This window comes from Mytilus trossulus, chromosome 13, assembly GCF_036588685.1.
Source record: "Mytilus trossulus isolate FHL-02 chromosome 13, PNRI_Mtr1.1.1.hap1, whole genome shotgun sequence".
NCBI lineage: Eukaryota > Metazoa > Mollusca > Bivalvia > Mytilida > Mytilidae > Mytilus > Mytilus trossulus.
Window position 1 is genome coordinate 30,056,884 of NC_086385.1, and position 135,499 is coordinate 30,192,382.

Consider the following 135,499-nt stretch of genomic DNA (forward strand, 5'->3'; position numbering starts at 1 on the left):
GATGCAATTCTTACGGGCAGGAATCTGTTGATAGTTTTGATTGTACAAAATTGTGCTGTTTTGTTATTGTGGTATCTTTTTTTTTTATCAGAATCATTAAGTATGACCTTGAACATACACGATCATTGATTAATTGTTGTTTGTAACGTCCTGTGACAAATATCACATGCATTTTCGACGAGAACACCATTAAAATCAAATTAAGTATGAACTACACGGTGGTATCAATGTGTGTCTAGTAATAGACCACCTTCTGTGGCCCATGTACTTATAAATGATTTATTGCACGTGTAGAGAGAGAACGTGTTTAAGTCCCCAAAATGAGCATCGGACTTAACGGTCGATTCTGGCCAGCCGTATCTGCATTTTTGTACATTCCACACAACCAAACGAAGGCCCCATGCTGTATGAAGTACGTTCGCAGTGGCGATGTTCCATATTCTATCTTACATTCAAGCTTACATCAATCACTGTAAATATACTTAAAATACCCGACAATAGAACGTCCGTGACTTTATCTATCATCAGGTCCGAGTACACAGTTATTTCGTAGTGCATTTCTTTAAGACCATAAATGAAAATAAAAAAATCAAAATTGCGCTTTCTCAATAATATTTTTACAGTGTGCTGTACTCCTTTTGGGACAAATTAAATCAAAATTATAGAAAAGTTATCGTCTCTAACACAAAATATTGACAATTTTATGTTGAGGGGGTCTTGCAAATTGTTGACAGCTTCTGAAGTACTAATTTTAAACCTTTTTTTTAAATTCATGACCCAGGTTTTTTTACAGTGTAATTTCATCCCCCTTCTTACTTTTTGAGGCATAAAATATGAAGAAATACATTTGGAAGGGGTATAAAAAAAATTGTTAGTAACAGACTGTCCACACCAGGAACTATATTCGTATATCGGGACAACGAAGGACAGCGATAATCAAGGGACGATAACTGTGTTCCAGTATCATCATTCATATTTTAAAGCGGTATAAAATATGAGAAGATATGATCAGATATAATATTTCATTTCCAATAGTGGACCCATTACGGGCATAATCAGTACATTTATTTTTTTTTATCACACAATTGCAATAGACAATAAAAAAAAAAAAAAAAATAGAAATACGTTTGACAAAAAAAATGAAATATAAATTAAGTTAATAATACATGTAGTCGCATATCCAAATCTGTATGTTTAGTGATTATTGACTATGCACCAGAAGCAGCATCACATCCATTATAGAAAAAAAACAACAGTTAAATTAAAAACGACTTGATTTAGCAGTTGCTTTTATCATTGATACACTCTAAATCATACAAAACTATAAATATGTATACCTTTAAATTCAACAAAAATGGACATAAAAATATAAAAAAAAATGTTGAAACTGTGGTGTAGTTGATGTATGTGTATTTATTTTACAAGCGTTGACCACAAGCATTTCGACCAGTCTGCATACATCGGGTGCACGTAACCCTTTTTGGAAATCTCTGAAGCAAGACTGGAAACAACTATATAAAGCAGGAAATTAAAAATGTCCTCTGTCTTGGCCCACTGTTTTATTGAATAACTTACTGCATTGAATCATGAAGTTACTAAATGTATTAAATTTACATTGGTCAAACTAAATAAAGATAATTAAATTTATCCTAATATACAACGAATATAAATCAAAAGCCACTAATATGTACAAATTGATAATGCTATCTTATGATTGTCTTTATTAAATATTTACTGCCAAATTCTATAGCCCTTGCATGACTACTTCTATGTAACCAATACGTCTGATAACTTAAGAAATGGGTCGGTAAATTACTTTTTGTTAATGAATTTGTTTTATGCACCGAATGCATATTTTTCCGTTATCTTCGACAAGCATGGTCAACTGCATTATCTTGTCTCATCGGAACTCGTGTTGTATGTTATATTACTATCCTAATAGATAATCGGGGTCTTATGAAATCTTGAAATGAGTTTAAATAATCAATTACAATTTATTACTGTCAGTCCTTTGTAAACATTTTAAAGATTTATGTTAATTTGACGGGAGTATGCTTGATAACTATGTAAGTGACGTTTGTCATTTAAAAATTAGTAGAAAAAGATCATTTAATATTGAAAAACAAATATTTCAAAAGGATGCTCAGTTTAGTTGTCTATTATTATAAAATTATAAAAATTGGCATTTTAAAAAATTATTTTCTTTGAGTAAGGTCAATTTAAACCAAGAGTTATTTCTTTGATTTCAAATATTTACTTATCTCGGAATGTCAATGGTATTTGATAACACTCAGGACACAAACTGAACCTCACTTCAAGGTGTTGATAGGTCAAAAGATAAAAAGAACAACTTAGACACGTCACAAACACGTACGAATAGTCATAACAGTTCCTTATGAATGGAAGATGCGTTCAAAAGCTTTGATTTGGTTAAAATGAGTGATCAAAGGGTTTATTTACCCTGAAATTAGTCAATGTAATTTAAATTTCAAACAAATTTCAAAGTTAAAAAATATCAGAACACATAACACGATGTAAAAAGAATTAAAACTTTGAAAAAAAGTCGAGACTAAGACAAAAATAGATATTTTATTTAATATTCCCTTTAGAAAAGATCAAGAGATGAAATAATTCATACCCGGATTGATTAAAAGATCAAAGACACAATTGACCAAAGTTTGGTTTATGATACGAGCCGTATAAAGTCCTAATGGTTTTTATTAGAAAAAAATGCTCAGACTGTGAAAGTTTTAATTGAAGTGAAATGTTAGAGATGTAAAAAAATGTTGGGACATATTTCTTGTGAAAATTTGTTCAATTGAATGTATAGTTTATATAAGTAAAATGTAAAAGAAAGTGCGATACTATGATTTGGGCGAGCGTGTAATATTTTACTTATAAAATCGTTACAAATCAGGATTAAAAAATATTTGAATATATTTGTCACAAACAAAAAAACGACTGAAACGAATTTCAAATCGTTATGCGGTACCCATTTGGATTTTACCACTTTGTGTGCATAACCAGAGACAAAGTTCGTGGTACATTTTAATATACTGTTTCATGGAATAAATGACTCGAGATATAAAAACGTGTAAAATGCTACATGTATGAACAAGCAATTTAATGTGAGATGCAAAGAATTGCACCAATCCTAACAATTTTGAATCAAAGAGGTGCATGTAATTAATTGTACATTAACAAGCTAGAAAGTCATGTAATTAAGTGCAATCTATGACAAAAAAAGTGAGAAATTCTGTGTGACTGTGGCAAATCCGAAAGGAATTCACTTATCCATGTACTAATATTGTTTTTATTACTCTTGAAGGTGGGTGTTTAATACTCGAATTATCACCACAAATGGGCCTATAGCGATGACTTTCAAAATTAAAAGATACAAATTTTACACCTTTTACCTTAATTGGTTACTCTAGCCGTAGTTTATTCGCTTGTAATGAAATTGACTTTTGTGAGGGTCATTTAATAACGAAATTGCCAATAAACTTGACTACAATAATAAAAATTGCCAACAAATATCTGACAAATTTTGTAAATAGCGTTGATACAAATCAATTTATTCAGACCAGTGGTCATAAATACTAAGTGACCGTTAATAGTCCAGTAATAGAACGTCTTAACTGGTCTTAGATTGAAAGGTGAAAATCGGTCACTGCGCAACTGCAACAAACTAGAAGAAAATAGAGGAGTTCCAAACGAACTATATTGTAAATCATTCAGTTTCAAATCAAACTTTTCCATATGTGTATGATCTACAATTATGAGAAATGGGAGTTTCGAATGTTTCATCGGATCGAAACTAATTGATTTGGGAAGAAAATTTATTGGCCATTGCTCTTAAGTTGAAAGTTATCTTTATAACTGTGATTTGTTCACTCATTCATGAAAAAATAAGTCACACTTCGTTTAAATTATACTAAAGAGATACTAAAAGAAAAAAAATCAAATGGCTTTTGAAAATGTCTTGTTATTTATTTGTGATCTTGATTTTTCATGGTTGAATGAATTTGAAAATTTCAACAGTCAATCAGATTGACGGAGGTAGTGCTAAAAACGGTAATGTGTACCGAAAACCACATTGACCATTCGGGAAAAAAAATTCAGCAAAACCATGCTTAGTGAGGCTAAAAGTTAATGGTAAATTGATGGTTTTCTTCTCAATCTGTAGTTAATAACTGATAATTTATTTTTATTACACATTGATAGTATTCGTTAGTCATTCCAAATGAAAGCATGTAGGGAATTTACTCAGTTCACCAAAGTACACGTTTGGATTATCCTGAAACACCTCGTCATTCAGAACCAATTGTAACACCTGTTTGTGCTATTTTTAATTTCTTTTGACTGAAATGGAGTAATCAACAAGTTGCGTCAGCGACAAAACAGTGTCTACAGATATTTCCGGAAAAAAGACCGTTATGGGTTTTTTGCTTTAGTTTGTAACATGCGTATATTTTTTTCCGTTTTAACTTAAATTACTGGAATATTTCATAGTTGACAAGAAACAGAGAAGAATGGAAACGATAACCATGAAAAATCAAATCATGGAAACAATATTATAATAAAATAATTATGGACAGAGAAAAATTCAAACTCTATAAAATTATTTAGCGATTGTTTTACGCATAAAATGCAATTGACGTTACTGGTACTAGTTTTATTAATAATTCCGCTTAAAGGACAAGGAAAGAAGTCCAAGTTAAAGGGAACCAGATGGTGGTAAGTATAAAGACAAAAGATATATGATATAATAGTTTTAGAACCAAAAGTTTGACTTACAAGAAAACATGACTTCGTCATGTACATAGTTGTGTTTGTTTTTAAGAAATGAATAAAACAAATTTACTAGTGTTTAGAACCAAGGATGAAATTGTTAAAAAAAAGAATAACGAATATTTTATATCAACAAATATTGAGAAAATACTTTGAAATGAGTTTTGTCGTATATGATGAAAGTTAAAATTAAAAGTTCAAGTTCAAGAAATGTTTAAGAAAATGTGTAATTTACTGTTAAGTAAGACTATTTGTGTTAGAAAAATTACTTACAACTTGTAGGGGAACAGATAAAAGACTGGTGACAAAATAATCTCAAAGAAGATATTTAAAATAGTCTAAACTTTCCCCGGAGATTTAATAACTAAATTTCAATATATTGAGAAAAATAGTCCTGGAAGTTATATAACTTATCGGAAGCCACTATCAAACGCACAAATATTATCTATTATAACTCAAAATTCCGCTAGCCTCATTCTAGATCAAAGCTTCGTCTCGGTGACTTATGAATTCAAACAAGTCAGTAGGATATAAGACTTAAAATTAAGAGAATTGGACACTTGTTTAAAATATCCGAATAGAGATTTTTTTCATCTAAAATTTAATATCATGAGGGATGGAGTCTTCAATAAATCATAATTTAAACGTATTGAAATTGTGTTTTTTCTTCAATAAAAGAAAGGATACAGTCGGAAATTAACATTTTTAAGCCGAAAGTGTTCACATGTAAACAAAATTTGCCATCATTCAGTGTTACTAGTAGGTATTTCCAGAACAGATATATTATCTTTTTTTCAGCTGTAACAATATAAGAAGCCAAATCGAATTTCGAAAATTACAGTTTAGAGAAAATTTAAATAGTTTATCAAATATTAAGAAATCGATGTATGTCTTAATGTCTTCCAACCACTTATATTTTAAATGGTGTTAAGTATGCTAATGATTCGATCAGAATTATATTCTATGTCGATTTAAAGTAATGATAACGTAGCATTCGATTCTCATTTATGAAATATAAGAAAACAAGATTAAAAAGGATACAACAAACACAATACATCAAATTATGAAGTGAATTTTTAGTTTGAGGACAAATCTTGCTTGTATGGTTTACTAGAATTTGAGAAACTATCCTATTCAATTTTCTGCTTTTTGGTCGGGTTGATGTCTCTTTGGCGCATTCTCCTTATCAATTCTCAATTTTATGACGCAAAAATAGTTTCCAGCAAATAAAATAAAAAGGACAAACAATTTTGCTACATTAGAATCCTTCTTGAGCCAAACTTTACTTGTTTTTCTTACAAGAACACCTCTGTTTGAAAATTCGACCTTTGTAGTACGTACGACGTTTGAAAAACAGATTACACGAAAGAAGTTTTGTTTTTTGGTGTTGTTTAACGCCACTTTCAGCAACCAGAGGGTTAGCATGGCAGCTATTTTTTTTGGTTGTAAAAATCATTTAAGCTCTAAAACCAGATTGTATCTACCATTTTCCTCATAAGGAAATGCATGTACCTAGTCAAGTATCTATATGACAGTTGTTATCCATTCGTTTGATGTGTTTAAGCTTTTGATTTTACAATTTTATTAAGGACTTTCCGATACGAATTTTCCTCGGAATGCGGTATTTTTGTTATTTTACGTTTTATCACAGTCTGACATTTTCCTCTAATTTAAGTTTCTTATACCAAAATTACTAGCAGAAGCATCAAGAATATCCTGAACACAGTCATGCTCTATATCAAAGTGTGTTTTTATCAAGAAACTAGCAGAATGTTCACACCAAAATTGAATATCGCAATACTAGTATATAATTTTAAAAGATTTTACACGCAAGCTGGGTTTCAAAATTTTAAGTATGCAAGATGAATTCTGACTTTTGTGATGCAAAACGGATGCCACTTAATTTACACAGCAGAAACTGCTATCCATTGCCGAGTTCATGAAATCCCCCTCTAATTTTAGCAGTGTCTTCATTGTTTAAACTTCGTCTTTTGGTTTCTTAATTAAAGCCATAATCTGGACATTATTAACGCAAATGTCTTCATATTTAAAAAAAATAAACACATTCTATATGAAATATTTGGCTAATCATGTCAACAATTTGTATAACTTTATTCATAGTTAAAGTTACAAAAAACCGAACAACATTTGATATATTTGTTATATCTAAGTATTTCATTACTATTTTGTCTAATGTACATTTAGCCCCATATCAATGTATTCTTTGTAATCTACAAAATCATGGTAAATAAAATATTTTCAATTTTACGAGAAAGGCTTTTAACGACTCATTTCCGTATAAAGATTTTATATATTTATTTACAAATACAGTACAAGAAAGAAAGAGAGAGATGTCAAATACAGATATTTATGATTAAATGAAATACATTTAAAATGTTTTTAAATTACTAATCATACAACTCCGCTCTTAACCGCAGAATAAACTAGCGAAACCTCAAATTATTTTGATATTTTTATTTCAAATTGAACAATTTTTCTAAAGAAATAAATATGAATGGAAGCTATTTGTTGTAAAAATTGGCATAAAAATGAAGTAAATTGCAAAAATTGCAGATAAAAAAGAAATAAATTTGATTATCAACATATTTGTCTGATTTAAGCGAATTTACAATCGGAAGTTGAATGCATATAGGACGACCACGTACTTATTAAGTTATTCAAACATTATGAATACAGTCTGTATCAAAATAAGAAGATATGATTTCCAATGAGACCACTATCAACAAATAACTAAATGACTTGGAAGTTAGCAACCATATAGGTCACACACGGTCTGCAACAATTAGCACTACCAATACCGCATAGCAAGCTCTAAAGGTACCTGAAATAACAATCCCAAAGAGAAAATTAACGGACTGGTGTACGATGTTCAAAACAATAATCGAAAAAGGAATTTGCAATACAGCAGCAAACAACAAACACTGAAATCTAGTTATAGAATTGTGCTTGCTTTTCAGTAAAAGCTCTGCATAATTCTATCAATGTTTCAAATTAAAAAGAAATTTCATCAGGATTCAAATCAATGTAAATGTTATCTAACATATATATATATATATCTTTATTTGTTATATAAGTAACATTATACTTGTGACATAAACAAAAGTAACAACAACAATAAAAAAACTGAGTTGAACAAACACACATGACTATATTATATATATACAATTAAAACTAACAAAGAGTCCCCTGTCCTCAGCTCTAAAGACTGTTTTATAAAGGAACCTGTTTTTTTTCACTTGATTTATAGTTTTTAAGTACCAGACATAAGTCATCATACAGCCTTCAACTCTGATAAAAACCAAAACAATATAGTCAGGATATAGACGGACTCGATATGACATATTATTGGGCAGTTAAAACAATGCACGTGGTTTTTTTTTAATTACCGTGGATATATATCATGTATATCCTAAATATAACTTCATCTTGTTTTGTTGGAATATGTTTTCTTCAGATGCATTTTAGATTTGTCTTACAAGAAAAAAACATTCTAAGATGAAGAAAAAATATCTGGTTTAAAAGAATGTTTTTCAAAACAATTTGCATTTGCTTAAAAACAAACGTGAATGTTCCTTAAGAACTATTCAGGCACGTGGTTTCAATTACCGCCTTCCCTATGAAATCCCGAATATTTGCGACTTGAAATCTTTTAAAATGGTATGGGAAAAGTAAAATAATGATATCTTATTTGTAATGAGAATAAAAATTCAAAGCATCCAATATTGTTATTCGTATACTAGTATATTAAACTTTTACCGCTAAATGTTTGAAACCAAACAAAAGAAAACTTTTGTTTTATTTTGTTTAATTGTTGCTTACACAAATACTTAGAATGTTTTGAATTTTGGCACTTTTGCCAGCCAGACGTTACATGTGGATACCATTGCAAAAACCTTCTATGTAGGCGGGAATTTTTTTTTATATGCAGAGGTCCAATAGAGGGCTGCAAATTTGTAAAACAAATCTATGAATCAACTCAATTTAAGTACCCACACACAGAACTAAAAATACAGTAAACATTATCATTTCTATTCAGGAACAGATTTTTCTTGATGGTCTTAATGGGGATCTTTCTTTTCTTTATTAATCTTTATATTTTTTGCCTATTTTTCTGTTTTCTTTAATTTTTTTGACTTTTTATCCCTCCATTCTTAATAGTTTAGTACCCCATTATTCTCCATCTTTAATTTGTTTTTCTCTATTTCTTTTTCGTGTCATTCTTTCTGCACAGTTTGTCAATTAAATAGTCTCTATTCTATTACCCCATCCTCACCCTCTTACAATACTAAATGAACTTACATAAGACCTATCTTTCAGAGGAACTGTATCTTATAAATATTTATTGAAAATTGTACTTCTCAATTCGTTAACCAATGAAATCGTCGGAATCTGAATATTGATACAGCAGTGACTGATAGCGATGCACGAGATGCACGTGCAAAGTCGCCCACTTCCGACAAGGCATCATCATTTGTCAGAAAAAAAACACTGCGTACATTTGAATAAATCTTAGTATTTTACAAGCTATCAACCACTTTTAAGAACGTTCTTAAATAATAGTCCGATTATCTTTAAATCTTTAACGACTTTATGAATAAAGGTTAATTTGTGTTACTTATTAATTAGCGTGTTTAAGAGATAAAAAAGATTTTTGACATAAAGAAACGGGTATCTGCCATCTTAATCGCTGTCTGATTAAAGGGGCGTAATTCTTTATCTGTCGTTTGAAACCTAATTAAATAATAACCAGAGAGCAAATAGTGAAATTTCATTGAAAAAACTGAGTTGAACTTTAACTTTTAAATGAAAGAAAAGTAATACGGGATCAGAAAGCCTAATCAAGCATGTAACGCGAAAAGTCGAAATCAAGTATATCAGTTTTCTGATGGCACATCTAGTGTTTCTTTTCCCGCGACTAAATAGAGATGTTCCGAAAGATACAGTTAGAAGTCTTTTGTTTTTAAATTTTGTTTTCCTGTTGAAATGTGGTTAGGTGTAGTAAATTAAAGTTTAAAGATAATTCCTTACCTTGTGTGGAAGTAATATATATATATTCCTTTTGTTCCTTCTTTTTAAATGGTTAGATATCCTCTCTTTTCCGTCCCTTTGATATGGTTTGTTGTGAACTTTTTAACACTTCATTCATTATTTCACAAAACTAAAACCTTCTTTTATTCATTCTGACTGAATATTTGTATATTTCATCCATACATGATTAAGAAATCAACGAATTTCTAATTTCACGAATCCTTCGAATCAGAACCACATGTATAGCTAAATACTATTCAATTATGTTAAAATTCGCCTTTATAAATTAAAATTTATATACAGCGTCCGAAAATGGATATTAACAATTTCGTTTGAAATTAGCTTTATACTATTTACCTCAGTTGAAAATCGCCATTATAACTTTAAATTCGTAACGAAACAAGAGAACAGCGTCCGAAAATGACAATATCATTCAGTTTGAAATATAATCAAAAAGTTAAGACTAATAAACATCAATGTATTCGGTTAGAAGGATACAGTTGTTTCTGAATCAAATATACATAAAAAGTAATAGCAAAAGAAGAAATAAGCTGCTAAAAGGAACAGATATATATTTCGTATTCTAAATAGATATCTTAGTCCGTTTGAAGATGAGATAGGGTCAATATTGCCTTTGAAATATTTGCTACTATACGGTAATTTATTATAACATCAATAGAAGAAATTTCTTTATAGTTTGCGATGCAATTATCAGATCAAAGAAGAAAACCTGCTTTACAATACAAGATCATACAATATCAATCGTACTTGAAAAGGAGGCTTGTTTTTTAATGTTTCTTCTTGCGCGATTTGAACTGGTATTTTTTATATATTGATTCAAGTTGCACATCATAGCGTATATCAAGATGCTCTGGTTTTGTTTGATGTTTCAATAGTTAATATTTTTCTAAATAGTTGTAGCATACATAAAGCATTGAGCTTCAAAGTATTCATTTATTTAGCGTTAATCTGTGAACATACACAAAGGGGTATAAATGGGTACGTTTATGATATAATCTAATTCTGACGTAAATTGATTTACACAAACAATCTAAACTTAGTTAAGAAAGTGTTTTCTGGTCGAAAATTGTTTTAAAACATTCTACATTTCACTTACACTGAATGCCCTTGTTGGCATTAGTGGTTATAGTTTAGATGCTTTCTAGTTTCTGTCTGTTAGTCCTGTTTGACACCTCTGACATTCAGTTCATTTGATACATGATAAAAGGTACAGATACTCATCTTTTGACCAGCATTTAGTTATTAAGAACAATGCCTGCCGGCCCCCCTAAACCCCGAACCCCCAATAAAAAAATAGTAGATCCGATTATCATATTAGCTTTACCCAGAAAAGTATAAGGAATTGCAATTCTGACACGATTCTGGTGGAGTAAGATGCTCAGAAAGCACAGTGTACATGGTGTAAGCAATTCAACCGAAACCCCTCTTTACGATATCTTTTGACTATTATAATAATAATCTTTATTGTCATATAAGTAACATTATACTTGTGAAATAAACAAAAGTAACAACAACAATAAAATAACTGAGTTAAACACCCACATATCTATTTATATACAAGTAAAATTAACTATTATAAGTCGGACACTATGAAATCAAAGAGCAACTGGCCTACATTGTAAATCATTCTATAGTACAAGCTTAAGTATGGTTGAATACATGCTAAATCAAGTTTATTTAAGATCAAGCAGTGGCGGATACAGAATTGTTTATAAGAGGGGACCCACTTACTGCCTAAGAGGGACCGCTTCATTCATGCTTCAGTGATTCTTTATATAATCATCCAAATTTTCAGAACAAAAGTGGTGTGGGCCCGGGACCCCTGCCCCCAAAGTCCTCATGTGTCCATTAAAAAAGACAATGTCTGTTGGATGAAAACAAACTATCTTTGCAATGTTATTTGCGCAGGTCAATTTTGCGTTTTAATCATTCGGATCACGGAAAGTGTAGTCAAAACATGTAAGTAACCTTGTTTTGAAGATCAACAAATCATAATTATTCAACCCGAGAAACGTTAAAAAATTAATATACAATCATAATAAACTCATATATGATGAGAAATCACTTTGCTTTTATGTCCTATGGGCAAACAGGCACCTAAGAATTAGTCAATCATGAAAAAAATATCTTAATTTCATCATCTGTTTCAATTGTACAACATTAAAAATATATGAGAAATGATATCAAATTTAATTTATTTTAACATATCGTAATATATCATTTACATATATACTTATAAATATGAAAATACCACACATAAATGTAAGCTAGTAAAACCATTAAAGTTTTGCTTCAAATCTGATAAAAATGACGTCGATGTTGATATCATATACATGTGTCACTAGATATATACTACTATAAATAATCGATTGATTGTTGGTTGGTTGGTAAACGTCCATTGGCAAATAGTTCATGTATGTTTAGGACAATACTACAGTGAATATTTGATCAGAAGTTATATCTCAACAATAATGGTTGTTAGACCAAAACATATATAGTTCTGCTTCCTGTCTCCATAATTGCTGATGTCTACCCGAATACATATTTGTACATCTTTGGTTAAACAACATAAATGTCCAGCCACGGTATTTTTGGCTAAGAACTATGAAATTTCAGAACTTATCCATTAAGTGTATTTTTTTATCTACCTACTTACCCGTTTTCTGCTTTCAGAAAACAAGTGTATTTTATATTACAAATTAATCGTAAATTCATTTGACAGAAAACGATGAAGAATAATTCTAGAGAAAATAATATATTTACGAAACTTATTGAACCTCGTAAAAATCAAATCAATAAACCAATAAACGTTACAATTACGGTAATTGGCGATAACAATACACAGATGGTTAAATCCAATTATAATTGTTATTCTATTACACTTTAACAGGCGTAGTTATTTTTGAACACGTGATATTGCATGTGGATGCTAATAATATAACCGGTAATAATATAAGGGTTTCACTTGGTATATCAGACCATAGATGTATAAACCCATATATACATCTATGATCAGACTCAATCATTGTTTGTGAAAATGTATGTTATGGACTTCATTTACTGTATAAATTTGTATTAGTTTCAACATCTACCACGGGGTTTTAACAATCTTGACTACCCTGTTTTCTTGGGCGACAACTTTCAACCAAAAACTGTGTTTGCCATAACTAACTTCCTATAAACTAGTGTGTTCATTTGATTCGTCTCTAAATTATGTGAAATCTTTTATGTATGTGTTTAATTTGGTGTTATATTGTGTGTTCAACATTTACGACATATGGTCTTGATACCCTCACAAAAAAAGGGGGGTATCTGCATACATACAACTTGTTTAGGCCCAACACATTGTGTACATGCATAAGGTTTAAATATAGGCTATCTGGAATATGTGTTGAGTTCTATATATGTAATTTTCGGAGGAGACGAGCGTGGACTGTTTTACTGTCGCAAACTCCGAAACAGCGTGAAAGTTGCGCAAAGCTACGTCATTGTTGTTTCGGAGATTAATACTGTCCAGTAGTTTCTATAAATTCTGTACACTTCATATACCTATATAAAAATAAAGAGATGTGTAAATATGATTGTCAATGAGACAACTTTCCACCAAAGTTCAAATGAAGTGAGGCGTATTAAACGTTTTTTCTTAATATAAGATATGAACGCTGACAGCAGACGTGTCAATTTCAATTAAAAGAACATGATCTACGTCATTGATCGAGCAAATATGTGATAGCTCACAGACAAATATATCTTGATATTATCTGATCTACACTGTATAGTAGTATCTTCATTTAGTGGTTTCGCCTGTGTCCTGACACAATAGACTGTCACCGTAGTTTTTATGTTAAATCAAAAAGTGTCCCTGAAATTGATTTATTAATGATAAACATAAATGAAGATTGTTAAAAAATAAATATTTACAAATTGAAAATTAAAGAATAATAAAAACTGTAAGATCTAAAGTGAACGTTATACATAAAAATACAGCTTGGTATCAACAACAACAGCCAAGTGTTTATATAAAAGCTCTTAGTGACCCGATTCCAGAAAAGTTTTGAATAAATTTCACCTAGACTATCAGAGTTCTTCATGTGCACGTCCTAAAGAAGAACTCTACAATTTAGTGCATGTCGTTGTTGCTATGGTGGAATCGTATAATATTTGGCATGTCTTAGCCTTTAACAGATGACTATTTGATACGAGGTTTGTGGAAGAATTTTTAATGTATTGTTGCTTACATCTACGGCATCTTGACTCTGGTGGATATATGTCTCATTGGCTATCATACCTCTATTTTGTATCTTTTAGTTCACTGAAAAAAATATCAATTGGACTACCAGTCCATTATCATAGTTGTGGCAAAAATTGAATGTTGAATACCCTTCTCCTTTCAGTTAAAAAAGACCCGAATTCAACTTCTGATGTTGCAGCTGGGGTTATAGGCAGAATTTCGAAATAGGCAGATGTTTTTATTCAACTTTTGTTTAGAGTGACAACAAATTATCAAAATTAAACTTGATAATATTTTTAATTAAATAATCATAAAATTTATTCGTTTTAGAATTATACAAACTGATTAAAAAAGTAATGTTTAAATTTTGACAAGGAAATGAGCAAGCTTGTACCTATTGTCATTTTAAAGACTAGAACACTTAAGAAATTAACAAGCCAACTGTGATCCATTTATACCATCTACAACTCTGACCAAAGAACTGCCAATCTCGGATTCAGAAATTTGAATATAAAAAAAAAATCCGTGCGATATTTTAACTACGGTTGAATAACAAAATTGAAACCAAGTAAAATAGAAACGTGATTATATTTTAATCCTGACCTTTATAAAGGTCCGAGGAAAATTTAAAACATAAAGTCCCTACTCAAATGGCAAAATCAAAAACTCAAACACATCAAACGAATGAAATCAGACTGTCATATTCCTGACTTGGTACAGGCATTTTCTTATGTAGAAAATTGTGGATTAAATCTGGTTTTATAGCTAGCTAAACCTCTCACTTGTATGACAGTTGTATAAAATTCCATTACACTGTACATATATGAAGTGGAAAATGGCAAAAAAAACAAACAACAAAAAAACAAACCCAGCTGCGTTTTCACTAATATTCAATTGACCAGATATTGGACCAATGATTCATGAATACTGACCACACAGTAAAATATTTGTACGTCTATTTGACCTTAAAGATATGTAGATAGTACTATCACTAAGTTGTGACCAGTGACACTCTCAGTGCTTTCGGCGAAAAAGATCATCAACTTGTTCAATACGAATAACGAGCATTGCTCCTATATTATTAATTTACTTTAAAAAATTCGCTGTTGAAAGACGGAAAAAGGTGGAAAATGTCGAATTTAATGCTTTAATAATGCTTTCCTGATTAAACATATCAAAAAAGCTTTAGTTTTTAACAGAAGTATGTGAGAAAAAAGTGGAAAAAAGTAAAAAAAAACTGAAATCCCCTAAATCGTATATAATTTCATAAAGTTGAACTCATATTATGATAAGTACAGTCTTACATGTAACTATCTTCCTTTTCATATTAAGCTTGAAGCTGCATCTTATTTGAATTAAACAAACTACATGTACAAAAAACAATGTCTGCATGTAGCCCACGTATTTGTTAACTACAATCAACTACTTCTACAGAAAGCTCCGTGCTGTTTTTCACATTCTTTCGATCATGTTTCCCATAACAACAATCAGTACCATACCAATTGAATAAAGACTTTTCTCTGTATAGGTCACTTGCAAACTATTTCTTCTATTTACAGGTCACTTGCAAATACTGGCCAACCATGAAACGATTTGCATTCTAACACTCAACTTTAAAAATAAAGGTCTGCATGTTGCCCACATATTGTCTACAAAATCAACGTAGATACATCTAATTCTACACAACGCTACGGGCTTTTCACACATTTTCATCAACATTGTACCCCATGACAACATTCAATGCTATACCCTGTGCAATTTTTTTCTTTGTAAAGTTCACTTGTAAACGTTTTTTGTCTTTTTACAGGTCACTTGCAAACATTGGCCAACCATCAAACGATTTGCATTCTAACACTCAACTTTACAACAGCCCTAGTCTTCTACCTCTTACTAAACGACAGAGGCGACTTGTTTCTAAAAACCCAGGAACTATTTTGGCGCTAATGAGTGGCGCCCGGATGGCCATAGAAGAATGTAAATACCAGTTCCGGAACCGCCGCTGGAACTGTCCGACACACGACGACAGCCACGGTGGACCTATCTTTGGAAAGATTTTGCAGAAAGGTAAGAATATAACTTTGTGTGTTGCATTAATTCTAATTACATTTAAGAATAAGATGCTTCCTTTTAGAATTTTATTGGTGTATAAAAGCGATGACTAAAACACATTCTGTACGATCAACGCTTTTACAACCATATGAAATTATAAAACAATCATTCTATTCTTCAAACTAAAATTTTATATAACAACCATGTATGTAATTAAGAGCGTCTTGTATGTTTATCTTTACATTGTAGCCAGGGATAGCACGTGCGGCCATAGCTTTTGTATTTTATACGGAAATAAAATTTTAATGGTAGTCTCTCAAATTTACGAATTCTAATGAAACATACATGAAATGAAACAATCAAAACGTACTATTTTAACATATTAGAACTCCTTTTGGAAACTATATCAAACCATCATTTCGTTTTGAAGGTAAACTGTCTTATTCCATCAGACGTTTAAGAGTACAATTATGTCAAGTGGACAAGAGCAAAGGTGTTAAACTTTCTTTTCAGTAAAAGAGACGTTATAAAATATTGCCAGACACAATTTGTCATAAAGTTTAAATGATAATAAATAACATTCACTTGTTAAATAAGATTTAATCACTTATTTATTGTGAAGACTGCTATAATATTAATACACTATCACCCAGAGCTGTTTAAACTGTTGTCACTTTGGAATGTATATTGCTTCGAATATTGTAATACCTTTCGGGCGAAATTGATCACAATCAATTTGTTATCGCGGACCTCGTTGAAAACATCGTAAATGAAATTCAAATCACCTTTGGCAAATTTTTCTTATTTTAGTGTTTTATTTGTTGAATACACCGTTAAAATGTCGTAAAAAGTTCAAGACTTTACACTCTTGTTTAACTTTTTAAGGATAAGTAGATTTTGATTTTTAAATGAGAAAAAGCTTTTTATATTCATTTAAAGTTTTAAAATATGTTAAAAGTTTTTGAAATATAACACCCCACGTGAAGGAAATATGCCGAGTTAATTAAATAACATTTTAACGTATACATGTTTAAAACTGTAGATATTTGCAATTAAAATTTATATAATGTGTAATCAGTACTTAATCTTAAAGCAACGATATAGTGGTTGTAAAACAATTTAAGATTTTGCACCGATTGAACAATTTAAAGCATTACAGCAAAAAAAAAAATGTGTGTGAATAGATTCCGGATGACGTTACCAGAAATTGCTGTAAAAATATTAAAGTAATTTTTTTGTATATCAAATTTCATATTTTGAAATTTAAGATCTTGCACCGATTAGAACAATTTTAAGCATTACAGCAACACAAAAATTGAGTAAGTATCGTAGAAGATGACAAGAAAATTCCGGATGACGTTACAAGACATTGCCGTCAAATATAAAAATACTAATTTATTTTTTATTGAATTTTATGTTTCAAAATTACATCAATAAACTGTTAAAAACACCAAAAAACCTAATTACTCTCACTCGAGGGATCTGTTTCCATTCTAAATGGGCTTGACTATAATTTAGATGGAGTGTTGTCTCATTGTCACTTATACAATATCCTCTAATATCTAGTGAATATACATCTAGAATAAAATACAGAAAGGACTTTGAGAAAACATGTCAACTTTGCAATATTTAACGCAATCGCATTTAACAACAATGTTGTATTTTTACGAATATTGTTAACATTGTTGAACTGTTATAAACCGAATCGGTAATTAGTTTAATCACACACACCGTAATGACAAAATACTGCAAGATAAATCTATTTCTTGCATTTAAACTTACTATATCTTAAATCAAAATATGTAATTGTGTCATTCAATTGTTTTATCCCGCAGTTATCGGTATTTTGTTATCATTGTCACATTGTCGCTCTTTTATCATGGAGGTACATCTACTATCATTGTCACGTGACATTGTCACATTGGCAGGTATGGATGTCGATCACGACCTTTTTAATTTAATTACTAATTAATTAGGCTATTTGATTAGAATCAGGTTAAAAGAATGTGACATTAAGAATTCATCATGTCAATTATGATAAAAACACCATGTACACTGCAGAAAATTGAAATACACACGCACACCCAAAGATACAAAGTTGCTTGATAGGAACGAAACATATATTATAGTTTCCTTGTCAATTTACGTTTTTGGTACACCATTTTTTTTTATTTCAACATGGAAAAGAATGGATATGGGGTATTAATTCTCAATGCAAAAACCCTGCACAAATTAGACCTATTTTTTTCTTTACAAGTTAAAACATATATAATTAGACATACATAGATATTTTCGAAAAATCTCAATGTCTTATTGCACAGTTCTTTTCATGTGTTTTCTTTTTCGTATTTAACATTTTTGATATATTCTCAATGTAATTTTCTAACTATAATTTTCTTAAATATACCATAGAACGTTCAGGTATGCTTTTATCAATTTATTAAGTACCCAAGTAGAACGCGGTGATTTTACAAGATTTAATAGTTATCAAATTTAGGAAAGAAAATTGAAATGTTTCTTCATGTAGAAAAACTCATGATCTGACAACAATAAAATATACAATCTACTGTTCAAGGTATGTAAAAATCATGTAAATTTCTAATTTGCACCTCGTTTCCATTATGTCGAAAGTTGAACCGGGAGACGAGTAGACCCATTTACGGCAAATATGAATGAAGCTAATTTCTTTTTCATAGCCGTATTTACGGATATTTTGGGATTGATTGAAATTTGATGACCCGGGTGTAAATAAGTATTAGGTGTTTCTAGCTCAATTTTAAAATGCTGATTTCATTATTTAGAATGATTTTCCATATTTTATACGTTTCATATTCCAAATATAAATGAATTAATCACAACTGTATAGAAATATAATTTGACTACTCTCAACATGGACATTTTTCACGCATCCCATGGATACTAGAATATCAATATGCCGTTTAATTAAGTTATATACCACCTTCAACGAGGAATGCTATTGTTTACAAAATGCGACGGACAGTTAATAGTGTAAATTAAATATTCTGTTTCCACGCCCATTTACAAAATAAAGGCTTCATATGTCTGTCATATAATTCCCAAATTCATGATATAAGGAGACCATTCTATTATGTATGTTTTGAGTGGCATTTATATTTGCAAATAATAAAGTCTTTAACATTAGAAAAAAATATAAATTCGATATCAACGAAAACAGTATTAAAAATTTATAAATATTTATTGATATTTATTCATCTTAATAATCTTTCGCATTTTAATAAGACCGTGACAAAACAAAAAAGGATTTTGCATACAAAAAAAACCTTAAAAGTAAAGAACAGGTTCTGATAATTCAAAAATTCCAAACATGAAAACAATTCTAAAATCTTGTCGAGATCAAAGCATATACAGCTTTGTATTCAATAAATGAGAGTAATTAGATTTTGAAAGAAACGTAATCAAGGAATGGCAACTTCAACGTTTGTTCGGGTTAATGTTCATTTGTTAGGAATAATCATATAATGAGACAGAGATACCTATCGCCCCACCCAGGGTATAACATCATTCTAATCGGATAAGTCTTCGATTAAGTGATAATTACAAGACCATTAATCATAGTCTTCAATGACTTCTGAAAGTTGTTCGGTGCTTGACGACGGTATGTTGGTATTTGGATGCATTGTTAATTTGCGTGTGGTCTTTAGTAGGTTTTGTTCAATTTCTTGTGAAGATTTTGACCTTATGAGATAGTAAATGGTGTCAACATTAGGCTGGTGGATCAGTTGTTTTTGAGATTCATTTTGTTTGTTTAGAGCCAGTTGGTGTTAAATTGAAATATTTACGCATTAGTTTGAAAAAGGAATACACATACATATACACTGCAGAATGACTGGCACAGCCCTAAACTGAACGAAAATATACCACACTTATAAGTAAGATAGCACTATTTTCCTCTTATAGTTGATGTGTTTCCCTCGGTCTGAGTTTTTAACCTGGATTTGTTTTCTTGCAATCGATTTATGACTTTCGAACAGTGGTATACTACAGTTGCCTTTAGTTATCTCTCCTGTTTTGTGACCAAAATATCCTGTAACTCTGGATAAAACCTCAGTATTTTCTTGCATTACAATAATAAATGTCATTATCATATGTGCTTGCTGATTTATTCAAAAAGTAAAATCACAAAAATACTGAACTTCGCGGAAAATTCAAAATCGGAAGTCCCTAATCAAATTGCAAAACCAAAAGCTCAAACACACCAAACGAATAGATAACAACTGTCATATTCCTAACTTGGTACAGATATTTTCTATGTAGATATTTTAAGTGCTGAAGTTGTCTCCCTTTCACTCGTTTTTTTAAATGAAACCAAACACTGTATGAGAAAAACTGTCAGATATTGATGTTTCAATAAAATAGGACAGTCCGCAATCATTTATCTGATAAAGAGAGAACAAACAGTTTTAAATCTAACTTGAAGAAAAGTGTCAACGAATAGTGTTAAAAGCGATTATTCAGGCGTGAGTAATTTGTGTCCAACTTTGGAACAGGGGTGGCCCAACAAAGTGGTATTAAAAGTCCAATCTTGATCTTTATTGTCATAATAAAAGGTTCCTCCTTCTAATTATCGTAGTATTTAGACTATAATTAAGATAAGTTGACTTTAAGATATGTTGATTCTTATCTTATTAACACCTCTCCGCGGTTTGTACCGATTTGAACATCATCTTAACTGCCGATTTTTATCATTAAATGATCTGAAAGGACTGATTTTTTTATAATTTGGATTAATGTGTTTATTCCATTTTTTGGGTCTAATTTTGTGGTATAAAAGCTTACACACATTTAATTTTAGGAATTTGTATTTACAATAAAACACTTTCTTTCACATATAGTTTCTTTTATTCAATTAAAACTTAGTTTTTTTTACCGATTTGAAAATCATCTTAATTGGCGATTTTTATCATTAAATGACCTGAAAGGACTAGTTTATATTTTTTGAATTTGGATTTATGTGTTTATTCCATTTATTTTGCCTAAATTTGAGATATAAAAGGTTACACACATTTTGATTTCAGAAATGATTTTTACATTGAAACACTGTACATGTATAGTTTATTTTATTTAATTAAAACTAAGGTTTTCACCAATTTGATCATCATCTAAACTGCCGATATTTGAAAGGACAGGTTTTTTTTTGGAATTTGGATTAATATTTTTATTCCATCTGTTGCTTAAATTTATGATATGTAAGCTTACATACATTTAGTTTGGAATTGGTATTTACACGTACAATGAAACAATGCAAATATAGTTTATTTAATTAAAACTAAGATATTTACCGATTTGAACATCATTTTAACTGCCGATATTTAATATTTTATATTTCATTTAAAGACCTAAAAAGACTATATTTTGTAATTGGATTAATATGTTTATTCCTTTTTTCTAGGCTGTAACTGTGATACAAAACATGCACATATTTACTTTAAGGAAATGATATGTTCACGACACACTTACATATATAGGTTATTTTATACAATTAAAACAACGCATGTATTTCTTTGAATCTAAATTGACATTTGACAATAAAGATTTACATTGTTCTGATTAAAATGATTAAGACAATAAAACAATGTTGATTGCTGTACCCCATTTTTGACATTTTTACCTAGTATGTCTGCTTGTTTTATTCACAAATCGATGTCAAAGAAATGGAATTTTATGCGACTGAACATGTCATACAAGTCAGAGTTTGTCTAGCTAAAACACAGGTTTTACCGACCATTGTTTACATACAAAAATACATAAACCAAGTCAGGAATATGACAGTTGTTGTCCATTCGTTTGATGTGTTCGAGCTTTGATTTTGCAATTTGATTAGGGACTTTTTGAATCTTCCTCGGAGTTCAGTATTTTTGTGATTTTATATTTTCTGATAACACCCTGGATCGTTGATGCTTTGCAAAAGTTTATGTATTGGGCTTCAATAAATACGTGACATGCGCACTAACTTTAATATTACATGCGTACCATAGGAAATATATGACAAGTGAGTGTATCAAATTTCTTGAATATATTCCATTTTTTTTATCAGAAAATTATGAGTTTATGACATCACCTTGAAATATCGTTCTTACAGTTATTGTTAAACATGCACTGGTCATTGAATGGTCAAATATGCCAAAACACTCAGAATGTTTAACCTCTAAGAAAAGGTAGATTTGGACATATCTTTTGCGCATCTTTACAGGGTTGTTTGTGTTTTTTAGACTTTTTAGAATTGATTCGACTTTGAAACAGTTTTGATTAGAGCAACCAAGATAAATCCTACAGTCATAATTCATACTACTCGAATCTGTTGTATTTGTATCCGTATTAGAGTAAACAATTTTTTTTTCTGAACAGACCCCCCGCATACATCGAATATATTTGGATTGGTATAAAATAAAACCAAATAAAACTTAGCTTTTTTTTTTTTATCTTGAATGTGTTTCGTGTCTCTAGCAGAACAGTCGTTGATAAATCAACAAAAGCTATTTTAAGATGATTTCTAAGAAAATAAAAAATCCAAAAAGTTAAATCACAAAAAAAACTGAACTCAGAGTAAAAATTCAGATCAGAAAGTCCATAATCATTTGGCAAAATCAAACGACAAAACAAGTAAAAAACCAAAATATTGTACAAAAAAGGTAGTAAAATTTACCATTTTGGGAAAAAAAAAGACTTTTTGTACAAAAATAATAAATAATGAAAATAACCTTTCATGAAAACATGAAAGAAACAAGCAAACACATGATACCATATCGCTCATAAGTAATGAATTATTGACACTTTTGATTGATAAAAATAGAAAAAAGGCAGCGTTTACAAGGATACAATAAAAAAAAAAGTAAGTCGAAGAAAAGAGAAAACATCATGTAGAATAACAAGTCTACAGAACAAATAAAGACTGAGTAAAAAGACCCCACATAATAATTGGAGCGATTGTTGGTGCCTTAAAATCGTCAATTCCCCAATCAAAAGCTCAAACACATCAAACGAATAAAAACGCAACTGTAATATTCCTAACTTGGTACAGGCATTTTCTTATGTAGAAAATAGTGGATTAAACAAGCTTTATAGGTAGCTTAACCTCTCACTTGTATAACAGCGTTTACCTTGTATCTAGATCATGAATCAGTCGATTACCAGTAATTTAGTATTAGGTGCGATAAATCGAGTTATAAATATGCTTTCATGTGGTTAGTGCAATCAAAATAAGTTTGTAAATATTTCAATTTCACTCTTTAATTGAAATTCATATTTATTTTATAAGATTTAAATGGAAAATGTAAATAAAATCTTCTAGATTTAGTCATATATGAACTTTAATGTTAAAGACAGATATTATCGTGTGTGATATCATAAAATGTCATTAAATATTACGTTACACTTGAAAATATCAACATAAGATATTTGTGGAAGAAAAAGACAACAAACTTACGAAATATTGAAATATTAAAAAAAAGAAGATATTTTTGATTTAATCAGTCTTCATGGCAGTTTTCATTTAATTTTAATATCTTGTCTTCTTTCAAAAACTCTATTTCTTAAAATAATATCAAAGAAAATCTACGTTGATCCTTTTTATTGAATAATAATTAATATTCTACAGTCTGTAAAAATCAGTGAAACTATGTTTTGCTATGTAGCTGTTGACTATTTAACAGAATTGAGTGTGTTAAAGAGTTAAATGACAGCCTTTATTTGCTTGAATTTAAGAAAAAGCAGGAAACACACTGAGACGTATATAAATAAACTCATCATAGTTACCAGGACTAAATTTAGTATATACGCTAGACGCGCGTTTCGTCTATAATAGACTCATCAGCGACGCTCGAATCCAAAAAAGGTAAAAAGTCCAAATAAAGTACGAAGTTGAAGAGCATTGAGGATCAAAATTCCTAAAAGTTTTGCCAAATACAGCTAAGGTAATCTATGCCTGAGGTAGACAAGACTTAGTATTTCTAAAATTTCCAAAAGTTTGAAACAGTAAATTTAAAAAATAGAACCATATCAAATTGTTTCCCGACTATACGTTAGCACATTTTGTCCTTTCGCTATCGAATTGAATACGAGAAAAAATATCATTTTGTAAACCTCGATTGCGATACTTACAACCTTATTAAGTTTACCTTTTCAAATCTACTAAATAGGATGCGATAATAAGAAAGAAGATATGAAGTCCTTCATCGTGCATCATCAAACTCATTCCGAATCATCTTAATTGGTGATGTTATTCATTGTGAACCGCTTGTGATAATGTTATCCAACAAGTTTTCATGAATAAAAATCGTCGATAATGTGTTAAACTCATGTCTTCATGTACAACGGGAAAAGAAGAAGACAACGCGAAAATGAATTGCAGTAAAATCGACTGAAAACGGCTCATTGCGAAATTGGTTCTCAATGCTGTTGGACTTTATTTAGTCTTTTAACTTCTTTGATTCGAGGGTCACTAATAAGTTTTATAGTAGAAGAAACCCGCGTCTGACAAACAAAATTATAAGCCTAATATTTTTGATTATTATTTTAATTACCGTAAATATTGTTCGATTCAAGATTTACTAAAAGGATAAGTGAGTGTTGAATATGTAAAAAAAAAAAGGAAAGAAATTGTTATGTAATTATATTCTATTAAGTATTTGTCATATACCATGACAAATATATACATTTGTAGTACAAAAACTATAAATTATACAAAAGAAAATCAAGAGTATAGCTATTATGTATAAACTATATCAATAGAAGCGTATAATGTATTATAATCACATACTTCACTTTAGAAGAAGAACATATTTAACAAATATTAGTCATTCTTCTATTGATGTTGACTTTTTACTGGGGTCATCATATGTCACATGATTAGGAACTTATGTCTACAGTTATGCAAACGTTTTGACAGGGGGTCACTGTCGGCGGTCTTTCGGAACAAATAAACAATGATGATGTGAGCCTTGATGCTCAAGATAAGAAGAAATTTGCAGTGCTCGCGACACTGATACTTAAATTATGGGGTTTAACACCTGTGTAAAAGTAGTGTTTTATATTGAATTCATGTAAAATTAATGTTTACAAGTCTTTCAAAAGATAGTATTTTACACAATTAGAATCTAATACCTTCAAAGGGGTCAATTTGTAATAGTATTTAACGTCAAGAAATGTATTTTGACATTTTAATTATGTGTTGTACATGAGGTCGATAATAGCAGATTATTCAATTCAAAAACATCAGTATATACTATTTAAAACAATCTAAGGATATAAAAATATTTAAATACCCTTATCATGTAATTGATGAAATTCCTTGACAATGATACACGTTCTACGCAGCCTTCCCTGAATCATTTTATTGCATGTGCGTATTAACTTTTATTTTTATTCTATTAGGTGGCATGGCGACTTTCTTGTAATGTATATAACACACTTACTGAATTAATGACTGGTTTTGGGACACTTAGCATCTTTTCAACACATTCTAAATTTGAAATAAATGACTAGATTTGAAAGGTGAATAATGTATTTGATAAACAAATTATGCAGGTGTCCTGAACGTTAATTGGCCGTTGATGACTTAATTAAAATTGTTGAAATGGTCCCTTAACTATGTAAGCAGGTGTCGTATGTTTAAAATTGCATATAAAATCACAGTAATATACTTTTATTGATAATTATTTTTTCTACCTTGTGACATTTTATTTCAGTAAATAAAGATACTTTCTTTTCACATGAACACTGTTTTTTTTGCAATAAAAAGTTATCAAAACTCATTGATATAATTAAATATTTTCTTCTCATATTATAATAAAATTTGCCATTAATATCATTTCTTTGAACTACGATTATTCGACAAAACCAAAAATGCATGTGAACACAAAAGATCAAACGCCAAAAACATTGAATGCATGGGTACTTGTGGAGTTTTCCTCTCATGGGACACAAGTCTTACAATTGCAATATGCATTTATAACAGACAATAATTGACTATATTGGATCCATTAATTTTAATGTAAAGAAACACATCAAAAGTAACATTTTTAAACACTGTTTGCGGAACGTTATGCAATTCCCATTTGGCATATTATGAGAATTATATTGTCTGGAAAACCGCACCAATTATTGCCAAGATATAAACAACATACAAAATGCACAATGATAATATTCTATAATGATATTTACTAATAAGGTATTGTTTAAATATTTGTTTTATAGCATTTTCAAATCATGTAAACATATGTCTGTGAGTTCTTTAATTTAACGATGATTAGACAATTATCGATGAAGGTTTATCAAGAACAAACTTGGAAATCAAAGGAGAGAATGAAAGTCACAAATCGTAGAAAAAAGTAAAATCATAAAATTACTGAACTCCGAGAAAAATTCAAAACGGAAAGTTCCTAATTAAATGGCAAAATCAAATGATAAAACACATCAAACGAATATATAATAACTGTCATAATTCTACCTTGGTACAAAGGCACTGAAAACATCATAGTCTGAAGAGAACAAAATGCAATTTAAACAAACATACACAGAAATAATGAAAATAAAAACACGAAACATACTCTGGTGATGCAGATTGTCCAGTGGTTCGTGGAATCGTTATTAAGCTAATTAATCCACATCAATTTAGTTAAATCTTAATGAAAGTAACTTCAAATCTGACTTTTGCAGATGAACTGGACGTTGACACGTTTCAGTCATTCATATATATATATGATAAGTCATAAGGCTGAATGCCTTTTTGTTTTAATAGTCCTATATGATTAAACAACATGTCTCTGTTCTATAATAAACAACAGAAACAGATTTGAACTAATATGGTTGCTTTGTTAAGCACTGATTTGGGTAGACTGGTCAAAAGATAGGTTAGATATGTCAAGGCTTACAACAATACGGTGACCTATAGTTGTTAATGTTTGTGTCATTTTGGTCTTTTGTGGATAGTTGTCTCATTGCCAATCATACCAATGATAGATTTTATATTGTTGTAAATTTTCAGAAGTCTCAGGTTCAGTCACTTTACTTGCAGTCATTAAAGAGCTGTCCAACCTTTCATGAGAATTCGTAATATCTGTAAATTACGTTTGCCAAATAAAGAATTGAACTGTGTGAGAAATCTATGACAGGACTTGATTAATGTTTTCCAGCAAAATGTATGAAAAGTTCTAGCTGTATCATAATTTTATAGTTATGAAAAGACCAAAAAATTTCTTGGTCAAACATAAATGATCATATTATGTTGGAAATGACTAAAAAGTATTTACTTGTAAATAAATTTACCTTTACTGAAAGTAGCAATAACGACAAAAACATTCAGGTTAACTGCAAAAGGATTTTAAATTATATATTTATGAACTTAATCAGACACCGTTAAAACCTTTTTTTGAATATTGAAAACTTTCATTTTTGCCCATTAGATATGGGTCGTTTATGATAACCTTTAAATGATACGTGGTTAAAAAGGTTACATTGTGGCGACTTATTCTTAAGTGATGTTGGAGAATTTAATGTTATATCTTCTTACAAATTATACACAACGTAGAGTTTTACTAATATCAGAACGCCTAAAGGGTACAATAAAAAAGGTCACTAAGTTGGCGATTTTCAAATTTAGACAAAGTTATAAGTGCCAGTCTAAAAAAAAATAAATATTGCCGAAAAAAATCACCGACCTAACCATCCTGTTTTAAAGTTACTCTCCTTCTGAGTTAGAAATTTTACATGTGGGTCTTATGAGGTCTGGGTGCTTCTGGTTATTTAAGAATAATAACGTTGGGTTAGAATGATGACAAATAACGGGGTTACCTTCCCTAACTGTTAATTTCTAGTGCATTTTAACAAAATTGTATCTTTAATTGCCAGATCAGCAAAAGGAAACGAATATTTTATTCGGGCACTATATATATTTTGAAAATGAATTGTTACCAACTTGAGTAGGTTTTCACCGCTGTCTGATTCTTAGGCAGATTAGCACATAATTTGAAGCAAAATAGAACAGTCACTACAACTCACTTTGAAAGTAAACATATTAACGATGAGTCTTTCACTTTTACACATTATAATATTTCAATATTCAGTTTCTAGTTAAAAGGAACAACATAGTACAAATCTAGTATTGCTAAATGAAAGAAAATTGTTTTAATCTAAACTGAATAAAAGACATAATGATGAAGTTCTCTTCCTGATCATGAAGAGGAGAAGGGGGTTACAACACATAAACATTGAACATTGATACTCTTGCGTGTTAAGGCCTGTTAAAAAATAAACTTGCACAAAACAATGAAAATAATATTTTCCCTAGCAAATGTTGTGTCGATGTGAACAAAACCCATGGCAAAAAATAAATAAAAAAATAACTTAATAATCAAGACTCAAAAGGTGAACATATATATACAAATACAGAGAATATCAATCAGTTATTAACTCAAGTCTGTAACGCTTATCAGGTTTATTATTGCTTATACTTTATATAAAGAGTAGCGAAAACATATTTCTCGAATAATACTTATTATGACTAATTAACAACCATATATCTAATACATTTATATCGGGTAATAGGCAATTAATACCATCATGTAAAATTGATATGAATTAATAGCCTGTTTTTAAAAACATTTTATTTTCTAAATAAAATACATTTGTTGAAATGTCGGTGGTCTGCAGTTTAAAACATCACTAAACTTTCATAATTTAATTTAGAAATATAGTTATTACTTTTAGTCATTTTTGGACCATAGTTTGGTTTATAAATTGATATTTTTATGGTTTAAAATAAGTAATTAAACAAAAATTAAGTCGCAAAACCCTGTTACGTCGTCATTGGACAACAAACTAAGCATGCTTATTTGTTGACACTTATGGGTTCACTTTTGATCCAATGTTTTATTGACAACGTTCTCATGGAATAAAATAACACCAAAACTTGGGAGTTCATCAATCCAGACAAAGACACATATTCGACTTCAATCCTCAATACTCTTCATCTTCGTACTTTGTGACTTTTTACATTTATTTTGTTCGAGCGTCACTGGTGAGTCTTTTGTAGACGGAACGGGTGTCTGGCGCAAATAAAAAACTTTAATCCTGGTATCTATGACGAGTTTATTATCACCAACCAACGAATAGAAATTAACTGCCATATTACTACTTAACGAATGAGTTGTTCTATTTTAAGAGCTTTCTATTTAGATTCCATCTTTTCATAAATCGAAAATGTTGGCAGCACTTTTAGTTTTTTGGGTTTTGATGCTTAAGATTAAGTTTCGATACACTTTTAGTGTGAATCTAGAAATGTGACTTATGTGCCCAAAATCAAGATAAGCATACCCTTCCGAAACTTCATAGATCAATTGTGGTTTACTTAGGGTTTGTGTTACTCGGTCTTAATTTTGTTATTCGGTGAAAACAGGGTGTTATTTGTCTATTCGTCGTTGACATTTTTGTCACGTTTTGAATTTTCCTAATGTTTAGCCTCCTTTTGTATATATTAAGAAATATTTGGTCCTCAATGCTCTTCAATTTCGTACTTCTGTTTGACATTCTGATACGACCGTTGCTGATGAATCTTTTTTTAGACGAAACACGCGTCTAGCGTGCAGAATTTTTATTTTATTATCGATGCTGAGTTTTTTAAGCATTTGTATGTAAATTTTTATTAACAGTGTAATAATAGCTTTGACATCAATGGTTTCAGTTTTTAGCTACCCTCTTCGATCAGATTCGTACATGTATTCTAATTTAATTTTTTTTTAATATTTTGGAGAACGTATAAATATAATTTGGTAAATCTATTTGAATAGTAAAAAATAAATGAACAAAAAGTATTATTAATCAATACGTTCAAAAGAAAATTCGGAAGAAAAAAATGCAACGTATTTAAAACTGTTTCTCACAGTTTAGTTATTCAATCACTTTATAAAAGTAGGAAGAAAAAATAAATAATACTTCATAGAAAAATTAGAGGTTTACTTGTTGACATGTACAAAGAACATAATTACAGATTTGGCTCATTTAATATTTAGTATTTCTTTGAAGATTTTTACCACTAAAATGTATTTTATTTGTAATTCCTCTAAAAAACTAAAAAGCCATGAAATATTTTTAAGATGAATATTGTTACATTTTATGAAATGTATAAATTTTCTCACGCGAAGTAATCAATTTATGAATGTAATTTTAAACGTTTGGTTGAATTTTATGTAGTTTTGATTTTATTAGTTATTTCGACAAAGTGATTGAAGTTTTTATCTTTATGCGGTTATTGAATATTATTTTATTTACAGAAAACGTCAATTCTGTAATAATATTGAATTTATGGAAAATTAGTTCAACAAACGATATCATGTTTATTTGCAAAAACCCAAATGCCGAAAAAGTATATTAAAGATCTGAAATGAATATCAATAAAAGAAATTCAATGTTTGCACAATGAATGTTACGAATAAAAAAGTACTTCCAGAGAAATGATGAAACTAACTCTCTTAAATATAAGTGACTCCTTGAATGAAATATTCTGGTTTTTGAAAAAAAGAAAACTACTACGCAGAGAGAGAGAATAATTAAATCTACTCTCTTTAAGATAAGTCACCATTTTGATGGTGCGTTTTGGTTTTTAAAAATGAATCAATTGATCTATGACAAAAATTGTGATTCTTTATGCGTATAATCAATTTACTAAAAAAAACACTTATGAAAAAGTAAAATCACAAAAATACTAAACTCAGAGGAAAATCAATTAGGAAATAAAATTGAGAATGGAAATGGGGAATGTGTCAAAGAGACAACAACCCGACCAAAATAAAAAAATACAACAGCAGAAGGTCACCAACAGGTCTTCAATGTAGCGAGAAATTCCCGCACCCGGAGGCGTCCTTCAGCTGGCCCCTAAACAAATATATACTAGTTCAGTGATAATGAACGCCATACTAATTTCTAATTGTACACAAGAAACTAAAATTCTAAATAATACAAGACTAACAAAGGCCAGAGGCTCCTGACTTGGGACAGGCGCAAAAATGCGGCGGGGTTGTCCATTATACATGGCAAAATCAAATAACAAAACGCATCAAAAACGAATGGACAAGAACTGTCATATTCCTGACTTGGTACAGGCATTTTCAAATGTAGAAAATGGTGGATTAAACCTGGTTCTATAGCGCTAACCCTCTCACTTTAATAACAGTCTCATCAAATTTACATGATGCGTTAAATAAACAGTCACAGTTAATAAAATAGTCAAAATATGGGTACATCAGTCATCATCGTATATCAATTTTAAAAGGGGACAATTTAACCGAACACAAAAACATCTTCTATCTACGAAAGAGATGACCACAAACGAACGAATAATAAGCTGTGCTAGTATGAAGATTTTTTTTTATATTATTAGAACCTACTGATTCATTCATTTCCGATATAATAGAATGGCATGCGACTGTTATATTCGTGACTGAGAGATTCAGCTAACTTTAAAATCAGGTTTAATCTAACAATTTTCAAGATGATAAGACGCTTATTTGTGTCAAACGTTGTAATATCGTTCTTAATTATGTGATGTCCTCAAAGAGTTAATTTGTTTTCGTATACATTCGTAATACGAATGACGATTTTGTCATAAGTAAACTATTGCCCCTTAATTTTGAAATACAAATGTTATTATACGCAGTATTTGTCAAGTTAATGTACCTATTACCTTTTCATTGACTTTTTGAATTTGATTTCGGTTTTTTCGTTAAACGTTTTAATATTAATAGTGAGAAGAATTAGATGCTCAATATTCATTTGATACATAAATCCCTGATGTAGATACTGCTTATTCTTCCTTCTCTAAAATACCGTTTACAGTGTATTAATATACCATAATTGATTTATATTTTGCAATTGAGTTAATTCCCTTGTTGCAGTCTGAAGAAACTTCATTTTCATTCATTATTGTAATGACATATTCAGACATGGTTCCAATATAACAAATATAAACGTAGAGACTTGATTAGTGGTTCTAAGCATGTGGTATGTTTTAAAATAAAATAAAAATGCTGTGGTATCTTCTTTCAAAAAACATATTTGTGCAACATTTGTGTTATAAACTAAATAACTTATCTATTTTTTCAAGGAATATAAATAACGAACACCAATATGTTATAACAAACATATAAACAGAGAAATTAGATACACGTTTCCGTTCTCTGTATTGTTGCTCATTTTATTTCAGGTTGCAGAGAAACTTCTTTCATTTATGCAATTACAACAGCAGCTGTGACACATTCAATTGCACGGGCATGCGCTGATGGAAGCATACTCACGTGCAATTGTGATTATAGTATGAGAGAACCATCAGCAAAAGCGGACTGGGATTGGGGAGGTTGTAGTGATAATGCTAAATTTGGACATAAATTTTCTAGAAAATTTGTGGATGTTCTAGAGAAAGGAAAAGACTTTAGATACATGTTAAATCTACATAATAATGAAGCAGGAAGAGTTGTAAGTAGAAACAGATACTGCTTAAGAGTTCAGTGAGTGTACTAACAATGCACATAATTGCATACTCTGCATGACATACAATTGTTTTGTACGAATCCTTATTATATTCTTTAAACTTTTATATTTTGGGTTCCAAACTTTTTGCCTAAAGCATACGATACTGTAGTTGATTTATTTTTTGTGCTTTATATATGCTATAAAGTGTATATGTACATATCATTAGAATATACAATCTTATATAGTATTGTCAGGTTATGGACAACAATGGGCATATGCATTACCGTCATGATTTTCATCAGAATAGTAAACACGTTATCAAACTATAGATATATACCCTAAAAATGGATACAATATTATTTTTGATGAAACTGAATACATCTCATACAATACATATACACATTGTGGCAACTAGGATCAAGAAACTAGCAATACTTAAATGTATGATGACAACAATAAATTTGCGACAAAGTCTAAAAGGCAACTGACATTTTCATTATGCTTCCCATTGGTATTGGAACGAAATGTAAACATTACATGTCTGAAGCCTTTCAACGACAAACACATCATTAAACAATAACATTTACCATTTTTATTTCAAATGTTTGGCCTAAAATAGCTTATAGCATAATGTTAAAGTTGAAAAGTTGCCAAAATACGATCATTGGTACTAATCTATAAAAAGACAACAACTTACAATATAATTGCTAAATTATGTGAATCACTTTCTTATCATTCAAAGATTGGTTCTAACTTATGAACTTATACTATCGACATGTATGCATGAAAATGTTATTTGTTTTACAAATAATTGCAGCATGTATCAAAAGTTATGAAGAGAGAATGTAAATGCCATGGCATGTCAGGAAGTTGTACAATAAAAACGTGTTGGATGAGGCTACCTACATTTAGAAATGTGGGAGATAAACTAAAAGATAGATTCGATGGTGCTACAAAGGTCGTTTCTGGTAAGTTTTTTTAAAATAATTTCCTATAACGTAACTCGCAACATCATAGTATGAACATATACTTTTGATGTTAACAAACATGGATGTAGGATAACTTTCTTCAAACCTCATTTTGATGAGCTCCAATATCTACAATAAACATATATCATAATTTCGAAAAATATTCACACACGAAAGTCGTATGGACTGTACAAATTTTACGATACATATAAGGAATCAAAAAGCATAAGTCATATAAAAAAGACAACACCATGAAAAATCTTGAATGATATAATAGTAACTGGTTTAAAATTTTCAAACAATTAATATTCTATAAGCTTTGGTTGAACATTCAATATAATTTGCACATCTATAAAATCTGCATTATCAAGGATTACAAAACTTAAAATAAACCAATAAAATTTTACAAAATTATTTAGGACAATAACCTTTGTTTTGTCATACTTTTTTGACCGTACTAATGATATTTGTAGTTCGACTACTCATTGTTTCTTTAATATTCATGCAAAAATCCTTATGACAACATAACACCTTATTAATTAAACAATGCAATACAACAGACGAATGTATTTTTTGGTAGAAAATGAAATAAGTATCGGATTTTAATGTTTTGATTAATCAGGACATGTTTTATGTTCTATAATAATTATTTAGCAATGATAACAGATTGGATCAACGAAAAGTTCGTTTTGTTAAATTGTCCGAATTTAATGGTTTCTATACTAGCTGTATACCTTCTAGCAGCTCTAAGTATATAAGATTGAAATACAAGTACTTTTTTTTTTTACAAAGTGTTTATTTTTGTACATATCCTTAGATTGTTGTCTCTCCTATTCTTATGCAAATTTATAGTACATTTATGCCTTGGATTTACAAAAAAACAATTTAAATGAGGTTCACTTTTTTTTTTACAATTTCACAATTTCATCATGTCATTTTCATATTTTTCACCCATTTTCATCAGGTAATGACGGAAGACGTTTGCCAAAAGGTAAGACCATATATGTTACACTTCTGCTTTGTTTGTTGTCTTTTTATAACTGAGAGGGGGCTTGAATTAGATTATTTGTTAATACAATATAGCCCATTTAAAAAAAGGGTGCCCAAGAAAGATCTGTTATACATTTATATTTTTAACAGTTTTTTGATAGATGGAATCATTGATTCTTCAAAGACCGATTGGTTAAAACAAAACTAAGATTTGAGAATAGCTGCAAGAAAGTACAGTTAACAAAAGCTTCCTTTAATCTTTGACATTTGAAATCTGGTGGATAGTTGTCTCATTGGCATTCATACCACAGGTGTAGGCCAACAATGTGAAAAAAACCTTAAATATTTGCAATGTAGCTCTTTAAATGTTAAAAAGCAAACATAAATTGCATCGCTAGACGTTTTTAATTTCCTTGTGGAACCATAAACGATTTGGTGCATGTTTTGCTCTTCCAATTAACCACATCGGGTATCTGATCCTTTACCAAATATACTTCTGCTTCTTGGGTCTAGTATTTGAAGTGTTCTATATTATTCGAATACTATAAAATATTACCGTTAAGGGCACTGGTTCAGAAATATTATTTATCAAAACTTAAGGAACTAAATCTGTAAATTGCATTAGCACGTGATTGCCATTACATAAACCTGATTTACTTCTGTTTTCATACCATGCATGTACTAATTTTTCTCCAACAAGAATGTTTAGATTTCGTCATAGTCCCATTTGCATGCACCCATTCTTACCTTTCTCGATCATCTGAAATCCCGAATTTACCTTGGAGTTCGGTATTTTTGTTCCACGTTTGGTTAAAACCGCTTTGATAATCTTAGTCATCTCATAATTCGCTTTTATTAAAGACTGGACGGTTTTAATAAATCCTATCTTTCGGTTCTGAAATGAATGTATGGCTTGAATCTATACATTGCGATAAAATAATCATTCCTTAAGCGGACACTAAAGTCTCAAAGAAATAGTATTCCTAACCATTTATGTATCTATATAATATATGAATGTATGATGCACTGACGCTTTTGCTTTTATAACAAAATGTGTATTTATGTTGTGCTTCGAACGATTTTATGCATGTGCTGTAATGCTTTTCCTATAACTTTGAATAAATTAAATACTTGGTCAAATTCAAAACCGAAGAATGCAAATGTAAATTCTGTATTAGATTTGAAAATTAAATCTTTTAAAGTTGTTAAAATAGCGTTCATGGTTGTGGTTTATCTATGCTAGACACATAATAAAAGACATGCCATGAGAAATGATATAACGCATATATTCAGTATTTTACGATTGATAAAATACAAAAAGATACTTTTATGGTCATTTGGAAATGTAAATCTGAATATCGTTGTTATTTAACTATAAAAAAGTAATATTTTCAGTATATTTTTGTTTGTAAGCATATAGAAATGGTCTAAAGGTTTTGGTGACGGACTCTGTCTACAATATTAACTCTGATTGTATAATTTCAAAAAAGTGGTGTAAATCAATCAGTCATAATGAAATAATTAAACTGTTAAAGATATTTTTCAGTGTTGGAAAAAATGTTTATCTGTAAATATGGGCTGATATTTCTATAAATCTTATTTTTTAAGCATGTAAAAATAATTTGTGATAAAACTTTCTTAAAAGTTATTGTAATTTAGTTTTTAAAGATTAACATTTTTGTAGTTAGATTTTTGCATCTTTTTAAGTTGAAACCTTGTTCTTAACGGCAAACGTCTTCTGTCATATGACCTGTTATTTATGCGTGCTATCATATCAAACTAGAATCTATGTTTTAGAGACAAATAATGATCAAAAGTTAATATTTTTGTTTAAGATTTTTATAAAGATTTACTTTTGTATCTTATAGATAATAATGGAAGTGTCCGGCGGAAAAAGAAGAAAGGAAAAGGGAAACTTCGGAGAAATAAGTTTCGTTTCGAGCCAGTAAACTTTAATCATAAGCCTCCTGGTCGGAGGGATCTTGTTTATTTTGAAGACTCTCCTACGTTCTGTGATAAAGACACATCGATAGATTTCGAAGGAACTAAGGGGAGACAATGCAATGCTACATCCATAGGAATTGAGGGTTGTGACCTCATGTGTTGTGGGCGTGGTTATACCTCGAGTGAATATACTGTGAAGGAACGTTGTAGTTGTATATTTCATTGGTGTTGTCACGTAAAGTGTGAGATTTGCACAAGAAAGAAAATACGGCATATGTGTAACTGAGTTTTGGTTGTTGGATAGAGTAATTTATACGATTTATTTAATGCATTTACTAAACGTTTTGGTGCTGTACATTTTGTAAATAGTTATAATCATATATACGTTTGATTATACAATGAAACTTAATTTCTAATTGTGAAACAATGTGGCCATATATTAATGTATCTACATATAAGAAATGGCCATGCTACATGTATGTATATTTTGTGGTCAATGAAATCAAGGTATTGATAAAAAATTAAAGGTATCCTTATCGTACTGAAAATGATAAAAACCTATTGTTTATTAAAATTTCCCATGTGTTCCTACGTGATATGCCATTTGAATTAACCCAATTGGGTTTTAGGAAATTTGATTTTGGTATTTTGTACCTTTGATATTTTATTTAACAAATAAAAGGATGAGACGAAGAGATTTTTTTTTAGAATTATGCTAAAATAGTGCCTTCATTTCTGTAAATTTGCTAAGAAAGTAAGAATTATACCTTAATAAATTGCTGCGAAATTCGAAAAGTAATAGGACTAAATGCGAAAAAATGTATGAGTGAAAATAAGATGACTTCATTTGTAGTCATTTCAATAAAAATGTTTCAATTATAGTAATAATTTGGTAAGAGTTTAAGAGATCAGTTTAACAGGTTCCGTTAGAGTTTTATTGATAACATGATCAGTTAAACGAATCCGTAATGAAGTTTGGTCATCATTTGGTCATGATATTTCTTAAGATTCAATGATCATAAACAAAGGACAATGTATCACATAGATAGAAATTCATTCATAAGCAAGATATACACAACAAACTTATTATATAATTATACTTCCATTTCCTGTTATTATAGTAGAATTGGTAAATGCGAATGATAACTTTTTGGAAAAAAATTCTAAAAAAAGGAAATCATCTAAAAAATTCCGAATTAAGCAGAGGGATGGAATTTGCCATAGTTGCCTTTTTCTATGTTTATAGTGTTGTTTTTTTTCCTTATAAATCCATTAGTTATGTTTATACTTTTTGTCGCTCATACTTTACATATGATTAAATTATTGTATTTTCATACTTGTATGCATGACATTTCTTTCATTTTATATTCATTACCTTTTTATTTAATAGACGTTTTGAAGTCAAACTGACAATGGGTTTCACTACAATTCACTTTCATTCTTAAATATTCATTTTTTTTGGTTTTATTTGCCTCTTTTGGATAACAACCCCTCTATGATTGGTAGATTTCACAAGATATGCATCTGTTTCATCTGTTGGTGCAATAATTGGAGTAAAAACATTTTTATAAGTAACTCGGTACTAGAATAAACGGATATTGTGTTATCCAATATGGTGTTTCAAAATTTTGAAAAAAAGGAATAAAAATGATTCCTTGTATGGCTTTGGCTATACCTTTTGCCCTTTTCGAATTATAAGCCTTTAAAGTTTTAATAAATTAATGATTTTCAAATACTTTGGCCTCAAGCATCACCGAAGAGACATTTATTTTTGAAAGGCGCATCTGGTGCAACAAAGTGCTGTTAATGTTATGAATAAGAAATACCATATTCAACCAAATGCTATACAGAACTGGGGCTGTTTTGAATGTACAGCGTCAAGTCAAATATACCAAACAATAAAAGGAAGCCAGGAAGGGAAAACTCGTACTTTTAGATAACATGCCATACATATAAACGTTTTTTTTTAACATAAAAAAAACTTTCATATGACCTTAGTTCAAGTATCTCCTCGAAAAAAAATCCTAAATACCCGGTTTTTGAAAGATTGGCAGTAAATTTGAAACAAAACATCTGAGAGGTGGTTGGTCAAATCGTTTAACGGTTTATTCAATTGCACAATTGAGGTGACCGGAAAAGGGAGTTAACCAGCATATGGTAACAACTATGTTAATGGTCAAAGGAAGACAACTCTATCGTCCTTGTCATGTGCAAACCAAATATTGAATTTTAAGTTGTTTCTCTGTTAACTGTTCTACAGAAAATATACTTGATGGAAATCAATATTAGAATGTAAAGTGAACAATGGAATAAAATCCTCAGATTTGCATTTTTTCACGACCATGCCATTATTATCTAATTCGTTCACCTTAATGTAGATACGTGTGTAGGACATTGTTTCATTGTTGTGCTACCAAAACAAATACCGAAATTTTGATGATTTGATGAAATATGACTTTAAGTACTGTTAATATGGAAAGAAGATACTCGTCCATTGCACAACTCTATGTGTAAATATGATGCATTTATATTTTAGTTATCTTTGAAAAATTCTAATTTCACATTTTTATATTTCTTATCTTAATTGTTTTAGGGTACAACTGATTTATCTTCGGGTTCAAACATTCATCATTTATTTAAGTTATTTATTTTTCCCTCAATATAATGTATAAGATGTGTTATTTGTTCTTCTTATTGTATAGCATAAACCTATTGTAAAAGTATCATATCTTTCTTTTATTGTGTATTTTACTATATACATTTTTTGTAAGTATAACAAACGAATATAAAGTACTCAGCGGCCAATTAAAATATCAAGTCTATAAAGCACACATTGTCATAGCCGAAATAAAACAGCCAAATACTTGTACTGATAATAAAATTTCAGATTGTGTACCAATTCAAACCTTGGGATATCTGTTACAGATAAGTTAAACATTCTTGCATTTTCAACATTGTTGAATTCAATTAAAAATTTACATCAAATAAGTATCAAGTCATAAGTTCAAAGGTACCTTCAGTTATGAAATAACAGGAATAATCAGAGGTCAGAACAACACATTAAGAGGGGAATGCATAATATTTGCGTGTTCCTTTCGAAGATTATGTAAAAGCAAAAAGTCATGTTTTGCTTCCGTTAAATTCTTTTTTTTCTGCATTATCTTGCCATCTGTTGTTTTCTATTTTTAGAATAAAATTACTGTCTACATTCATTGAAATTGTTTGTTGTTTGTTGTTTGTTTTTTACTTGTTAGTTTTGCGAATAGTATCTTTCAGTTTGTTTGATATCTGTTTCTATGTTGAACTTTGCAGTAATCGTAAAGATGTTAACATTAAAGTAAAGTAACAAACATATTGAGATCCGAGGAAAATTAAAAACGCAAAGTTCATTCACCAATTGCCAAAAGCCGAAACAAAACAAACGAATGGATAATAACTGTTATATTACTGACTTGGTATAGGCTTTTTCTTATGTAAAAAAGGGTGGATTTAACCTGGATTTGAAGCTAGCTAAATATGCGACACATGGCGCTAACGGGAGTTGTAAGTTGTAATTTGTAGCTAGCTATAGTTGCACTCCTTTGTTGTATTATTACTATTATCTTGCGGTTATGTTACATGATATTACATCCTATATAACTTTTTTTAAAATTCATAAAAAAGAACAGTAACAAAAAGGCAATCAATTATGAAAAGGTTGAGGATAAACACTCTCCGTTTGTCAAAACAATATCTCATCGACGCTTGGACAATGTAAACAGTCAACAAAAAATACACTAAAACTTAGATCCAGCATAAAAGACGGAATTGCAGGGTTCAAAGTAGATGCTTTGGAAGAGAAAGCAGCTTCTTGTCTCATTTATAACAAACGCCATGAAATGCATTGCGAGTAGAGTTTGGATGAAAATTTGAATTGGTCGATGCATGTGATAATCGTATTCGAGATATGTAGTATACGACAATAAGAGAGAGTTAAACGACACAGAAAGGTTAGCACAACGTCTTTAAACAAATGGTTGTCCATACATGATGTCAAACACAAAACCTTCCATAGTCGGAATGAATATGAATCTGAACCAAACACATCAGCGGAAGATACAAAAGGGTCAATTATTCATTTTTTCAGTTTCTTATGTTTTTTTTATACTATATTTTGTCTGTTAGTCTTTATATTTAGCGTTACCAAGAATATTTTAGACTTGTGAACGTTCCTCTGGTAACCTTCGTCGCCCTTTTTCACAGGCAATGTTCATTTTTCAACGCCCTTATGAAGATATTTACCAGATAGAAGGCGCGCCTGTATCCCATAACTATTAAAGTCTGAAGCATTTTCCGGATTATAATTCTGCAGGGTAGTCAACAAATTATATATGTTCAATATGTACCATAAATACATAATCACTACTAAAGGGTTGATTGAAAACACAAAAAAAAGAAGATTATGACCAAAACGAAAAACGACGTTTGTGTAGTGTCGTTTTTTCACTTTGACATATTAAACTATCAACGTGACCATGGGTGATATAAAGTGCTACGTGTTATTTAGTGATATGACATACTCGATATATCTGAAAGTAAAAGTCATGAGTTCATGATCAACAAGGTGCTTTTTCTTTTTGTCTTTTAAATCTTTCAAAATAAAAAAAAAAAAAATATTTTTGATCCAAAAGTCTAGCGTTTTTATAGTATTATTTTAAGTGTTTTTCTGATAGAATCAATGTTGTTCACAAAATAAAAATCATTATAACCCCAAAACAAGAAATGTATATCTACGATTCTCAATTGTATAGAAAAAAAGGTATGTTTGATAAGATTGTGAAGTCGATCTTTCTATTGAGCATGCAGAATAGTAGTGTAAAGCGATGTAAAAACAAGTATTTATGTTGCTGCAAAATTGCAGAGATTTTGATCTCAGAAGCTGCAGTAGACATTTAAAATTTTAAGAATCAACATATGATTAAATTGATACCACTGGTTGAATACATTTAATTCCAATATGTTTGAAGACCATCTTTGACGGTAGTTAGAAAAGTAGTCAGCACATTAGAAATGTTAAGCCGAACATCTCGATGATCCAGATATGTATCGTTCTTTATAAGGAGTTTTGTAAAGTTTTGATTTCCATAATGACAAAAGATTATCTTCATTTTCCTTGATGTTTATACTAACAGAAAGAAGGACAGATTTGTGATTTTGTAATATTTCATTCCTTGTAAATGACCATTTGTGTTGTTTATTTTAAGCCGTTTTGCTGTTACAGTTCAGTTAATATTTGTTTTATGAATGACGACAATATTATTGGATGCTTTCTTTTCTGACACAACGATATATTTATCATGCAAAGAGGACAAAGCGTCTGGAACCTCCAAATTCTTGACTGGGTTAGAAGCCCGTGTACTCATAGTACATCGTAGTTTCTGAATGCGTTTTTGATGATCGAATACCTTTGATCCCTTCAGCATCATAAAGTAAAGAAAAATACAGAATTATGAAGCACGAAATTGCAAATTATCATAAGATTTGAAAAAAATAAGATTTTAATGGACCTAAACAATGCACATATGAACATTTACAGTTTTGTAGCTTTTTAGAAATATCCATATTTTTACAAAAATACTGTACAAACAAATAAAACTCACCTAATTATTAAATTACAAGTATAAAAGCTGGAAGACTTATCATCACATCATCACAATTTCATAAAAAATCTACAGATAAATGCAGACGAAATATTCCACAAAATTAGACGATCCATTCAATCACTTAAAGGCAAATACAATTTTCAAACACCGGCGTTATTGTTAGGCACCAAATGTAAATTTATTAATAATATTTATGTTTGTCATGCATTTGTTTTAAAATAAAATTGGCATTCAAATTTAGAAGTGAAAATGAAACACATCAGGATTTTAGAATGACTCAAATTAATATAAAAAATAAGGAGATGTAATTTGAAGCAGTGATATGTTTATCCATGATATACCACAGGACGTGGATTGAAGCCACCATTGTTCGCCGAACAGACTTCAACAATTTACCAAACCTAACAACAAATTATACTATATAAGGCCACGGCATGACAATATGTGAAACAACTAAGCATTTTTAAAGGTAAACTTATTTAATTGTTAAGTTTAATCACTTTTTTTCACTCTCGCTTGACACAAAACCACACTCTCTCTGTATTGATAAAAAAATTGGTATTGACAAGTTTCTTATGGTCAGGCAAATTACTGATTTTGAGCTTAAATAATATTAAAAAAAAACTAGAATCATAAAATGTTCAGTTTTTAATTTTTAATGGACAAATAGAAATATTTTGAGAACATAAATACAAACATTAAATTTTAAAGATCGTCTCTGATATCGTCAGTTGATATGTAAAATATTAAACGCACTCGCGTCATAGTTATACGATACATCTATATATTAATCATAATGGAAGGGGATTCAGTCTAGAAGGTATTATCTGACACATTAAATCTTCATTCAAATAGGGAAGTAAAATATCATAGAAAAAATAACCCCAGTCAGTGCATTTGAGTCTTTATGGAAAGTTGCATCTGCATTGATCTGTAGTTCAGACATTTACATGTAAATAAAATTGATGTTAAACATGTTATACATTTCAGATTTTTTAAACAATATTACATTTTAAATATAGACATGTTGCGAAGTACACTATAAAACAAATGATTTGAACTGCTAACAAAATAAAATGCAGCCAAAAGAAATAATTAATTGTTAAACCAACTAGGAAAATATGCATTGACATAAGTGTAGTCTGTCCTCGGATGGTCTACACGTTTTCATTGGTACTGTTGACTCTTTCTTTATTTTTTCAAAAGACATGATTGGTTTCATATCTACGACAAAAGTTCGTGAATTTTGCACTGATATACATAAAATTGTTGTATTCAAATTGTCAATTGTGTTATGTAAAATTTAAGTAGCAATTTTCTTTTCTTTTAAGAAGTAGTACTCCATTGCATAAAGAATTTTATTCATTTGAAGACCAGTTGACACTTTTAACTTATGTCTGAAGGAGATTGGGGTTTGTGTGGATAGTTCTCCCTATATGTTTAAATTTTAAGCATTTATTAATGTGTTCTGAAATATTTTTTTCGTTCAATAAGTTTCTATCGTCTGTAATTAAACATAAGCATTAGATAATATATCTCTTTGGCCACTTACAGATACAGCTGAAATGGCCCCTGTTAAATGATTACAAACAAAAGTAGCAAAATATTTGTTTCTGTTCGAAAATTGAAAAAGAAGACATAGGTTTTTTAGTATTTTGCAATCTTCATTATATGAAATATTTCAATACTATAATATGTTACTAGGAAAAATTGTCAACGAATCCACTTTGTTAATATAAATATACACATAACAATAATTACAGCAATTTGTATCAATTGTCATTTCATGTTTGACAACAATGTTGTCTGTCATTTGATTGGCTATTCATGCATAAAACATAGTGAGGCCATTTTGTCTTTTCATACGATTGGTTTAAATTAAACTTTTTCACCACATCCTCATTTAGATGTTTTACGTGATAGGTAAAGTACTTCTGTGACCAATATCACGACCGGTGTATTTTAAAATGATTTCCACTATTGGAAAAGAAACAACTCTGACAGGTCAAAATGGTACACTTATAGTCATACAAAGTTTCTATAAGATGCTTGAAGCTATATCCAATCGTCAATAGAAATAATTTACTATAAACAACGGTATATTGTTTTCTCTCGCATACAAGTCTCACAACGCACATCACAACACCAAATAAATCTACATTTACAGTTATCCCGTATTGTCATTTTATGCGTAGAGTAACCTCTTTGACAGCATAATAAATCACAACCACCTACTCCCATTGAGTCGGGAATACACTCCCGACCTTTAGTCCCTAGGGAGCCAATTTTTCTATTCCTTTTACAAAATAAAGGGGATTTTTCAGAATAAACAATATCTGCTTTGGCTGGCGGTTTTAATGTATCTAATACGGTCTCTAAACGTTTCCCGTCATTTGAACTTTGAACTTGTATAGCTCCGTCGAATTTCTGCTTCAATATGATACCCACGTGACGGAAAATTGGCATTTTTCGCCAGCAAGTCTTTAACGTACACGATCCAGAGAGTCCATGACACTTGCATTCCGTTCGCATATGGTTTTTAACTGTCTGTAACATAAAAAGACATACAATGAAAACAAAACCATAACTATATATTACAATATTCTTTTAGTTGTTAGGAAAAAACATTAAATACTACCATTACAATATTTATTAGTACCGTATTTATGTCACGTATTGTTGTCATTTAAGCTGTATTTTCAACATTGCAAAAAACAAGCGGGAGGTTCGGCTAGCAATAAAACCAGGTTCAACCCACCATTTTTCTGAAAATGTCTTTTACCCAGTCAGGAATATGGCAGTTGCTATCTAATCGTTTAGTTTTGTGTATGTTGCATTGGCGTTGGTTTTAGTTGCAATTCAGTGTCTCTGTTGTTCCGTTGTTTTTCTCTAAGTGTTGATGTGTTTCCCTTGGTTTTAGTTTTTGACCAAGATTTGGTTTCTCTAAATCGATTGATATGAATTTTAACAGCGGTATACTACTGTTGCCTTTACGTATCCTCGTTGGAGATTTATAATTTAGCAATTAGGTAAAACAAAGATAAGTAGGTGGTGAGGATTTAAAAAATGTCATACTGTACGTGTTATATTTAGTAAATAAAAGATAGAAACTCATAAATATGAATATATTTGTTGATGTACATTTTCTATGGGATATTATTGCGACTTTCTATTTTACTCTCTACCTTTGTTCGTTTTTTGTGTATTTAGTTTGTTACCCCGATTTTGATTTGTCCATGGATTTATGAGTTTTGAACAGCGGTGTACTACTGTTGCCTTCATTTTTGAACCTGTTTGTATCAGAATTAATTTGAATTTGAAAGTATGATTTAGAGCTGGACATATTGAGTAGACGCCTTTCTATTATTTAAGACTTATTTAGCTCAGTATATGTTATTTTTGTTATTTGTGTCAGTGTATTGCTAGGTCAATGATGTATAATCTACTTTTCGTTTTACTCATATACTATCTAAAAGCATCAATGATGAGACATCAGTTATCGAAATGCACATCTGGTGTAATAAAGTCTGAACATTCAATCTTGTTTAAAGAAACTTACCAATCTTCCAGCGTCATTATTGTGGAGTTGAATTCTTGTTGTTAGATCACCACGGCGCTTTTTCTTACGAGCATCCATAAATTCTTTACTTTTCTTATATCCATACTCTACATTATCCCCACACCCTCCCCATTCCCATTCGCCATCTGTTGTTATATCTTGCACGTGATTATCACACGTGCATTGTAAGAGATGTCCCATATTACAAGCTTCTGTTACTGAATATACAACTCCAGCTGCTGTAATGCCATAAACAAACGCCGATTCTCTCGTATCTAAAAATAGAATATTGAAATAAAGATTAAACGAATTGGAAGTATTATGTGTAATACGTTTTAAGGAAATCACTGTAAATAGGATAATAATATCTATCTCACATATCGAAAAGAGGCTCATAGTTGTATTTGTTTGGGATACAAGGCAAACATTTAACAGATTAGTGGATAACGTATTAATAATCCAACCTTTAGCTTTACCATATAAATGAATTACAATTACAATAAACCATAGAAAGCATATATCAGTGCGCATGTATGTGACATCATTATGTGTACTAGTCTAAATTTGATTGTTCCTTGATATGAGATAAGGATTTTTGATATGATTCATGTGGACTAAGCAACTTGTATTTTTGTCCATCTGATGAATTAACCTTTTTTCAATTGATTTTTATAGTTTGTTCTTATGTTGTACTGTTATACCACTGTCCTATGTTAGGGGTAGGATTGGGGTACAGCTAACATGTTTAACTCCGCAACATTTTGTATGTATGTGCCTGTCCCAGGAGCCTGTAATTCAGTGGTTGTCGTTTGTTTGTGTGTTACATATTTGTTTTTCGTTATTTTTTTGTACATAAATAAGGCCGTTAGTTTTCTTGTCTTTTCTAAATCGATGTATGCATTTTGAACAGAGGTTTACTACTGTAGCCTTTATTGTATTAGAACTATTGTTTGGAAACTGTCAGTACTTTTGTATCGGTACTCTGTGTCTTTTGTCTTTGTGTTTTTTGTTGTTTATTTTTCTTATCTGATAGTAAAACCATTTCACCATCATTTTGAACAAAGTATGATTTCATTGTTTTGTTTATTCAAAATTCATGTGTTTGTTTTTGATGTTATGTTTGTTGTTCTCGTGGGATTTTGTCTGGTGCTTGGTTCGTGTCTATGTGTGTTGCACTTTGATGTTGTGTCGTTGTTTTCCTCTTGTATTTAATGCGTTTTGCTTGGTTTTGGTTTGTTACCCCGATTTTGTTTTTTGTCCATGGATTTATGAGTTTTGAACAGCGGCATACTACTGTTGCCTTTATTTGTCACGCGACTGTCAAATGTTAAATGATGACTATACTTCTATAGACATGTTTAACTCTATCACATTCTGTATGAGTCAGGATCCTGTTATTCGGTTGGCGTTTGTTGCTGAACTTCATAATTGTTGTTCTTTTATTGCTTTGTCATAAATCAAGCCGTTGGTATTTTTTTGCTTTTTTGTTTGCCTTGTTCTGTCGATATATATATATGTATATACGATATAGTTTCTGCTTATGTTTTTAAACCATATGTTGGTCGAAAGTTGCTTATAAAAAAGGAAGATGTGGTATATTTTCAAAGGCGACGACTCTCCACAAGAGATCATAATGACACAGAAATTAACAAATATAGGTCGATCGAATCAAATAAGTTATACAAAGTTTAAATACATAAAAAACAATTGAAAATTCGTACAACGTTAACGTTGTGCCATATATGGTTGGGACAATCTATAACAATGGTAGAAAAATTTCGAGTTCCTCAGCATTTTATAAACAGTGAATGAACAGATAGTTAGCATTTAAATGGTATTCCATGTTAACAAAAATGAGCTCATTAATAGTAATAAAACACTTGTTACAGAGTTCAGACTAAACAATTGCTGCTGAACCTTAGCATCATTTAATACTGATAGAAGTCTGAACAAAATAAAAAAAGTAACTTAAAACCAAAACAATTTACGCCTGTGTTTCAGAAAGTTAGGTAGCAAATATTCGATTCGACTTATCTTTAGTGATTTGTGGGTATTCGTTGTTGAAGTTCTAGTCATGTCAATGTCTAGGTACAGTTAAAAAGGGATACATTTTGGACACCTGGACACCTCAAAGTCTGTTAATGACTATGGGAAATTTTATTGGGTTTTCCAAAAAACCTAATTGCTTAAGTCATTGGTTGAATTTTTATTGATTACGGCGTATTGAACCGATCGTGAAACGACGTTATAGTGTTCACTATTGAAAATATTTTCCAAAATTCAATAGCTTTTAAAAACGGCAAATTACGCATGTCGCTGAGTTGTGCATATTTGTCTTTGTTTATAAATCTGAGTCACATATTTTATTGCATGTTTAGTAGTGATCACTATGTATTTACGCAAAACAGAAACTTGCAGTGACTTATATTGTTTCGTTGTTTTTTTCCCCTTTTTTTAGTTTATTCTTGGGAAGACAAAAGTAAAAAGGATTAATTTTAGTTAATGCTTAAATTCATTATTTGAGGAATGGAGCAAATGAAGTCGTACGTTATCTGTTTATATATATTCTGAAAGGTTGTTATGGTACAAATATATGTGTGATTATAACAAATGCATGTAAAAATAAATTCACACAGTTAAAAAAAAAAAACCCAAATTTTATTGATTAATATTTGAATATTCATTTGGGTAAAACAAGCTTTTTCAAAAACAAATGATTATTTGAAAACTTCAAGGTAAAGTTCATTAAAAATGTGTTTCTCATTATAAGTTGCACTTTAGAGATTGAATGCGTTGCTATATAAATTAATCCAACTAGGCTATTAACCGTTTTTCTTATCTGGAAAGGATTTATGTATCTATTTTATATAATAATTCATTCATCAACGTACAGCAATTGTTTCAAAACTTCACATACCCCCTTTTCCCTATACATTCTGTGTACAAAAAATTGGTTAGAAAACGCGTTAAGTTTAAGCAATAAAAAATCATTATATATAACAGAAATTAAAAAACATAAACTCTGTCCAGAAAATCGTTTGATATGTGTTTAGGTTATATAATACCCCCTTTTCTCTATAAATGCAATCTACAAAAACTGGTAAGAAAACGTGTTATGTCTAAGCAATGAAAAATCATTGCATATAACAGAAATTCAAAAATATCAACTCTGTCCAGAAAACTGTTTGATATGTGTTCAGATTAATATAATACCCCCTTTGTCTCTATAGATTTAATCTACAAAAACTGGTTAGAAAACGTGTTAAGTTTAAGCAATAAAAAACGTTGTATATAACAGAAATTGAAAAATATAAACTCCGTCCAGAAAACTGTTTGAGATGTGTTCAGGTTAATATAATTATTAACTGCATTGCTGCAACATTATCTATTCTTTATGTTTATATCAAATTACCAATTTTCATTTATTCTTCAGCCGATGGCAATTTGGTTCAAAAGCTTACTTAATCCCCCCTTTTCTCTATATATTCAATCTACAAAAACTGGTAAGAAAACGTGTTATGTCTAAGCAATAAAAAACGTTGTATATAACAGAAATTGAAAAACATAAACTTTGTCAAGAAAACTGTTTGCTATGTGTTCAGGTTAGTACAATAACTAACTGCATTGCTGCAACATTATCTATTTTTTATGTTTATATCAAATTACTATTTTTCATTTATTCTTCAGCCGATGGCAGTTTGTATCGAAAGCTTACTGAATCCCCCCTTTTCTCTATAAATTCAATCTACAAAAACTGGTTAGAAAACGTGTTATTTCTAAGCAATACAAAAATGTTGTATGTAACAGAAATTGAAAAACATAAACTCTGTCCAGAAAACTGTTTATTATGTGTTCAGGTTGAAATAATAATTAACTGCATTGCTGCAACATTATCTAGTCTTTATGTTTATATCAAATTACTATTTTTCATTTATTTATCAGACGATGGCAATTTGTATCGAATGCTTACTTAATCCCCCCTTTTCTCTATAAATTCAATCTACAAAAACTGGTAAGAAAACGTGTTTTGTCTAAGCAATAAAAAACGTTGTATATAACAGAAATTGAAAAACATAAACTCTGTCCAGAAAACTGTTTGATATGTGTTCAGGTTAATATAATAATTAACTGCCTCGCTGCTACGCTATCTATTCTTCTCACCTACCAAATTATATAATTACAGTAGCAAAAAACTCTGACATTCAAAAACTTCAAAGGTAATGTTTACATGTTTAAATTGGCAAAGCATTTTGTGAATAAGTGATCTTATATTGATACACAGTTAGAACGTTATGTTTGTTGATTTTTACTTTATTACTACTGCAGGAATGCCTCTATATATCTTTGAGAAAGAGTTAATTTCAAGCATATGTTGCATGCTATCGTAATTATTGCAGCAGCCCTGATTATATTTAGAAAAACTCATAAAATCGCTCTTTGAAGTGTAATTGTATATACTTCTAAAACGTTTTCGACGGTCATCTGCCAAAGTAAAACGCTGCGTCTATTTCCTTTGATCTTCTAAATAAATGAGATCTTAAGAAAAAACGATTCTTTCTGAAGTATTTCTTCAAAACCATAAAACTACTACTCAAAAACGCTTTTGTAGTTGCTAAAGCAATATGGGAATTCATTTTAGTTCTTTAGAAATTCTTTTACTTTCTAAGCTTGGAGTTTTTGGATTTAAATAAGTTCAAATTGTGAGGTAGGTTATCTTTTTTAACCATTTAATTATCCTCAAAATAATGAATCTTAAGGAATTTTCACTTAATAATCATAGAAATCTTCTTTGCTTAGCATCAGTAATTCATTTTACCAGTAACGATGTTTACATATTACAACATTTACTACACACTAATAATGAATAATGTTACAACTCTTTTACACATCTATTTAGTTTTGTGTTTTGTTTACTGTTGTCATTGTGTTGTCGGCTTCTGATTTTGTATATCCATTAGAAACTTTAACTGGCCTTTATTTAATACTTAAATAACTAGTAATTGAAAAAAACACTGAAAATAAAAATTGCTTGTAATTATATTAAAATAAAAAATATCAATATAGTATAACAAATTAACGTGTTATGATCGATGATTCAAATTCATCTTTAATTTTAGTTTTAATATAGAAATATAAATATAAAATCTAAAGTACATTTTCATGTATTTAAACAATAAAAAAGTGTTCACAAAGTTATCTTGAAAAAAAACATTATTGTTTAGGAAAAATACCGATTCGTTTTTTTCGCATTCAGTTGTAAGTCATAAATGAATACGTTTGTAGAAGTATACATAAATGTATATCTCCTTTCCAAATATTCAACTCATAGTTTGACTATTGTTGATTATTGCCACTTATTTAATGTCAGTTCCATTTGCAATATATTTCACTCTAGAAATATTATTAGCCAGTGGTTCATAAGTATCAGCTATATATACAAAACAACTGAAATAAGTTCTTAGTCTTTATGTTATATGTGATGAAAGGGAGGTAATCGTGGTTTCTAAACTATGGTTGTAGTATTGTGATTGACTGCTAACATGGAAAACAGCTGATCATTAAATTTTAGAAGAAAAAAATCTGAATAGAAAAATTATCATTTAGATACTATCTATGTTTTAGAATGTAACTTTGTGTGATTAGTTATGTAAAAATAATATTGAATCGAGCCATGAAAATTATAAAATGCTGGAATTTTGAAGTAATAACACGTTTCTCTTAATGTTTTTACATCAACCGGAACGAAAGTTTGTAGTATAAGACTGGTACAAAAAAAAACAATGGGCTTTTGTCCATTAAATTAATGTGTATCAAAACTTGTGTGTATCAATATAATTAAAGCTAGGAAAAATAATATTCCGGTGGCGAATTTTAAAATATGTCCAATAGCCGATGAATAATATGGGCTTGACCCTTCATAAGATTTGTATGAAGGATTTAAAATCTATAAAAAACACTTATAATATTGACAAGATGGTTGCATTTTGTACGCATGCAAAAACATTATCCAAATGATCAATTATCGGTTTTAAATTTAGGGAATTGGGCATTCACAGTACTAATAGTTTATCAAGTTTGATTGTCATGTTTTCATTTTTTAAGGGTATATCTCAAACAACTTTCAAGCTAAAAAAAATGATTATACATTATTCTTTCATGTTGTTTTAATATTATAAACCATGATTTGAACCTGACTGTCCAAATCTAATATACATAATCAGTTCGAATAAGTCAGTAAACGCATAGTTCGTATACTGTTTTGAGATTCGCCCCCAAAATTTGACCGTCTAAATAAAATTGTTCATTTAGTTACGTTTGGATACAATCCAGAATTATCGCGTTTATCAGAAAAGCTTTGATATAATTTAAAATAAACCTCTAAACATGCATAGGAGAATGAATTCAATTGAAGCATGGAGATGGTAAAACGTGGATGTATATTTTGTCAGAGATAAAATGACAATTTCCTTTGCTTTAATTACAGGTGAATTGGTCACATGCCAAAATTGAATGTAAGATCAGAAGCCAAAGTATTTAAGATGCTATAAAATTTATCATACACTTCCGAATAATTTTTGTACTGAGGGTTTTTATATAATTTTTATTACTACACTGATTTAACCATATCAAGCACCGCATTACAGTATTGTGTAATTATATAAGTTTGAAGATAGTTGCCTCGACCTAGTTTTTTTGGTCAAAGAAAACACATATGTTTTACCAAGTTGAAGAGATACAAATTACCTTCATTGAGTGTATTTTAAACGGGCGACCAAACAGTTAAGATAGATAAAATTTGAAAAAAACCTATATTTATTAACATTTAATATGAATTCCAAAACAGTTAAAAGTGCTTTCCAAGTCATTGTATGTAGGCATAAATTTATTCCTGTCTAGTACCTTATTATGATAAAGTTATGTGTGATTTTTCGTCTGTTTGACATAACAGGACGACCATTTAATATTCTTAGAAGGAGACTAGGACAATCTTGTCTGGGTTTATTTTCAAATTTGTGAATATTTGTTTCCTGCATTTTGGGTTGCAGAATATTAATTTTTACCGTCTTGTGCAAAGATATTTATGTCCAGTTCTCAATAGGAATCTTCAATATCAAAATCTTCGTCTTACCAGCAGAAAATCAAATGGTTTTACCCTGAATGGATACTAGAGTCAAATTACTTCTCAAATGTCAAGATATGTACCAGTTTATGTACAAATAAAGGCAACAAGTGGATGCTGCTATTCAATAAACATAGATCAATTAAGGGAGAAAATCCGTGTGACACCGGAATGAGGAATACATATGACACCAATTCGGAATGTGTTACCCCTAGATTAGTACCTGCAGACCTCTTTTTTTTTATTATCTGTACACATATACAGCACGCTTAATACAATAGTAAACGTGTATGTATCCTTTAATAAGAGGTAGTATTCAGAAATGTGTGCATCATCCGAAAGAGAAAAACCAGATCACCTTTTCAAAGAACATTTTGCCATTTCACCTTCTAACCCTGTATCACATTATGGACATTGAAGGCTTTGGTGTAATGAAATAAGTCTGCCTTTTCACATCTTTGTCACTAGGGATATTTGATTAAAAAATATAAGTGCCATTTAACCTCTTTGTTATTTAGAAAATGTGTGTCTGTTGAGTTCTTTATTTTCAATAAAGACATATTTGTGTCGCTTACAGTACTCTCAATAATAAAAATCAATGTATACATCAATAAAAGAGTAGTATTGAAAAAAAGTTTTCTTTTGCATCAGAATGATTTGATTCTGTTCGTCCTCTATAAGATGATTTTGTGTTATCACTCCTCTAGTTTAACCTCTTTCGTATACTAAACAATCGGCATTCTAATCACTTTCGTTAGAAAGGGTTAAACCTGATACCCTATTTGGTATTGGGTACAATCTAGTCTGATCACCTTTTTGGCATTGTGTGGAAACTTGTCAGTTTTGTATTTTAAAGATTTGAGCCGACTGCCCTCTAAGGCATTACTGGCTGAACTCTAAGGCATTACCGGCTGAACTCTAAGGTATAAGCGGTGGATATCTAAGGCATTACCGGCTGCCCTCTAAGGCATAATCGGTGGATATCTAAGGCATTAACGGCTGAACTCTAAGGCATAACCGGCTGAACTCTAAGGCATTAACGGCTGAACTCTAAGGCATTACTGGCTGAACTCTAAGACATAAGCGGTGGATATCTAAGGCATTACTAGCTGATCGCTAAGTCATTACTGGATGAAATCTAAGGCATAAGCGGTGGATATCTAAGGCATTACCGGCTGATCTCTAAGGTATTACTGACTGAACTCGAAGGCATTACTGGCTGCTCTCTAAGGCATTATCGGCTGATCTCTAAGGTTTTACTGGCTGAACTCTAAGGCATAAGCGGTAGATATCTAAGGCATTACTGGCTGAAATCTAAGGCATTACTGGCTGATTTCTTTGTTTGTAACAAGTTTTGTGTCTTATTACATCACTATAAATAAGAATATGCAATTCGTTTCCTAATATGTAATGTCTGTGCGAGCTTTTCTTTCAGTATTAACAATATTTCAAATGTGTTTATTTCTTTCATTCTGCATCCTATACGTCTGTATGTTTATCTTCATACGATATAAATTTTGTTTAAAAAATTGTGGAGAGTTGCCTCATTGGCACTTATACCACATAGTCGTATTTCTATGTGCATCATGCATCTTTCTTCAAAGAATATTAATACTGCTTACTTTTTTCTGAAGTAGAGTTTTGCATTAATGCAAAAAGATTATGCATTCGTATATCTTTTCTAAAATGAAATGTTATGTGTGCTTACCTTGTCGTATAACTCTATCTAGAGACCTTTTAGCCGTCGTACAATTCCATTTTCTATGTCTAAACTGGTACTGGCATTCTGCCAAGGCTATTTTGGCACCGTTAGCTACTTCCTCTACAATTTCTATCTCCTTCCGGCAAATTTCCCGCTGTTTTCCTGCTAATCGTCTGCTCTTTCTACAAATACTGTTGGGGTCCATAACTAAAGGACTGCCGACTGCCCTAATAACGTGTTGAAACATGTAATAAAAATGACAGTATATATGAAAAAATCAAATACATATTTTAACTATAAAAAATATATTTTTAAGTTTTCGACTATTCAATTTTTTTTGTGGGGAATGTTTTTGGCTTTGACAAATAATATTTGCCAATTTGAATCATAATGAAACCGTTTTCTCTTTTATATGTTTGATTAATATTAATTAGTAATCACAACTATTTTTTTGAAACTATTGTTTTACTCTTCTGATTATTTGTATAAAATTTAAAATTAAACAAATTATTTTAAATCAAAACCTTTATGTTGCCCTCACAAAAGGTCTGCGCATTAGCTGATGAAAACTTTTATGTGATAATTACAATTTATTATTGCATTGATTTCAAAGCAAGTGTAATTGTGTCAATGTATATTTGTTATTTTCTGTTTTTTTTTTTTAAAGTTCTAAATAAATTATATTGTTTTGTCAGGAATAATGTAAATGATTTATTAACTAATAAAAAAGCATCTATCATGGTCAATCCGTAACAAACGGCTAATATAAAGTCCAATAGAATCTGTAATTATAATGATTACATAAAATGAAGTACCTACTTAATTTCGAATGTTTTTAAAGAAGTTTCTTATACTTATAGGATTAACCGAGTTTGTCTCTAAACACTCATATCTCAAAGTGAACTGGATATAACGTGAAAAATTTGGAAAAAGTTGTCAATGCTTATATATAAAAAAGAAGATGTGGTATGATTGCCAATGAGACAACTACATGTATCCACAAAAGAACAAAATGATATGTTTTTTTTATCCTTCCATTTAGTTGAGTAATGCGCACAGCAGTTGCTTCTTGGACAATTATAAGATAAATGCGAAAATTTATTTAAAAAATAAAATTAATAGAATTAATAAACAGAAACTTGGAAAAACGTTAAAAACCACAACTACACCTTTCAAATTGAAAGTATGTGAATTACCGACAATTGGGCGGGATAATTTTGTACGAAACTAATTCAAGAATCGGTCAGATCTAAATGATAGTTTCTATTGGCGATTATCATATAATTGGTACTTCGAATGGTATATACATGTATCTTATGACGTCACATGTACATGTATCATGCTAATGACCGTGTTTTCCTACACATGCATGTACAACATTAAAAATACGCATTTCTGTTTTATTTTCTAACTTACATTGCACGTGAAGATAATTAAATTTGAAACAGCTATTCTAAAAGAGTGATATTAAAATATGTCAGATTTGACAGCAAAATGTATCAACTTTTTTAAAACAATTTATCTTTACCCCAAAATAAAGAAAACTATTCTAAAATGAAATTTTAAGTTGATAAAGTTTTGACGAAATGTTTCGCTCAAAATTATTTTATATCCCGGGTATAACTGGAAGCGGTGGTTTTAATTTTGATCAAAAAAATCTTCACAATGAATGTTGGAAAATAAAAATAGCAAAATCTTAAACAGAAGAAATCATTGTTTTATTTCCATTCTCAATTTTATTTTATTTGCATAGTGTAAATATATACATTAGTTGAATACACGTAAATACGAATGTGTAAAAGTATACCTTTTTCGCAAAATAGTTGAGAAATTAAATTTGAAATGTATATAACACGTCAAATGAAATATTATTCAGGTTTCTGACATAAATACTTATTTGAGAATACCTATTTCACACGTTGTGTACATTAATATGCCAAACTTATGATAATAAAATGGGTGTAAAAAGGTTTATTTTCACTTTCATGGTTGGAATTTCTGTAGGCACTATATTTAATTGATAATAGGAATAACAAAACTATTCGATTTTTTATGAAATATTTGCTACTGGACTTTAAACAAATTATTCATTTATACAAAAATGGTTCTACTGCATACGAAATGATCCTTTTTTATTCATCTTTTTGAACATCAATACATTCATACTTATATTGTTAAGAATTTTGCTTGTTTTTTGTTTGTTTGTTTGCTTATGTAGTGATTTTTATAACTCAATTTAGAACATTTTTTGATGCTAGATTTTGAATGTATTATGAGATATCGAAAAATTATCAGATTTTTTAATATATATTTTCATTATAATAGTAGCTATGGCTCTCTGAAATGTATAATTTTACGTTGATTTTTTTGGATTTTTTCGTGTTCTGAATTCCGAAATACAAAGAAATGCATTCGCCTTCATTTCGTTACCCATTTTCGGGTTGTCGTTATAGCGGTTTTCAGTATGTTTCAAAAAGACATAAAAATTCTCGAATGTTCATAATATACACATGACATGCATTCTAGCCTCCATTTCGTTACAATTATTCGGGTTGCGGTTACTGCAGGTCTCGGAACACACACATTTATATCAGAACTGTTAATTATCGACTAGCTATCTTGCCTGTGTTCGCAATTTCACAGTTGATAAGGGATCAAAATTACTCGTCTTATAAACTAATTTACGTCAACCCTGGTAAGACATTTAAGAATTGAATTGTAATGAAATTTGTAGTACTCGATATTTATCCCACTTATGAGAAAATCATTTACTTTTAGAGTCAGAATTCTAAAGTGGAGATGAGTTTTATGTTGATAACTTTAGTCTTAAACTTTCTGTACTGATAAATACTTTCAATAAACGTCTTTTTGGTAGCTTGTTTTAAGTATGAGTTCAAAACTTTGTCGTCAATTTGATTAAGAATTGATTAATTATAGATATTTTAAAATTTTAAAATGTAAGAACAGGTAGAATATACACTCGGAAACAACTGACTGATTTGACGAAAAAAAGGAACCAAAATTAATACTCATCACAAACAAAATCCAAAAAACCGAAACAGACTCAGCAAATATTGAAAAGCAAAGTATGGTGAAATAAAAGCTTTGTACACATTTTATTCAGTTTAATAATGGGCTTCTTCCATAACAGGCGATTTATCTTCTCGAATCTAATTTTAAAGTCCGAATTATTTAACAGTAGGATAAACAATTCTTTAAGTTCAATCACAAAACGTCGAATTTTGGCAGAATGAGAGGTTGGCGTATAATACAACCTATTACCGAAGACTGTTGTTGGGTTGTTGACTCACCCAGATGTACCCAAAACTTACGTTGATTTGTTAAGAATTTTTTAAACTTGTAAATAACATAATTTAAACTGATTCCCATGAAAAACTAATTATTCCGAACCGACATTTAAATCTTGAATTTAATTCCCACATAAAAATATTTTGAAAACGTATCAACGTTTCAAATTCTATCAAAATTGTAAAAATCATTTGAAAATAAAAGTTTTTCGTGCATACAAAGCAACAAACATCTTAAATATTTAAATGTGTTTCAAGATAATTAAATAGTAAACCAAATAAAGTGACAATATTTAAAATTTTATGCGGTTGAAATCAACTTTAAAAGTTCAATTATAGCGAATTTGAGAACGAAGGAATGTCTCAAAATGTATTTTTTTTAATACAACCACTAACACGTAAAATGAGGCTAAGATTTGTGTTTAATTACTTGATTAAATGATCATGTTATAGTGTTAACGATTCAATGTGTTATTATACTAAAACAGTGAGAAAAAACATCCAACAACCACAAAACACCATGTCACACTTTGAAACAGGACCCTAAAACGATATTCAATTAGATAGTATCTTAAATATTTAATACATTGAGGCTTTGTATAAATTTCGAATTTTCCACATCAGACGACCATTTTAAACTCGTAAAGTTCGGGAATGACGCTGCAGTTAAGAAATGGGCTGATTAAAGTCACATATGTGTTTTATAACGTATAACGCAAAATAAGAGGATCTGTTCAAATAGAAAAATAATCTAAATAAATGATCTACTGAAAACAACCAAGCAGATACACTCATTAGAAAGCAACCGAGACAACAGCAAAAACTTAAAAGTTCAAAAATAAAACAATATGAAAGAATGCAAAAACACAAAAATAAATGAAACCTCGTAAAGTTTTTACCAGAAAAATAAGAACAGAAACAGAACATAAGTCATCTTCCGTCTGACAAAAAGTCATACTAAAACATAATGATCAGCTAGAAATCCAGCAAAAATAATTGAAAAAATAAATAAACTAAATTATCTTTCAAAGGTAATAAAATTACCACACATTTAATTTCTTGTTGACCACATTCAAAGAAAACCAACCAAATAACATCAAATTATCTTCAAATTACACTGCTTTCTGTATGAAAATCGTTATACAGGATTAATTTTGGTTATTTTATTTACTTTTAAAGTCATAAAAACAGTTTTCAACAGCCAAAATTCCAATTCCAAATTGAACTTTAGGAATAAGGACAGTATGATTTAGAAAAAACTTAACGTCCAGTGGCAAATATATAAACATATTTAGGACAACATCATGTTGATAATATTGAAATAAACCTTGTTTTAACTAGACAGACACGCTTATTTCGGATTAAAGTCATACTAGCTAACCCACAAACGTAGAAAACATCCCACTTTGAAAGAGAAAACTTTGCTCATACTCGACGTCTGCTTGTTAGGGAGCCAGCAAGACTAAGCCTCGTTTTAGTTGTGCTGGAGATCGTACCACAAGCTTTACGACAATGACTACGTTTGGCAAAGAAGGAGAGCTATGATATGACTAAAGTTTCACACAAGGACAGATTTCAAATTGGAATTTTTGTTTATCAAATAAAAGGACATATTAAAACTCAAACCTAATGAACTTTTCTGATAATTTATGATTTACATTTTGCTCGCTACAACCAGTGGTTACGTTTTTTTTGTCTCGGAATATCCTCTTGGCAAACAGATAAATATCAAATTATATAAACATTTAATAGCGTAGGTGGAATTATTTGTTAATATGTGTGATCTTATATTGTTTTCCTTGTGGCATGAAGAATTAAAATATTACATATACTTTCATAAAAAACAAACTTAGTGCAAATTTTCGTTGGAACCACTGCATAACCGCAGTCTTTGGATTGGAAATTTTCCTTTTTGATTTGACCACCCACCTATTTCAAAGAATTAAACACTACATAACTTGTATTTTTCAAACACATTTTTAAACATGTACATTGTTTATGTTAAAGTGAGAGATTACAAGCACCCACCCACGATCCCGAATAAATTGCAGGTTTATAAACAAACGATAAAATGCGGCTGTTGAAAATAAAGCTTGAACACGAACATCTTGCCTGACGTTCCGGAAATTTGTTCGTCCGGTACCGGTTATACCATTTCATTTCGTTATCGTAATATTGAATAAAAAGTCTTATGCGGGCGAACAAAGATACATGCTAGCATCTTCAGAACATTTATATATAACTGCTTGGCTAAATTCTTTTCCGTTTGGAAATAAGAGTGATGCTGTTTTGAGGTCATAAACGTTGTAATGGTACTCCGACTCAGGATTCAACCAATCAAATCTGTACATCTCTACGAACAGGTCCATAGACTATTTAGTGTAAAGCTTTATGTATACCTTTTTAATCAATTGACCGACTTCTAAAATCATTTGATAATTTATTTTCATCTTAATTATAATGAGGCAAAACCCGAAACTTATAGATAATTAGTTTACATATTAATGCTGCTCAGCTCTACTATTTCGTTTTAATAGATTTTTTTTACTGGTAAGGATTTTGAAAGCATCATAAGCAGTTTTGAAGTTAATCAAGCAACTGAGAGTATTTTCAAAGTGAGGACTACTTTTCTTAATCCTAAGATTTTCCGTGCATTGTTTAGTGAATAGCCGTGTTCTTTTTATAAATATATATTTGACCAAGGTTTCATCTATAAATCGTCCACTTTTGCATTTTAATGCAATTCTCTGAGATTTATTCCCCTTTATTTTAAAGCGAGGCATTTTAAAGTAAAGGGTGAGTCTGAATGTTAGTCCGTTTGTCTTTTTACTCTTTCTCTGTCCAACGTTTGCATACGCAACTTCACCAGAACCGATTTCAGTACAAAACTATGTTAAGCTTTCACAGAATCTTACTCCCTTGAGGTACGTTTGGAAAATTTATTCATTTTTTTTTTATCTGAATGACCAAAGGGGTGACAAAGACAATTACTTTGTAACATTAAATGCCATTGTGCAGCTCATATTTCTCTCTTCCAAATATTTTTAGGGTTTCCCAGCAGAGTTCATACATTGTATCTATAACGCATTGACATGACTTGTATTCTCGTCATGAAGATTAATCAATTTGCCACTGGACGTTAAACATCGTGATACATGTTTTAACAGCAAGCATCACTAAACCTACGTGTTTTAAAGTACAGATTGAACTGTTTCAGTGTGTTCGTTAATGAATCTTTTGCACATGCTATCAATTCTTTAAATACCAGACAATGTGTATTTTCAATTGTTTACGACCGCTGAAAAATATTGACAGTCTATCATGTATCTTCCAATGTACATGTTTAGTAATTGCACCTAAGATAACTACTTTATAGACACATAGAGAATCAACACAATGCGTTGATTTTAAGAGAAGGTCTTCTCGATAGTTTGTCCACAAAAAAAACCTAAATATTTAAGAACGTTTGACATAAGAACTCGATTTTCAAAATGGATACACTTTTAAAATTTCAGTTGCCTACAAATATATTTAAAATGAGCCATGCAATGTTTGAACTGTATGTTGTATATAGTTGTTAAAAAAATAAGCTTTTCTGTTTTAATAGTGTTTTCGAACACGTTTGTCACGCTGAATACATAAGTGACCGTTTTAGTATTTTTTTGCAGTATGTAAAAAAATTTCCAAAATTACATGTAAAAAAAATGGATGCATCAAAATACGTTTCAGAGTAATCTGAATCACAAAGACGTTTGAATGATCAACCAGCTTACAGTGGCGTTCCTGCATTTTGTGCCGTATTATCTAAATTCGTTCTTTCTCGCAACTCTGTATATAAAAATATATGATATAACTGCCAATGTGACATCTCTATTAACTTTCAAGGCCAAATGAAAACGATGTGAACAATTTACATCATCATACGGCCTTCAACAATGAGAAAAAAACTCCTAAATGAAAGCTATAAAAGATTTTAATGTGACACAATAGAAAACAATTCCATGTAGAAAACTATCAGCACAATTTATATACCGTAATCGAGCTTGTATGGGTTGGGCTGGCACATTGTCAGCACCCTTTTTCGCCACGAAATGTCAAGTAAAAAACCCAACTTTTAATAACTTTTGGAAAATGTGTAATGAAACTATAATTCATGCAAAACGTGATTTGATAGAGTAAACTTTCATTTGTGCGTTTCCAATGTATAATACAAAAACTAAATGATTGTCCTTCGATGTAGTACTGAACTTGTTTGACAAAGAAAATGAACTTTGATTTACACACTTGTTTAAATTATAAGCATATTTCAATAAATTTAGACACAAAAATTTAGATTGGTATGCCCTTTGTGATGAATATTTTTATCAGTTCGATACTAGGTGCGGTTATAATAATAGATCTTATTGAATTCTGTCTCACAAATGATATATATTACTATGCATAATTAAGTCTAATGTTAAAATTGCATTTTATATTAAATTTTCATATTAAAGCCACAATTGAATTAAAAAGGGTGTATTACTAAGGGATGTTTCTTTTAATATTTTATTAAATTAAAGTAAATAATATATAGTTGTTTCACATTTATATTTTTAGCTAACTGCATACATGTGTATATCAATTTTACTGTCCTCCGACCCTTGAAAGTAAAATCATTAGAGCATGTATTTAAGCAGGAAACATAATACATATGTAAGGGTCCATTTTTGATAGCTTAACATCTATTTTGAATGAACCGTTTTGTACTGAATGACAGGTCATTGAAGATATTTAATTAAAGAATTTTGTGAAATTCTGAATTTTCAATTCATAAAACAGTCTTAGGACTTCCATTTTAATTTGAAATAAATCTAGGGACAGGTACTGTGCACCAACGCATAATGTAATAAAACTAAGGTCATATCATCTCTTTACAACTTCAAAGGGGCAGGGCTATTGCCATGTAAAGCCGTTTAATTATCAGTGATCTAATCGCGTGAGATCTCGTGAGAATGTTTACAAATACTACTGTTACAGTTTTAAATGGGTATCAATTAGGTTGATCTATTGTTCAAACAAATTTCTTAACTTTCAAAGTTTTGTAATCGAATACACCTTTTGTCAAACGAAGTGTTAACATATAAAAAGATTAAAAGACGTTTCTTTTCTTCTTACACAAGTGGTACCAAGTAAAATTTAGCGAAACTGTCAAATTAGAAAACTCTGTTTGTTTCAATGGTTATGATTTCTTAATACATTTAGACAGATCTGCCTTTATCAAAGGGGTCTGTACATTTTTACCAGTTTTGAACAAGCGTATTGACGCAAAATTTCAAGGTGCATGAACTAAATAAACTAAAAAATTCTTGAAGGCTTCTTTCAATATTAGATATTTCAAATCAGGTATTTACAAAGGGCAATAAGTGGAAATGCTGTCTGCAAATTAAGTTTCAGACATTTTAAATGGACAACGTTTGGCTATGTTCGTTTTGTGGGACAATGTTTTGGTGCGCGCGCCGTCATGACGTCATAGACTAGTCATTTCACCATAAGTTTTATTTTTTTACAGAAAAGGCCCATATAACAATAAAATTCCCCGCTAACAGCCTCAAACCTCAAATAGTTTTCAAATGGGGTTACAACTTAAAAAAAGAGTAAAAATGGACAAAAATATAAAATATAGAGAATAGTGATGTGCAAAAATAAATAGAATAGACTAAAAGTATGAAGAATAAAAGAAATGAAGTCTTTATTTACATATCAAAAGAAAAAGATTAAATTTTAACAATAAATTATGGTATGCATTATATCTATAATTCACATCTAACAAAAGTATACGAGATTTTTTCTGACATTTATGAAAGGAGAAGCAGTTTGCTTGGTCAGTTTATGTGCAAAATTGTAAACATACATACATTATTTACATTTACTCTAAGGAAAGAGTTTTGTCAGGAGTTGGAAAAGACTAAAGACCATACGATTTTTTTGTATTCAATTCGAAATCTGTATGATCTATATTAGAAGTGGGTATACAATAAGTCAAAAACTTGTAAAAAATGCCACTGAACATGCTGTAGGTTTTTGAGGACTTCTCTCGACTAAGATATTATATTATGGGATACATATGTTACATTTGAAACAAAATGTCAATTGAAAAAAAAGGAAATAAAACAAGAGGGGAGAAGAAACCCCAGTAATGAAAAGTATTGTTCGTCGCGTAGTTGACTGAAATCAGAGACACACACACACACACACACACACATTGTTTTCAATATAATCGAATGTAATGCGACTGCCATAAAAGTGAGAGATTGATCTAGCTATAACACGAAGTTTTATCCCCGGCACATTTTCTAATTGCGGTAATGCCTGTTCTAAGCCAGGAATTTGACAGTTGTTTTCTATTTGGTTGATGTATTTGAGCTTTTGATTTTGCTATTTGATAAGGGATTTTCCGTTTTGAATTTTCGGTATTATTTGTTATTTTACATTTCATTTTTCATCTTTGACTTTCTTAATGTGTTCTAATCATTCCTGGTACATGTAATTCGAAAAGGCATGATTTAATTCACTCGGCCAATAATGCTGTTAATTGAAATGTAAAGTGCCCGGATGTTTGGATATGTAAAGTGCCCGGATGTTTGGATGAAGACTAAGTGTTCGAATAGTACGTAGTCATAGTATATGTCTTGACTAGGGTTTTGTTTTATGTTTTATATTTTGAATTTTCAGCTAAAAATAATTATAACCTTTACAAAGTACAAATAATTCACTTATTTTTTGTCAATCTGGATAAGTTGACCTTTGACAATTTCAATTCAAGGTTGTGCAATAAATGCTCCGCATAAATTATAAAACCGAACTGTGTGTGATTTACCAATGATTGCCTCGAATCGAACTTTTAAGAATGAAATAAATGGCTGTATTCTTGATATCCAATGTTTTGTTTTGCCATGTACACATATGGATCGAAAGTATCAAAACTTGCAATGTCTACTTAAAAAAAGAGACTTAAAGTTCTAAAGAAATCTTGAATAAAATTTGATAAATGTACATACCCTTTGATAAATCTAAAAGAGTTCAAATTATTGAAAAAAATATTTCGAAAACTTTGATTTATCATAAAATATATTGTGAGGATTATTATACCGCGCTGCAGTTATTTTGCATACATTTCTTTCTCAAATATTTAACTTTTAAAGGTAAATTTAATTTACATATATAATTCCAGACAAAACTAATTGAAAATATTATTTTGAAATTTATAAATTTCAATCAGAAAAAAGGAAATAGGTGAATTGTAGCAATACATTTTTGTTCAACAAGTGTAACGGCCCCTTTCATGCATATTAAAAGTATGACAATTTAAGATTTAAATGCCTCTTTTTATCTGATTTAAACGATCTCTCAAAAACACTTTTAATAAATTTCTGATTGATGTTTAACCATTTTGTAAATATTTCTACTTAATGATAAATTTTTGCATAATTTTAACTTTCTGGAAGAATTTTATAATTTTCATAGTACTTCGAAAAATAACCCTAGTCACCTTTTTAATGAAATATACATTTGACATAACGTTTGAAGATTTTATAATTGTGGGTTTTAATGTTGTAAAGATGAGCGCAATTGTTTTAAGATGAAATATAATTAATAGAGAATTAGAACATTATATATTTTGTCTGCGGTTGATATTTATACTTTCTGATTAGTCTAGTTATCATATATTTTTAACGAGGTTAATAAAAAAAAGTTCAATCGTTAATTTAAGTTAAACGATACAAACTTAAACAAAGATCACGTTTTTTCAAAGTCTAAAAAATAAGTATCCATAAAAAGTATCATTGGCTAATACGTAGTTGTGCTTTTCTCGTTTTTTTTTAGAATTCACGGGAATTTGAAAAAATGCAAATCACCAAATGATTCTTATGTAAACTATTAGATACATGGCAAATCCTTTTTTCACTGTGATTACAAATAATTAGTGCGTACATTTCATTAACCGTGTGTCAACTCAAGGTAATTGGTGCGTTTCTTTTCATTAACAGTGTGAGTACATAGTCCAGTCTGTTATCATTTTGTAAGCGCTAGATGGACGAAGGCAAAAATTTATTTCTACCATTAATGATATGCAAATTAGTAATGAATATTCAAATTAGCTGTACTTACCACCACAAACCAATTATATTCGCTGGAAACAGTAGGAAAAAATATAACAGTACCAATATTCGTTGTACTTGCATGTTAAGGTCAAAAATCCTGTTTGAAATTTTTTGCACTAGTTTTTTAAATAACGTTATCAAACGTACATTGAAATTGATTTCAGTTGTAAAATAGACGCATTTCCGGAAAGATTCCGCCCTCTTAATGAGTGTTCTTCTAGGATGACTTAGTACTTTCCAATAATAACTGATTTGCATAGAGAAGTTGTAGATGAATGTTACGAAATACAAACAAAAAACTTAATAACACTGTCTGACTATTTTGAATCCAATTATGTTAGTCAAAACACATCAACTGTATGCCAAATTTATCTGGAAATACCAAATTCACATATTTTCGAATGTCTGATCCACATATTTTATCTCCTTAATTTACCACTTTTTTATTTATTATTACCAAAAACCATAATAATAACTGAGCAGTCATATCCGTTGATGACATACGGGTACTTTCTCATTGTAATCCTGTGCACTGTAATTATATTGTACAATATTAATACCCATCATTTCTCCTTGACCGCATCATAAAGTATCCTTCCGAGGAACAAATCCACAAATTCATCCCTTTCACCGCACGGATCACTCAGCCTGAAAGAGTACAGGTAAGAGTACAAATACAGAATTTAATGGTAGATCGGTAAGATTAGTTTCACATTCGAATAAAATATGTAAATAATTTAATAAGGAGAGTGCATTCTTAAAATACAACAATAATGTATTGTCAAGTCATAGAAAAGTGAGGCTGATAATATGTACTGTCCAGTCACTATTATATGACATTGTTCAATACAGCAACAAGGTTTTGTCAAGTCGTAGAACAATGAAGCTATAATTCAAACTGTCCAGTTTGGGGATCTTATATAAACCAACCAATGTTTGTTTCACATTCGAATAAAATATGTAAATAATTTAATAAGGAGAGTGCATTCTTAAAAATACAACAATAATGTATTGTCAAGTCATAGAAAGTGGAGGCTGACAATGTATACTGTCCAGTTTTATGACCCTATAACATAAAGCAATAAAGTATTGTCAAGTTATAGAAAGTGGAGGCTCACAATATATACTGTCCAGTTTTATGACCCTACATAATAAAGCAAGAAGGTATTGTCAAGTTATAGATATTGGAGGCTGACAATGTATACTGTCCAGTTTTATGACCCTATAAAATAAAGCAATAAAGTATTGTCAAGTTATAGAAAGTGGAGGCTCACAATATATACTGTCCAGTTTTATGACCCTACATAATAAAGCAAGAAGGTATTGTCAAGTTATAGATAGTGGAGGCTGACAATATATACTGTCCAGATTACGGTGCATTACGTTTGCGCGCATTACCATTACATTTGCGCGCAAAAATCATTACGTTTGCGCGCAGCTTTTGATTACATTTGCGCGCATTTGTTTGACAGGTAAACTCATGTAAAATACAGATAATAATACTTATTTATTCACTAAATTGTTCTATTTTTACAAGTATAAGTATCCCTTTCGTTAGTATTAGTCCCCAGCTAACCAACGAGGAGGTAGAAGTGGGATTTAGTAGATATAGGAAGATGTGGTATGAGTGCCAAAGAGACAACTCTCCATCCAAATAACAATTTATAAAAGTAACAACAAGCTATTAAGGGTTCCAAAATTACTAGTGTAAAACCATGCAAGCGGAAAAAACAACGGTCTAATCTATTTAAAAAACGAGTTACGATAAACACGTATAAATTACATAAACAAACGACAGCTACTGTACATCAGATTCCTGACCTAGTGTAGGTGCAGACATTTGCAGTGGGATTGAACGTTTTAATGGTACCATCCCCTTATCCCTTCTACTGAAAAAAAAAGTATAACATCACAACATAGAAAACACACGATATATGGCTTAACTAATAAAAAAACGTAAATTAACACACTATTAACTTATAAATTTGATCCCTAGTTTCTTAATTTTGCGCAACCAACTTTGGCTTAAATGAAAACGGCAGCATTATATTCTAGTATTTGGAAACATAGATCTAAATGCATTGTACATTGCGATTTTAAAGTCAATATGTTCGATCCTTGGTTTAAACATAATGTTTCTGTATGTACACAACGAAGGTATCATGTTGAGCTAATCGGTGTAAATTTTCTCAATTTGGATGGTAAGAGAGCAAATCTGTACATAATGTCCCAAAATAAATCCACGAAAAGTGTAAAGTTGTTCAAAATATTGTGGACAGTAACTGAATGAAAAGTTATTATTTAATTTGAATTTATATTTTTACCTGAATTTATACCTGTAAAATGAATGCGCGCAAATGTAATCAAAAGCTGCGCGCAAACGTAAAACATTTTAATCCCCAAATGCGCGCAAACGTAGTGCGCCCCCAGATTATGACCCTATATAATAAAGCAATAAGGTATTGTCAAGTTTCTTGAAATAGAGGCTGACAATATACACTGTCCAGTTTTATGACCCTATATAATAAAGTAATAAGGTGTTGTCAAGTTACAGAAAAATGAAGTGGATAATTCATACTGAAAAGTGAAGCCAACATTTCATACTGTCTAGGTTTTTGATTCTAGGCAATGCATCATCTAGGTATTGGGAAGCCATATAAAAAGGAAGCTGATAAGTTTTACTGACTACGATTTGATCATATACAATACAGTTATATAAATATAAAATATTACCTAGTCAAAGAAAAGTGAAGCTGATAAGTTATAAGGTCTAGTTATACGACACTTTACAATTCAGAAATAAAGTTACGTCAAGTCAAGGAAAAGTGAACTCACCACTTATACTCGCCCGTTTTGTGATCCCACACAATTTAGCAATAAGATGTCAAGTCAATGGAATCTGCAGCTGATCATTAACGCTAATATGATCCTATTCTATACACCGTTAATTATTTTGTTAAGTCATAGAAAAATGAAGCTGATAATTCATACTGTCCAGTAATATGAATCTATACAATACAGCTTTCAGGTATTGTTAAATCATAGCAAAGAAAAGCTTACAGTTTATACTGAACATCGCAGGCCACTATATATACTGTTCAGTTTGTGGTCCTATATATTACAACAACAATGTATAATCAGGTCGTAGAAAGGTTAAGGAGTAAAATTTTACTCTTCATTTTTTTATCCTATAAAAACAATAAGGCATTTTCAAGGCTGGGAAAAGTGATGCTGACAATTTATACTGTCCTGTTTTGTGATCCTATTCAATACAGCCCTGTTTTGTGATCGTATTCAATACAACAATGACACATGTATATTGAGTGAGCTAACAGTTTTTACTTTGGTTTCAGTTATATATAGACTATAATTGGTATGAGATCACCACGTAGTTTCAGGATCAAATATTTTGGAAACCAAAAAAAATAAACTGATTACCCTTGCTAAGCAGCGGTGTTTATCCTAGGCTTTAATAGAGTTTATTTAGTCATGAGAATGTAAGACAATATTGACTGCTGTACCCCTTTTTGACATTTTATACCTATATCATCTGTTTGCTTTGTTTCACTCATTGTTGTCAATATAATGGAATTGTATGTGACTGTCACACAGGTGACATATCTACCTAGCTATAAACCTTGGTTTACTGCAACATTTTGTACATTAGAAAATGCATGTACCCAGTCAAAGATATGATAGTTCTTATCCAATCGTTTTATGGGTTTGTGCTTTTAATTTTGCCATTTGATATGTGACTTTCCGTTTTGAATTTTCCTGTGAGTTTGGTATTTTCAGTTTTTTATCTTTTGGTTTTTGTTCATAAATCAGGCCGTTAGTTTTTATGTCGTTTAAATTGTTTTACAATAGCTATTTACAAGCCCTTTGTAGCTTGTTGTGCAATATGTGCTTTGCTCAATGGTTATGGTCTTACGGTAGCTATAATAGTTGCTTACTCTTACGTCATTTGGTCTGTGGTGGAGAGTTGATTCATTGGCAATCCTACCACTTTTGTGTATATTTACTTTTATTCCATCTTTTGTTAAGGCATTTTCAAGTCTGAGAAAAGTGATGCTGACAATTTATACTGTCCTGTTTTGTGATCCAATGCAATACAGTCATGTTTTGTGATCCTATTCAATATAACAATGACACATGTATATTGAGTGAGCTAACAGTTTTTACTTTGGTTTTACTTATATACAGACTATAATTGGAATGAAATCACCACGTAGTTTCAGGATCAAATATTATGGAAACCAAAAAATAAACTGATTACCCTTGCTAAGCACACACATTGTTGTCAATATAATGGAATTATATGCGACTGTCATACAGGCGACATATCTAGCTTGCTATAAACTTTGGTTTAATGCAACATTTTGTACACCAGAAAATGCCTGTCACAAGTCAGACATATGATTGTTCTTATCCAATCGTTTTATGGGTTTGCGCTTTTGATTTTGCCATTTGATATGTGACTTTCCGTTTTTAATTTCCTCTGAGATTAGTTTTTATAGTTTTTCACCTTTTAGATTTTGTTCATAAATTCGGCCATTAGTTTTTATGTCGTTTGAATTGTTCAGTTAATTCATTGGCAATCCTACCACATTTTTGTATATTAACTTTCGTTCAATCTTTTGTTTGTGATGGTGTTTCAGTTGTACTTTAGTTTTCAAAGTGGTGCTTTGTTGGCTGCTATGCTTGCCTTATCATGATTGTATTTTTTTTTGACAACGATGTTATTGGTTAGTTTGCTTTATTGTATATTACCCTATTTTATTCGTTTTGTTGCAAAACCAAAATTTGGCAGACTCGTCAGCAGTTTTCTGTTGTTATATATGTATGTTTAGAGAAGTTGGTGTTTTATTGTCGGTGTTTGGTGTATTTTGTCCCAGGTTAGGGGGAGGGTTGGGATCCTACCTACATGTCTTACCCCGCCACATTATTTATGTATGTGTCTGTCCGATGTCAGGAGCCTGTAATTCAGTGGTTGTCGTTTCTGTATGTGTTACATATTTGTTTTTCGTTATTTGTTTTTATATAAATAAAGCCGTTAGTTTTCTCGTTTGAATTGTTTTACATTGTCTTATATGGGTCTTTTATATCTGACTATGCGGTATGGGCTTCTTTACTCATTGTTGAAGGCCGTGCGGTAACCTACAGTTGTTAATGTCTGTGTAATTTTGGTCTCTTGTGGACAGTTGCCTCATTGGCAATCATACCAAAATTTTTTTTTATATCTTTTAATTTATTTTCCACTTTAACACATTCGCGATCGTCGACGAGTTAGAGCTTGATATGTTGCACTGATACCTGTCAATAATTGAATACTGTATCATAACCTTTTTTTGGTAACTTTCTTGCCCAACATCTCTTTTCCCTTTCTGTATCAATGAAAGTATTTAATCTTTTGACAATGAAATCATATATTATTCTACACTGTCATATCGCCAAATTTTGATATAATGATCGCCTGGAAACTTAATCTTTGAAGGATTCTTATCAGTAGCTATTTTATCAATAATACATTTTCAGCCTTACCAATGGTAAATTTATTCCAAAATACATTAGAAAGTTGCTTAAAAAACATGACAGTATACATTTATTTATCATTGACATAAATTCTTAACAAAACGCCCAAATGATACATTTTTGTATTTTTTCTTTGTTTTTTAAATACTTTAAATATTCTAATGAAATCAGCCCGATACCACCACTTCCAAAAATATACTATTCTAATTAGGTTCATGTGATATACTAAAAATGAAAATATAAACTACACCTTATACATTTTAAACGTCTGCATTTCTCAATTAACCTTCATCTTGAACAGTTGCAAGCAAAGAAGGACTTGAAACAATTGCCAAGTCCATCTAAGGTCATATTTGCAAACCATAATTTCAATATAATCAATGAATTTACAAAATCATGTCAGTGACGAAGTATTGACTATAAAAAAAGTCAGATAACAAAAATGCTGAGTTCCAAGGAAAGTTTAAAACGAAATAAATTCCCTAAGCAATAGGCAAGATCAAAAGTTCAAACATATTAAAGAAATGGACAACTGTGATATTCCTCACTTGGTACAGACATTTTCTGATGTGAACATGGTAGGTAAAATGATAGTCCCGGAGACTGACAGTGATGATTATGATTATATAAACAAGCAATTATAATGCCTTATTCGAATGGTTTTCATCTGACACTGATACTCTTATATTTGATACTATATTAATTGGCCGTTGAATTTGCACGTCTATATACTGTAAACCAACTTATTTTCGCGGATACTTTATTTCACGTTTTACCCTTTCTTGAACATTTCGCGGCTATTTAAGTTCGCGGTTATCTGATTTACTTGAAGACGTTTTTTAAGGAAATATCAAAGATTGACATATTCGCGTTATTTTTCCACTCGCGAAAGTCGCGAAAATAAATCGCTCGCGAAAATAAGTTGGTTTACAGTATATACAGATGTGTGCAGTAGTTACTTGTATTGACACGTAAAGAGACAAAGCACAGTTCCAAAAAGTAGGTATTGGCCTGGTTGGTCGACGATTAAGGAAACTTTATTATCTGCTTCAAATGCATTAAGTTGACAATAAAGAAATCAAAAAGTGAAATCACAAAAATACTGAACTTTGAGGAAAATCAATTCGGAAACTCCATAATCAAATGGAAAAATCAAATAACAAAACACATCAAAAACGAATGGACAAGAACTGTCATATTCCTGACTTGGTACAGACATTTTCAAATGTAGAAAATGTATGTTTTAAGTTAACTAGTGTATATGTTATGAAAGGACATATGAAGGTATATCTGCAAATGTTAACCCTGCCCACAAACCTTCTCGTTTTATTTCGATTTTTGAATTAAAACGAGTCCGACTTTTGTTATTTGATTACTTTAAAATTGGTAAACATCATTTATTTCATTACCTTTCCATCAAACTTACATGACATTTATTATATGAAAGTAGTAAAATGGCTGTTATTGCCATGTCATCCAATAACAATTTGTTTCAAAACGAAAAAACTTAAAACCATATGTAAGTTGCAAAATAAAAAGTTTTACATATCAAATTTGAGCTATATTGATTATTTATCACAATTATGTACAGGCTAATGACTTTTGTTTTATTCTGACAGTAGTCCCTTGTTAATAGATTACCTTAGCTGTATTTGGCAAAGCTTTTTGGAATTTCGGTCCTCGATGCTCTTCAACTTCGTACTTTATTTTGGCCTTTTAAACTATTTTGGATTCGAGCGTCACTAATGAGTCTTTTGTAGACGAAACGCGCATCTGGCGTAAATACAAAATTTAGTCCTGGTATCTATGATGAGTTTATTTAAGGATGTATATAAGAACAGGATATATGATTAAGTATTTTTTCTATAGACTTAGACGGTAAATATTTTTTTTAGTTCCTCGTCTGGTTTGATTTTTTTCTCATTGACTTATTCTTTAATTCGTACATACCATGTCTAACATTGAGTAGATCTATATGATCAGTTGAGTGCAAGTTATTTGTATTTGCTTAAGGCTTTTTGATGTCACTCATCCACACGGCAATATTAAAATTATGCACATTGCACGTCAACTAAATCTTACTAGTATGTTTGTGTTGTGTCTTTTTTCTCACCAGGGCATAAAGTCTAGCACTGTGTGCCTAAAACCGTTTTAAAATCTTGTAAATGGTTATAAAACATATTAAGTAACATATTTTCTTTGAACCACATGGTGTGATATTTGAAATAAGCAATTTATGGTTTATTAGAATGAAGTTTTGCAGACTATAAGTCGATATGTATTTAAAACATTAAAAATGAATTTATACAACAAAGAATTTTACCAAGTCATAGACTGTTTGATAGTTCCCAAAATAGGTTTTCAATGATAAGTTATATCGGACACAGCATTGTGTTATTCTTTCAAATCTTTCAAATCACTTAAGGTCAAGGAACAGTAAATGGGCTATGTCGCAGATTTTGCTAAAAAAATGCATACAACCTTGGCTCGTTGAACTACAACTGAAAATCGAAAAAATTATACATTTATCTCTTTTATTTTCTGAAAAATTGCAGATTGATTTCTCTTAATATGGGTGAACATTTGTATAGGAAGCACATAAAATCGACGAAAAACCTTCTAAAATTTGTCTTTAAATCGCCAAATCTATAATTCTACTCCATATTTTTCTTAAAAAACTATATATTGTTGACACATAAATTTCTGTTTTAATGATATAAAATAATCATAGGGTCACCGACTTCGTTTTTTGTCTAATAATCATTTTGCTACCTTATTGGTAGTGAAAAACGTCAAAAATCAACGTTTTACGGCCTGCAACGCGATAACGTTACGATTATTTCGACGTTTTGTTGGATTTTTTCACAAAGAACGCATCTTTGAATGATGTATACCGTAAAAACGAAGTCGGTGACCCTATCTTTATTTTGCATCATTATAACGGAAATTTATGTATCAACAACATATAGTTTTTTTAAGAAAAATCTATTGAGTAGAATTAGAGATTTGGCGATTTTAAGACAAATTTTAGAAGAGTTTTCGCCGATTTTATGTGCTTTCTATACAAATGTTCACCCATTTTGTAAGAATTCAATCAGTAATATTTCAAATGATAATTGAGATAAATGCATTATTATTTCGATTTTCAGTTGAAGTTTATCGAGCCAGAGCTGTATGCCAAATTTTACTGAAATCTATAACATAGCCCATTTACTGTAACTTGACCTTAAGTCCAATAAAAATGTGTTAATCAACATGCGCTTATGGTTAACTTATAAAAAATCAGCTGAACGATATATGCGACAGACGTAACATTATTTGACAAAATAGTAATCACAAGGAAAAGCGGTTTATCGATAATCAAAATTTATCAATCATTTTCTTCAATAAGTTTGACTATAACATTTGTTTGTTCTTTTAGAACTTCTTTTCAAGATAAGAGCATGGCTAAACAACCTCATCATAAATACGAAGATAAAATTTGTACGTGAAATGCGCGTTTCGTCTGCAAATGCTCAACTGTGACGCTCGAATAAAAAAAAATAATAAGACAAATAAAATACGAAGGTCAAGAGCATTTAGGACCCAATTTCCGAAAAGTAAAGTCAAATGCTATTAAAGTAATCAAGAGCTACTAACTGTTCTTATGTGTAACCTTTATTGGTATGTTCGTAGTAATTTGATTTTAAGTTTAGAACACCGCTTTATTACTGTTTTTACCCGAATGATCTGCGATACATTATAGTTCGTTTCTGTGTGTGTGTGACATTTCGGTGTTGAGTCTCTGTTGTGCCGTAGTTCTCTTATATTTGATACGTTTCCCTCGTTTGTAACCCGGATTTCTTTTTTCTCTATTGATTTATGAATTTTGAACAGCGGTATACTACTGTTGCCTTTATTTAGATATAGCTTTTTCAGCTACATGTAATAAAATAATGAAAAGAAAGTAGGGATAAGCGGGGTAAATGTGTAATGGCTTAAATGTAAACAAGTATAATACACGAGTATATCTGACAAAAAGTATAAAACAAGAATAGCGAACATCTGTTATTACTAAAAATTCGGAAAATCCTGCCACGTCATTTTTAGACGATCCTTGACTACAATTAGGTGTTCTACTTACAAATATTCAACCTCATGATTCACTGAATACCACGAGACAGCCACGGGCCAAGTTCCTACCACAAAAAACTTTATAGTAAAGGACCTCACCAATTTGAGGCGGCACGTAAGGTCATAAAAAACACGAGTTTTCACTTCGCTGTAATTTTCGAAACGCCTATGAATTAAATGTTGACACATTGTACTTTCGTGGAAAGGGTTCACTTGGTTACAGTCGTACATTTTTTCTAGAAGATTTTAAATTTTCGTAAAACTTTTTCGTATATAAAAAAATAATTAAGTTTTGTGTAATGCCTCAGAGTATTCCTATGAAATACTATTAGTACTAATAAATTAAGTTGGAAGGTGGTTTATCAAACACATTATTATATTCTGTTTCATTTATCAGAATCGTCATCTATTGAATTGAAGTTTTGCGTATAATTTTATGGAAAAAAAAAGACTTTGAAAAAGGATGTCATGATCACAATTTTCAGAGGATAAGAACGATTAAAAAATTGAAAAATGTGTCACGTGTGTAGACAACTATAAAAGTGATCAAAACATTACCTCTAGTTGTAATGTACCGTTTTGGTGTTATCGCATTGAAGTTTATCCAAAATGTGTTTATTCATTAACAATACTATGTATGACCTTACGAAATCACAGAGAGACACAGTATACTACATTAAAAACTTATGTACTTAACACAATGATAGGTTCGAACATAATAAATTGCGAAAAAATACAGTTTTCAAGTGTAATGTTAAAATAAAGAATAAATGTTTTTAAAACTGACAAGCTTGATGGTATTATCCATTTACACAAATAATTTCACTGATAGCGAATGAATTTAATCAAACTTTCAACACAAACGTCTTAATATTATCACTATTAATTTGTATAAATAATACATTGACTCTGAATAAGACGTATTACTCTTTTTTATGTTATCTCATTCATTTGTTCAGATGCGTAGTAATTTCTAACGTTTGTGTGTAGCTTAATACAGTTGTGTTGTTAACAAACAGTTGCAAATATTATACGTATTAAAAGATTGGTACTTTTTTTTTAAAAGTAATGTACTGCACAAGTCCCGAGAAAGAGAGAAAAAAAAGGTCATACAAAAAGCGTTTGAATAATATTTTTTTCAAATTAAACAAACAAACAAAATGGAAGCGAGTTGTACTAGCATGCAGGGAATGTTTACAATTATTGCATTCGATATATATAACACGCTGCCGAACAAGACATAACACATTGTATATTAAATGCTATTGAAGAAGTGTATGTAAATAAACACATAGAAGTTTATATTTAATAAATGATAAAATATCATTAAAGTTGAATGTTTCTTTTTGTAAATTTATTGCGGCGTAAAGTTGATGATCGAAGTACATTTTGTTTGAAGCGCGAGACCCTTATACTTAAAAAAGTGCACACAGTCAACTTTTTTTTACAACTTTATACATTTACCAAAAGAAGCATCCAATACTTATAATTACATTGTTTTTTGCTAGAAATTTGATTTCTGTTGGTCTTTTATTAATCTGTGTACTTCATTATGAAAGATCGTGTTACCATGAAAATAACATTTCATTTTGAAATGAAGGGTAATTTTAGAGTGATGTTAGATTGCTGTTACCAATCAAAATGACGTATTATAATGAAATGTTATGTAATTTGTGACATATAAAAAGGAAGTGTACCGATGATAATAAATTTAGGATACAGTGAAACCTTTATATAGGGGTCACCCCCGATACTAAAATTTACCATACAAAACAGATGACCTTAGTTTAAGCTTAAACGAGGTCATCTTGATAACATGTTTGATTATATATCAGACGTCCTCATATTTAATTTATAAAAAAAGAAGATGTGGTATGATATGTGTATCTAAACTACATAAATACATTTAACAGACAAAACAACATAAAATGATGAATGCGTTTTGCACTGTTTGTCGTATTTTGTTCAGTCTGATGGCCTGATTAATATGCATGCATATGGAATAGTCGTATAATTCAAATATTCAATTAGGAGAATTTTTGATAAGTTTTGTACAAACCAAGGTATTCTCCACAGTTATACTCCATGCATTTCGTTCTGCGAGTACATACTGTCATTCAGACATTTATTTTGACATTGGCCTAGAATTTTTCTCGTCACATACATCAAAAACGGATTCTAAAATTTCAAAATGCTTTAAAAATTTAGTCTGTACTTTAAATTGATTGATTTCCAAATGGAAAACAACCAAATGCTTACTATTTCACTTTTTGGCAATTTTCCTCTTTATGATTTACAAGTAAACTGGTGCTAAAATTAAATAAGATGAGCTGACCAATAGGCTCAATCTGCAACAACCCTGCTAGGCTTGGTGAGGTTTGTGTTTTCTTAAGGTCAGTTTTTAGTTTTCTGTATATCTGTTTTATATATAGAAAAGGTGAATACTTATTCTTTCTTTTGAATCCAACATTCATGTTGAAGAATATTTAATATCCGTTTTTTTTCCTACCTGACGTCATTAAAATTTTCAAAATTCATTTTTGTTCAAACAAAAAACCAAAAACACATAGCATACAGAGCTAAAATTATCATTTAATCCTTAATTAAATTTATAAATAAAACTTTCAAATTATCAGATTCTAATTTATGATTAGAGGAAGATGCCACATACAACGTGTAATATCAAAATACTATTACCCTCAATAACTTTATGTCTACTGGCAGTATTCCACGTGACGATCTGGTAACTTAGACATGGAGATGAAACCCAAAGTCAGGAACGTGCTTCATACTTTCGTTATTTATTGGTTATTTTTTGTGATTAAACGTATAAATTTTCGTGTCATAACAACACCGAGAGCCAAGTATATATACTTGACTATCAATGAATCATGACGGCTTCATCTCAAATGAAATTAAGTCGGGTCCCTGTTCTTGTAGTTGTGTAAACAATACCTCATCTTTATTTAATTAAATGTATAGAAAATAAAAATAAACTATGAAAGAGCTATACCCAACTGAACCTAAAGACAGTTTCGTCCATTTTTGTCCCATGTGCTATGCTTACAGCTTTTATAACTTTTGTATGATTGAAGTTGGTTGGCTTTGTAACGCTGAAAACTATAAGGGAGTTTATAAGCCACAGAAACTGACTGTATAAATGTATTTGTTAGCACAAACCAAGAAGCGTCTGTATAAAACTTACAAAATTTATTCCGTAGAACAAAACAATGGCGTACCTGTACAACATTTTTTTGGTAATATATACCAATGACGTGGCTGTAAAAAAATCACTTTGTAGTTCAAACCAATTGCGTGGCTATACAAAATTAACTCCGTAGTACACACCAATGACGTTGCGGTATACAATTTACTCAGTACTACAAACCAATAATGTGGCTGTACATAATTTACTCCGTAGTACAAACCAATGACATTGCGGTATAAATAAAGGCAACAGTAGTATACCGCTGTTTAGAACTCATAAATCCATGGACAAAAAACAAGATCAGGGTAACAAACTAAAACGTATAAAATGTACACCGTAGTACCAATGACGTTGCTGCATAAAAAACTCCAAAGTACAAAACAATAATGTGGCTGTAAAAAAATTACATCGTAGTACAAAACAATGACGTAGCTGGCTGAAATTTTCTCAGTAGTACAAACCAGTACTATAATCCAGGACGGTATGCCATTATATTAACAGGTTAAGTACTTGAACTTGCTTTCATTAAAATCAAGTACTCTATAATACAGAATTGTTTGTTATTGTTTTGTTTACCTTAGTGTTTCTGTTTTTCTGGTATTGTACACTTAGCTGCCTTTCTCTAACGAATCATATTATTATTCTTTTACTATTCCATAGATCGAGAATAACAATGCGAGTCTTGTGATTTATAGTTTATTATAAATCATATGTTTATGTACAGGTCATAAGTTGAAACATCCGTCAATTTTTGTATGTGGTTTAATCTCGGTATATTGTTGTTTTATTATTTGGTTTTGATGGTAGACTTTTTCTAAAGTCTCTGTTAAATATTTCCTCATTTGTAATCTGTGAACTATCATATGCATTTACATGTAATACTATGTGTTTATTAGACAAATCAAGTACATATGTGGATGCCTAAGTAATGGATATAAATCCAAAAAGGGCCTCGGATACATTCAACTCTTAAATTCGAATATTCATTTTTAAATACGGTTTGCTATATAATATATGGTATTCTAAATTGATTTTTATTGGCGTTTTTATCAAAGTCGGTTGATAATAGAAGGTCTTAGAAAGCTATAATTAAGAAATTTTTAACCCCTAATCGCGTATTATTGTATGGTTTGAAAATGTTTATAAACAAGAATGTGTCCAAAGAACACAAATGCCCCACTCCCATTATCATTTCTAAGTTCAGTGGACCGTGAAATTGGGATAAACTGTTACGTCCATTTTGCATATTCACAACCCAGATACAAAAAACTGGAGGATCAACACGAATTTTAAATGAAGCGAAACTCGGTGAATCAATGGAGTAAGCGTCACATACAAATATTTTATCTTCTGGTTATTTATGCCCAAGATTCATTAAAATATAATTTATACGAAATCGATGATAAATAACTGAAGTACAAACCTTAGTTTAAAAATATTTATTCATATTGGATTGAGAAACAAGGTTTTTTCAACTTATATTAATCCCTTTCCACTTTGAGGGTGCGAGTGCTGCCTTGTAGCGGCATTATCGTACTCTTTTTTGAAATCTACAAGGGTGTCTTTTTCGTGCAAAAACTATGGCTCTCTCTTAACACGGGTCAGCCATTTGTCATCCCTTTCCGACGGACAACATCGTTTCTGGAAGACAATACTCGCAAATGGTGTGAATGGAGAGCCGATAATTCAGTCCTTGTAATTTTAATCCCGTAACGAGTATCGAATCAGGAACCTTTGTGTTAGTAGTCCTATGCACTAACTACTACACCACGACTCTCTTGAAAGACAAACCTTCTTCAAAAAGTATGTTCAACGATCAGGCTTTGCAATAGCTAAGAAGACTTAAGCTGTCGCGATGCTACCTCTGTCATCCCATTTGGAGGGCAAGGTGAACAAAAATATTGTGACTTAATTGTAATTAGGAATGAAAACGTATGATAGAAGTAAAACTCGATTTTGCTTTATAAACCACTAGTATCTATAACTGTTGAGACACTAGCATTTAAATTTTCTTCTGCAAAGACCAATTTGACTGCAATTGAACTGAATGACTGAATCATAATTTTTCTATTTCATAAATGAAAGAATTTCAGAGTTTTAGACAAAATGAATGCATTCTGACTCCTAAAATTTGTTAGACATTATCACTGTTTAAAGACTATTATGTTCTAGTAAGTAATTTTTTTTCATTTTTTTCAGTTTCTATATTTAGATTCATACAATCTGCTAAAAAGATCAGAAATGTCTGCAAGTGAAAATATGTAATTAAGGTGTCACACTACCAATTACTCCCTCAAATTTAGAACGTGAGCCTAATCGGACAAAAAATAGTTCATTTGATGTCATTGTCTTACTTAAACTAACCAACAAATTGGCAAAAATTAATCTTTTGGTGAAAGAGAAATATATTCAGACCATTTTGAGCGAAAATTTACTTGTTTATGAGTTTGCATTCAAAATTCAGGATTAATGCACTCTATAGTATACTAATTTAAGATTTCAAGAGAACCAGTGGTTATTTGTAGTGGTAATTCTATTCGGAAGACCTTTTCTTTTTTATATGATTTTAAACATCTGTTGAAAATTGGCATGTAGAAAGCTGATACATGTACGATTCAGGATATACCTGGTTTCTATGAAGTTAAACTTAAGGTAAAATATTTCGAAAGCTGTGAAAATTGCAAAATTTGGTTGAACAGATAGGGACTTTTAATTGGTGGTATGACACCTTAACTTTTAAAATAAATACATTCAAAGAAATTTTGAAAGGTGGCATAAACCATAAGACTTAGCTTATGATATGTCTAGGTACTGTGGATTAATAATGTTAGTGGTATACCAATAGTCGTGTTTATCATAGGTATAGGTAAATAAAAAAATTAAATATTCAAGTATTCAATTTCTAGTGTCTTTATAACTTTGACATAACCACGAATTTAAATATCAACAAAACAAACCATATTTGCAATAATCTATAAAAATTGGTATCCACGAACATTTAGGTCGTCTTGGTCATTATCTAATAGGGTTACAAAAAAAATTACAGTTGCAGATTAAAACTCATAAATGACAGGGACGGTTAATGTTGTCTCTAAAACTATTTTGTGTCCACCATTAATCTATTACGGAAAATTATACAAATTAAGTGATTGAAAGCCTTGTTAACATACTTCTCATATATGTTATGATGGTATGATACTAAACCCCTTACGGGAAGGATTGTGTCTGATGTTCATATGATGAAATCATAATCTTTCAGTCAGTTTAATTGAAGTCTGGAGCTGGCATGTCAGTTAACTGCTAGTAGTCTGTTGTTATTTATGTATTATTGTCATTTTGTTTATTTTCTTTGGTTACATCTTCTGACATCAGACTCGGACTTCTCTTGAACTGAAATTTAATGTGCGTATTGTTATGCTTTTACTTTTCTACACTGTTAGAGGTATAGGGGGAGGGTTGAGATCTCACAAACATGTTTAACCCCGCCGCATTTTTGCGACTGTCCCAAGTCAGGAGCCTCTGGCCTTTGTTAGTCTTGTATTATTTAAATTTTAGTTTCTTGTGTACAATTTGGAAATTAGTATGGCGTTCATTATCACTGAACTAGTATATATTTGTTTAGGGGCCAGCTGAAGGACGCCTCCGGGTGCGGGAATTTCTCGCTACATTGAAGACCTGTTGGTGACCTTCTGCTGTTGTGTTTTTTTTATTTTGGTCGGGTTGTTGTCTCTTTGACACATTCCCCATTTCCATTCTCAATTTTATAAGATATTGAAAGCTTTGATAAGGTCTGCATAAAATATAGGCTAAAAAGGATGGAATAAAAGACAATGTAATTTGTTCACAACGTATTGAACTTCTAATTAAAAACTGTAAAATGACTTACATGATTTGATAAGGTTTTTTGTTTTGAAGTTTGTTTTGACATTGTTATTATTTCGGAAATTTTCAAAATTTTGTTTCAATCAGTATGTCCACTCGTCTTTGATATGGTTAAATATTAGTTGTTGGAAGTTATCCTTTATTCTAATGTAAAATGAAATTGTTGAATCAATCGTTCTGCTCACATTTGAATTAAACTTCAGTAAAGTAGAGGGACGAAAGATACCAAAGAGACAGTCAAACTCATAAATCTTAAACAAACTGACAACGCCATGGCTTAAAAAACAAACAGAAAAACAATAGTACACATGACACAACATAGAAAACTAAAGAATAAACAACACGAACCCCACCAAAAACTAGGGGTGATCTCAGGTGCTCCGGAAGGGTAAGCAGATCCTGCTCCACATGCGGCACCCGTCGTGTTGCTTATGTGATCACAAATCCGGTAAATAGTCTAATTCGGTAGGTCAAATTCATGAAAGGGAAGGGGATTGTAGCTACAACGTAAGGAACAGTAAAGTAGAGCTATATTGCTGATTACGAAACCAGAGTAATTAAGTGTCACTGTCACCGCTTTAAAACTGTACTAGGTATGCAATTTGAAAATAATAAATGCAGCTGAATTTTAAGGGTAACACATCAAAATAAGACAAAGCGGTTTAAACTTATTCTTTTGCAGTAGAACTGTCATTTTATGTCAATATAATACAAACAAGATAAAAACTTTCATTCGAAGAAAAAAAAAACCCATGAAGAATGAGTTTAAGGTTCAGATGTATTTACTTTAAAAAACATTATAATAGAGTTCTCATACACTTCAGGATGCGCAAAATATTACCTAAATTGGGAATTGAAATGGCGAATATGTCGAGGAGACAACAACCCGACCTAACAATACAAACATAGATCTGAAGGCCTCACAATGGTCTTCAAAACAGCGAGAAAACCCTGCACCGAGAGGCGGAATTTAGCTGGCCTCATAACATAAATGTGTACTAGTTCATTGAAAATTGACGCTAAGCTAAATTCCAAAAGATATATCTGAACTAAAATAAGAAATTATACAAGACTTACAAAGGCCAGAAGACCCTGACTAGGGACAGGCGAAAATATTCGGCGGGGTTAAACATGTTTTGTGAGATATTCACTCTCTCTCCCTATACATCTGGCCAATGTTTTCAGATAGTATAGTCTGGTTATTAAACAAAACATAATTATTCCTTTCACAGAAATTAAAACTCATGCTTTTACCCTCTCCCCTTATTTAAATTCAAAAAATCCTTATCGATGCACAATATTACAACTGACAATTTTAAATGTTTTGGAAAGTGGTACAAACATGCCTCCACGGAGAAGTTGTAAAATACTCACCGCGATCTTCTTACGTTCGATAGTGAAGTGTGCTTTCTCAATACTTGTGCACTCATTCAGACACTTTCCCTCCTATTGAAGTTTGTCTATTACCTTGAACAACTGTGTATTAACTGCTTTTGATGTGCTAAGTAATCTTATAAATACATTATCTAAACGCGTACCACGAACATTCAGTTTTAATTAAATCATTAAATCCAATTTTTATATCAAATTTATGGCAATTAAAAAAAAAATGTTACACATTTAGTCTGATTGTTAGAATGTTAACTAGGTTATATTGTACAGTAAATGCGCTGATACAAAATATTGCAAATACATTACAATTGTTATTCAAGAAGGGGGAACAATTAGCTTGATCAATTATTCGATATGTATTTGATTTGTGGAAATGAGTGAACAAATAATGGGCTTGAATTGGACAGCAACCCAAACACGAGCTAACAAACGTGACAAAATGTCGAAAATGTTTACTGCAATTTTCAATGATAAGCAAACTTTCGTGTGTTTTAATTGTTTTGATTCACACGAGAAAGGGTTTCAAATAGCAAAAACATAAACTATGTTACATATGTCCTTTAACCTAGACATTGGAATTGAACAGAAGACCCCGGACAACATACCCGTTGATATAAGCCCTAGATCCATATGATGTTTTGTTATGTCTTTATTAATTTCATTTACTTTATTTTTTTCATATTTCAGACAATTTATTACAGGATATTGAAAATACTTTTTATGGCTTTGAAGCATTGTTCATTATTTTTTTTATCTTTGAATCTTTTATTTGCTTTATCTTTTAATCTTTTATTTGTTTTATCTTTAATTAGCTTGTGAACCATTGTGATTTATATTTACCGCAATTTACATGCTGATAATTACATAAGATCTTTTAAAATCATAATAGTTAATCAAGCATAACTCAAGAACAACAATATTTTCCGGTACAACAATATTTGGTCAATGTATAGTCCAAATATTTCACCTGTAAATTACATCCACAAAGTGTGCCTTGAACTTTATAATTGTCTTTCAAGAGACACATGCAATTGTTGGTAATAATAACAAAACTTTAGAAAGTATGTTGATTTAAAGCTTGAGTGTACAAATGAAATATTGCTGATTATCAAAAATATTTAAGCATTGATATATTGCTTAATTATTTTTTTTGTATGAGGCTGAGAAACTGAGGATTAGCCGCCTTCCCCAGTTTTGCGCTGAATTCAATTTTTTAAAAATAGTTTTAAGACATAGACCAACTCTTGTATTTATACTGCAACTAGGATTAATAAATTGATAGCTATTTGAATTGTCACACAAATTTCAAACATATTTTTATCCCTTTATGAACCCCTGATTGTGGGTAAAAGTGTTTCATGATGAAATTGACAGTTCACGAAATATAGCTTTATATTTAGAAAATAAACACAACTTGTTCATGTTGTTGTAGTATAAACAACAATCTACAATACGCTACATCTACAAAACGCTACAAAGACAACTAGTTAATTTAGCAACAGGAACCCAATAAAATATCAGAAGTTCTTAATTTGACCATCGATAAACTAGTGTTGCCTTAATTTATGGAACAAACCACAAATGTCTTACCATTATGTAAACTGTATGAGGTCTGAAACGAAGTATGTATTTTCAATGGGACGAATAAATATAGAGTGGGAGAAAGATAACCAAGGGACTTTCAAACGCATAAATGAAAAATAAACTGACAACGCCATGGCTTCAAACGAAAAAGACAAACACACAAACAATAGTGCACAGAACACAATACAGAAAAATAAAGCCTAAAAAAAACCCCAAAAAACACGAATCCCACCAAAAACTGGGGGTGATATCAGGCGGTCCGGAAGGGTAAGCGGATCTTGTTCAACATGTGGCACCTGTCGTGTTGCTCATGTCATTACAAACCCGGTAAATAGCCTAAATCGGTAGGTCACATTCGTGATAAGGTAACGGGATTGTAGTAACGACATTTGGTACATTTCCGATATATCATGAGACGAATCCACTTATTGAAATAAATGTATCAACTCTGTGATAATAATATCACATAGGGAAACAATAGGTAAACCAAGGTACAGGGATATAACTCAATTATACGTGTTAACACATATTATATTAATAACGTCTCACAAAACTTCTTCAAAATCATTGATTAGGAAATGAGTAATTTTTCAATGAGAGCTATTGTTATTACATGTAAATATATAATGGGAAGATTTGTTTACCATCTCGAATTATGTGTTCATAAAGTTTTTCATGTTTAATTTAAGGGAGTTCAACAGTGAACAGGATATGATTGCATCGGCGTTAGTGGTAGTTTTGATCTGGATGAAATTTTCTAATTAATAATCAATAAAAACGATAATCTTTTTGACATCAGAAATCATCATTCTTTCGATTGAATTAGAAATTCGAATATCCGTTTATATAGCTTTTACATTATTTTTTACTGTTTTATATTTTCATCCTTCGTCAAGTTTTAGGTGTTCTATATTCGGTTGAACCAAAATAAAGTGTTTTTAATCGACCAATGAAGTTTTATTATTTGATTGAAATGTATATATCTATAATATTTATTTTGTCTAGTCACTTTAAAGATGATCACTACTCCTACACTTTTTTATGATTATTTTTATTAAGTAAAAAAAAAATAAAACTTTGGAAATCATTCCAGCAACATTTTCAATTTCTATATCTCAAAATCTTCGAAATGTATTTTGATTTTGCTTTTCAAGTTCCCCTATTTTGATACAGTCAATTTATAAATAAGGGCAACAGTAGTATACCGATGTTCAAAACTCATAAATCAAACTAAAAAAAAACGAATCCGGGTCACAAACCAAAACCGAGGGAAATGCATTAAATATAAGAGGACAATGACGACACAACATTAAAATGTAACACACACAGAAACAAACTAAGCATTAGACAAAATCCGATGAGAATAACAAATATAACAGATATAAAGTCTTTTGAATAACACTTATAAAGTCTTTTGAAATAAGCTCTTTTAAGCAACCGAGAAGTATAAATCATTATGCAATGATTTGCCTCAACATTAGGTAAAAACTGAAAATTAGGTACAGTTGAAAGTGGGTTTCTCTTATCTTAGGAACAAGGTGCGAAAAAGCACAACGTTCACCTCTGTTATCTTTTTGCAAAATATTATCTTTCATTGGTTTGATTGTACGGCTTGTTAGAATGGAACTGATATAAAAGTTGTTTAGGTGAATGTTAATACACTGTTTACCAAACTTTGAATTGTTCTAAATACAAAGTATTTTCTTTCTCCGGAATAAATTACCTTGGTTGTATCTTTTGGAAAAATCCTCTAGAATATTTTGGTCCTCAACGCCTTATAATTTCGTACATTTTAAGACCCTTTGACCTTTTTTATTTGAGAGCCATTGCTGAGTCTTTTGAGGACAAAACTTGCGTCGTATGTACAAAATTATAAGCTTGGAATCTTTGATCGTTTTTTTATTGCACAAATTGACAAATAGCTAGCTCTCCCTTGGATATCCGATTACTCTATTAGTTTTTCGTGCTCCTTTTGAGTTCATGAGATTCTCTCAGTTTTTATTTGACACATTCTATTGAATCTTCTTTAATGATTTATAAGATATTAAAATCATAACACATATATGTTGACCAGATTTAGTTGTTCTTAAAAGGAGAAAGTAGATACAAATGGGTATTACAACAAAAACAGACAACACAACCAAATAACTTATCTTTCAAATGAATCATTAATCATCGAAGTACGTGACATGAAAAAAAACCCAGTCATAGTGCTAACTTTTTTATTTCAAATATTTCCTCATTTACATAAGACATCAGAGTTTCAGTAAAAAGACAAATTACAAGACAATACAATTTGGAAATTAGTATGGTGTTCATTATCACTGAACTAGTATATATTTGTTTAGGGGCCAGCTGAAGGACGCCTCCGGGTGCGAGAATTTCTCGCTACATTGAAGACCTGTTGGTGACCTTCTGCTGTTGGTTTTTTATTTGGTCGGGTTGTTGTCTCTTTGACACATTCCCCATTTCCATTCTCAATTTTAAGATTAGAATAAAGGCAATAGGTGTACTGAATACTGCTGTCAAATAGTAAAAAGTTGATTTAGGTAAAATAAGGTAACAACTTTAAACCGAGGGAAACACATCCACTATAACAGAAAAACAACCGAACAACAGAAACATTGAACTACAACCAAAGCGAATGACTACATACACAGAAACGGACTGTTGATAACAACGGTCTTGGTACAGGACAAGAAAACATAAATGAACATAGAATCATATTTCGAGATATAATGATAAACAACGAAAGCCTACAAAAATCGACCAAGAAATTATTCTACATTAATTATTGATAGGAGACTACAGGCTAGGTATAAAAAAAGAAAATCAGTTATGTTGTAATAATAAGTGATCTATTGCAATATTGTCCATATGGTTCAGAACTATATTAAATTGTGTTTTAAAAGTTAGTGATATATATTGCACCATGTACAATAGTATTTTGTATACAATACAGTTGAGGGATTTATAAAATAAATCATCCTAAAGTTACAAATCTATTATACATGTATTATTTCCAGGTATAGATTACCTTAGCTGTATTTTCAAACTTATTGGAAAGTTTGGTTCTCACTGATCTTCAACTTAGTATTGCTTTTTACATTTTTAACTTATTTGGTACGAGAGTCATTGATAAGTCTTCTGTAGCCGACACATATGCCTGGCATACAAAATTATAAGTCAGCTAGTATCTTAGATGCCTATTTTCTACAATTCTGACAAAAAATTGTTTCGGAGTAAGAATAGAACAAGTGTTGTTGGCATTGTTTCATGGATGACCGATAGCACTGAAATTTTGCTATAACATGCTTCATAGCTAGGAAATAATATACTGGAATTTTATGAAGAGTTTTGTTTCTATAGTTATAAATGTAATGATATATAGCAAAGGAATGCATGTATGCAATACTGCTGGTCTTTAACTGTTTTAGTCAGTTATGTGCAACGAATGTTTTATAGAACAGCAACCAATGGTGTATTTATATTAGTTAAGACCCAAATTAAGTCGCGAATTTTAGTACTTTAACAGTGCATACTACTGAAATTTAAGTAAATAATGGTTTCTTTTGGTTTATCTTCGATTTAAATAGGTCAAGTCAGGTGTTGCAATACATCATTAGTTTTCTGTTATTTTTTGGTGAACCCTAGTTCTTTTTAGCTCTAGTATGAAAACAGATTTAGCTAGTCTATTGGTTGCCTTTTCGTCGTTCATTCTTGTCAAAGCTGCTGTCTGGAAGGCACGGTGTGAATATATTTTTTGAATATTAAAATCTTACAGTTATGCAATCTTCAAAAGATAATAATATATAGATATTAATTAGAATTTACCTTAAAACTGTCGTTGTCTAAAAGTTAGTATGTCTTCGATCCTCTTTAAAAAGAACATATATATATTCACACAGACAATTGAAAAAGATGATGGTATCAGGTAGAAAGAAAATTAGTTTTATTTGTACTTAGATTAGTTTTTTTTTAATTGTTTTTACTGCAACGATCAGCGGTTGCTAATTTATTATTATTGTCAATTATTAGTATTACGTTTTATTATGATGTAATTAATCATGAAAACAGTTTTAGTTGTAATTTATAATTTTAGTCACAGTAGTAAACGCTATGATGGTAGTGGGACACCTATTTTACGGATTTGATTTACTCTGAGCACGTGGGTGACATAGGAACTTATAATTGTTTGTTTACTAAAGAGCGTGTGTTTGGGACACGTACACGTTTTCTTACTTGTTTGCTTATCACGAAAACCAAGTGGGTTGGATTTTACTGGTGTTTTACTAACGTGCTGGGTTGTAATCTACACTACCGCAAGTGTATGAAACATGCTTTTTGAATGGGTTTCACTACATAGCAAAAAGAAACTGCTTTTTCAGGAACTCAAACAAACAAACGAACAAAAACAATATCTTTAGAATGGTTATCAAAGGTTCTGATTTAATATGCCAGTCGCGCGATTTGTCTACATAGGACTAATCAGTGGCGCTTAGAAAAAGAAGTTATAAAACAAAACAAGTACAAAGTTAAAGAACATTAAGGACCCAAAATTACAGATTAGATCTTAAACTAGTTACTGAATATGTGTAGAAATTATATTCTTATAAAAATATTTTATGAAGAATGTTTTTATTTAAGTTGTGTCAGATGAATTACAAAACTGCTTACGTGAATTATTTTAAAGTAAGGGCAACAAGTTAAAATCACAATGATACTGAACTCCGAGGAAAATTTATAACGGAAAGTTCCTAATCAACGGACTAAATCAAAAGCTCGAATACATCAAACGAATGGATACATTCATGTAACAACTGTCAAATGTTAGTCGGTGCGAAATCATAATAGTGTGTCTAGATAAAGATGTTGAATGTTATCCTGTGTAATCGTCGAGTGTCTTGGTCCAAAACACCACAAGGTGTATATATATTTGTAAAACATTTATGTATATGGCGTTGTGTTATATATGCATGTAATATTTGCTATTAGATATACAGTTTCAATCGGTCACTAAGTTTACATTCGTTTTGAAATTTCACATCCCTCTTTTTTACATCTTCTTCTACATTTTAACCCAAATAACCCACATCACTCCTTGTTTACCCTTTTATGTCCCTTCGTCAGTCATTTAGGATAGAGAGTACAATGCGATAAATATAGATTATTACATTCAATTTGATACAAATGGAATATCGGATTTATCCAATCGAGATAGTTAAATTATCAATTTAAAAGTCCGAGCCTCGGCGAAATCAAAAACACTTTAAAAGAATGGATAACACTGTCATACTTCTGACTTGTTAGATGCATTTTCTTATGTAAAAAAGGTATATAAAACCTGATGTTATAGCTAGCTGAACCTCTCACTTATATGAAAGTCGCATTAAATTCCATTATATTGACAACGATTAGCATTCTTCGTCATCTTGGAACATTTTCATTTTATTTGTTTATCAATCAAACAAACAAATTAACATTTTTCATTTTATCTGATCAGGTGGCCCTTTTCAGATCAAAAGTTATTGCTTACCATTATCCAACTTGCAATGTGTTTACAAAGTGACAGTCAAAATTCCTCGCTGAAACCCGGGTAGACACACAGATTTATATTAATTTTTTAATAATTCTACCGTAATTTAAAGAAACAATCAATGAGTACTTGATTGAGTAATTGTTAATTGTTGTTAATTATTAATTAATAATTGATTAATGAGTAATTGATTGATGATGCTCCACCCCCTGTGGTAAACATTACTTACATCTTCAGAACTTTACCGACCCTAACCTTTTGGTTTGTTGTTGTTTTTGTTCCCTGGAGATGCTGGTTATAAATATACCACATGAGTTGAAGCAAAGAAATAAAATAATCATGAACCAATAAATTAATCACCCCGATCTTTCTGAATATTTATGAAATATTTTCCACTGGACATTAAATAAAAAACCCTTAGTTTCGTATTTAACCATTACTCTTTCAGTTATCAGAATTATTTTCAGTCCGTTTAAAATCAATAACATTTCGGATGCTTACTTCATTGTAGCATTTTACTTATTACTTTTTTTCTTTCATTTCGCATGGTATATTGCCGTGAATCTTTTCTTTAGCCAGTTAAACTGCCATCATTCAATCAATCAATTAATATGTTTTAGTTAAAAGTTAAAAAATAATCACTTATCTACATATGTAATGAAAGATGTAATTATATTAGATCATCGGCAACAAGAGAATATTAATATAAAAATTGGTTGTCTATTTTCTGCGAGGGTTATTGTTTTTTCTCTTCTGCTTGATAAAGTTTGATACACTACGTGCCAAATTATGATTTATATATCTCTTGCCGTCTTAGCAAACAGAATTTTGACAAAATATGTTTTTTTTTCATTTTTTTTATCAATGATTATGAATAGTTATTGTATCTTATTACTTTTTTTTGTTTGTTTTGTCTTTTGGTTTTCGGCTTATTTTCAAAATATCATATTACTGCTATATACAATATATAATGTCTTGTTTTTGTTTTTCAGGATTTGACTTTTATACAAGAAGATTATAATCACTGTAGAAGTAGACGTTATAAAAGCTAAGTGAACACGACGGGAAGGATTTATGTAAATAGGTACACAGAACGATATATTTGCGGTGCACAAGTACCTTATAATGGTATGGAAGACTCAAAAACAGCATCTTAAGGAAATATCACGTGAACTGTTTGAATAAATAAAATAAGAAAAAGACCATGCAGACATTTTCATTTACTTTATACGAAATGCATGTCTAAAGTTGAATTGTAAATCTTTGAATCGAACTGATGAGTTAACATAAAAAGAAGATGTGGTATGATTGGTAATGAGACCACTCTTCACAAGAGACCAAATGACACAGAAATTGTGAAATAAGGTCATTGAGCAAAGCCCATGTCGCATAGTCAGCTATAAAAGGCTCCGAAATGAAAAATTATGACAATTAAAACGAGTAAACTAGGCCTTTTTTGACTGATTTTTATATTTTGTTCTTTTGATGTATTGTTACAATCCCAGGTGAAGAAAGGGTTGACACCTTCAAACATGATTAACCTCAGTTCATTATATATATATATCATGGCTGTCTTAAGTCAGAAGCCTGTCATTCAGTGGTTGTCGTTTGTTCACGTCTGTAACCTTCGTTTTTCGTCCACAAAATTAAATCTATAAACGGACAATTTATGTTTATCAATTTTCAGAACTGAAATATGGAACTACTAAACTGATAATACCATTTGGGACGAATAGTCACACAACAGAGTATGTGCATATTCCGCCACGTGCAGAGCATTTATGCTGCTTAATAATGGAGACGAATCAACATTTTGGTTGAGTTGTATAATGTCTCATTAAATGTCTCATAATTTAGCAATCATATATATACAACAATCCCATTTCAACTTAAATAACTTCATGAAGTTAGCAACCGGTGAAATATAATTCCCCAAATGGTTTCGTTAGTCTGTACTTGCCCTAGCTTCGATGGGTACGTTTGGATTGTGATTTTGTAGAACAGAGGCTTTTAATAATAATATATCAATAAGTATTTTTCTCAACAGTGGACGTGTTTTGTGGTTTTCATCGTACGGCTTGGGTGTCTTGAGTGTGTATCTAAAGTCACAAACCCTTCCGTAGTATGGGACAGTTGTGTATCAGTACAATATAAGTTTGTTGTTTTGCCTATTGCTGACAAGTGCTATTCGATATAAATAAATATTTTTTTTCAATGATGGACGTGTTTTGTGGTTTTCATTGTACGACTTTCGTGTCGTGAGTGTGTTTCTATGTGTCAAGTTTTCTAATTTTATACAGATTTGTGTCTCGTTTTGATGTGATTGTTTTCTTTCTCGGAGGCATGTTTACGCATTAAACTAAAATTGATCACTTTTTAAGTCTTTCAAATTTAAAAACAATTAATGCACTCTTAAGCATCAATCAGCTGTTTCGTAGACTATAATTCTTTGTTTAGTCGCCCTTAGCTCATCGGATCAAAGGGTTTCCGAATAAAACGAGACTTCAAAACGTAGTTTTACGTTACTTCGGTAGTTACACAAACACAGATAACAATTTGACATTAAGTTTTGGTATATTTGACCGATGAGAACAAATTAGTTTGCTGAGTGACATAATCCGATAACTAAGACACTTATACTAGTTAATTCGAAGTTTAATCCGTGTCCAGTTGCAATTTATACCAGGTAAATAGACGTATATACAAATATGTGTAAACATTTAGTATCATCATATCTCAACGGAACGATTTACAAATTGATCTTTATAATAGTTATGGTGGTATGTGACAGATTCCCCCTGTCATGTTGCTAGATATCATCAATTAGGCCGTTTTTTTTATGTGATTTTTTTTCCTTCAGATTACAGACAGGTTGGAGTAGAATCGAATCGGAGAGTTACGAAGGAGCTGATGAAAACAAATATTAGGGGATTTAGGGCTAATTGGTCTCTGTTTTCTTTGAATTACGGACAGGCCTGAGTAGAATCAAATCGCTGTTAGGTGATTTAGGGTAAATTGACAACTGTGTCACTAAAAGAATACATGTACAATAAGGGGATTATTTTATCTCTTGACACGAAATATGAAAAATGAATTTATTATAAATCTGTCAATTTGACATGCTATTATTCAGATATTTAAAAAGACATTTGAGTTACACCTTTGGCTTACAGTTTAAACCTGCAAACTTTTAATGGTTTTAGGAAAACTCCTTGAGGCGAAAATACAAGAACTATTCTAACTCATTAATCGAAGAAAACTGAAGAAAAAAAAACACAAAAAATGACGACAAGACAAAAAACACTCTATGAAACATAACATTTAAAACTACAGACTCAGCAACACAAACGTTATCCCGTGTGACTCTCTTGAAAAGTATAACAAAAAATATAATCCGATTTTCGGACATATCGTGGTAACATTTTTTATTTGTTGACAGTGTTGTTATTGGGGTGAAAATAAGACAAAACATTTTCATAGGTGTCATTAAAACCAGTTTATCTAAAAATAACTCTTATGCTGGATTTGTTTATTTACTTCGTTGTGAAAAGAACACTGAAAAGGGACTACCGTGAGGAATTAAGAGCCTCTACTCAATTCTACTACCACTTAACATATTTGCCTAACAAAAACTACAGATAAATCAAAAGTATTAAAGACATGAAAGATAGTTTAGAGTACCACTTCAAGCAAAGTTTAATGCTATCTATTTGTACAGTCAATTCGACAGTGCAAACAACTAAATAATTGTGGTCAAAAAGCAGACGGGAAATTTTCTTTACAAATAAGTAAATTGGGGTAAACACAATGTTTATGTTTAGTTGTTTTTGGTGTTGTGGTTGTTTTTTTTTATTTACAAAAAACAGTATAATAGCAATATTTGTACATGTACATACAAAAAAGACATGTATTTGGAACTACAACATGTCGAAGTAAATATCAGTTTTAATTTAATACATACATTTTTTAACCTTCAACTAGTTCGTTTTCGAAACAAATTTAATTCAAGAACAGTGCAATAATATAAAATTGAGAATGGAATAAGGTAATGTGTCAAAAATACTGAACTCCAAGGCAAATTAAAAAAGGAAAGTCCTTATCAACTGGCAAAATCAATAGCTCAAACACATCAAATGAATGGATAATAACTGTCATATTCCTGACTTGGTATTGGCATTTGAAAAAAAACAAAAAAACCACAAGAATAATACCTTTAAATCCAACATCAGTAGAACTTACAAAAGAAAATCCATTTGATGCAGTACATTCAAATTTAGTAAATTAAATATGTACTTCAGATTGACATCCGTGGAATTTATATAATGATATATATTCTTTTAATTTCTGAATTTCTAAATCTTTCGAATTCACGTTCTGGAGTTTGTATTTTTTATACTCATTAACATATCAAAAACGTTTGAATGTTTACATCTTTATGGAAATTCATAGCCTAAATGAATTAATGTTATATAAAAAAGAGGTGTACACACATAAACGTTTGACCATATTCAAATTCCGAAGAGGACCCAAATAAAATGGCCCAAATATTGAGCACTCCTAATGATAAAGCTTACATCTTGAGACGTCCAATTTTTGAAAGTTCAAGTCTTGAGACATTCCCTTTTTAAAAGCCCATAGAATAAGATTGATACACTCCCTATGTTAAAGATAACAACTTAAGATATTCCTGTTTTCAAAACTTACATCATGACACATTCCCTATTTTGGAAGGTCATATATTGATACATTCCCCTTATTGAGAAAATCATGTTTTGATAGCCCATAGATTAAGACACTCCCTTTTGTTAAAGATTACAACTTAAGAAATGCCTGTTTCGAAAGCTTACATCATGAGATATTCCACTTTTTGTGGACGTCCTATTTTTTGGAAGCTTACATATTGAGACATTCCCCATATTGATAGAAGAGAGGCGAAAGATATTAGAATGACAGTCAAACTCATAAAATGCTTTTTTGAAAGACCATAAAGGCAACAGTAGTATACCGGATGTTCAAAACTCATAAATCCATGGACAAAAAACAAAATCGGGGTAACAAACTAAAACCGAGGGAAACGCATTTAATATAAGAGAACAACGACATAACACTAAATGTAACACACACAGAAACGGAAAGAGCATCAGACAAAATCCCACGAGAATAACAAATATAACATCAAAACCAAATACATGAATTTGGAACAGACAAGTAACGTGACACGTCTTATCGCTTTGTGAATTTACACTCAAAAATAAGAACAAACATAAATTGAGAAACTCCTGTTGTGAAAGCTTACATTTTGAGACTTTCCCTTGGTGAAAAAACAAGTACTTTAACTCACCAACATGCAATGATTTCATGTAAGTATAAATTAACACAGTGTGTTATCTTTGTTCTACAATTTACCCTCTGCCTTGTAATCAAATTATGAATGAAAGAAAATTACAAGACATAATCAATTGACTGTATTCTAGCCAATTGTTTTCATTAGCCGAGACACTCAAATATGCAAATGATCGACAAATATGCAAATGATCAATGAAAACATGTCTGACACCACAGGAAGTCATGTATTTTGCCAAACGACTGATTGATAAAAAAAGAAATTAAGTAAAGTGAACCAACATTTGCCAAAGATGTTGTGAAGATACAGAAAATACAGTCCGTGTGAAACCCTGGATGTTTTCTCTTTCTTTGTAAATTCTAAATGGATCTAAGAGTTTGTTGCCAAACGACTGATTGATAAAAAAAAGAAAAAAAGAAGTGAAACAATAGTTTGCCAAAGATGTTGTGAAGATACAGAAAATAGCAGTTACTAAATGTAAGAGGCAACATAAGTTTACCGATGTTCAAAACTCTTAGATCCATTGAGACTTTTCAAAGAAAGAAAAAACATCCGAAAAAAGCATGGACTCTGCACGGAACCGGGTTCAGCTATAAACATACTCATTTCGTTTATCACAACTATATCACTTCGGTGTGGCTTCGTTTTTGTATATTTCAAAACGTTTAGTTAATTTATCTACTCACGCTTGTAAAAAAGGGTTGAAATCTTAACAAAACAAGTTTCACTTTGGCCTACTACACATGCCTGCTCCAAATTAGGAATTTAGCTCTAGTATTGGCACATAATTCTGCAGATAATAAAGAACCATGAAAAAACATACTATTTATGACAGCCTTTCATTCAAATTTCAATGATTCTGGTATTACCACTGTTAGAACTCTTGTTCAGAACCGCACATTTGCAAAGATGTATACATGAATTTTGATTTACCAAAGAAGAACAGCAAAATGAACTGGCACTACCAACTGATGAACAACGAACTGCATATATCTTTCATCTGTACAAATGAAGGCAACAGTAGTACACCGCTGTTCGAAAGGCATTAATAGATTGAGAGAAAACAAATACGGGTTACAAACTAAAACCGAGGGAAACACATCAACTATAAGAGGAAATCAACAAAACAAAAGAAACACTGCAAAAAAAAAGACAATACAACACACAGAGAAGCGAACTATAAGATAGCAACATTAATAAGATTGATTCCAATCAAAGAAACAATAAAAGGAAGACTCTACCAGCAATAACTTTAGGTCCCCCAAAACAAAGACAGCTCACAAAATAGCGGTACTATATTAAGACTGATTTACACAAAGCCTACTAAAACTCGTTATCTGTTGTTTCTTTATCACACGTGATACTATGGTTCACGTAACACTAGGCAGTAATAGTATGCAAGAATGTAATAGCAATATCAAATTATACAAAGACATCCTCGACAGATACCCAGGACTGCCAAAAATAGAACCAACAACCTTCGGTAGAAAAAATGACAATCATAGTAAAATTTTAAAAAATGAATGAAAAACGAATATGCAACACAGCAACAAACAGTGAATGTCAGGCTCCTGACTTAGGAAAGGCACTTTCATACGATGTGTGGCGGGGTAAAACATGTTAGCGAGATCACAACCCTCCCCTCACCTAGTAGGGTGGTGAAGCAGTACAACATAAGAGCGAAATATATCAGTTATAAAAGCTTTAACTCATCAGATGGGTACACATAGAATACATCTAACAAAAACACAGTATGAGTTGCCGGGTACCTGTACATCCCAACAACAAAAATACAGCATGCATATTCGTTTCATCAAAATCTTTTCATTATTTTTCCTTATGATAGTTTATGAGCACGTGGTTAAAAACTTTGGAGACCGGATAGCAACAAACACAAGCAAAAATGATGAAATGTCTAAGTAAATTTCGAATACCCAATTATTTTAGAACTTGCATAAAGGCCATGGTTTCAACTTTACCTTGAATGAACTTGCACCTGTCCTAAGTCAGGAATCTGATGTACAGTATTTGTCGTTTGTTTATGTAATATATACGTGTTTCTCGTTTCTCGTTTTGTTTATATAGATTAGACCGTTGGTTTTCCCGTTTGAATGGTTTTACACTAGTTATTTTGGGGCCCTTTATAGCTTGTTGTTCGGTGTGAGCCAAGGCTCCGTGTTGAAGGCCGTACTTTAACCTATAATGGTTTAATTTTTGAATTGTTGTTTGGATGGAGAGTTGTCTCATTGGCACTCACACCACATCTTCCTATATCTAATAACGTATATATAATGGAATAAAATTTATTTATTGATTAATTGTAGGCGTTAAATGCCACTTCCAGCACCTTTGGCTTTTTCATTGCGAGCAGTTGTTATGAAGAGGCTATCCAAGTAAATATCAGGCAATTAATCCTATGATATGGGTGGCACAACAGAATTTTTTTCCCACTGAATTTTTGGTTCCAATGCAATGTTTATATCATATAAAGGATATATATGTCAAAGATATTTTTGAATCAACAGTGGATGGCTCAGTAAATAATTTTTAAGTTCACTAACAATGCAACAAAATTGTGTACAAAATGAAGAGTTATCTTCCATTTTCAATGAATTTTCTGTCCTTTTATGTATTATTTTCTCTTTATTTGTTGCAGCTAATAAAAAAACAAAATGTCACTTTGAGAAAGAATGAATTTGTAAAATGAAATAGATGAAAAAAGCCGGAGTACCTGGATAAAAAAGCAATTATCAGCAGGAAAGCGGTCAATCTTAAACATTGATTTAGATGTCGAACGCATCATGGAAAAGCGGGACTGGAACAACCTCTTCTCTGTAGACGAACTAGTTTGAGTGAGGCTCCTTTCAAAAGCAAGAGGACATAGTGTGTGAAAAATTAACCAATAAAAAAACAGGGGGAAGTTAGAAAAAAACACAAAAAACACCAAAAAAAAAAACCACACACACTCACTGAAAAATACATAAAATTAAAGAACACAATTTTGACATTATGATCTATGATCATTATAAGCTAGATCTATTTCACTGAATAACACACCTAACCATTCAGAAAAATGATAAAAAATATGTATACAACAGTTTACAATACCTTACTGTTTGCTACAAATTTCTTTCCGAACTTCATTTATCCAGATAGTGAATCAAAATCAATGTGTAAACTAAGATATAATCATGAATTATAACATTTATGACAATTAAGATACTCATAATTTCTACAAATAATAAAGTTATGTGATGTGCGTTTTATAATAAAGTTACATGTACTTAGCACACAGCATAAGAAAGTTTATAATTGCTAACCAGAATGTTAGAAATAGAAAAAGCAGAAATAGGTTTCTATATAATGAATTATTTAGGTTTATAACAATAATAAAACGCGGAATCAACATCGGTTAATTATTTCTGGATTTAATTCCGTAGCTGCACCCTACCGTTTTTGGCAGGATGATGGTTAAACCATTTCATGACGACCACCATAGAAGCCATATGGTAAAGCCAGAGAGATTCCGATCTGTCAACAGACAAATAAAACGCAACATTAACTAGGAATGCTATTTGTGAATATGATCTTTTATTTGTCTGCAGAAGACCGAAATTCTGTAATAAATCTTAATTCTCTTTCAATAGTTCCTTGTGTATTCAATAGAATATTGCTTTGTACTTGCCAGCGATGCCGAGTATAGATGCAATGCCTTATTTTACGAGCTGAAATGAACTTCAAGGGATACATTATTAGCATTGATGAGGGTCTAAATTGGCGGTCCTTCATTTCTATGTTTCAAATTTTCTAGGTCATTTTTCTATTCTTTTTTTTTTTATTTTTTGCTCATTATATTTTTATCTTATTGAGCTTATATTTTTTTGTTTACTACACGTACACGTACCTCATTATCATTTTAAAAAATGTTAGGAAAACAAAGAGTAAGCAAATGACCAATAATACTGAAGTTTGTCAATATATACTAATCCTAATTAAGTCGTGTGAACGAATTATCAACTCATTTAACTAACAATTAACCCTTAGCCAACATTCATGTGATTATCTGACCTTATAAGGGGTCAGACGTGTTATTTGACAGAAATACCCAAATAAAGACACGTAACTCGCGTGTGGTCCTTCATTAGGAGATTTATAGATGTTCATTTCTTTGACTTTTTAACTATTAAGAACGTTTAATGTCTGCATTGCTTTGTGGGGTAAGTGGACCGAGACACCTGATCGAACAAGGATGACAGTGATTAAAAGCTGATCGTAAGGTTAAGATAAACTAATTGAAGATCCTTTTAAACAAGAAATATTTCAATGGCTTGTAAATAGCCGTGTTAGATACTAATTGTGTAAAGTAATCTTACTGAAACAGATATTTCTTCTGACTTTTCACAGTTTGTTCTATTTTTGTTCTGTATATAAGGACACTGTCCGAAGATGGAATGCGAGGAGAAGGGGGCTGACATGACTCGCATATTGTACCATTCCACATTGTAAATGCATCTGTCCCGACGGAGGGGATGGATTTGACCACGTGGATGCCATATCAAATGTGTTTATATGTATATATTGTATCTTAAAAATCTGTCTTAAAATTTTTTAAAGATTGGTGAATACAATGCAAATGTTTTAATGTTTTTAGTCTATTTATGAATATTTTTTTATGTTTGTATGTGGTGAGACTATAACAAAAATATTGAATCTGTATTATATAACTGTCTTAAATTCTAGATACTCATTAATTTATTGAAATGAATCATCTTTAATAATTGACCTTAACATTATATAAGATATAATTTCTCGATTAAAAGCGGGCCTTTCATAAAGCTAAGCTTGTTTCATAAAAAACGTGCCATTTCAAAAATTGATTGTTTATAGTGTTCACTTCTCTTATATTTTTTTTCATTTTTGCCAGATATTCGTAATTCTTTGGTTATAAGGAAAAAACATAAGAAAAAAACGATTGACTTTTCAAGTGTTTCAGTTCAAAATCTATATCCTAGTAAAATAATTGATAAAATCGTAGTTAAGATCAGAAACTCACAAATAAAAAACATGGTCCGCGATGTTGAAAATGGTTAATATATATATCAGAAAATATAAATTATCAGGACATTTCCACGGGTTTTTAATTAAGAATTGAAATACGTCTCTTAAATCATATTCGACACATTTTCACCTTATCGGAATCATTTCATGGTATCAAATCATCTTATTTTCAAAAACTAATTTACTTGTAAACATTTATTTTCTCTCAATAAAAATCAAAATTCACTTTTAAAAAGATCAAACGACAAAGTAATAGGGAAATATGAAAAAAGGGAAAAATTTAATTTATTTATGGAGTCCATAGATTTCAATGAATTGTAACCATATAGAAATATGTGCAACTGAAACAAATTGATTTACACGGTATGTATTCAAACATTAGTAAATACTGCAATATCATTCGCATTGCATAATTCTAATTGTATGCTTAAGATGCATATTTCTAGAATTACGTAAATCTAGAGATTTGACTTTCAATTTCCCTTCGAAGTTTTCGTCAAGCTTTCATTACAATCTATCGTCATCTTGTTAAACATCCTGCATGGTATCATTTATAAACAAAAGCGTACCCCTCTCAATAAATAACAGAACCAAAAAATATCCTAATATAGTTGTGCAACAAGTAACCGAAAAACAGGAAGACCTCGGGAACTAAGAAAGGAAAATTAATAGCTTCTCCTCTAGCTGCATGTGTTGGACCTGACAAGTCAATTATTGCACGATTGTGTTTTACGGCACTTTCAGCATTCTCGGCTTTTCTGTGGTGGCTCATTTTTTTTGGCAGAGGATGTCGCAGTACCAGAACAACCATCGACCTTTGTTTTGAATACTAGTATGTTTAGTTAAATTACAAATGATTGACGGGTTCTAACTCGCAACCTTTTTGTATGGAACGACACTTATATAAGTTAACATTGCCTTTCAGTTACCTTAGAAAATATACAATGTAGAATCTATCTGGCATGAAATTTGTAAAAAACTAATGAACAGAACGGATTCATCTCACCATTCATCCATAAGATTTTGGTGGTCTTAGTGTTGCTGAAGTATTTATGTTTTTCATGTAGTTTTTTATCAGTCCGTTTTCTGATCATCGTTGTCCTTTTGGTAATGATGTAGGTATTCGTCGGTCTCGTTTTTATGATTCATTTGGTCTCTTATGTCTCTTATTTAAACGATAAGAACAATAGTTGTGTAATGTTTTTAGTACCTCTTTAATTATACATGTAAGTTTTTATTGACTTTCTAGTTGTTGAAGAGTTCTATTAAAATGAAATACGAAACTAAACTTATTAAATTTCTTAATATATCCAGCCGTCTGACTTTTTATCAGACTTTTAATTTTTCTATTTCTCACAATCGGAGGTCGCACTGTGCATGCATCAAGCCAAAACTATTGAAACTAAAACTTTAATCACGTTTACTTTATTCTCTTTATTCTATATATTTCATAACTTACAAAATATTAAGTCTTCAACCATTCTACCTCCAGCACAGGGGTAAAAGATTTGACTAATTACCGCATGGATTTATTACCAAATATAGACCACTATTGACCTAATAATGATTTAGACAGATCATGTAATTGATTTAACCATATCTCTAGTCACAGATCATTCATATTTGTACCTCAAAGATTTTAATTCACGATTACTCTTCAATACAGTCAGTGACGTGCTCGGAATTACCACCCTCGTAATAGCATGTTCTTTACGAGAGGATTTAATTGTTATGACGGAAACATCAAAACGAATATACTCTTTTATAGTTCGAGTATAGACAAACACAATGCCTATTTTAACAGTAATAACAAATAGTCAAATATATTAAGATATCTTATTCACAAAAAGGGGTTATCACTTTAAATATGTCAAAAGACCAATGGTATCGGTTTCCGTCTTGTCTTTGATGATGTCACGTGATATTTATGACTTACAAAATGTACATCGAGATACGAGACTTCGGTTCTATGCCTTTACAATTTTTTATCATACAGTTACATTATTTTGCTCTTGTAACAGATGTTTTCAAGTAATGAATTTAGACGATTATCAAATGACTAATATAGCAATTATTAAAATTCTATAAAAATAAGAAGATGTATGATTGCCAATGAGTCATTTCTTCACAATAGGAGACTAAATGACATAGAAATTAACAACTACAAGTCATCTTCAACAATGAAAAAGTTCCATATCGCATAGTAAGTTATATAAAGTACCGAAATGACAAATGTAAAACAATTCAAACGAGAAAACAAACAGCGTGATGTATCATGGTACAAAAAAATTAACGATATTTTTTTTTAAACAGCAACAAACGAAAGCCCCTGAATTACAGGCTCCTGACTTGGGACATGCATATACAAAATATTGCGGGGTTGAACTAGTTAAAACGCGCCAACCCTTATCTGTATGGGGCAGTGGTGTAATAACACAACATAAGAACAGACTATAAAAATCAGTTAAAAAGGACTTAACTCATCAGATCGATACATTTTGCAGAAATACATATAACAAAAACACAAACAGGACCTGTCAGGAACTTTATACATACAAAAAAAAAGAAAGGCACTTTAGTACAGATATAAGAGTACTCGCTGTGTAGAAGCTCTTCAATTACACGTCAGTGAGGGGTATAGACATTATTATAGCTGTGTTGAAGTTCTTTGAATACACGTAAGTGCGGTATACATATAAATAATTATCGCTGTATTGAAGTGCGAGGTACAAAATGTACATGCATACTTATAATTCAAAAAGGCAGCAATACAAAACATACAGAATACGAGGAAGACAACAACCATCAACAGCTTTCAACTAATAAATATAATGTAACAAATTCTTTCACGATCCCAATATAGAAAAGTGAATACAATACATAGTCAAAGACTTGCTTTCAATATTTGAGCATCATAAAGACATTATCATGCAACAATATTTTTATCGTTAATGGTTTTTTTTTCTCAGAAATATCCATCTATTGGTAAACTTGTTATATATTAGTGAGGTACTATCAAATGCTACTTGATTGCTGATGGTATTGCACGAGTTCATGTATCTGTTATTAATTAGTCTAGTGGTTAAGATTTTAAAAAGAACGGTGAAGAAATAAAAAATGGTTACCGCTCCACATAGCCACGTACCTCAATTTTTATCTAGTATCACCAGAAACAGGTATATTCTTTGCAAATATATCTATTGCATTCTTAAAATGTTCATCCTTAACATCAACATATTTCATTTTCAAGATATTTGTATGAAACATTGTAAAATGAGTGATATTTTTGACAAATTCTTAAATTACAGATAATTGTCTTTCATTACAATAAACGCGAAATGGATATCTTGTAGTGTTTCAGATAATTGAGCTACAGGTGAGTTTTAATACATAATGATGACAAATATTGGTTAGCTTAGGCCAGATCAAATAATTTATAATAGCTTGCAAAGAAATTGAAACGTATGTGCTTGAGAGAGAGAAAAAGATACCAATGGGTTATACGAAGACATATGTCAAAATTTAGACATAAAACCCGAAAGGCGAAAAAGGAAAAAAGAACAATTCACAAATAAGATTGAGTGAGTCGAACCATACAAAAGATAGGGGTGCTCAGATGCTTAAAAGCTTAGTTTTGCCCTGCTACATAATTGATATCTGGAGTGTTAATATTAATAGAATAAGTTGCTGAGTGATATCTGGTGATAGACCTTATGTAATGCGTTATGAAGTTTGCTCATTATTGAGGGCCACACGGTGATCTATAGTTGCTAACTTTCTACGTCCGTTAGTCTCTGGTATAGAGTTGGTTCATTGGCAAGCATACCAAATCTTTTTACATTTTATATCTTTTCAGTGTTTTGATAGTAATTTGTTGTTATTTTGAAAATATTTAATCAAAATAAAAAAGGCTACGTTTATTTTCTTTAATTTTTAATGTCTTAAACTTGATCAAACTATGCTAATAATATTGAGCTTAAAGCACTTCAACAACGCAAAGATATGGCTTAATTTTAGAAAGGGGATGAGGTATAATTTCGAAGAGACAGCCATCAACAAAAGACTAACGGATAAGGGTTTAAGCAACTACAGGACCTCAACAATGAGCAAACCCTCTTTGTGGCGTAAAAAATAATTGAGTCCGAAAATATAACAAAGCGAAACACTTTAGGTCAGAAAAAAAAAGACCTGATTGCTATAAAGTTACTGTGTTTACTTATATTATACGGATACTACGTAATTTTCTCCACAACAGACGAGATGCCGACCATTATTTTTATTCACATGATATGCTTTCTACGTCACGATGTGATTCACGTCTGCCCGATACTGTACAATTTCAAACCAAGTATATTTGCATGTTACTTTACATTTGGAATCGATATGTATTTGATTATCTCATTTTTCTGCATTTTCTTTCATTTAATGGTGCAATTTTTCACACAATTTCTATCATTTCAAATATTTGTGTATGATTAATCTGTGCGTAAATAGCACATATCTTTTAATTACGACACACGATACACAATAATGATAGAAGATTACCCAAGTTTTGACAATCATTAAATAACTTACGATGCAGCTATTCGGAAAATGCTGTGCAAAGGTACCCAGCAGAGTTTTAACATTTGGATTAAAAAAATTTAAGATATCATTAGAAAAATATTTTTATAGAGTGCAGATTTTTCTTTTTGAAAGATTATTGACATGTTGAAAAAGGAAGAAAACATGCAGTTTTAATTAATGACCAGTGCGTATTTGCGGAATGTATCAAAGGTTACTAATAAAGGAACGTTTGCAATTCGTTTTTTTCAGAATCTAAAGGCCTGTCGGTAAATTCATTGTTCGTACACCAAAATGAAAATAACGTCTCGTCATTGGTTGGCTTTCCATTGTTTCGTACGTTTTAAACCAATAACAACGTTTTGTGTACGCTTTTTAAAATATTACCCATAATGCATTTTATTCTGAAACGGCGAATGTGAAATACGATTGTCCCAATAGCTGTAGAATCCAATTTTGAACTTTTTGATATAGTATTATGATTTTCAAACGTTGCCATCGATTGTTCAATATTTATATTTTTTTGCCTTTTCTGGACCGAATTTGTTTCAAAATTTATAATATGACCAACTATTCACAGAAGTTACAAATTCATACTAATGTTTATGGCTTTTAATGCCACTCTCAGGCACAACGCCTTTATAATGGTGACCATGCAGTTTGTATAAGAGAAGAAACATGTGTATCTAATTAAAACGATCTTCCAAATTTCAAATTAGATTTTAATGTCCACTTATCCAGTGGCAAATATTTCACATATATTCAGGACGAAATTATTTTAATTGAAAATTGTCAAAATCTCTAACGCAATTTTCAAAAACATTTATTTAGTGACAAATATTTCAAGCAGATACTGGACGAGAATATCTTAGACAAGAGACAGTCACAATCTCTTACTTGATTTTAATGTACTCGTAACCGTCGGTTAATATTTCAAGCATATTCGGGACGATAACAATCTAATTGGAAAATGGTCAGATATGATTTTAACTCAAACCTATATCAAGCATACCCAGGACGACAATATTCTCATAAGAAATAGCTCAAGTCTCAAATATTTTCTTAATTAACAGATTTCCAGTGGCCAATATCTCACGCATTCATAAGAGAAGAATACTTGAAAGAAAGTTAAAATCTCTTATATGGTTTGAAAGTACACATAAACAGTGGTAAATATTTCATTCATATTTAGGATGAGACTATTTTAATTGGATATAGTCAAAATCTCTATTATGATTTTAGTGAAATCTATTCACTGTCAAATATTAAAGGCATATTAAGGACATAATATCTCAACTCGCGATACATTTAGTACATATCTTATATGATTTTAATGTAAACTTATCCAGTAGCAAATATTTCAGGCATAATTAGGACCAGGACATTTTAATTAAAGACTATCAAAATATCTAACAAGGTTTGAACGTACACCTAACCAGTGGCAAATATTTCACTCATTTTCAAGACGAAGAATATTCAAATTAATTCCTCAACATGTAGTCCAAAAACTAATATGATTTTAATGTACATATAAACACTATATATATTAATCCTTTGTCTAATAAGTCTTATTTTGACGCATCTTTAAACGATTTAAATTTATCAACACCTGTACCTACATATTTCTTTAATAAGATACTTCTCGTCTTTAAAACAATTCAAATAATCCGACATATAGGCATATACTTTATAATGGTTTGATATGAATGAAAAATTGTGCAAGACATCGAAAGGTGACACACATTTATTATTTATGAAAGACGTGTCAGAGGTATTCGTGCAGTATACTTCAAGCTGTTTCATTGATGTACTGTAACTGACCAAGATATTCACTAAGAGTCAGCATGACTTTATAGTTTCTTCCATTTCCCTATTCAGGGACCGTCTCAAAAATTATTTTAAAATGAATTGCGACGTATAGTGTTATTTTATTTATGCCTTAAACAAAATACCATAACTGAAATGATTTTAAAACATTGATAATGTTCTTATATCAATTTAAGCAAAAAGATTTTCAAAACCAATTATGAGACGGTCACTGAATAGAGACATGGAAGAAACTATAAAGTCATCCTGACTCGAAGTAAAGATCTTCTTATGAATTGTGAACATCTTGGTACACATATATGCCATAAATAAAACAAAAAATACAGCGAAATGTTTTGATACATTAATTGCCTACTAAATATCAATATACACGGGAAACACAGGAAAGGGGTAAGGATATATCATTATATCTTTTAATGAGAAATGAATAAAATAATTTCGTGGCTTTCAAATGCACGTTTGATAATCTGCTACATGTCAAAAACGAATTAAGATTTGAAGAAACGTTTGCATTACTTATAATTAATCCTTAAAAGATCTTCATGTTGTTCATACAACTTTTAACAACTGTTCTAGTAACACACTTTTATCATGGATTACTGTCGTTCATTATCTGCAGCGCAAAATCTTTATTTTAACCTGTTGGATTTTCTGTGAAACACGTGGAACGATTTTAATGGCTTTATGTACTGGTTTTGTACTGGGTTTATAGTCTACGACTTACGATATCCTTCACATAAATGTGAACTCTCTTCTTTTTAATTTCGGTCAAAGGAAAATTAAAATGAATTTAAACGAGAACGTACAATGGAATCGCGAAAAGTGCTTCGGTGTCAGACCACAAATTCATTCATTGTAATTTAGAACGTTGAAGTAGCTCCACTTTGACAGAAACAGGTACTTTTAATGTCATTGTTTATATAAATTAACGAAACTATTTGCAGAAATGAAACTTGTGATAAATGGAACATTTCGAGCCAAAATTTACTTCCATGATTTTGCATTAAAAGTTGGTGATTAATGCAAACTATAGTATACTCAGCCTGTGCGATATTGTTGGCTTTTTTCAAAACTACCTCTACCCTTTTATATTGGGAAAATATGCGTAATTTTCGTCAAATTGGTAAATTTAGAATACACCATGAATTGACTGAAACTCCAATTTACAGACCCCCTTTCAAGAGTGAAATCCTGCTTTGAAATAAGACCGCTTTTTGTCAGTAATGATACATTAATAGACCCTCAAATCTGCACATACATGACATATAGTCATTTTAGGTATGAAAAATGTACAAATTAGTATTTATCAGTTTGTATTCATGCACAATTACTACTAGAGACTGCACTGTTAGGTGAAAAACTTGTCTTTTTCGGAATAATTTTAAGACATTTTTTTTTAAATTGGGATTCTTTTCTAGGGGGAAAAGCCTTTATTCTCCACTAATTTAAGGCAAACAATTACATTGATTCAGGATAAGGGTTATTCAACCACCAAAAGCCTAGTTACTGGAACCAACCTTGAAGTACTGCAACGGGCAATCTTGTTCCATTTATTTGGCAATTTGTTCGACACTACGATATATAAAAAACGTTAATAATCAAAGTTAAATTCACAGGTTGTTTCGTTTATATTTGCCAAAAAAATCTATCAATCGATATTGCGCAATTGCAACATGAAATTAAACATATGTTTTCAATAATTATGTCACAGTTGTTATTTATTTTGCATCCTCTTGCTTACTGGTTTGTTAGGGTTTCTGATTTTCTATGATTTTTTTTTGGCATTTAGACTAAAGGAACCATTTCGAGATGAAGAAAGTCAACTAAACAAATATTGAAATTAAAACATGCTCATGTCAATGATAATTTAAAATATAGTACGATTTGAGGGGGCTTCCATTGTATTTTTTAGGTGAAAAAAGACGGGGGGGGGGGGGGGGGGGGGGTTGCAGCAAGATGAAATTTAATCATAAGGCAGGTCAGGAGTTTTGAGTAAAAAACAAAAATGCAGGATGACAATTTATGTAAAAACCTTGACTGGCAGGTGCAACATTTGTCGCAAAATAAATATAACAAAAAAGGCACTGCCTTAACATTCAAAGATCAACATTTTTGGAACTATCTTCACATAAAATAAAATAGATTAATAGATAGACAAATAGATCATGAACCAGCTTTCTTTATCACCAGATGAACAAAACAAACAAAATTCATTGACCACATAAATTTGTATCACAGTTTTAATAAGCAATTCCTAGTCCAATTACGGAGACAGTTTGTTTACACTTAGATAGATCATACCTAGAACAAATACAAGTTGCTATTTGTTATCCACAGTTTCGTATTCGCATGTATCCTTTAAATCTCTATTTCACTGATAAGCTTTGGATAATACACTCTTCAAATTTCCGTAAGTATTTAAATCGATGAGTATGTTTTCCTTATTTCATGTTTAGATTAACAATATCATTTTATTCATGTCCTAATTTAAATCAAACAAACATGCTGCAACCGTGATTTTTGACCTCACATACTCAGATTCAAAGTACCAAAAAGATCTTGCAAAAAAAAAGGACTTGCATGCGAACATGCTTCATCAAATGACGCCTTCAATTTCAAGAGAAGCTATGACAAAGTGGATCTAGGGGATCGGGGGAAGGGGAGGGGAGAACTAGGATAAAAAGGGTGACATTTGATAAAAAAAAGTAAGACAGGAGTTTAGAGTAAAACAAAAAGGCAGGATGAGACAATTTAGATGAACTAATGAAAAAGACAGATCCGACTAGAGTAAAAAATGAAAAAGGGACGACCTAATAAAATGAAAAATAAAAAAGGCAGAACAGAGATAACAACTTAAAATAGGGAAATTTAAAATAGACAATTTTCTTATTATCATATCCCCTAGTCGCCTCCTCGCCCCTCTCCCACAATCCAATGGTAGCTCCTTTGTCTCCTTTATCAAACACTATTTTCTTATTTAGTTAGTTAGTTCAGACATCAATTAATAAAATTATATCATTCTGGTTTGTGAAATAATTAAGCAAAATTAAGTGCATTCAATATTTTTTTATTCTAAACTGTATTCGTCTCAACGTACATTCAAATCGTAAGTCAAATATGATTGAAACTAAAATAAAACCACTAGAAGAAGGGATAAGGAATAGGGATAACATTATAGTTGTTGTAAATATATCATTATAGACAATAGCAAGAAGGAACAAGACAATGAATAACGTTATCACTTTGAAAAACCCTCATCCGAATAATTCATGCTGTCCTTCCCTATGATTGGCCCTCCCACTACCATCGTACAGTAGTGAAATAATTCATGTGATATATATCCAAGCTGATATTAAAATCCCCCTTTCTATCGGTCTAGTGTACCTGACTACCTCTCCCCTTCTTTTCTATTCTTGTCTAGTACATGTTCCAATTTTATCTGTTCTTTGTATTTTTCAGTGACTATTTGAATGAGTTTGTGTGTGTTTCTCGTTTGTCGTTTATGTTTAGTGCTTCTTTCAGTGCATTGACCCCCATTATTTTTGATTCCCCCTTTTTGACAGAGACTTTGAACTGGACGGGCGAGTGGATTTGCTTATCATTAGGAGTTTGTCTCAATTGATGTGCATATCAAAGTCATATTTAAACGATAAGAAATCAGAAAGCGAAGGTTTTACAAAAAAAAGACACGAATAAAGAATAATGATATACAATGTTGAAATAAACGTACAAATGGCATGTTTATGTAAGAAAAGTGTGTAATATTATTTGTATGTTTAATTTCACAATAGTAAGTAGAATTAATTTAATTTTGTATTTTAAGTCAACAAATTCATATTTTGTGATAATACATTTCGAGTTGAAAGTCATTGTATAAGTATATAATAACTTAACTTGATTATTGGGTGGGTCACATAGTTAGACAACTAATTGTATATATAGAATATTGAATGCCAAAAATACAAACATTTTTATATATTCATAACAATTTGCCTTAAGACGAAACGTGTGACATTTTACTTATCTAGAGTTGAATCATAAAATATATAGTATATGATTTCATTTTCGCGTGATTGCATTGTTTTCACATAATTTGCAAGCGATATAATTTCTTCTTATCTAAGGGTAAATTGTATTAATCGATTAAAATGAAACTTTTTGTTAAAATCATTGATACAAATTAATAAAATCAACCTTTGTATATGTAGGAATAAGACGAATGGGAAAAATGTAGCGTTTTTTTTAAATAAAGATCGTCAAAGATAAAAAAAAAATTACAGACAGAAAATATAAAAAGTTTTAAATTATTGTTATATATGAATATAACAAGGTATCTTGTCTATTTGTTGTACAAATATTAATATAAAAGTGTTATTTTTATAAATAAGAGAATAAATAACCTACCTTATTTTTATGACGGCTGTTGAATCTTTTGTTTATAAACTATTTAAATCCCTTTAATTTAATAATACACGACTTTCCATCAAGGCGTTGATTTCAAAATGTAAATAATCCAATCTTAAGTTATTTTTTTTGCTAATTCGACTTTAAAATGAAATAAAATGCAACAGAGACCTTTTGAAGGCCATTTTCTAAAGTAGTTTAAAAAGACGATGGCTTTGATGTTCGGTTTATAGACAAATCTCGTAAAAACGTCCCACTGATAAGATGATACTTAGTTCAATGGTGACGGGGTCTTTGTCAGTCAGCTGATAGCTATGATAGTCGAGAATTTTAATGAAGAAACTGCGATCTTCTAAAAAATAATTTAAAACTAATGTAAACAAATTGATAGAATTTGTCTGTTCTTTGGTTTGAATTTAGCGCAGTCATAGGGATATATTTCAATTGTTAAAAATCAAATATGATAGTTTTATTTCATTTCATTTTATGGTTGAAAAAATAAATAAATATACTTATTTCGGGAAAATTTTAAATTGCACAAACCGGTAGTAATCGAATATGGAAAAGGAGTGGCCTTATAATATTTTTTTAACATCTTAATGATAAAATCTAATGTCATATAATTTGTTTTTTAAATGTTTCTGACAAAAAAACATATATTTGTATATAGATCATTGCGATAGAAAGCAAACATGGATACTAATATTGAATTTATGCAATCAAGAAATCTGAATACATGTATAAACAAAACTTGAAAATTTAAGCAGCATCTGTCCTCAATTTTATAGCCTGCTAGAACTGACAAAGGCCAGAGGCTTCTGACTTAGGACAGGCGCAAAAATTCGGAAGGGTTAAACATGTTTAGTGAGATCTCAACTCTCCCTTATACCTCTAGTCAATGTAGAATAAAGAAACGCATAACAATTCTCAGTTATGCTTATTTGTTTTCAAGGGGGTGGGTGACTTACAGTGTATTTTTCTCATTGTTAAGGTTTATGCTACATGTATGACTTCAATTTGCCCTTTCATCCATGCCGTTTGATCTAACGTGAATAGTTTGTGGATAGATGTCTCATTTGTAGTCAAACCAAATCTTGCAGGCCGTATACGGTGACTATAGTTGTTCATGTCTGTGTTATTTAAGTCTCTTGTGGAGAGTTGTCTCATTGACAATCATACCACATCTTCCTTTTTTTCGACTTATTTTGACGAAATCTTGAAACACGCTTCGTTTTTTTGTTGTAGTGAGTTGTGAAGTTTGCAAAAAAAAGAAATCTGATACAGTACAGTCAATGCTATATCAAAACTCGTTGTAACTACATATATTCCTCATTTCGCTTTTCAATCTTTTTAGAAATTTAGCACAAAAATGCCAACAAAAGTTGAATTATATTATTGAATGATATGTAACATGTAGGTAAAAAGATTGTGTATGGATTTCCTATTTGTATGTCATACTTGTACCACGTGATTAAAATTAAGATCACATGTCATAGCTTGGCTTCCAAGTATCTTACAACACCCCGTCTCACTTTCTGTTCTTGAAATTGTAACATAACAGCTAATGAAGGGTCCAGTCTAAAGAAAATTAGGTTTCTATTCATCTGACAAAAACAAGAGGATCTCGGATGGTTGTTAAAAAAACAGACGGTAAATTGGATCGTTGGTTCAGATCCTTGTAAGTAAACCTTGGCCAAAGGATCTGTATTTTGTTCATATGGTACTACATTTTGTACATGTATGTACATTTACAAGTCTGTTTGAATGTTTATCAATGACCTAGTTTCTTTTCCGTCGTAACGTGTGTCGGGAAAGGTGTTACTGTCCTCAAAGTACATATGTATGTGTGTGCTTCATTGTTGCTTCATAGCTTGTCATAGTTGTTCATCTAAAATGCAATTGACGCTTGTTTTTCAGCTGTCATACAATTGACGCTTTTTTATTTCAAAAACTCTACACAAGATTATAACACATTTTTTATATATACATCTTCTTAATTTTTCTACATTTGAAAATGCTACATACCAAGTCAGGAATATGACAGTTGTTGTCCATTCGTTTGGTGTATTTTATCATTTGATTTTGCCATTTGATTGGGGACTTTCCGTTTTGAATTTTCCTCGGAGTTCAGTACTTTTGTGATTTTACTTTCTGTTGGCTTCAATATTTCACGATTTTACCAATTATGTCTGTTAGTTATGCTCACACATTGTTGTCAATATAATGGAACTAAATGCGACTGTCATAGGAGTGATTAGTCTAGCTAGCTATAAAAACCAGTTTCTACATAAGGAATGCCTGTACCGAGTCAAGAATACATTCGTTTGATGTATTTGAGCTTTTAATTTTGCATTCGATAATAATCAAAGGACTTGCCATTTGAATTTTCTTTGGAGTTCAGTATTTTTGATACTTTACTCCTTACAATAACATTTACACATTCTTCCAACGAATTTTTGTACATTTATAAATTCTTTTTCATGAAACAACTATAGGTCACCGTACGGCCTTCAACAATGAGCAAAACCCATACCGCATAGCCAGCTATAAAAGGCCCCGATAAGACAATGTAAAACAATTCAAACGAGAAAAACGAACGGCCTTATTTATATAAAAAAATGAATGAAAAACAAATATGTAACACATAAACCAACGACTACCACTGTGTTGAGTTCGAAATCTTCATGTACACGTACCATTCGACTCAAGTCTATCGAGAATTGCCGAATGCTTCATGTACGTGTTTGAATGCGCATAGTTACGTGTATGGAGTTATTTAGGCAATAACTCTGTATCATAAAACGCTGTTTGTTGATTGCTGACCGTCCAGCGGCAAATATTTCACATATGTTCTAGCTTACGGCAAATTAAATAAAAAGTATTGAAAGTTTCGGCATCGGTTGGAGTAAATATTGAAGGCCGTCAGGTGACCAATAACTAACAATATCTTCTTGCTTTTGGTTCTTGGGATACTTTTCTCATTGGCAATCATACCAAATCTATTCATCCTTTAAATAGGAAAATGCTACACAGCGTTAAAAAGAACCTTTGAAATTCATTATCAGAATGAAAATCGGTATAAAGGGATGTTTGTGTAACCTCTAATTTAAAGAGTAAGTTTTGAATGAAGAAATAGTGTCTGTTATTTTTTTATAAAGATTGATGATCAACCTATGAAACATGTTCTGTTCTAAGTTAAACCGAGCTTGGTATAATGTACACACCATGTGACCTCGTACGATCATTCTCGTAGAACATGTAGGAAAAAATACATGCATTGTTCTTCAATCCGAAAATAACATGGATTTATAGTGGTATTTTTAAGCACAAAGTATTTTTTAATCAAAAATGAATTATTATTACCTAAAACTGAAACTATAGTAAATTCACGTCTTTTAATGTATAATTCCTGTCCTAAATTGAAAATAAATGGATAGAGAATGAAACGAGATAAAACAAAAATGGAATTGCCTAAAAGGGAACACGATAGGTTTACTTATATCAAATACTTATCATTCATTCAAAGGGAGGTAAGTGAGTTATTAAAATAGCCAACATAATAAGTCGTAATGACTATAATAAACTGCGAAGTAGAAGTAATGAAAGTGATTAAACCCCATTTAAAAGCAATTTAATTCGAAATTATTGAAAGTTCTATGTATATAAATTAATATTCCATTAGGATACATTTATTTATTAAATAAATCAAATTATATTTCTTAAGTTAAAATTTAAGAAACATTTTATGCAATTAAATTTAAAATTTCTGTAATTTACGGGAAATGAAACAGGTGCGAGAAATGGGAGACCAATTCATGGGGTTAAGTATGGGTGAGAATTTGAAAGAATTTGGGAAGTTATATTTGACTGAATTAAACATAATTGCAAATAAATATAAATACTTATATAAAGGTACCGAACAAACTCGTGAGACAAGAGTCAATGACAAACACAAATTTTGAAGAAACTTAAAAAATAAAATAAAAAAATGGGAGGCAATTCATTGGGAATGGCAGATTCTTTTGTGCGTGCATACCTATTGATTTGGTTGATCATAAGAATAAAATGAGAGAAGGAAAAAATAACGCTCATTGGCAGATATCTGCCGATATTGACGCATCTCCATTGATTTATGAGTTTTCTTGCTTTTTGTTACAAGCTTTGTCCTTTTCTTTAAAATTTAGCAATCTAAATCATTCTTTGAATTCTTATACATATTTGTTAATGGGCCAGCGGAAGAACGTATCCGGTTGCGGCAGTTTCCCTCTGCATTGAAGACCCATTGGTGTCCTTCGGCTGTTGTCTGCTCCATGGTTGGGTTGTTGTCTCTTTGACACATTCCCCATTTCCATTCCCAACTTTATTTCGTTGTAAGGCATCAATTGCTTAGTACATATAAAAGAATTTGATATTTTTTTAAATCGAAAAAAAGTCTGATTCCAAAAAAATGTTACATGCAGCCATATGCATGAAAATTTCACAATATATTTTGCCATCACTCGACTTAATTTTTACGATTAAGGAAATAACTATTTGAAAACAGACTGGTTCTGAAAATACGAAGAAATTTTTGAAGCAAACAAAGGACGTCAAACATGCAGTTTTCCTTGTAACATACCCATTCAACCTACAAATGTATTTCTAGAAGAAAATGATCGTGTATGGCTTTTTACAAATTTTTGGCAAGTAGTTGTTTTTAATTGAAGTCATTTTATATTCGAGATACTGCTCACAGTATTGTTGCATTTTTTTCAATATATCTATGTATTATGCTTAAAAATGTGTGTCCTCCTTTGTGTTTAAAGTACTCATGCATATTGGCATCATTTTTGTCAGTTTACAGATCACCCCAGTTTCTGGTGGGGTGCGTGTTGCTTACTTTTTAGTTTTCGATGTTTTGTCTTGTGTACTATTATAGTCTGTTTGTCTTCTTTCTTTTTTATACATGGCGTTGTCAGTTTATTTTTTTTTCTATCTATGAACTTAAATGTCCCCCTAATATCTTTCGACCCTCCTTTTCTGTGTCTAAACGTTAATTGATTCAGTAATCGCATGGCGGGAATGAAAGTATCGCAGCATACAATTCCTTTGGTATATTTTATTGTTGTTTTTTTCTGTCTTTTTATCCGGATTTAAAAGAATAAAGAAGACAAACAGACAATCACCAGTCCACAAACAATTAGAATCACTTCAAAAACTGAAAATGAGATGAACTTATATGCTTATGAAAGGTTGAAAGGTGGCAAAATCTAAAACAGACAAGGGTATGTAGTTACTGCCAACTATGCCAAGTTTAACAGAAATCCCAAGTTAAAACGACTAAAGCTAAAGACTAAATGGTCAATACGAATTCCAATAAAAAAAGAGAGGATTATGTTGTTCAAAAAAGTATGGTCCATACAAGAAGAAAATACTAAATTAATTTCATGTATTAGAGGTTAACCGTGACTGTCTTTCATTTTTATCAAGCACATGCAATGAAAATTGAACTTATTGTTCAGTAAATATCAGGCAGTATAATGATTCCATTTTTTTACCGGGTCTCTTGTAGCTTCATTTACATTATATTTTCTCATTGTTGAAGGTTGTATTGTGATCCAAAATTGTTCTCAACTTCGTCAATTAGTGTATATGGATCATAGTTGTGTTATTGACAACCATACCAAAATTCATATTTTGTTTTGTTTATTTCAGTGTATGTCATCTATTTTCATGATACTATGCTCAATCATATACATGTAGGACCCTCGTATAGCATCTCTGTATAATGTGTGACTAATAGAAAAGGAATTGTCTTTGATTGCACAAGTGTGATATATCAAATTCGAAACTATTCTCTTTTTCAATGGAACTTTTCCAATAAGTTTCAAATTTCAATGACATCGATGACTCATCATAGAAGCATTTGACAAATTCCCTCTAGTTACCCAGCGACAAACCATTGATTAAATATAAATTGACAACATCTTATTTGTAGCTGATAAAATCTATTTACATACGAAATTCATCGCCCTAAATATGATTTATGGTGTAAATTGTCATAATAAATTCGTTCTACCAATACTGGTACAACGTGGTGTCTGCCCATTAACCATGGAGGTTTTCGCGCTCAATTTAATCACTTTCACGTAGCCATTTTGATTTTATTATCCTTATTTAAGTTTATGAAAAATTAACGAACACAAATTACAATATACATCTGCATTGGTTCCCAAAACTGTCTAGCATGATTATATAAGAATGGTATGCAATAAAGAGTTGACAAAAAGCGGAACGCCGGGACCAAATTAAAAAGCAATGCCGTAAAATTAAATGTGTTTTCATTTGAAGAAGTTTAAAATTAATTCCTTTAATGTGTTTTAAATTATGAATATTTGAACTTAAGTGCGCTATTAGCAAACAAATAAACATACATTTTCAAATAATTGATAGAAATGAAATATTTAGTTAAACGACAACAACATTCCTATTTACGTTATTGAAAACGTCAATGCAACGATGGTTATCTGTATAAAAAGATCTTGGTATAAAAAGAAAGACAACTCTTGTGATTTCAATGCATGGACTTGTATTATTTAAATTGTATAAATCTAGGTAAAAAAGTCTCTATCGTGTTTTATGCTTTGTGTGTATGTGATGAGTGACTCAGTCTAGCGGATAAAGAAAAGTTTAGATATCTAAAATCAATTAATATACCATTTAATTACTATAACATTTAATATAACATATACAATATAGACTTGCCATGCAAAGATTCCATTCTTATTCGTAACTTGAAAAATAAATCATATAATAATTTTCTAATGTAACAAACAAAAATATGAAGGAAAATATATTGAAGAGATGATTTTCCGAGAAACATAAACATGCTTTCTAAATTTTGGAGAGATTTTTTTTTTCATTCAAGTTGAGTTTTTTTGTCATATTGTATGAAAAAGAGTTATTATATCCAAAATACGTGTATCTCGAGATCATTTAGAAAAGTTAAAATAATGCAATGTAATATATATATTTGTCAAAAAGTAAAAATCACTATTAAAGATAACAAAATCTTTAAATTAAAAAGTCATTCCCATTTGTGATTTATATTACTAATTATTTAGTTAGAATGCAATACAATTGGAATCGACAAAACGTAGAACTGTCTTCATATTTGTAAGAATTTGACTTAAAAGATAAATGTAAGAAAAGATACAACACGAATGATCTCCATAATGATAAAAAGAAGCATACTCATACCATGTACTAGAACATGTACATAATTAAACAAATTAAAAAAAATATTTACCCGAAAAAATAACTTTTGAAATTACATACATTTGTAATATTAAAGAAATATATTTAACGCTATAAACCATACACTCACCAAATTCTGAATTTACAGTATTTAAGAACAATATCAATGTAAATAAATTTAAAAAAAAGTGAATGGAAATATTGTTTGTGATTATTTTGCAGAGTAATCAAATAATGATGTTTCACAAAGCAAACATCAGTAAATCATTGGTGTGTACTGATTCTCCCGGTATAAAATGTACATCATTATTGAAATAACATGTATTTTACTTTCGGAAATAATTATGAATAGAATGATAATTGATGTGTGTAAAAATATTCAAAGAAGAAAAAGTAACGTGTATGTTATTACATTATTTTGAAGCGAAAAGTGGAAAGGGATATACGGAATATCGTAGATAATGCTAATTTTCCAGTATCTTCATACCTGCCAATTTTTCAAAACGCCCATTGGATATTCACATGCAAGATGGCTCTTACAGTCTTACAAAACCTTCAAGGGGGCTTCAAATATAATTTAATGTTGTTTTTTTTGGGCTTCTTCATACCGTTAAAAGTCATAGCCATTGTAAAATTAATTATTTGGTTTACAATTGTGGACAAAATTGCTCTTTCAATATTTCCATTTACATTGTAGGAGCATCCATGGGTGACCCCCCTACAAAAAGAGACAGTTGGCAGGTATGTATCCTTCCATTTTTGACCGTCAGCTTTAAAATATCCTATACGCTAAAAACCAGAACGAATTATCATTAAAGCTAACATTAATTATATAATTACAACATACATATTTCTTATTGTGACGGTCACATTAACAACAGACGAGTAACACGTTTATGCAAATTGTATTGTGAGTGTTTATAAAAAAAATAACATTTATTTATATATTTTTTTGAAAAGTGATCAATAAATCTTGAAAAAAATGTGAAATTGCTTTACTCTAATTCAATAAAACACAATCTTAGTACACTAAAATAGGCGAAGGCCATAAAATTCATACGGATTATGCAAGCCTAGTTTTTATTGAAAAAGTGCACAACAATTAAAAAAAAAATGGAAATTATTCCTTCTTTCACTCAATCACATACAATCTTAGTACACAAAAAATAGGCGATGACCACAAAATTCATAAGGATAATGTTAGCCTCGTGTTTTAGTTTTCTAGATATGTTTACTTTTCGGCTTTGATGCTACAAATAGTTGGAAGTCTCCGCCTTAAATATCAGCATGTTTATATGAGAGAGAATCTTTTTCATAATACAAACATATTAAGTGAATATTTACATAGAATTTAAAGAAGCAATCTGTTTACATTTACTTATAGACTATCCACAAATGCAAGCGTCTGTCTGAGTAGGAAGTTCAAAGAGAACTTTTTTTTTAGATCACTGTAATGTTTTGGTCGGGGTATAGTCCTTATTTCAAGGTAAGATGTATACAAGATGGTAGCGTAGCAGATAGCTAGTTGATAACTACATGAATATAACAAAACAACATTTAGAATTGTTCACTGGCAACAGTGAGAAATACACATGACACTTTTCAATATAAGTGTATGCGTAAACATATAAAATTGTGTGTGCACATGAAATAATTCTCAACATTGCGTTGTCCCTTTATGATCGAAAGTTGAAAGACAATTTTATTTCAACACCAAACACCAAAAGATATTAGCACACGTCCACGAAAATGTTAATCGAATATCACGTATATTGTTAGACCGAATATTTAGTTTTCGTTATGACATCTGTTGAAATGACACAGCATTAGGTGCAATTTTATAACTTTTTCTGCTTGCATTAGCTTTGAAAATTCCCTTTGAACCCTTCCTTGTTTTCTTATTTGATTTCTTACTTTCGGACTTGTGACAGTGACTACCTTGACGGGTGTTAAATCTGATGTTATACCTTTAAAGCGGTAGATATACAAACTGAAATTTGTTAACCTCTCTTTTGATAATTTATCTTTTTTGATAAGTTGCAGAAAAATACGGCGAACACAGTTATTTCCGGATGTCCTTTTCATTATTACCAGTCCAGAGTTCATGCCTACTACAACCGCTTTCTCAAAAACACATCACACATAAACTGTCGTAGTATCTAGTAGGAAAGATGCATTCCTATTCAAAATACAACTAGAAACTAAACAAGATTCTCTTTTTTGAACGCCCGTCAAGGTAGTCACTGTTAAAGTCCGAAAAAAAGAAGTCTTTTGCGCGTTTCATATATAGATGTAAAAGTTCACAAGACGTATTCGTTTCCATATTTTTAAGCTAGTATACACATTCAAGTATGTACAAGTATTTTATTTCAATATAATTGGTTCTTAAACCAATTATTTAAGAGGAAAATAATATGCGAGACAATTTGTAATAATCGTCTAAAAGTTCCATATTTATTTTTCTTTTCGGCATTTTATTCCAAGTTGATTACGCACAAATGACAAAAGTGACCATTTACTCAAATTATATCCGATTGCTATGTATCTTTTAGGAAGCATGGAATTAATATAAATATTTTATTATAAATGCACATAGTTAATGCCCAAACTTAAATAAACCATCAGAAAATAAAAAAATAGGGGAATATTGTAACATACATGTTTAAAAAGAAAAAAAATAAGCATTTACAAGGATAGCTTTATCCTTAAATTTAAATTTTAAAAATAGGTCAATTCTGTCCATGTATTTTTATTTCTTAAATGAGCGCAACAACAGTATCTTTAATATATATATTACTATTCCTGCTATATAACAATGTACCGGTTTACTTTAAATATTGTACTTATAAGTACATGTATTATCAAATATGTCATATTTTAGCACAAAAATGGTTGCCTTTGACATGCTTTATTTTTTACCAAAACTGAAGATAGGATAGCACACGTTGGTAAAAACGTCACCATGATATATAACTGGTTTTACTGTTCCAAAGTTGTATCAAATAACAATTCTATGATAATGGTAAAGCTCTGATTCTGTCTATAAATATTAAAACTAATAACATTATAACAGTTGATCATATAATAAAAGAACAAACAAAAAAAGCTCGGAAATAAAAAAAATAAAATCTTAATTGTAAAATTGAGAAATAATTACTTTGTGTCATGTTCTTTACTCATTTTACTAAAGGTAGGCAAATGGCAATTGTTATGTCACAGTTCGTTTCTGTGTGTGTTGCATTGTCGTTTTTTGTTGTTGTTGCACTTAATTTGTAATAATTAGAACACGGCTCTTTCAACTAAGCGAAATAACAAAAATAAAGAACGTCATATTAAAATATCAAAAAGATTAGTTTGAGTTTCATAAATTTACATTCTCTTAAAAGCCGCATTGCGTTTGACTGATTGATTGGTGGAATGTTAGAAAAATAACGACAAGTTATTATGGAACAGGTGCTTATATACTAGTGTCAATGTCACTGGCTATACATGGTCTGGTGATTATAGTTTGTTTCTTTAAACATAGATATTACATATCAGCTTCACTCCTCAAAGAGAAGTAAAACTAATTCATTTCTTTTGAGCCTTCCAGTGGCGGATCCAGAAATTTTCATAAGTGGGGGCCCACTGACTGCCTAAGAGGGGGCCCACTCCAGTCACGCTTCAGTGATTCCCTATATAAGCAACCAAATTTTCCCCAAAAAGGGGGGGGGGGGCGGGCCCCCTGCCCCCCCCCCCCCCCTAAATCTGCCTCTGCTTCCGGCTCATATTCTAAGAATTACCATTATCCTGCACATCCAAGATATGCTTGGATGAAGGATTATAATATTATCATTGATAAGTTACAAAATATTTTTTTTTATCTAAATTCGGCTTGGTGTTAAAAGTAAATAAACTCATCATAGATACCAGGACCTAATTTAGTATATACGCCAGACGCCAGCTTACAACCAATACGTACTAAATATAAAGCAAAATCATCCAAGATAAAATTTCTTGGAGAATTTGCATATGTTTAACCATAATATAATACAATGAAAAGTTGTATTTACAAATAAATACAACAGTATAAATTAAATCGTGCCTAATAACGAGTTGTTGTCTTTTTGACAGATTCACCGTTTCCATCCCCAATCTTATTTGAATTATATTCTTTGTTACTTTTTTTTTTGACTTTTCCTTCCCGTCTTAACATTCGATTCCTTTCTTCTAATTCTTCTTTCTTCATATGACATATTCTCTACCTTATTCTGTTGCCAGTCAGGTTTATACTCCTGTGACACTTCTCTCTTTTCCGAAAGTTTATTGGCTAAATTATGATGATGCAATTGATAAACATTTTGATCATTCCTATATTCTACACAAACCGATTCGCAATCGACCAGCTGTTCGTTTTGCGAATCATCTTTCATATCACTTTTATCTGTCGGTCTCGTGTTCCTTTGCCAGAGGCATTCCCTTTCTGGTTGAAGTGTTTGTTTGATTTGTTGTTGCCATGCACACGTATTATCCGATTTCCTGGTGATTTCTTTTTCCTGTAGTCTTGTTGCTAAGCTTAGCGGTCGCGTTACATGTACTTTTCCCGATTGATTGGCTGCTACATTCGGTTTCCATTTGAACGGTTCGGCATGCCCTTCGTATTCCAATGTCGAAACCTCCTCCATTTGACAGTTGTTTGCCCTTTCCAGTTGCATGTTTGATTTCCTGAGCCATCCAGACCCATTATCAGGTTTCCCGGTGGTTTCTCTTTCCTGTTGTCTTGTTTCTACGCTTTTCGGTCTGTTTACCTTTTTTTGTTGCTTGTTGGTACCATAATCCTGTTTGCATTCTACTGATTCACATGGCCAACAATTTACCTCGACTGGTTCTGTCCAGACCTCTGCTTCGACTGGTTCGTCTGGCCAGTCCCTTTCCTGGACTGGTTCACCTAACCACACTTCAGCTTCAACTTGTTTGTCTGGCAAGTCCTTCACCTGGTATGGTTCGCCTAAACATACTTCTGCTTCAACTGATTCGTCTACCCAGTCCGCCGCTTCGACTTGTGCGTCTGTCCAGTCCTTTGCCTGGACTGGTTCGTCTGACCACACTTCTGCTTCTGACCAGTCCTGTACCATTTCTGGGCAGTTGTATTCCCTTTCCTGGTAAAATTCAGAATTAATTTCAAATTCGGAATTACTAGAATGAACAATATTTTTCCTAGCTTTTAAACTTGACACATTACCTGTAGTTAATCTATTACAATTCAGGGTACAGATTTTTTCGAAAATACTATCAACTTCATCCACATTCTTTGTAAACTGAAACTCTATTTCGCAAATATCACCTTTTCTCTGTAACTCGAACTTACATTGCTCGATTTGTCTCTTAATTTTTTGAACCTCAATCATCACTTGAACATCAGAAGCTTCTCTTTCAGCCACCTCTAAAATTTGCCTTGAATTTGTCACAGATTTCTGTTTATTTTCAATACTATCAATGGATGCTTGTATCTTCGATTTTTCTGTATCGAACTGCACTTGGTATTGTTTTGTCTGGTTTCTTCTTATTTTGTCAATTGTTTGTTCTAAATGCATCCAGAACTCGTTATATGTATTCAACTGAGAAACTGCACTCTCTTGTACCTTGCCCAGTGACTTTCTTTCAGACTGAAGATTAATTTCCATTTCAGCTAGTAAAGTGGTTACAGCGGTTTTAATTTTGTCTACTGAAGTAGTCTCTCTGAATTTCTTAGCAGCATCATCTATTGTCAAAACGTTTTCACACTTTCGATGTTTAACCGAGACACACGTTGCGCAGCATGGAAGATCATGATCAGCGCAGAACAATTCAAGTTCTTTACCCTTATGTTCGGTGCACATATTCTTGAAAGATTTCAAAACAATATCCTGTCTTGAAATATCAACTATTTCATGGCTGGAACTTGATTTGTTTATACGATGGCAATTTAGACAATTAGAACAGAGTGTATCAGAGCAATCAATACACACAGAAAGTGCTTCTGATTTTTTATTTATGTCAATTCTTTCGCAAGACATGCATATTTTTTCGGGTCTTTCAACTTTATGTTTTTCGATTAATCCTACAAGAAGAAAATTTAAAGGTAGTCTTTTTGCCCATTGTTCTGGCGTTATACTTGATTCAGGAGCAGAAACTTTAGACCTGCAAACTGGACAATTAATACATGTATTTTCTTTTTCGAACGCGGAAGTAATATATATCCCGATACAACTTTCACAAAAAGAATGTAAACAAGGTAGATACTTCGGAATATTTAACTGTTCTAGACAAATCGTACATGTTGTTATATCATCGTCTGTTGTACAATAACTTACTTCACCTGTCGCCATCTTATGTGCTGCTATTTTTATAATTAGATCTATAGAGTTGTCACATGATAATAACACAACACATTCCTCACTAGGCAACTGAGCTAACTAAACGTAAAAAATGAATACATATCGGAAAAAAGGGAAAGCTGAAATCCGTGTTTTACCATTGACCACATGATGTGAATATCGTACATGAGCAATCGATAATTACATCAATTTTCAGGGGACGTTTCACACACATTTCTATTCTTAATACTATATACATATATAGTTCGGTAAAATGTGTTACTTCCTGCTTGAGAAGTCAATTCTTCGTTTTCAATTATTTAGTCAATAATATATATGATGCAGAAATATATTTTTTAAGTTAAATCAATTGTATTTGTCTACCTGCACTTTAAATGTGCTCTTGCATGCAGTGTAGTATGTGTTTGCTTTATTACCCTTTTGTATATGTATTATTATCTTTTATCAATTGTGTTTTGCTATATGTAGATTTGAAGGTCACGGGGCCGATCAATTGTTTTGTTAACTGTCTGACAAAAAGATTTTATTCATATCGTTATCATATTAAATATAAATCGGAATATACTGCAGCGGGATAATTATATAACCGATCACTACAATTAATAACACGCATGAAGGAACGGGAGATAGAAAACAATGTGTCACAGTAAAAGGATGTCCCACTCGTTCTATCATTTTCTAAATTCAGTAGACCGTAAAATTTGGGTAAATATCTAGTTTGGCATTAAATTAGAAAAATCATATTATAGGAAACAGGTGTACTAATTTTAAAGTTGATTGGACTTCAAATTCATAAAAAAAAACTACCTTGACCAAAAAACTTTAACCTAAAGCGGGACAGATGGATTGACGGACGGAAAGACGGACGCACAGACCGAAAAACATGATGCCCCTAGCTGGGGCATAAACATATGCCGTCTTCACGTTCCTTCTACGTATATTCAAGGTTCAATTTTTCATTTACTGTATTAGATTAGTTTGCCAATTTTAGGTCATCGTTTTATGTAAGTCTTCGGGTTTTTTACGTAGTTTTATATAAAATTTAAATCCTGGTAATTTTGATGAGTTTATTTATGACTTTGACTTCTCATTCTTTTCATATCAAGGTTATTACATAATACATGCCTAGAGTATGTTTTCGGTTTGATACGTCTATAATCTAAGCTTTACAACTTATAATTCTAAAATCATCTGAAAAGATGTAAAAAAAATAACTGCATTCAATACATATATTTGCTTTTCTTAAAAAAAAATTAAGTCAATATTTGCTATAAACGGTTCGAATTAATCTGAAACACAAAAAAACCAGATATTGAATAGCAATATCAAATGTCTTTTATCAAAATATACTTTTAAACTAATTTTTCAAACACATAGAATTTAAACCAAACAAATTCGAATCATATGCACATTTTTTTATTGATAACTTGTATCGCAAGAGGGCTGATCTGATCAATCTAAATAATATTTTGGTTTGTTTTTACATAAAATGTGTACAAAAAACGGAATCAGTCGATTTCTTCTATCAGCAAATAAATAAATGATTGTGAATGTATGAATCAAACACATACTCTACATATAAAGACCTCAAAGTCATAATCCATTCATTTAGTAATGTTGTTTAAAACCTTTTGGAAAATCAAATGATCAAACATATCAAACGAATGAATACTCTCCTGACGTTTTCCTAACTTGTCATTTGGTATCGATTGAAAAAGACATCTACATCCATCTGACGGGTCAATTGAACTGTTGTCATCACTTAATGACTGTCGTCGTCCGTTTACGTTTAAAAAAAAACTTTTGCTCTTGGTCATTTAAAAGCAAACTTCATTATTAGGGTATCTTGTTTCAAATATATCCCGTATATCTCTTCTACCAACAAATCTAAGCGACTTGGCTTAATACTAGAAGATTAAAATGTCAGTTTTCACTTTCATTTTGAAAACAGTGATAGATAGAGAAAATCCGAAAAGGTCTGCAATTTTCGAAATATTGATATCTACGAACTGTCTATTTTAACACGAAAACCGTCAAACGACTTCTCATTGGAGTAATTGTCCTAAGACGTTTTTTATTATAGTATTTTTAACATTTTAGTAGATAGACAGAATTTTTAAATAACACTAATTATATGAAAGCAGGTTCTAAATATAATTCAACTAAGCCGAAATCGTGGGTCGACTCCTAACAGGAGTTATTGGCCCTGGATGACGATTCTAATCTAATATTATTATTAACTTGAAAACTATTAGAGATAAAGAAAAACTGTAAAAAAAAAATGAGATAAGCAGAACAAAATGTTCACAATATTGTCGCCCACGAATGATGATTTTTACCAATTTTTTGCATTTTTGACCAAAATATTGTAGAAAAGATTTTCTTTTTAACAGCACCAGTGATCAGAAGGATAAGATCTACAAATTTATCCATATTTCAATAAACGTCAGTAAACTTTACATCTGAGTTAGTACCCTTTAATGAGGATTTGTTGACCCATTTTGCATATTTCCCTAAAACGTAATCAGTGAGACAACTTAGAATTTTAATACAACCAAAATGTGCTTTTGAGCATTCGTTTTAGACGATCATTGATCGACTTTGATTGATTAATATGTGCTTGGAATTTTCTTAATCAATGAAAGGATATCTGTCAAACAACAATAGAAACTCCTTCAAACAAAATCTGAGGCAGACAAAGAACGTTCGAATATCTTATTAGATGATAGATTTTCATTAGTATTTTCCCCAAAAATATATACTGCATGCTGACTACGAAATATGTCTCGCCTGTCGGCAGAAAAATAGAAAATCTAATGGTCAGCAACATTGCTTATTAAATCAAAGTTACTGGACAATGATCTAGTGGGGCTCGAAGTGGTCAACTAACTGAGCTGTACATATAGTAATGTAACTTTATAGACTATGGTTTTCATCAAACTAATTTCAGCAGAATACCTAACATTTAATTTTGAAGTATAATTGAAAGTCACTAGACTGTGACCTAGGAGGCAGGGCTTCAAATAGTCGCAAGTGAAATTAATCATTGCTCTATCAAACGGTGTTTCTACAAACTGACTTAATCAGTAACCTTAACATTGAAAAAATGCTAGTTAATTCAAAGTCTTTGGACAACGACACAGTGGGACAACGCATCAAAATAGTCGTCAAAGAAAATAGGAACGAAAGATACCAGAGGGACAGTCAAACGTATAAATCGAAAATAAACGGACAACGCCTGGCTAAAAATTAAAGAATACAGACAGACAAACAATAGAACACATGACACAACATAGAAGACTAACCCCACCAACAAACTAGGGGTGATCTCAGGATCTCTGGAAGGGTAAGAAGAGTCTGCTCCACATGTGGCACCCGTTTGATATGTAATGATAGTAATGTAAGTTTATAGTACAGATATAATTGAAATTTCACAAAAAGTTCCTATCAAACTTACTTAAGGTGGTATAGGTGTCTTTCGCCATCTTGGATTGTAAAAAACAGAGAATCTAAGGTCCATATTTTCTATCAAATTAGCAAATTTTATGCAAGAATGCAGATATTTCATGTGTTTTTACATTTAAAAGATCCAATTTATAAGAATATAACTTATAAATATAAATATATGTACAAGTGTAGATTATTTTTGGTTGTTTTTAAATATTTTGAAATTGTCATTTTAAGGGGAGGTAACTCTAAAACAGTGCATTTTCTGTTGGATTGTTCATGGAATTTTCCTACTTTGTATTTTAGCCGGAAAAAACCCACGGTGACCCTATCTTTTCTTTTGATATTATCAAAGCATTGTTTGAAAGCTATATTTTCCTAATTTATTTTACAATTCTATCATTTCGTTTAGTTTCTATTCACAAAATGGTGTTTTTTCTTGTATAATCCATACAAAATGTGTCATTTTGTCACGACCCGTAGCTTGAAAAAATGCACGGTGACCTATCATTTTTATAATATTTTTTAACATTTATCAATAGATACTACATTTTGGCAAAGTATGAACAAATTCTATCATTTTTATTTTAGACTCCCATACCACCTTAAGCAGAAAACTTTACATTTAAATTGCTAATTAGTTCGATGTAGAGCACGGGACAGGGCCTCACTATAATTGTTTTTATTCTAATAGTCAAGTAATTTCATACAACATTACATTGATCTATCACAAGTAGTTCCTATCAAAATAGGAAAACAGAAAACTTAAAATTTAAAGAGCAGAACCATTGCCATTTACCTATATGATGCATCGGATTTGACATTCCCGAATATACCATGATTACACGGATTTGTATTCAAATTTACTATATTGATAAACAGTTCCAATGTTTCATACCAAATGGTTAATGAACCCATACACTCAGAAAATTAAGAAGTTTCTGCCGCTCAAATGCCAGCCATCGTGTTGCGAATGAGATGTAACACAATCAATTTGATAGTGTTTTCTCTCTCCTTTAAAACATAGTTTTTTTCCAGCTATACGTCAAGTTAAGTATGTATGAATAGACGTACTGTATTATGATTATGGAGAGGTGAACAAAGGTATTAGATTAAGTTCCCAAGTCTCAAGGAAGTTAATTGAAATTCAGTTATTCACTAGAACGAGAGAAGACGCGGATGCAAAAATGATTTACTAATTTATAGATATTGCAAAATAATTATGTTGTAACAAAAAAGCAAAATTCCTTTGGATGAAGATTAAGACTCAGAAATGCACCAGTGCCATCATAAACTGAATATTCTTGAAAAGTTTCAATGAACCCCAGTTTCCAGGACCCCCTCCCCCGTAAAAGTTGAATAAAGCAAAACAGAACGTTATATTTAATACCAACTAAATCATGAAGGTGGTATGATGAATAAAACTAATTATTCAGGATTTAATTGATACTGTTAGAAACAATAATAAGGAATTCCTGTCATTGTTCAAAATGTATTCGGATAATCAATTTGAACAGACGCGCTAAAAAATATGTATCAGAATTTCAATTTTCCTGTTAATCTAAGTACTGTCAGTGGTGATCTCCATTTCAAGAATTGTTCCTCCTTGTATTTTTGCTAGGAATAATATGAATATAATTTTTATTAACACATACTATTCGAATATAGATGTTTTTTTTTTAATTTTTCTGTTCTTTTTTATTTATCTTTCTTGCTTCACTTGTGCTCACAATTTCGTAAGATTTCTGTTCGTTAAACGAATAATCGTTACAGCATTAGAGCTTCTTTAGGAATATATTTTCTTCGTTGTTTTCTTATTTTTGAAAGTTCATTTTGAGTTACAATTGCCTGTCCCTTATTAACACACGTAGAGGCTGAAAAATCAAAATCATTTTCTATTTTATCATTTTTGTTATTTTATTTTGCTGAATGATAATCTAGAATTTCAGTTTTCATTTCATTTTTGAGACGTTTTGAAGTTGATAAATCAAAATCTTTGGTCAGTTTCTCCTTTTTTGTAACAATGTTGTCTTTAAAGATTTTAACAATGTCATTTACACTTTTTTGAAAATGAATTTTCATTTTATACGTATCTGCAGAGGTATCGGAATTTCTTAATTTTTTTTCAATACTTCTATTGAGTTTCTGAACTTCGATCATTAGCGGAACGTCCGAAGCCTCTTTCAAAGTTACTTCCAAAATGTTTTTAGTATTTGTTACTGCTTTCTTTCTATTCTCCACATCACGAATGGTGAACTCAAAATTACTTGTTTCACTGTTGAATACTTTTTGGCAGTCTGTTATCGATTTGTTTTTAAGTTCCTCAATCCTCTGCTGCAAGTTTTGCCAGAAAAGTGTACATTTTTGAATTTCATTATTACAATTGGCTTCCATGTCTACTAACGAACTCCTTTCAGATTTTAAAACAGTATCCAAATCAGTTAATAAAGCAAAAACCTCATTTTGTGTTTTGCTTATGGAGTTCGATGCACGGAAATTCTTTGCAGCTTCCTCAATAGTCAAAACACTCTCACATTTTCTATGTTTCACCGAAACACATATTGAACAGCATGGAAAATCATGATCCACACAGAATAGTTCTAGCTCTTTATTTTTGTGCTCAGGGCATATATTCTTAAAAGATTTCAAAACATAACCTTCTTTTGTAATGTCTAAAATTGAACAATATCATGATTTGAACTTAATTTATAACTTTTATGACATCGTGAACAATTTTCACAAAGTGCATCAGAACAATCAATACACTCGAAGGAAGCTTCTGACCTTGTTTTGACATCAAATCGTTCGCATGACATACATATCTTTTCTTTACATTCCACTTTATGTTTTTCGATTAATCCTACTATGAGAAAATTCAAGGGCATCTGTCTAGCCCATTCTTCGGAAGTTATGTTTGCCTCAGGGACAGAAACTTCAGCCCTACATACAGGACAGTCAATATGTGTTTTGTCTTTTTCAAACGAGAAAGTGATATATTTCGAAATACACCTTTCAAAAAATGTGTGTAAACAAGGAAGATACTTCAGAATATTTAATTGTTCCAGACAAATTGTGCACGTTGTTATATCGTTGTCCTCATTACAAGAACTTACTACAGCTGTTGCCATTTCATTCGCTGTTATCAAGCTTTTCTTCTGTATGTTTGCTCAAAACATTCCTCACTATTGTCAACAATGTCTGTTCAAAACAAGCAGACTTAATAGTTAAAGATTTCAAAAATAGGGGTACTGTCCAAAGCAGTCGAAATTGCGTTCTATTCTTAATCACTATAAAAACAAACAAATATGACAACAAAGAAGCAGTAGATGGCATTCCTATAGACAAAGCACATTAACAACAATAAAAGACAAGAATACTAAAAATGACCACAGCACAACATATAGGTTAGATGCATATTAGTATAATGATTTAATATAAATAGTATAAAAAAATATGTTCTTTGTTTAAACAAATATAAAGTTTTATGGGTATTCCGGACGAGTAAAAAAACAAACAAAAAACTTTGCAGTTGGTCCATTTTTATGACGGACGGGCAAGTTGAACTTGATAACACTGAAAGAAGATGAGAAAATTAGGGTTGAGACATTTGACTTGTAATGGTAACCTATATATGGATCATTTAAAGATTTGTTGCACAGATTTAAGCACATGAAAATGTAGAAAGAATGGAAAATCCGCAATACATGGCATTGCATTGGGTTAAACACTCCTTTTTCAACTGGACAACTGTTTAGTTGAAAATCCCGAAAACTCAAACGGATAAATTATCATGATTAATAAATGGTCTCCGGTTACACTAGATAAGAGAAAGGTATAATTTTCATGATATAACTCCCATCGTATTGTCTAAGACAATTATAGTTGCAGTATTGTTGGAATTGATTGATTGATTGACTGATTAATAATGCCACTTTAAATAGTGTGCTATTTGGTGACGGTCAGGTTTTGTTGGTAAAGGAAGCCGGGGCGTCCGAAAATTAACCAAACCCACCGACCTTCGGTTAAAAAAACCGACAATCCTGGTCAGTAAAAAATAGATTCAAGTGTCCCTGCAACTTGTGGGATTCAAACGATCTGAGTGTTGACAGGCTAGTGATACAGTAGTTGGTAACTCGTACCACACCGTCCTCGGATTTGAGAAGTACAGGTTACCATTTATTTTTATTACTCGGTCAACACGGTAGATTCGCGCAGTCATGATCACAATGCATGTATCAAAATAATAATATGAAACCTAAATTTTATAAATGCGTTTTAACCTAACTTTGGCTAGCCACAACAATAGGTTCAACCCACCATTTTTCTTAAAATGTCCTGTACCAGGTCAGGCCATTGTTATATAATAGTTCGTTTCTGCGTGTGTGTGTGTGTGTTGCATTTTAGTGTTGTGTTTCTGTTGTGTTGTTGTTCTCCTCTTATATTTGATGTGTTTCCCTCAGTTTTATTTTGTAACCCGGATTTTTTCCCCTCAATCTATTTATGAATTTCGAACAGCGGTATACTACTGTTGCCTTTATTCATATACTTGTAAGACCCTATTAAGGGGAAAACAATAAACTGTTATATATCATTATATTGCAGAAGAGCAATAAAAGCAATGTCACTATTACAAGTACATAGAATTATATGACACTGACAATTGTTGGTACAGTACTCCGCCATAAGTATTCGTAAAACAACAATGGCGGTCACGTCACGGAAGGCTAAACAAGATTTGACCGTCGTCTCCATGTCACAATATATATATTAAAGTACAAAATTCAAAGAGTAAATGATACACGTAGAACTGTAAACATGTTGAGAATCTATCCTTTTATCTTTGCTAACAATTTGGCTTAACGAAGTTTTATTTAAGTATATTTGTTCTTCAAATAATTTATTGAAGAATAAACTTGAAAAACTAAAATGTTTCATATTTTATGCAACATACGAACGGCCAAAAGTATAAGGGTACTTTTTTAAAAACAAAGATATAAATTTTGAAAGGTTAGATATTTTTCAGAAGGAAGTCATGAATCAAATAATTTGTAACCATTTTGTAAATAGTGTTACTTCAGAATTAAACGCGTTAATCTAACACCTGTTATTTATCGTTCGTTATAGTCAATATCATTGTTTACATGGCTTTTGAAACTTCAGATAGATCATTCAGCGTCTGATAGCCCAATATTGGATTTCTATTTCAAGTCGTAATAGTGTCTTATTAGTATGGCTAATAACCAAACAAATTAAATTATTAGTATCATATCTAGGAGTACGTACTGACCGATATGGGAGGGTCTGAATGGGGTGTATAAACAGCAAATTATGAACAAAAAGTTAGTTGAAAATTGAGAAAAATAGACCAAACACAATAAAGAACAGAGAATATTTATTTAGATTGCTAAAACAGAAAGAAAGATTGGTTTGGGCAAATCACATAAATAATTAATAGAGTAAAATAGACAAAATGATTTGATAACACACATAAAGAAAGATCCCCTCCTGACCCTCATTTAATGATAGAAACGCGATACTATTGATCAGCCAATAACTAATAATTTTATTATATTTTTGTAAAGACATAAGAATGTAATTTGAAATGTAAAATCAAATTGGAAACTTTTTTTTTAAAATATTTTAAAATTTCATCAAGATAGAAATTTCGAAAAAGTTTGTACAAATCCTCATTGCAAGCAAGAACCGTAGCGTATGAGCTTGGACAATAAACGCAGGACTCCGGAAAAGTTCGAAGAGTCGACAACCTTGCTTTGGAAGTTGTTACAAATCATGTGACTAAAGGGCTACATCTTATGGTGGCCGGATGTGGCCGTTTCACCTTTTCGCGTTTTCGCGTTTTCTCCTCTCACTTTGTAAACGCGAAATCGCGAAATCGAGTAATCGAGAAATCGGGAAATCGAGAAATCGAGAAATCGAGAAACCGAAATCGAGAAATTAGGAAAGCGGGAAAGCGAAAACGCAAAATCGAGAAATCAAGAAAA

The 135,499-nt window shown here is 30.9% G+C and overlaps 2 protein-coding genes across 4 annotated transcripts; one reads left to right on the forward strand and one right to left on the reverse strand.

The window, feature by feature from the left end:
- Positions 1-3,677: 3,677 nt before the first annotated feature.
- Positions 3,678-39,761, forward strand: LOC134694588 (protein Wnt-1-like). 2 transcript variants are annotated; one of them, XM_063555612.1, is made up of 6 exons: positions 3,682-4,737; positions 15,900-16,156; positions 32,376-32,644; positions 33,459-33,609; positions 34,574-34,600; positions 36,468-39,761. In XM_063555612.1, the coding sequence occupies exons 1-6, from the start codon at positions 4,649-4,651 to the stop codon at positions 36,827-36,829; spliced, it is 1,155 nt and encodes a 384-aa protein (XP_063411682.1). In that variant the 5' UTR covers positions 3,682-4,648; the 3' UTR covers positions 36,830-39,761. The 2 variants fall into 2 exon arrangements, with proteins under 2 accessions (XP_063411683.1, XP_063411682.1); XM_063555613.1 differs by lacking the exon at positions 34,574-34,600 and having other exon boundaries at positions 3,678-4,737.
- Positions 39,762-42,057: 2,296 nt separating this feature from the next.
- LOC134694725 (protein Wnt-6-like) lies at positions 42,058-112,702 on the reverse strand. 2 transcript variants are annotated; one of them, XM_063555764.1, is made up of 5 exons: positions 112,459-112,702; positions 66,023-66,663; positions 54,573-54,793; positions 45,745-46,019; positions 42,058-44,732 (listed from the first exon to the last, which is right to left on the reverse strand). In XM_063555764.1, exons 2-5 carry the CDS (start codon positions 66,271-66,273, stop codon positions 44,271-44,273), a joined length of 1,209 nt encoding a protein of 402 aa, XP_063411834.1. In that variant the 5' UTR covers positions 66,274-66,663; positions 112,459-112,702; the 3' UTR covers positions 42,058-44,270. The 2 variants fall into 2 exon arrangements, with proteins under 2 accessions (XP_063411834.1, XP_063411835.1); XM_063555765.1 differs by lacking the exon at positions 112,459-112,702 and adding an exon at positions 84,125-84,232.
- Positions 112,703-135,499: the final 22,797 nt, after the last annotated feature.

Coding starts and splice junctions, on each gene's coding strand:
- LOC134694588 (XM_063555612.1), top strand. CDS start 4,649: ATGCAATTGACGTTACTGGTACTAGTTTTATTAATAATTCCGCTTAAA. Junction 16,157..32,375: donor TGGAAAGATTTTGCAGAAAG/GTAAGAATATAA, acceptor ATTTTATTTCAG/GTTGCAGAGAAACTTCTTTC. Junction 32,645..33,458: donor ATAATGAAGCAGGAAGAGTT/GTAAGTAGAAAC, acceptor AAATAATTGCAG/CATGTATCAAAAGTTATGAA.
- LOC134694725 (XM_063555764.1), bottom strand. CDS start 66,273: ATGCAAATCAGTTATTATTGGAAAGTACTAAGTCATCCTAGAAGAACA. Junction 46,020..54,572: donor AGATAGAGTTATACGACAAG/GTAAGCACACAT, acceptor TTCTATTTTTAG/ATACGAGAGAATCGGCGTTT. Junction 44,733..45,744: donor ATAATGACGCTGGAAGATTG/GTAAGTTTCTTT, acceptor TTTATGTTACAG/ACAGTTAAAAACCATATGCG.